The 118,293-nt window shown below is 35.3% G+C and overlaps 3 protein-coding genes, 1 long non-coding RNA gene and 1 other non-coding gene across 8 annotated transcripts; 3 read left to right on the plus strand and 2 right to left on the minus strand.

The window, feature by feature from the left end:
- Positions 1-4,399: 4,399 nt before the first annotated feature.
- LOC112804895 (small nucleolar RNA R71) lies at positions 4,400-4,507 on the minus strand. Its single transcript, XR_003203512.1, has one exon. It is a non-coding gene; the product is annotated as a small nucleolar RNA R71 (small nucleolar RNA).
- Positions 4,508-48,481: 43,974 nt separating this feature from the next.
- Positions 48,482-51,767, minus strand: LOC112802730 (probable methyltransferase At1g29790). Its single transcript, XM_025846074.3, has 2 exons — positions 51,559-51,767; positions 48,482-49,993 (listed from the first exon to the last, which is right to left on the minus strand). The coding sequence occupies exon 2, from the start codon at positions 49,975-49,977 to the stop codon at positions 48,592-48,594; it is 1,386 nt and encodes a 461-aa protein (XP_025701859.1). The 5' UTR covers positions 49,978-49,993; positions 51,559-51,767; the 3' UTR covers positions 48,482-48,591.
- Positions 51,768-58,197: 6,430 nt separating this feature from the next.
- LOC112802731 (choline/ethanolaminephosphotransferase 1) lies at positions 58,198-71,150 on the plus strand. Of its 4 annotated transcripts, XM_025846075.3 has the most exons (19): positions 58,232-58,445; positions 59,743-59,934; positions 60,842-60,851; positions 60,958-61,008; positions 61,285-61,362; positions 62,398-62,473; positions 62,563-62,585; positions 62,672-62,772; positions 64,976-65,070; positions 65,482-65,550; positions 66,777-66,846; positions 66,936-66,999; positions 67,073-67,113; positions 67,211-67,295; positions 67,990-68,052; positions 68,803-68,861; positions 68,955-69,007; positions 70,357-70,429; positions 70,818-71,150. In XM_025846075.3, exons 2-19 carry the CDS (start codon positions 59,798-59,800, stop codon positions 70,837-70,839), a joined length of 1,170 nt encoding a protein of 389 aa, XP_025701860.1. In that variant the 5' UTR covers positions 58,232-58,445; positions 59,743-59,797; the 3' UTR covers positions 70,840-71,150. The 4 variants fall into 4 exon arrangements, with proteins under 4 accessions (XP_072093949.1, XP_072093951.1, XP_025701860.1 ...); XM_072237848.1 differs by having other exon boundaries at positions 58,198-58,445; positions 59,743-60,851; XM_072237850.1 differs by lacking the exon at positions 60,842-60,851 and having other exon boundaries at positions 58,230-58,445.
- Positions 71,151-82,132: 10,982 nt separating this feature from the next.
- On the plus strand, positions 82,133-85,527 carry LOC112802732 (NADPH:quinone oxidoreductase). The gene is made up of 3 exons (XM_025846079.3): positions 82,133-82,508; positions 82,869-83,060; positions 84,817-85,527. Exons 1-3 carry the CDS (start codon positions 82,409-82,411, stop codon positions 85,119-85,121), a joined length of 597 nt encoding a protein of 198 aa, XP_025701864.1. The 5' UTR covers positions 82,133-82,408; the 3' UTR covers positions 85,122-85,527.
- A 940-nt stretch (positions 85,528-86,467) lies between these two features.
- Positions 86,468-87,012, plus strand: LOC114927706 (uncharacterized). The gene is made up of 2 exons (XR_011882427.1): positions 86,468-86,601; positions 86,678-87,012. It is a non-coding gene; the product is annotated as an uncharacterized lncRNA (long non-coding RNA).
- The last annotated feature ends 31,281 nt before the right edge of the window (positions 87,013-118,293 follow it).

Genomic DNA, 118,293 nt, shown 5'->3' on the forward strand with positions numbered 1-118,293 from the left:
AATAGAGGAAAGCCAAAGGCAATCCTAGAACTTCCTCCAGATAATATCAAAGCTTATAAACAAGCTAAACCATATAGGGGTATCTGACTAAAGATACTTCAGTCTAACTAATACTTCCCTTTCCAATTCCTTCAGACCTCCCAACCACCAACAGGAGTATAATGTAGCAAACACAGTTATATCAAGCAAGAAATATACAATTAGGAACAAGTAAGGCATTTAGACAATTAGCAAGTAATATGCAGTCAAATAGGCAATCTCAAACAATTCATATAGTATGCATATGATGAATGCCTGTCCCTAGTGGCTGATGATATCATCTGTCGGTTATAGAGCCAACCCGACAAGTCCTGGTAGCTAACCATTGGACTGTCCCTCTGTCACGCATCCCCAACTCGAGTTATACTCGTCATAAACTTGATCATAATCATGATCTATATCCATCACCTTCACTGGTGAATATTTACGGGGGCGAGGTCATCCGGGTCTTTCACAGTGCCCGGCCACACTTATGACATAGGGTCATGATGAGCGGATAATTTGTACGCTTTTTGGCATTATTTTTAGTATGTTTTTAGTATGATCTAGTTAGTTTTTAGTATATTTTTATTAGTTTTTAGTTAAAATTCACTTTTCTAGACTTTACTATGAGTTTGTGTGTTTTTCTGTGATTTCAGGTATTTTTCTGGCTGAAATTGAGGGACCTGAGCAAAAATCTGATTCAGAGACCAAAAAGGACTGCAGATGCTGTTGGATTCTGACCTCCCTGCACTCGAAGTGGATTTTTTGGAGCTACAGAAGCCCAATTGGTGCGCTCTCAACGGCGTTGGAAAGTAGACATCCTGGGCTTTCCAGCAATATATGATAGTCCATACTTTGCCCAAGATTTGATGGCCCAAACTGGCGTTCAAAGTCACCATCAGAATTCCCAGCGTTAAACGTCGGAACTGGCACAAGAATGGGAGTTAAACGCCCAAACTGGCATAAAAGCTGGCGTTTAACTCCAAGAGGAGTCTCTACACGAAAATGCTTCAATGCTCAGCCCAAGCACACACCAAGTGGGCCCGGAAGTGGATTTTTATGTCATCTCTGTACACCCTAGGCTACTAGTTCTCTATAAGTAGGACCTTTTACTATTGTATTTTCATCTCTGGACATCTAGTTCTTAGATCATTGGGAGGCTGGCCATTCGGCCATGCCTAGACCTTGTTCTTATGTATTTTCAACGGTGGAGTTTCTACACACCATAGATTAAGGTGTGGAGCTCTGCTGTACCTCGAGTATTAATGCAATTACTATTGTTCTTCTATTCAATTCCGCTTGTTCTTGTTCTAAGATATCACTTGTTCTTCAACTTGATGAATGTGATGATCCGTGACACTCATCATCATTCTCACCTATGAACGTGTGACTGACAACCACCTCCGTTCTACCTTCGATTGGGTGAATATCTCTTGGATTCCTGATACACGATGCATGGTTGATCGCCTGACAACCGAGTGCTCGCCTGACAAACGAGCCAGCCATTCCGTGAGATCAGAGTCTTCGTGGTATAGGCTAGAACTGATGGCGGCATTCAAGAGAATCCGGAAGGTCTAACCTTGTCTGTGGTATTCTGAGTAGGATTCAATGATTGAATGACTGTGACGTGCTTCAAACTCCTGAGGGCGGGGCGTTAGTGACAGACGCAAAAGAGTCACTGGATTCTATTCCGGCCTGATCGAGAACCGACAGATGGATAGCCGTGCCGTGACAGGGTGCGTTGAACATTTCCACTGACAGGATGGGAGGTAGCCACTGACAACGGTGAAACCCTTGCTTAAGCTTGCCATGGAAAGGAGTAAGAAGGATTGGATGAAGACAGTAGGAAAGCAGAGAGACGGAAGGGAAGGCATCTTCATACGCTTATCTGAAATTCCTACCAATGAATTACATAAGTATCTCTATCTTTATCTTTATGTTTTATTCGCATATCACCATACCCATTTGAGTTTGCCTGACTAAGATTTACAAGGTGACCATAGCTTGCTTCATACCAACAATCTCTGTGGATCGACTCTTACTCGCGTAAGGTTTATTACTTGGACGACCCAGTACACTTGCTGGTTAGTTGTGCGAAGTTGTGTTTATGCCATGGTGTTGAAGACCAAGTTTTTGGATTCATTACTGGGGATTATTTGAGTTGTGAAAAGTATTGATCACAATTTCGTGCACCAAGTTTTTGGCGCCGTTGCCGGGGATTGTTGAGTTTGGACAACTGACGGTTCATCTTGTTGCTTAGATTAGGTATTTTTTTTCGGAATTCTTAAAGACGAATTCTAGAGTTTCATGATGATCTGTTGAAATCTGGCTGGCTGTGAAGCCATGTCTAATTTCATTGGACCGAGGTTTCAACTTATCATCACAAGAGCTTGTTGATTTCTATCAATCTTGCTGTTGGAGCAGTGATCTGCTAAGGCTTGGCTGGCCATTGGCCATGTCTAGTGTTTTGGACCGAAGCTTTCTTTGAAAGCTTGGCTGGCTGTGAAGCCATGTCTAATTCCTGGACCGGAGTCTTAGACTAAACATTGCATGATTCCTGGAATTCTAATTAAGAATTTTGATATCTTTATTTTCTTTTTCCACTTAATTTTCGAAAAAAGCACAAAAAAATTACAAAATCATAAAATCCAAAAATTTCTTGTTTGAGTCTAGAGTCTCATATTAAGTTTGGTGTCAATTGCATGTTTCTGTTCTTCTTGCATTCATGCATGTGTCTTCATTCATCTTCAAGTTGTTCTTGATGATTTCATTGCTTTGATCTTTGAATTCTCTTGACTTGAGTGTTTATGTGTCTCATATAGTGTCAGTAGTATACAAACTGCTAAGTTTGGTGTCTTGCATGCATTGTTATTTGATTTTAGTTGCATTTTGATTATTCCTCATGATTAAAAATCCAAAAATATTTTTAATTTGTGTTGTCTCAAGTCAATAATACAGAGAATTGAAGATTCAGAACATACAGCAGAGGAATTACACAGAAAAAGCTGGGCGTTCAAAACGCCCAGTGAAGAAGGACAGACTGGCGTTTAAACGCCAGCCAGGGTACCTGGTTGGGCGTTTAACGCCCAAAAGGGTATAGTTTTGGGCGTTAAACGCCAGAATGTGCACCATTCTGGGCGTTTAACGCCAGGATGGCACAAGAGGGAAGATTTTGTTTTTAATGCAGATTTTTTTTCAGTTTTCAGACTTTTTCAAAATCAAATCTTTTTCAAATCATATCTTTTCAATCATATGTTTTCAAAATTAATTTCTTTCTATTTTTAAAAAATACTTGCTATCAATCAATGATTTGATTCAACATTTCAAGTATGTTGCCTTTTCTGTTGAGAAAGGTTTAATGTTTGAATCATATCTTTTCTTGTTAGCCAAGTCATTAATTTTCAAAATCAAATCTTTTTAAAATGTTTTTCAAATCAGATCTTCTCAATCACATCTTTTTAAAACTAATCATATCTTCTTAACCACATCTTTTTCAAAATAGTTTTCAATCAAATCTTTTTGATTTCTAATTTCAAAATCTTTTTCAAAAAAAACATTTGATTTCTTTCCCACTTTTACTTTCGAAAATCAATTAGTGTTTTTCAAAATGTTTTCAAAATCTTTCACTCAATTTTCGAAAATTACTTCCCTTCTTCTCACATCCTTCTATTTATGGACTAACACTATTCCTTAATGCAAAATTCGAACTCCATCTTCTTTGATAAGTTCGAATTTTCTACTTCTGTCTTCTATTTTTCTTTTCCTCTGACACCTAAAGGAATCTCTATACTGTAACATAGAGGATTCCACATTTTCTTGTTTCCTTCTCTTTCTTATGAGCAGGAGCAAGGACAAAAGCATTCTTGTTGAGGCTGATCCTGAACCTGAAAGGACCTTGAAGAGAATGCTAAGAGAAGCCAAAGCACAACTCTCTATAGAGGACCTAACAGAAATCTTCAAAGAAGAAGAACCTATGGCAGCCGAAAACAACAACAATGCCAACAATGCAAGGAAGGTGCTGGGTGACTTTACTGCACCTACTCCCGACTTTTATGGGAGAAGCATCTCTATCCCTGCCATTGGAGCAAACAACTTTGAGCTTAAGCCTCAATTAGTTTCTCTAATGCAACAGAATTGCAAGTTCCATGGACTTCCATTGGAAGATCCTCATCAGTTTTTAGCTGAATTCTTGCAAATCTGTGACACTGTCAAGACTAATGGGGTTGACCCTGAGGTCTACAGACTGATGCTATTCCCTTTTGCTGTAAGAGACAGAGCTAGGACATGGTTGGACTCACAACCTAAAGAAAGCCTGGACTCTTGGGAAAAGCTAGTCAATGCCTTCTTGGCAAAGTTCTTTCCACCTCAAAAATTGAGTAAGCTTAGAGTGGAAGTCCAAACCTTCAGACAGAAGGAAGGAGAATCCCTCTATGAAGCTTGGGAAAGATACAAACAATTAATCAGAAAGTGTCCTTCTGATATGCTTTCTGAATGGAGCATCATAGGTATTTTCTATGATGGTCTCTCTGAACTGTCCAAGATGTCTTTGGATAGCTCTACTGGAGGATCTCTTCATCTGAAGAAGACGCCTACAGAAGCTCAAGAGCTGATTGAAATGGTTGCAAATAACCAATTCATGTACACTTCTGAAAGGAATCCTGTGAACAATGGGACCAATCAGAAGAAAGGAGTTCTTGAGATTGACACTCTGAATGCCATACTGGCTCAGAACAAAATATTGACTCAACAAGTCAATATGATTTCTCAAAGTCTGTCTGGGATGCAAAATGCACCAAGCAGTACTAAAGAAGCTTCATCTGAGGAAGAAGCTTATGATCCTGAGAACCCTTCAATGGAAGAGGTGAATTACATGGGAGAACCCTATGGAAACACCTATAATCCTTCATGGAGAAATCATCCAAATCTCTCATGGAAGGATCAACAGAGACCTCAACAAGGTTTCAAAAATAATAATGGTGGAAGAAACAGGTTTAGCAATAGCAAGCCTTTTCCATCATCTTCTCAGCAACAGACAGAGAGTTCTAAGCAGAATACCTCTGACTTAGCAACCATGGTCTCTGATCTAATCAAAACCACTCAAAGTTTCATGACTGAAACAAGGTCCTCCATTAGAAATTTGGAGGCACAAGTGGGTCAGCTGAGCAAGAAAATTACTGAACTCCCTCCTAGTACTCTCCCAAGCAATACAGAAGAAAATCCAAAAGGAGAATGCAAGGCCATCAATATGGCCGAATTTTGGGAGGAAGAAGAGGCAGTGAACGCCACTGAGGAAGACCTCAATGGACGTCCACTGGCCTCCAATGAGTTCCCCAATAAGGAACCATGGGAATCTGAGGCTCAAAATGAGACCATAGAGATTCCATTGGACTGACTTCTGCCATTCATGAACTCTGATGAGTATTCTTCCTCTGAAGAGGATGAGTATGTCACTGAAGAGCAAGTTGCTAAATACCTTGGAGCAATCATGAAGCTAAATGACAAGTTGTTTGGAAATGAGACTTGGGAGGATGAACCCCCTTTGCTCACCAAAGAACTGGATGACTTGTCTAGGCAGAAACGACCTCAAAAGAGACAGGATCCTGGGAAGTTTTCAATACCTTGTACCATAGGCACCATGACCTTCAAAAAGGCCTTGTGTGACTTAGGGTCAAGTGTAAACCTCATGCCTCTCTCTGTAATGGAGAAGCTATGGATCTCTGAGGTGCAAGCTGCAAAAATCTCACTAGAGATGGCAGACAACTCAAGAAAACAAGCTTATGGACTTGTAGAGGATGTTCTGATAAAAGTTGAAGACCATTACATCCCTACTGATTTCATAGTCCTAGAGACTGGAAAGTGCATGGATGAATCCATCATCCTTGGCAGACCCTTCCTAGTCACAGCAAAGGTTGTGATTGATGTTGATAGAGGAGAGTTGATCATTCAAGTGAATGAAGAATCCTTTGTGTTTGAGGCTCAAGGATATCCCTCTATCACCATGGAGAGGAAGCATGAAGAGCTTCTCTCAAAACAGAGCCAAACAGAGCCCCCACAGTCAAACTCTAAGTTTGGTGTTGGGAGGCCACAACCAACTTCTAAGTTTGGTGTTGAACCCCCACATTCAAACTCTAAGTTTGGTGTTGGGAGGTTCCAACATTGCTCTGAGTATTTCTGAGGCTCCATGAGAGCCCTCTGTCAAGCTACTGACTTTAAAGAAGCGCTTGTTGGGAGGCAACCCAATGTTATACTTTATCTATTTTCCTTTGTTATTTTATATTTCTTGTAGGTTGATGATCATGAGAAGTCACAAAATCAATGAAAAAAGCAAAAACAGAATGAAAAACAGAAAGAAAAACGGCACACCCTGGAGGAGAGCGTGCTGGCGTTTAAACGCCAGTGAGGCTAGCTGTTGGGCGTTTAACGCCCAGTCTGGCACCATTCTGGGCGTTTAACGCCAGAAAGGGGCACCAGACTGGCGTTAAACGCCAGAAAAGGGCAAGAAGCTGGCGTTAAATGCCAGAAATGGGCACCAGCCCGGCGTTTAACGCCAGAAATGGCTAAAAACGCATTTTTGCATGCCATTTGGTGCAGGGATGACTTTTCCTTGACACCTCAGGATCTGTGGACCCCACAGGATCCCCACCTACCCCATCACTCTCTCTCTTTTTCACCCATTCACCAATCATCTCAACACCTCTTCCCCAAAAACCCTTCACCTATCAAATCCCATCTTTCTCTTCACCACTCACATCCATCCTTCATAAAACCCCACCTACCTCACCATTCAAATTTAAACCACTTTCCCACCCAAACCCACCCTCAATTGACCGAACCCTACCCTTCCCCCTCTCCTATATAAACCCATCTTCACTCCTTCATTTTCACACAACCTAAACACTACTTCTTCCCCTTTGGCCGAATACAAAGCCATTCCCTTCTTCCTCATTTCTTCTTCTTCTACTCTCTTCTTTCTTCTTTTGCTCGAGGACGAGCAAACATTTTAAGTTTGGTGTGGTAAAAGCATTGCTTTTTGTTTTTCCATAACCATTTATGGCATCCAAGGCCGGAGAAACCTCTAGAAAGAGGAAAGGGAAGGCAAAAGCTTCCACCTCCGAGTCATGGGAGATGGAGAGATTCATCTCAAGGGTGCATCAAGACCACTTCTATGAAGTTGTGGCCTTGAAGAAGGTGATCCCCGAGGTCCCTTTTTCACTCAAAAAGAGTGAATATCCGGAGATCCGACATGAGATCCGAAGAAGAGGTTGGGAAGTTCTTACCAACCCTATTCAACAAGTCAGAATCTTAATGGTTCAAGAGTTCTATGCCAATGCACGGATCACCAAGAACCATGATCAAAGTGTGAACCCGGATCCAAAGAATTGGCTTACTATGGTTCGGGGGAAATACTTGGATTTTAGTCCGGAAAGTGTAAGGTTGGCATTCAATTTGCCCATGATGCAAGGAGATGAACATCCTTACACTAGAAGGGTCAACTTTGATCAAAGGTTGGACCAAGTCCTCACAGTTATTTGTGAAGAGGGCGCCCAATGGAAGAGAGATTCAAGAGGGAAGCCGGTTCAATTGAGAAGGCATGACCTCAAACCTGTGGCTAGGGGATGGTTGGAGTTCATTCAACGCTCAATCATTCCCACTAGCAACCGGTCCGAAGTTACCATAGACCGGGCTATCATGATTCATAGCATCATGATTGGAGAAGAAATAGAAGTTCATGAGGTTATAGCTCAAGAGCTTTATAAGATGGCGGACAAGTCCTCTACCTTGGCAAGGTTAGCCTTTCCTCATCTCATTTGTCACCTCTGTTATTCAGTTGGAGTTGACATAGAGGGAGACATCCCCATTGATGAGGACAAGCCCATCACTAAGAAGAGGATGGAGCAAACAAGAGACCCCTCTCATCATCAAATCCCTGAGATGCCTCAAGGGATGCACTTTCCTCCACAAAACTATTGGGAGCAACTAAACACCTCCCTAGGAGAATTGAGTTCCAACATGGGACAACTAAGGGTGGAGCACCAAGAACACTCCATCATCCTCCATGAAATTAGAGAAGATCAAAGAATCATGAGAGAGGAGCAACAAAGACAAGGAAGAGACATTGAGGAGCTCAAGCACTCCATAAGATCTTCAAGAAGAAGAACAAGCCGCCATCACTAAGGTGGACCCGTTCTTTAATTTCCTTGTTCTTTATTTTCCTGTTTTTCGAAATTTAGTGCTTATGTTTGTCTATGTTTGTGTCTTGTGATCATTAGTGTCTTAGTGTCTATGCCTTAAAGTTATGAATGTCCTATGAATCCATCACCTTTCTTGAATGAAAAATGTTCTTAATTGAAAAAGAAAAGAATTGCATGAATTTTGAATTTTATAACAGTTTGATTATTTTGATGTGGTGGCAATAATTTTGTTCTCTGAATGTATGCTTAAACAGTGCATATGTCTTTTGAATTTGTGGTTCATGAATGTTGGCTCTTGAAAGAATGATGAAAAAGGAAACATGTTACTGAAGATCTGAAAAATCATAAAAATGATTCTTGAAGCAAGAAAAAGCAGTGAATATAAAAAAGAAAAAAAAAGAGAGAAAAACGAAAAAAAAGAGGGAAGAAAAGAAAATGAAAGAAAAGAAAGAAAAAGAAAGAAATAAAGTTGTGATCCAAGGCAAAAAGAGTGTGCTTAAGAACCCTGGACACCTCTAATTGGGGACTCTAGCAAAGCTGAGTCACAATCTGAAAAGGTTCACCCAATTATGTGTCTGTGGCATGTATGTATCCGGTGGTAATACTGGAAGACAGAGTGCTTTGGGCCACGGCCAAGACTCAATAAGTAGCTATGTTCAAGAATCATCATACTTTACTAGGAGAATCAATAACACTATCTGGATTCTAAGTTCCTAAAGAAGCCAATCATTCTGAATTTCAAAGGATAGAGTGAGATGCCAAAACTATTCAGAGGCAAAAAGCTAAAAGCCCCGCTCATCTAATTAATACTGATCTTCATAGATGTTTTTGGAATTCATTGCATATTCTCTTCTTTTTACCTTATTTGATTTTCAGTTGCTTGAGGACAAGCAACAATTTAAGTTTGGTGTTGTGATGAGCAGATAATTTGTACGCTTTTTGGAATTGTTTTTAGTATGTTTTTAGTATGATCTAGTTAGTTTTTAGTATATTTTTATTAGTTTTTAGTTAAAATTCACTTTTCTGGACTTTACTATGAGTTTGTGTGTTTTTCTGTGATTTCAGGTATTTTTCTGGCTGAAATTGAGGGACCTGAGCAAAAATCTGATTCAGAGACCAAAAAGGACTGCAGATGCTGTTGGATTCTGACCTCCCTGCACTCGAAGTAGATTTTCTGGAGCTACAGAAGCCCAATTGGCGCGCTCTTAACGGCTTTGGAAAGTAGACATCCTGGGCTTTCTAGAAATATATGATAGTCCATACTTTGCCCAAGATTTGATGGCCCAAACCGGCGTTCAAAGTCACCCTCAGAATTCCCAGCGTTAAACGCCGGAACTGGCACAAGAATGGGAGTTAAACGCCCAAACTGGCATAAAAGCTGGTGTTTAACTCCAAGAGGAGTCTCTACACGAAAATGCTTCAATGCTCAGCCCAAGCACACACCAAGTGGGCCCGGAAGTGGATTTTTATGTCATCTCTGTACACCCTAGGCTACTAGTTCTCTATAAGTAGGACCTTTTACTATTGTATTTTCATCTCTGGACATCTAGTTCTTAGATCATTGGGAGGCTGGCCATTCGGCCATGCCTAGACCTTGTTCTTATGTATTCTCAACGGTGGAGTTTCTACACACCATAGATTAAGGTGTGGAGCTCTGCTGTACCTCGAGTATTAATGCAATTACTATTGTTCTTCTATTCAATTCCGCTTGTTCTTGTTCTAAGATATCACTTGTTCTTCAACTTGATGAATGTGATGATCCGTGACACTCATCATCATTCTCACCTATGAACGTGTGACTGACAACCACCTCCGTTCTACCTTCGATTGGGTGAATATCTCTTGGATTCCTGATACACGATGCATGGTTGATCGCCTGACAACCGAGTGCTCGCCTGACAAACGAGCCAGCCATTCCGTGAGATCAGAGTCTTCGTGGTATAGGCTAGAACTGATGGCGGCATTCAAGAGAATCCGGAAGGTCTAACCTTGTCTGTGGTATTCTGAGTAGGATTCAATGATTGAATGACTGTGACGTGCTTCAAACTCCTGAGGGCGGGGCGTTAGTGACAGACGCAAAAGAATCACTGGATTCTATTCCGGCCTGATCGAGAACCGACAGATGGATAGCCGTGCCGTGACAGGGTGCGTTGAACATTTCCACTGAGAGGATGGGAGGTAGCCACTGACAACGGTGAAACCCTTGCTTAAGCTTGCCATGGAAAGGAGTAAGAAGGATTGGATGAAGACAGTAGGAAAGCAGAGAGACGGAAGGGAAGGCATCTTCATACGCTTATCTGAAATTCCTACCAATGAATTACATAAGTATCTCTATCTTTATCTTTATGTTTTATTCGCATATCACCATACCCATTTGAGTTTGCCTGACTAAGATTTACAAGGTGACCATAGCTTGCTTCATACCAACAATCTCTGTGGGATCGACTCTTACTCGCGTAAGGTTTATTACTTGGACGACCCAGTACACTTGCTGGTTAGTTGTGCGAAGTTGTGTTTATGCCATGGTGTTGAAGACCAAGTTTTTGGATTCATTATCGGGGATTATTTGAGTTGTGAAAAGTATTGATCACAATTTCGTGCACCAGGTCAAAAGAGTATCAAGTCTCAACCTGGAGCACGTGGTGGCTAGCCACTGCTACTACCCAGGGAAACTCGTATCTCTGATAGTGGAAGTGCAAATCACAATTATCAATAATTCAGCATAAACATGCATGAATTCTCATCCATGGATCAACATCCATATCAGTCATCCGGCTCACGGTTCAGTCCAGAACCAGCCAATATTCATATCATACACAGCCATTCCGGCTCACGGTTAAATCCATAACCAGCCAATATTCATAGCATACACAGCTATTCCAGCTCACAGTTCAATCCAGAACCATCCAATTCATAAACAATTACGGCCCTTCGGCCAATGGCATAACCAGCACTTCCACCACCATCCTCCGCATCTCACATAATCATGCTTGATCCTCAATGATCATTCATTTTTCCTTGCTTCACTCGCAAGTTACCTCATTCACTAGCCCCTTTTTAATAGCTAGGCATGTCATAATGATTTAAGATATAAGTGGTGAGATCGGAGGCTTAGAAGTATGAAATTTGGCTTTTAAAACTCAAAAATCAACTTTGGGATGAAAACAGGTCCACGCGTACGCGCACTCCACGCGCACGCGTGGATGGCCTCAAAAACTTCATCGACGCGCAAGCGTCATGCACGCTAACGCGTGGATTAAACATTTTCCAATCGACGCGTACGCGTGGGTGTTCTCGTGCCCCAGGCACAACACTAGCACAGTTCTGGCATAACTCTCTGGAAAATGGCTGGGCATTGGGTGCAGCACCATCGGCGCGCCCGCGCACATCACGCGCACGCGTGGATGGCATTTTCGGAAAGAACGGCGCGCACGCGCCAAGTGCGCCCACGCGCAAGGGGTCATTCTGCTAAAAATTTTCTAAGTTAAAAGCTGCAGAATTCACCAATTTAAACCCCAATCTTCCAACGAACATAACTTTCTCATTTTAAATCGTTTTTCACCCGTTCTTCGAACGGCATGGACATCCCGGATCCAATTTCATTTCTAAATAGATTTGGCACAAAACAGAGATCCGTAGTCCAAGTTATGTCCCACCAAAGTATGCCCAAAAACCATGTTTTTCATAAAAACCACAAAGTGCCATTTGCAAACAAGCCATTTCCAACTCTTTTCAAAATCAATCAAAACATGCCATTTTCATCCCTTTTCTTTGAAATCAATCAAAATATATCAATTTCAACATCAAGCCTCCTCAACTCACACATTGAGATTTTACCACAATATACAAAATCACTATCTCATCATTCTAACCCACTTCACCCAAGTGGCTCAAACTCAAATATATTGACATATCATATACTCTTACTCATGCCAATTCTCAACAACACCAATTCCAATAAATCATCATTGTACACAATCAATATCATACTCACCATCAACATGGCTCAACCCACAATTCAACCATAACCAATCATCAAGCATATATCACAACATGCATATTTCTCATACATCATACCATCAAGGCATCATTAATCATCATCACATAAATGACCACATCATATATCTCAATCATTCAACAACATCCACCATTCAATGCCTATCTTAGGGCCTCTAGCCTAAGTATTTCCTACCACATTACATATTAGATACGGGAAACCGAAAACATACCTTAGCCGATTTCCCAAGCTCAACCGGAGCACTTCCAAATCACTTATCCACAAGCTCTCAAGGCCTCAACACCTCCAAGAACAGATTTTTCACCACCAAATCCCTTTTTCAAGCTTTTCAAAATCACCACTCAAGCTCCAATATTCACATATACACAACCTAATCCACAATCATCATACCCATACACAACATCTCAATACCCAAACATCATAGAACAACAAAATTACACTAGGGTTGAGAATCTTACCACACCCAAGGTCCAAGGAGACAAGATTAACCTTCTCCTTCAAGAGAGTTGGGTCCTATAACATCAAAGAACCCAAAATCTCAACATTTCACCCATGAAACTCGAAAATAAGGGCTGGAATTTCGAACAGAAACACGTGGCTTACCTCAAGATTGATTGTATGGGTTTTGTAGAGCTCTCCGCGGTGAACGCGTGGCCGCAAATGGAGCGGCAATCGGAGCTCTAGATCAAAAGTTATGGTGGTTTGAAGATCAAGTGAGAGAAAGAACTTGAGAGAGTGTTCTTCCTCCCCTCTCTTCAATTTTCAGCGTGAGTTTGAGTGTTGTGAGGAGAGAGAGTGCTGAAAACTAGGGTTTTGGTTTAGTTATGTTGGGCCAAGGGCCCACTTTGGGTCCGGTTGGCCCGGTTTGGCCCGTTCGGTCCAATCTTGGTCCGATTTCTATAAAATTGGTACCGAAATTCTCGTCTCAGTCTCCTCTATCATATTTAGCCACAAAAATCACATTTTGGGCTTTCTAGAATAAATTCTCATTTATGGGTTAATTAGCCGTTAATTAACCGGGTTTTACAAGAAGTGGTCAAGACTTTGACGTAGTGGTCAAGTTTCTGATTAAAAAATGCCAGTAGCCAAGAGAATATATAAATCAATTATGGAAGATGAGAGGATAAGGAAGAAGCACCTGGCAAGAATAGGCCTCTTTCGTTCAAGCTGGTCATCTTTTCCATTCTGGGCTGCGTTTATTTACAGAGACAGGACACTGAGACAAGGACACAGAAAAATAAAATTGTGTTTGACAGAGGAGACATAGATAGAGACAATGTGTCCAGAAACACTGAATTAGTGTATTTTGTGTCCATCCTGACAGGAAGGACACAGAGACACTAACAAGGGACACAACTTATTTTTTATTTTTTCTTTCATTATTCTTGTTAATTTTTTATAATTATATTTTTTATTATTATATTTTTCATCTCAAAATTTTTTTTGAATGAAAAAAATTGAGAATAAATTAGATTTTCATAATTTATTCTAGTTTATCACCAAACAGGATACAAGAACACAAAATTGTGTCTCTGTCCATCAATGTCTTATCCTGTCCTATTTTCAGTGTCTTATCCTTTCCTATTCTCGAAAACAAACATAGCCCAAGTGACCTCTTACCCATGCTTTTTGTGTCCCTAGTTGCCCTCTGCATTTCACATTCACTCACTTCCAATAATAATACCCTAAGTTACCAAATCTGCAACAACTAAACGACTAAAGTCAATTACCATTATGCAATACACGTCACAAAATATCATAGTATTAATAATTAATTGATAATAATAATAATAATGAATAAAACAGAGAAACCCTAGCAACAATAGCAACGACAAGCTAGAATAGATCAAGAATACCGTAACATAACAATACAAACAAATAAAACCGGAAATTTCACTAAAATCTTCAAATTTCAAACTTGCCAAACCTTAATCCCCCCAAATGAGCAATATTAACCCCCAAATTCCACGAAAAATTTGAGGAGAGGGAAAAAAGAATTACAAAGGAGCTGGACTCACCAAGAAAAATTTCTGCTTAATGTAGAAGTGGAAGTTGAGGAACAGAATTCGGGAAACTAAATTGGATGATGCGTAAGGTACTAAGGTGTTACTGATGCTGCTCGAGAGAGAGAGAGAGAGAGAGAGAGAGAGAGAGAGAGAGAGAGTTTGGTGAGAGTTATGGTGGGATTGGAGCAGCGATGGTGGGAGTGTCGGAAGAGAGAGGACTGACGGGAGCATTGCGACGGAAGGAAGCGGCAACGGAAGGGGTTATGGGTTTGCAGCAACGGAAGGGAGCGGCGACAGAAGGAGCATCGATGGAGGGTTTGTGAGGGGCAGTTAAAGTCACCACCAGAGGGAGTTACCAATGAGAAGAGGGAATGCCGGCGGAGGGACCAGGGATGGTGGGAGTGCCGGAAGAGGGAGCACCAACGGAGGCATTGCGAGTGCCGGCAATGTTCTTCGGAGTGCTGGGGTTCTTTGCCATCACTGGTGTTTGGGGTTATTTGCTAGTGTTTTAGTGTTTAGGGAACGACCAAAAGGGTTTCATGTAAATTGAAAGGATTTCGAAACTGTTTTGAACAAAAGCTTTTTTTTTTCTTTAACCTTTTGGCCATGTTTTTGAAATGTGCCAAAAGAGTTAAAGGAAACGACCACGCTTTTAAAATGTTACTGTAATGAAACCATATTACCATGCTTTAAAAGTTTCCTTGTTTCTCTCTTTAAAAGCGTGGCAAAAAAAAACGTGGCCAAAATCCCAAATCAATTGCCACCCTCATAAAAGTGTGACCATAGACCCCTTTTGCCATGCTTTTTAACCGTAGCAAAAAAAACGTGGCCAAATCTCTAATCAATCGTCACCCTCATAAAAGCATGGCTATTGACCACTTTTGGCCACGCTTTTAAAGCATGACAAGAAAAAAGCGTAGCCATAGACATTTTTTCTTGTAGTGCTCATTGTACAACTAGTCATTAATAATCCGGTATTGGATTTTTGAACTTTTGGTTCTTTTGGATTTGATGGTAACATCCCATACTGCAAGTTTGACTTAATAGAATCCAAGTGAGCACATTCATAATATACAAAATTATCACCCTAGATACTGAAAGTTCTTGTAATACCTCTTGAATTAGAGTTCTATTTTTTACTTAATTTTGTGCTTGCCAACTTAAATAGAACATCTACTCTTACATTTTTTTTTTCTCTAGGAGAAATGACTCAAATTCAACTACATGATTTTGCACCTTTTGATGGTATATCTACAAAAGAGCATCCCGAACTTAATATTCCCCGTTCACTTGTGAGGTCATGAGTCGCTATATACCGTAATCTTAATTGCTCTGACATCTTAAGATAATAACAATCCTATCAACAAATCCTCAAACTCAGGTTGATTATTTGATATCAGAAAATCGTATTTTATGGACACTTAAAAAACTAGTTACTTCCTATTTGTTAGGATGAGATGAACACCTCTCTTTTTGTTGTTTGAAGCTCCATCTTTACTAGAAAATCTACCATGGCATGAGCTTTAATAGCACTCCTAGGCTTATATCAAATATCAGATAGAGATAACTATTTATCAATGTTAGTTTGAGATCCTATCTATATTATTATGAATTGGATTTATAACTAACACAAATATTATGCTTATAATTACTTTAATGTCACGTAGGAGAGTTTAATGTTTTCATTTCTCGCTAACTGTATTACAGTTTACAAATGAAGTGTGCCCTACTACAAAGGGGCGATAAATTTTATTTAGTTCATAATTACGCAAATACTATATTCAAATAGAAAGAGTATAAGAAATATGAAAGGTGAACAATGATACCCTATCTATAGGTTGGACATGATTTAAACATCTCAGGTTTTATAGTCAAGATATTATAGTCTAAGTAGAGTTCTTTTTTCGAATGTTAGTAAAATTATCAACCCATAAGGGAAGAAAAAGTCAGCACTCCATGCCTACAATATAACAAAATAGAAGTTTATATCAATTTAAACAAAAAAAATAAAACAACCAAAACACAAACACAAAAGATTTCAAAAATCTCAACTAGCCACAGTACCTAAGGAATAACACCTAACAAATACATCAAACAAGCAATCTAATATCACCTACAAAAAAGACTTTACTTTACAAGATCTCTCCTCTTTTCATGTGAGTAAAGTTCTTAATTGATGCCACCTTTATGGCTTTGGTTCGCCGTTCTTCTCCTTTTAATCTTGTTCTAATGAATATCTCATTTGTCTTCTCAGTTTCGGCTAGTTCCTTCTTGAAATTCGTTGCTACTGTTTCATCAGCATTGCAAGTCAACTTTAACTTAGTTTTTATTCTCTAAATTTTGATAGCTTTATCTTTGGATTCTAGGTCCTCATTTTTGCTATTATGGTCTCACACCAAGCTAGTCTCGCTTTTCTTTAAATATCGATAAATTAAATAATGTTTTTAATGAATTTAATAAAGTCGTTAACCTTTTCATTTTAAATCCAAAAATATGTAATTGTTTTCCTAAATTTTAATTAAAATAAAAAATTTAGATCTTCATACTTGTTATAAATATTTTTATATTTTATTTGAATTTAAATATGAATATTTTTTATTAACATTTATATTTTAAAATAAATTGTTGAAATTTTGTTAGATTATTATTACATTGCAGGCTTTTTTATTTAAATAAAAAATTATTTATTTATCAATTTAAATTGGGATACATAAATTTATCAATTTGTGCATTTACTTGTGTTTTTGCTGGCGAAAAAAGCATAAACAAAAATTAAAATATAGGAGGAAGAAGCCTGTGGTATCAGAGCCTAGGGTTTATAGGAGGAAGAAGAATGTATTACTAGTAATAAAAGCAAGTAAGAGAGAATCACAAAACATGAATTCTATGGACTCTTCATCTTCTCTAAGTTCTTCAGGACCCATACATCACTCTACCTCATTAAGTATAGACCGATTACCCTCTAGTTTAAAGAAAACCCTTGGCAATAAAATTGATCAATTGGTAGAGTTTACTCATGTCCCAGAAGACTCTCGAACCCTAAGCACTGAATACCTTCTTATAAGTCCCTATTCTTTCTACCAAAGACAAAAGAAATCAACTCTCACCTTCATTCGCCATCTTATAACCAGAAATCCTTCTTCTCCTCCCAAAGAAGTCATCCAGTCTTCCTATCTACAACAGTGTAGTTTAAAAGTCACTACTGCTGAACAATATATAACCCTGAAAATCCCACAAGAACTCATTCAAAATTACCAAAACCAAGGCTACACTTACTAGCATCTAGGAGCAGTTAGGATTATTCTAACTCTTCATGGAAGAAAATCCCTTCCGGTGACAGCCAAGGTTGTTCTTTTGAATTCTACTTTCAAAGAATACCAACATGCCTTGATTGGAGTATTAATAACTACACTTTCAAATGGAAGTGTTATTCTTACTATAGCTCCTAATTTCACCATGTAATTATCAGACCCAACGATATCTCAAAGATTAAGAATACAAATACAGTTAGTTGGGATAATTCAATATTCAATATGCTGAACAAGCCACCTTGCATCACCAAGTCCTCTACAGAGTTCAAGACCATGCCCTTGATCTCAATCTCCTAAACACTATAGGAGAAGTATTATTTATGTTCACAGATAATGCCAGAGGGCCAGCGATCGTAAAAATTTTAAGAATGATCATTATTGATGAACTCTCTTCTACCATTCCATTGGAATAGATTACTAATTATGAGAAAGCTTTCCCAAAGGAACGGGTTGATATTCATACTACAACACCTCCAACTATTACCATAATAGTGATGGAACAGTGACGTCTGTTTTCCATAGACATGGAATAATCAAGCAAACTTCACTGCGAGGACCATCTTTTAGAAAGATTAATATAATCTCTCCTGTTCGGGTACAAACAACTCATGATCAAGATGATCCACCTATACATTTCTATGAGAATGGAAAATCTATTTATGTTTCTTATATAAATGGCCACTTTATTTGGGATGTTGATCCTTTCATGTGTGATTCTAACTGTGACTGTGCTAACCAATGGAGTGACACTGATGATGAAGATTACGCTAGGCGGCAGAGGAACAAGAAAAAGAAGAAAAGGTCACTGCAAGCCCCTTGCTCATATAAAAGGCTTGAGGCCCCTGATGATGCAGATGTGCTACCAACGCTCAGGAAGAAAAGACTATCCCACAAAGGTCCTACAGATTATCTTTATCAGCCAGTCAATACAATCCCATGCATTGCAACCCTCAGATCTTATGTGGATGAATTTTCACCTTTAGTGACCCAGATTGATGAAAAGAAAATTACGAGAAGACCTTATGTAATTTTCCAAGGGATTATCCCACATGGACATCACACAACATCTCCTCAAGAGGAAGTCCTTAATTGGCACACGGATAATGCAGTCAGTCAAAATAGAGTATTACTCCGTATAGACCTTACTCTTGATGCTTTTGTAGAAAAAACTGAAAGTCTTTCAGCACAATTAGAATCTGTGGCAGAACAAGTTGCTGAACTCAAAAACTGGCACTCTACACAGGTTTTTCAACTTGACCAAGAACTCAAGACCTATATTGATAATAGGTACTTTGGCCTAAAATTTCACAAGAAAAAGAGAGAACTGGATCAAGTTAAGGCCCAACTTCGACAGATTGAGATGGACAAAAACAAAGCGGCTGTACCCCAGGCATTGGCTATAGACCCATTATCCACGTATCCTAAACCATATTCCTCATATTCGCCTGTCTTATTTCCCTCAACATATTCACCACCTGAAACCCCAGATTATGAGTCCATCTTCAAATTCACTTATCATTTAGCCAGACAAGCAAACATCAAAAGATCTATCTCTTCTCAAGGGCGGCGTTACTCGTCTCATCCACAGCCACCTCAGTCTCAGCCATCTCTCTAACCCAGACCTTATCCTCCTTGAAAACCATAAAAATTTTTCAGAGAAGATACACCTTTTAATGCCCCTACAAAATATAAAGGCATCAAAGAAGGGTCATTTGCCCCCAGGCCGGACAATAAATACCCTTACTCTGGATAATCAATCGCACAGTGAAGAAGTCACTAATGAATCTGATGATGAGACCGCTGAATCCAGTGAAGAAATTGATGAATGGTTTGAAGAGGACTATGAAGTAGACCTTTTAGCAATAGCCATGGTCAACCCTGTAGAAGAAGAAGAGGAAGAAATAACACCTAAAAGAGATGAACCAGCAGCTTCAGCTAATCCTACTCAGACAGGGTCCTCTGAAGTAAAAATTTCTAACAAATGGTTCACCTTTGATGATATCACACCATCGAGATACACAGAAAGGTTAAATAAATTTGGTGCTTGGATTGAAACTACCATGGCCAATCCAAATCTTTTAAGCAGACAAGTCCTTGCAGATTTCATAAATCGGATGACTGAAAATCTCCGAGAGTGGGTTAACAACCTTTCTGAGTATGAAAGAATGCAGCTCATTAATAGTACTTCCTCTCAGTTTTTGGGGATACTACATCAAGAATTATTGGGAGACATTACAATTATCCAGAAAAGAAATTCCCAAGAATATTTTGAAATGAAGTGTTGTTCACTCAACAGAAAGGACTTGGAGAAACATTATAAGAGGATGGCTGCCAAGTATTATCCTCTTGGAGGAAACAATAATTCGCCACTTAAACAAGTCTTCATGGCATCCTTGTCAGACGAACTTCAGCTAGAATTACAATGGATGATGATGACTCTTTGCAAAGAAGTGGCTGCCACCACCATTGGAGAAATATATCTGCTAGCTCTAGCTGCTCTGGACAAGCTGTGTGAACAACAACAAATGTTCAAATGGCTCAATCAAAATTCAAGTAAACTCAGGAGCATGCAATAAATCCTATTTGAAGATCAAATGCAAAGAGTCAGGCATGTGTGAATGCAAGCCAAAGAAGAAAACACATTGGCAACCACAATCTAGAACATTCCAACAGAAGGCATTCAGAAGGGGAAGAAGGAAGCAAAGATAGTGTTATTTCAAAAGGAGAAAGTCCCATACTAAATCAAACAAATGTTTTATTTGTGGAAAATAGGGCCACTTTGCTAAATCATGTCCTAATAAGACAAAGAAGGAGATAAAAATGCTTCAATCTTTAATGAATGCATCTTCCATCAAGAATAAAGATCTTGAATCAGTACTTAAAGAACAAGAAGGCAAAGATGGTGAGACCCAATATATTTTTCAAGACTCTAATTTAGGAGGAAGCAGTTCAGAAGAAGACCTCTCACCAAAAAGGACAATCTTTACCATATCCTCCATTGATTCCATCACCACAAGAATTCCTAAAGGATCAAACACCTCGAAAGAAGAATTTGGGTATCTAGGATCCTTGGGAATAAAACAGATTGATGGCACTCCCCGATCTCATTTTGATCTAAAGATTAAGACGTCCATCTATGACAAATCAATAAGGGCTGTTGCACTAATGGATACTGGTTCCTGTGCCACTATCCTAAAACCACATGTCTTTCCAAAAAAAATGTGGGCACCTTTTTCTAAGAGATTCGCAGCAGCCAATAGTGAAGTCTTCACCATCAATCTCATTTCCAAAAAACCAATTGGAATGGAAATATTTGCAGGCCAGACCACTTGGCTTAGAGTACTGGTAAGTTATCTCCCAAACAAAGATGTCCTGTTTGGATTTGATGCCTTTTTCTAAACCCATGGACTGCACATTAAACCCACTGGCTTGAGTTACAAAAGGCAGTTCTTGCCTTTTACAGGAATGCAAAGCATCCTTGAAATTCAAGAAGCTCTAGAAGAATACAAAGAGATACAGCAACAACTCCTTAATTCCTGCTACGATGGTCATGATCAATTTAACCATCCTACACCTTTGTGGAAAAATCCAAATTTTTTTTGTTTGTCTTCCCTTTGAAAGGAATGAAGACATCAACCCAACAAAGGCCATGCATTCGGGAATGAATCCTGAAGATCTCAGGTTGGCAAAAGCTTAATGCGCAGCTCTCCTTGTTCAAGGACTCATTGAACTAACCAATTCTAATTGGGCATGTCAAGTCTTTTATATTGAAAAAGCGGCCGAACAAAGTAGAGGGAAAAAGAGGCTTATTATTGATTATAAGCCACTTAATGTCTTTTTACAAGATGATAAATTTCCTCTACTAAGAATCTCAGTTATTACACAAAGGCTGAGTGGAGCAAAAATATTTAGCAAGTTTGACCTAAAGGCTAGCTTTTGGTGAATTGGGCTCCATCCTGAAGATAGATACAAAATAGCATTTTGCATTCCTGAAGCCCAATATCAATGGACAGTAATGCCATTTAGACTCAAAGTAGCCCCATCTCTCTTCCAAAAGGCAATGACCAAAATCTTTGAGCCCATATTACACTCCACACTCATTTACATTGATGATATCTTACTATTCTCAAAAGATAATGAAGCCCATAAGGAGCTCCTGGCCTAATTGGCCCAAATCATAAAAAATCAGGGAATCATGCTATCGTAAAAAAAAGTGCTCTCTTGCAAAAACAAAAATTGAGTTCCTCAGGATGGTCTTCAAAGATGGATTCTTTCAACCAGGAGATCATATTACCAAAGAATTAATTCACTTCCCTAATGAAAATATGATAGTCAAACAAGTCCAACAATTCTTGGGAATTGTAAACTATATCATGGACTTTATCCCAGATGTGACCAGACACACCAGCCAGCTGTCAAAACTCTTGAAAAAGAAACCCCCACCATGGAGACTTGAACAAACTACATCTGTTAAAACCCTGAAGAAGATAGCACAAGACCCCCCTCCTCTAAAGATTTCCAGCATAGGAAAAAGGATATTGCAGACAGATGCTAGTGATGAATTCTGGGGAGCCGTGTTACTTGAGAAAACTGATGGGACAAGACACTACTGTGCGCATCTAGTGGACAGTTCAAAGAATCAGAAAAACACTACCAGGCCACTTACAAAGAAATCCTTGCTATTAAACGTGGGATAGAAAAATTCAATTTCCACCTCAGTTCTTATCGTTTCACTGTGGAGATTGATAACACCTCTTTCTCATCAATGCTAGAAATCAAGAAAAAGATTCTGCCAGACTTTCATCTCTTGCAATGGAAAGACTGGTTCTCCCGTTATAAATTTGAAGTGAAACACATAAAGGGACACTAAGACACACTTGCTGATTTTCTATCTAGGCCTACCAAGGAGCCAATCCCAAAATCAATCCATTACATTTGCATTATGAGTACACATAATCCCTCATACACCATTCCATTTCCTGATTGCCCGCTCCACATAAGCCCATACAGAAGAGGAATCGGTCCTTTTCCTCTCAAAGCAAGACCCCAGACAGAATTTCAAATAGATTGCCTAGCTAGACAGATCTTGTTTTACTGGTTATACCATCTCCTTATCATAACCCAAATCCATCCGAACCCAAAGTACTTCAACATGGACACCCCTTTTTGCACTATACCAATAATCCAAGAGCCTATACCAGAGAAAATGATGTGGTATACCTGGGTTCTATCTTCCATATATACATGTATCTTGTGTAACAGCACTCAGGTGCAATCTCATTTAGTCTGGTTATTCTCTATGTTTGCTCCACTTGATGCATGGAGAGAGATGTTATATAACATGCTCGACCGGTATCAACTATGGAATAAACCTTCTCTGGCAAAATAGAAATTCTGTTGTTTTGTCACTCTATAGAGGAGTTATTTTACTAGAGGAGACCCGCACACCATGTACAAGATTGATATTGTTAGATACTCTACAATGTGTCCCATAGATGAAAAGACAGTCTTGAATGCCTTGGCCAAATACCTTATCATTAATATTTAATATTTTGACATGAGTTTGTATATGTTTTAAATAATAAATTTAAAAATGAGTTATTTTTATTAATATAAAACATAGAACCCTCAAGAATAAAAAAGTACATTATTCATCCAGAATATTCTTGAACTCACCTTTCACTCTCATTTACATGGGTGTCGGATTGTCTTTGCAGATGTCCAATGTCGCTTGTTTTCTAGAAGCTAACGTATACCTCATTTATTCGTAGGTGAAGGCAAACTTACACCTAGATAGGATGAGTTATACATCATCAGCAAGGTTATTCATACAAGAATACTTGGTGTCTACTGTGGGTAGACTTTAACGTTATCTCAAAATTCTTATTTCCATTTGTATTTTCCCTCTTTTGAGGGATTTTAACCATGGATGATGGACAGGCTCCACCTCCACCAACTTATGCTAAGTTGTTAGCCATGAATTTGACGATGCAAGCTGAGGTCCAAAGAGTGATTGAATTATTGGCCCAACAACAGAATGGTTGAGATGATGAAAATTAGAAGAATGTCAATAATGGAGATAATCGCGACAACCGCACTTCAGAAGCCAATACTATAGTGGAGGTCACTCTTGCAAGAGGGACAAAAAGAGAAAACTCTTTCTCACAGGAGATGATGAATTTTTAGATGCCGAAAAACATCACATTGCCGACAACCTTGAAACCCTTTTATGGGCTCAGTGACCCCAATATACACATCACAAAATTCCAATCTATGATGTTATTGAACAATGCCTTTGATCCAAAAATTTGTCGTTCATTTTCTACTTGTTTTGAATGGTGCTGCTTTACTCTGGTTTCTTATTTTCCTGCAAGTTCAATTTCAAATTTTGACTAATTCACCAACCCCTTCATTCAACAACCTTATGGCTTCTAAGATATACGTCCGTGACTCTAACTACCTCAGCACCATAAAAAGGTCAGCATGAGAATCTCAAGGACTACATGACAAAGTTTGCCAAGGTGGTCATGGAAATCCCAAACCTCAGCCTAGATATCCATATGTATGTGCTTAAGAATGGACTTCGTATAGGAAAGTTGCAAAAAAAAGACCATAGCAGTAGCGAAACCAAAGACCTTAGCCGAGTTCTTAGAAAAAAATAGGGGTCAAATGGAGATAGAAGAACTCTGTCAAGATCGGAATTCAGATAGAACAGAACCAAATCGAGAAGAGGATAAGCGAAATAGGAACTGATGAGTCTATATTTTTTTATAAACTTGTATTTATTCACTTGAATAGCATCGTTTTGTGAATTCTCTCTTAATTGAACCTAATTGTTGAAAACATGCTTTTTGTGCTCTAAATAGTCAATTTAATTCCACTTTTATTCCATTCGATACCGTGATATCTTTTGTTGAGTGATTTCAGGACCAATAGGCAATGATGGCCTTGAAGAAGTGGAAGAAAAGCATGCAAAGTGGGAGAATCATGAAGAAACAAAAGAGAAGAGCACTTTGGTGCTTGCGTACGCACACCTATCCATGCGTAAGCATAAGGGGAGCATTTTGATGTATGCGTACGCACAAGAGGAATTTCAGCAAGTGTGTGTATGCACACATAGCTGTGCGTATGCACAAGTATGAACGCATGCCACATTTAGAAAGTAATGTGTTGCACATTTATTTTGGGGCTTTTGTGACCCAAATTTGGAGTTCTGAAGCTGAAAGGAAGCTTTATCTCAAAGGAAAACAGGAGAACATAGATATACATTTTTAGAAGTTTTTAGTTAAGTTTTTAGAGAGCTTTTCTTAGAAAAACACTCTCAAGTCTCATTAGGGTTTTATTAGGGTTTATTAGGATTTACTATTTACATTTTAATCTTGGAATCTAACTTATCTCCATTGTAAGTTGTTCTTAATTTTCTCTCCATTCACACTATACTTACATATATTTTCTTATAATTAAAGTTACTTTGTTAGTATAATTACTTATAAATTCTTGAGTTCTTGTTAATGAATTTGATGTTTTAAGATTTATATATGTTTCATTAAGTTATTCTTGTTGATTGTTTGCATTGGTTGGTTATAGTTTTAATTGGATTTTGTAATTTACTATGCTTTGTTATTATGCCTATCAAATGTTTGTTGAAATGCCCACTTTGAATATGGAGTAGATTCTCATTCCTTGGCTTGGAGTTTAAGTAACTAGGATCCTAGAGTCATTAATGTCCAACATTGAGTGTTAATTTTGGGTTGTTAGTTGATCTTGTTTCCACTAATGCTAGCTTTTTACTAAGCTTAATTAGTAATTTAGCTAGAATTTGTGGATTAAGGCCAATTATGCCTACTTGACTTTCTGCATTATTTAGGGATTAACTAAGTGGGATTAACTCATTGTAATTGCCATGGTTGTGGTTATCACAAGGATAGGATTCCTTAACTCTCAACTCTAAGTGAAGGTTCTTTCATGCATTGAATTACATCCTCATTAGCTTATTATTTTGCTCTTTCTTTAGATTGCATTAATTACCTTTTACTTTATTGGTAGCCTATTAGTTGTTTCTTATTTATGCTTGTCTAGTTGATTGTCTTGCTTGTTTATTAATTCTAGCTCTTTGTCATTTCATTGCTTTAGTTCATTTAATTTCTAATTCCTTTAATTTCTATCTTATACATGAAAATCCCCCCAAATTCACAACCAATGTTACGCACTTGATTGTTAGTCCAAGGGAAAACTCTCGGTTATTTGATTTGTAACTTTGTGACACTCTTGTTCTAAACTTTGATTCGTGTTGTTTGTTGGTTGGGAGCTATATTCACAACGAATCCATTCTTTTCAATTGGTGAAATTTCCTAATCGACGATCTGGCGTGTGTCAGGAACTAAGGCAATAAAGTAGTTGGAAACCTTTCAAAATAACCTCAAAATATGACACTTATACGCCCTTCAATACCAAAAGAGAAGACATCCTCAAAGATATGCTGCACTCCAAGCTAATTAAAACCCTAATCAAGGAAGGAACTATCAAGACTAGGAACTTATCAGTGAATTGTCAAACACAAATAACAATCACAAAGATAAGAGAAAAAAGGTAGCTAAAGCACTTATACCACCTTGTGGTATTATTAGTTGCATCACTGGTGGTTTTGCAAGTGGAGGTAGTAGCAACTCTGTCAGGAAAAGATCGTAACCATACCATACTATCAGTAGCTAGATCTGAGCCGAGCTTAAACACCAAGTTGAATGTTCCAAAGAAAATATTCCAACCATTCAACCTCAAGGCACTGGAAGAAAAAACCTAGATGACCCCGTAGCCATATCCTTACAAGTAGGGGACCTGTTGGTTTGAAAAGTCCTCTTAGACCCAGTGGGAGACCTAGATGTACTCTTATGTTCTACATACCAAAAGATGATATTAAGTGATAAAGCACTGGAACCTTCCATAGGTGAATTAGTAGGTTTTTCATGTGAGCGTGATCCAATACTTGGTTACGTGTGGTTACAAACAATATTAGGTGATCACCCAAATTGTCTGTTGAGACAAGGTTTGATTTGGAAACTTGTGATGGCAAACATAATTGATTATTTCCTAGTATAACCAATTCAGTATGATGAGCATTATAGGAATTACAAGATTTGATTATTTCCTATGAACGAATGAGATGCTCCAGTATTGTACAATGCAGTTAATACTTTACCACCAATTTCATATTTACCTTTGATCAAAGTTTCTGATCTAGCAGTCTCGTCCGCGGTCAGCATACACGCGATCTTGTTGTTGGGTTCTCCTGGCATTCCAATGGGCCTTCTCGGGATAGTTCCAAGATATATGACCAGTTTCTATGCAGTAGTAACACAGTTCCCATCTGGCTCTACATGGAGTTCCCGGGTGATAGCTTCCACACCTTTTACAGGTCAAGTCATTCTGAGGTTGCTTCCCATATCTCCTTCCTTTGTGATTGTTATTATTGTTGTCCCTTCGAAAGTTGGCTCGGCCTTGTTGAGGTTGTTGAGTATAACCTCCCTTCATGAAGTTCTGACCCCTTGGATCAAAGAATCTTGCACTTCCCTGGCTGTGGTAACCACCATGGTCAGTACTTGTGGTTACATTCTTCTTAGAATAATCCTCTACCACACGGCTCTTGTTTACTAACACTGTAAAGCTCTTGATCTCACGAGGTGTCACAGTAGCTTGCATAACATCATCCCTCAAACCATCTTGATACTTCATGCACTTCCATTCTTCATGCTTTTCAGGGGCACCCTAAGAAATCCTCAAAAAGCGACACAACTCTTCAAACTTGATATTATAAGCAGCCACCGTCTTGGATTCTTGACTCAGTTGTAGTAACTTCAACTCCTTAGCTCGTCTTGCAGAGTTCGGGAAGTATTTCTTGTAAAAATCTACTCTAAACATCTCCTAAGTGATCATATCATACCTATTTTCTTGCTGCAATAGACGGTGGGCTCCTTGCCATCAGTGTTACATTTCTCCAGCCAATTGATATGCAGCAAATTCAACCAACTGACCCTTTGGTACATGATGTGCTTGCAATGCCCTTCCTATCGCTTGGAACCAATTATTGGCTTCAGGCAGATTAGTTGAACCCTTGAAGATTGAGTGAATGACCTTCAGAAAAGTCGCCAAGGTCATCGGACCTCCACTAGCTTGGTTCTTTCTGAGTCCATTTCCGTTTCCCCTAGCGCCTCCATTTCTATTTCCCATATTCTTCTCCATCCTTCCCATTGCCTAGTTTATAGCTGCAGCACTTGCTTGCATTGTGTTGACGAGGTTGGTCATGGTCACTAAGAACTCAGCCTGATTGCTAGAATGATCGGGTTCTTCATTTTCTCTCTGTCCTCGTCCACGAGTTGCCATTCGGATCCTATCTACATAAAAGAAGTGATACCAAGGTGATAATCTTAATATATCAAATTAAGTAGTTCAAATTCACAAAAGTATACTGATGAGTGGATATTTTATACACTTTTTTGCACTATTTTCTTAGTATTTTTAGTATATTTTGTTAAGTTTTATTATTTTTTAGTACGTTTTAGTGCAAAATTCACATTTTGGATACTAATTTGAGCTTTTGTGTTTTTTTATGATTTTAGGTAATTTTGGGTGAAATTGACAAGTTTTGGCAAAGTCTGATTCAAAGGCAAAGAAAGGATAGCAAATGTTGTCAAATCCTGACCTCCATGCATTCAAACAAGCTTTTTTAGAGCTATAGAGGTTTAATTGACGCACTCTTAATGGAGTTAGAAAGCTAACTTCCAGGTTTTTCCTTTAATATATAATGGTCTATATGTTTCTGGTGCACGAAATTGTGATCAATACTTTTCACAAATCAAATAATCCCCGGTAATGAATCCAAAAACTTGGTGTTCAATACCATGGCATAAACACAACTTCACACAACTAACCAGCAAGTGTACTGGGTCGTCCAAGTAATAAACCTTACGCGAGTAAGGGTCGATCCCACAGAGATTGTTGGTATGAAGCAAGCTATGGTCACCTTGTAAATCTTAGTCAGGCAAACTCAAATGGGTATGGTGATAAACGCATAAAACATAAAGATAAAGATAGAGATACTTATGTAATTCATTGGTAGGAATTTTAGATAAGCGTATGAAGATGCCTTCCCTTCCGTCTCTCTGCTTTCCTACTGTCTTCATCCAATCCTTCTTACTCCTTTCCATGGCAAGCTTAAGCAAGGGTTTCACCGTTGTCAGTGGCTACCTCCCATCCTCTCAGTGGAAATGTTCAACGCACCCTGTCACGGCACGGCTATCCATCTGTCGGTTCTCGATCAGGCCGGAATAGAATCCAATGATTCTTTTGCGTCTGTCACTAACGCCCCGCCCTCAGGAGTTTGAAGCACGTCACAGTCATTCAATCATTGAATCCTACTCAGAATACCACAGACAAGGTTAGACCTTCCGGATTCTCTTGAATGCCGCCATTAGTTCTAGCCTATACCACGAAGACTCTGATCTCACGGAATGGTTGGCTCGTTTGTCAGGCGAGCACTCGGTTGTCAGGCGATCAACCATGCATCGTGTATCAGGAATCCAAGAGATATTCACCCAATCGAAGGTAGAACGGAGGTGGTTGTCAGTCACACGTTCATAGGTGAGAATGATGATGAGTGTCACGGATCATCACATTCATCAAGTTGAAGAACAAGTGATATCTTAGAACAAGAACAAGCGAAATTGAATAGAAGAACAATAGTAATTGCATTAATACTCGAGGTACAGCAGAGCTCCACACCTTAATCTATGGTGTGTAGAAACTCCACTGTTGAAAATACATAAGAACAAGAGTGATCATTGGCTTCGGTCCCAGAGAGGGAACCAGAAGAACCAAGATCTGATCTAAGAACTAGATGTCCAAAGATGAAAAATACAATAGTAAAAGGTCCTACTTATAGAGAACTAGTAGCCTAGGGTGTACAGAGATGAGTAAATGACATAAAAATCCACTTCCGGGCCCACTTGGTGTGTGCTTGGGCTGAGCAATGAAGCATTTTCGTGTAGAGACTCCTCTTGGAGTTAAACGCCAGCTTTTATGCCAGTTTGGGCGTTTAACTCCCATTTTGGTGCCAGTTCCGGCGTTTAACGCTGGGATTTCTGAGGGTGACTTTGAACGCCAGTTTGGGCCATCAAATCTTGGGCAAAGTATGGACTATCATATATTGCTGGAAAGCCCAGGATGTCTACTTTCCAACTCCGTTGAGAGCGCGCCAATTGGGCTTCTGTAGCTCCAGAAAATCCACTTCGAGTGCAGGGAGGTCAGAATCCAACAGCATCTGCAGTCCTTTTCAGTCTCTGAATCAGATTTTTGCTCAGGTCCCTCAATTTCAGCCAGAAAATACCTGAAATCACAGAAAAACACACAAACTCATAGTAAAGTCCAGAAAAGTGAATTTTAACTAAAAACTAATAAAAATATACTAAAAACTAACTAGATCATACTAAAAACATACTAAAAACAATGCCAAAAAGCGTACAAATTATCCGCTCATCACAACACCAAACTTAAATTGTTGCTTGTCCTCAAGCAACTGAAAATCAAATAAGATAAAAAGAAGAGAATATGCAATGAATCCCAAAAATATCTATGAAGATCAGTATTAATTAGATGAGCGGGGCTTTTAGCTTTTTGCCTCTGAATAGTTTTGGCATCTCACTCTATCCTTTGAAATTCAGAATGATTGGCTTCTTTAAGAACTTAGAATCCAGATAGTGTTATTGATTCTCCTAGTAAAGTATGATGATTCTTGAACATAGCTACTTATTGAGTCTTGGCCGTGGCCCAAAGCACTCTGTCTTCCAGTATTACCACCGGATACATACATGCCACAGACACATAATTGGGTGAACCTTTTCAGATTGTGACTCAGCTTTGCTAGAGTCCCCAATTAGAGGTGTCCAGGGTTCTTAAGCACACTCTTTTTGCCTTGGATCACAACTTTATTTCTTCCTTTTTCTTTTTCTTTCTTTTTTTTTCGTTTTCTTTTTTTTTTTGAATATATTTTTTTTCTTTTTTTTTTCATTGCTTTTTCTTGCTTCAAGAATCATTTTTATGATTTTTCAGATCCTCAGTAACATGTCTCCTTTTTCATCATTCTTTCAAGAGCCAACATTCATGAACCACAAATTCAAAAGACATATGCACTGTTTAAGCATACATTCAGAAAACAAAAATATTGCCACCACATCAAAATAATTAAACTGTTATAAAATTCAGAATTCATGCAATTCTTCTCTTTTTCAATTAAGAACATTTTTCATTCAAGAAAGGTGATGGATTCATAGGACATTCATAACTTTAAGGCATAGACACTAAGACACTAATGATCACAAGACACGAACATAGACAAACATAAGCACTAAAATTCGAAAAACAGAAAAATAAAGAACAAGGAAATTAAAGAACGGGTCCACCTTAGTGATGGCAGCTTGTTCTTCTTCTTGAAGATCCTATGGAGTGCTTGAGCTCCTCAATGTCTCTTCCTTGTCTTTGTTGCTCCTCTCTCATGATTCTTTGATCTTCTCTAATTTCATGGAGGAGAACAGAGTGTTCTTGGTGCTCCACCCTTAGTTGTCCCATGTTGGAACTTAATTCTCCTAGGGAGGTGTTTAGTTGCTCCCAATAGTTTTGTGGAGGAAAGTGCATCCCTTGAGGAATCTCAGTGATCTCATGATGAGTGGGGTCTCTTGTGTGCTCCATCCTTTTCTTAGTGATGGGCTTGTCCTCATCAATAGGGGTGTCTCCCTCTATGTCAACTCCAACTGAATAACAGAGGTGACAAATGAGATGAGGGAAGGCTAACCTTGCCAAGGTAGAGGACTTGTCCGCCACCTTATAAAGTTCTTGAGCTATAACCTCATGAACTTCTATTCCTTCTCCAATCATGATGCTATGAATCATGATAGCCCAGTCTATGGTAACTTCGGACCGATTGCTAGTGGGAATGATTGAGCGTTGGATAAACTCCAACCATCCCCTAGCCACGGGTTTGAGGTCATGCCTTCTCAATTGAACCGGCTTCCCTCTTGAATCTCTCTTCCATTGGGCGCCCTCTTCACATATGACTGTGAGGACTTGGTCCAACCTTGGATCAAAGTTGACCCTTCTAGTGTAAGGGTGTTCATCTCCTTGCATCATGGGCAAGTTGAATGCCAACCTTACATTTTCCGGACTAAAATCCAAGTATTTCCCCCGAACCATAGTAAGCCAATTCTTTGGGTCCGGGTTCACACTTTGATCATGGTTCTTGGTGATCCATGCATTGGCATAGAACTCTTGAACCATTAAGATTCCGACTTGTTGAATGGGGTTGGTAAGAACTTCCCAACCTCTCCTTCGGATCTCATGTCGGATCTCTGGATATTCACTCTTTTTGAGTGAGAAAGGGACCTCGGGGATCACCTTCTTCAAGGCCACAACTTCATAGAAGTGGTCTTGATGCACCCTTGAGATAAATCTTTGCATCTCCCATGACTCGGAGGTGGAAGCTTTTGCCTTCCCTTTCCTCTTTCTAGAGGTTTCTCCAGCCTTGGATGCCATAAATGGTTATGGAAAAACAAAAAGCAATGCTTTTACCACACCAAACTTAAAAGGTTTGCTCGTCCTCGAGCAAAAGAAGAAAGAGGAGAGTAGAAGAAGAAGAAATGAGAAAGAAGGGAATGGCTTTGTGTTCGGCCAAAAAGGGGGAGAAGTGGTGTTTAGGTTGTGTGAAAATGAAGGAGTGAAGATGGGTTTATATAGGAGTGGGGGGGCTCATGGTTCGGTCATGTATGGGTGGGTTTGGGAGGGAAAGTGGTTTGAATTTGAATGGTGAGGTAAGTGGGGTTTTATGAAGGATGGATGTGAGTGGTGAAGGGAAAGATGGGATTTGATAGGTGAAGGGTTTTTGGGGAAGAGGTGTTGAGGTGATTGGTGAATGGGTGAAGAAGAGAGAGAGTGGTGGGGTAGGTGGGGATCCTGTGGGGTCCACAGATCCTGAGGTGTCAAGGAAAAGTCATCCCTGCACCAAGTGGCAAGCAAAAAATGCGTTTTGAGCCAATTCTGGCATTAAACGCCGGGCTGGTGCCCATTTCTGGCGTTAAACGCCCAGAATGGTGCCAGACTGGGCGTTAAACGCCCAACTGCTAGCCTTACTGGCGTTTAAACGCCAGCAGGTTCTTCCTCCAGGGTGTGCTATTTTTCTTCCTGTTTTTCATTCTGTTTTTGCTTTTTTCATTGATTTTGTGACTTCTCATGATCATCAACCTACAGAAAACATAAAATAAAAGAGAATAGATAAAATATAACATTGGGTTGCCTCCCAACAAGTGCTTCTTTAATGTCAGTAGCTTGACAGAGGACTCTCATGGAGCCTCACAGGTGCTCAGAGCAATGTTGGAACCTCCCAACACCAAACTTAGAGTTTGAATGTGGGGGTTCAACACCAAACTTAGAGTTTGGTTGTGGCCTCCCAACACCAAACTTAGAGTTTGACTGTGGGGGCTCTGTTTGGCTCTGTTTTGAGAGAAACTCTTCATGCTTCCTCTCCATGGTGACAGAGGGATATCCTTGAGCCTTAAACACCAAGGATTCTTTATTCACTTGAATGATCAACTCTCCTCTATCAACATCAATCACAGCCTTTGCTGTGGCTAGGAAGGGTCTGCCAAGGATGATGGATTCATCCATGCACTTCCCAGTCTCTAGGACTATGAAATCAGCAGGGATGTAATGGTCTTCAACTTTTACCAGAACATCCTCTACAAGTCCATGAGCTTGTTTTCTTGAGTTGTCTGCCATCTCTAGTGAGATTTTTGCAGCTTGCACCTCAAAGATCCCTAGCTTCTCCATTACAGAGAGAGGCATGAGGTTTACACTTGACCCTAAGTCACACAAGGCCTTCTTGAAGGTCATGGTGCCTATGGTACAAGGTAATGAAAACTTCCCAGGATCCTGTCTCTTTTGAGGTAATTTCTGCATAGACAAGTCATCCAGTTCTTTGGTGAGCAAAGGGGATTCATCCTCCCAAGTCTCATTCCTAAATAACTTGTCATTTAGCTTCATGATTGCTCCAAGGTATTTAGCAACTTGCTCTTCAGTGACATACTCATCCTTTTCAGAGGAAGAATACTCATCAGAGCTCATGAATGGCAGAAGTAAGTCCAATGGAATCTCTATGGTCTCATTTTGAGTCTCAGATTCCCATGGTTCCTCATTGGGGAACTCATTGGAGGCCAGTGGACGTCCATTGAGGTCTTCCTCAGTGGCGTTCACTGCCTCTTCCTCCTCTCCAAATTTGGCCATGTTGATGGCTTTGCACTCTCCTTTTGGATTTTCTTCTGTATTGCTTGGAAGAGTACTAGGAGGGAGTTCAGTAATTTTCTTGCTCAGCTGACCCACTTGTGCCTCCAAATTTCTAATGGAGGACCTTGTTTCAGTCATGAAACTTTGAGTGGTTTTGATTAGATCAGAGACCATGGTTGCTAAGTCAGAGGCATTCTGCTTAGAACTCTCTGTCTGTTGCTGAGAAGATGATGGAAAAGGCTTGCTATTGCTAAACCTATTTCTTCCACCATTATTGTTGTTGAAACCTTGTTGAGGTCTCTGTTGATCCTTCCATGAGAGATTTGGATGATTTCTCCATGAAGGATTATAGGTGTTTCCATAGGGTTCTCCCATGTAATTCACCTCTTCTATTGAAGGGTTCTCAGGATCATAAGCTTCTTCTTCAGATGAAGCTTCCTTAGTACTGCTTGGTGCATTTTGCATTCCAGAAAGACTTTGAGAAATCATATTAACTTGTTGAGTCAATATTTTATTCTGAGCCAGTATGGCATTCAGAGTGTCAATCTCAAGAACTCCTTTCTTCTGATTGGTCTCATTGTTCACAGAATTCCTTTCAGAAGTGTACATGAATTGGTTATTTGCAACCATTTCAATCAGCTCTTGAGTTTCTGTAGGCGTCTTCTTCAGATGAAGAGATCCTCCAGCAGAGCTATCCAAAGACATCTTGGATAGTTCAGAGAGACCATCATAGAAAATACCTATGATGCTCCATTCAGAAAGCATATCAGAGGAACACTTTCTGATTAATTGTTTGTATCTTTCCCAAGCTTCATAGAGGGATTCTCCTTCCTTCTGTCTGAAGGTTTGGACTTCCACTCTAAGCTTACTCAATTTTTGAGGTGGAAAGAACTTTGCCAAGAAGGCATTGACTAGCTTTTCCCAAGAGTCCAGGCTTTCTTTAGGTTGTGAGTCCAACCATATTCTAGCTCTGTCTCTTACAGCAAAAGGGAATAGCATAAGTCTGTAGACCTCAGGGTCAACCCCATTAGTCTTGACAGTGTCACAGATTTGCAAGAACTCAGCTAAAAACTGATGAGGATCTTCCAGTGGAAGTCCATGGAACTTGCAATTCTGTTGCATTAGAGAAACTAATTGAGGCTTAAGCTCAAAGTTGTTTGCTCCAATGGCAGGGATAGAGATGCTTCTCCCATAAAAGTCGGGAGTAGGTGCAGTAAAGTCACCCAGCACCTTCCTTGCATTGTTGGCATTGTTGTTATTTTCGGCTGCCATTTGTTCTTCTTCTTTGAAGATTTCTGTTAGGTCCTCCACAGAGAGTTGTGCTTTGGCTTCTCTTAGCTTTCTCTTCAAGGTCCTTTCAGGTTCAGGATCAGCCTCAACAAGAATGCTTTTGTCCTTGCTTCTACTCATAAGAAAGAGAAGGGAACAAGAAAATGTGGAATCCTCTATGTCACAGTATAGAGATTCCTTTAGGTGTCAGAGGAAAAGAAAAGTAGAAGACAGAAGTAGAAAATTCGAACTTTATCAAAGAAGATGGAGTTCGAATTTTGCATTTAGGAATAGTGTTAGTCCATAAAGTAGAAGGATGTGAGAAGAAGGGAAGTAATTTTCGAAAATTAGGTAAAAGATTTTGAAAACATTTTTGAAAAACACTAATTGATTTTCGAAAAAGAAAGTGGAAAAGAAATCAAGTGATTTTTGTAAAAGATTTTGAAATTAGAAATCAAAAAGATTTGATTGAAAGTTATTTTGAAAAAGATGTGGTTAAGAAGATATGATTAGTTTTAAAAAGATGTGATTGAGAAGATATGATTTGAAAAACATTTTAAAAAGATTTGATTTTGAAAATTAAAAACTTGGCTAACAAGAAAAGATATGATTCAAACATTAAACCTTTCTCAACAGAAAAGGCAACATATTTGAAATGTTGAATCAAATCATTAATTGATAGCAAGTATCTTTGAAAAAAAGAAATTGATTTTGAAAAATATTTGATTGAAAAGATATGATTTGAAAAAGATTTGATTTTGAAAAATTTTGAAAACTTGAAAAAAAATTGCATTAAAAACAAAATCTTCCCTCTTGTGCCATCCTGGCGTTAAACGCCCAGAATGGTGCACATTCTGGCGTTTAACGCCCAAAACTATACCCTTTTGGGCGTTAAACGCCCAACCAGGTACCCTGGCTGGCGTTTAAACGCCAGTCTGTCCTTCTTCACTGGGCGTTTTGAACGCCCAGCTTTTTCTGTGTAATTCCTCTGCTGTATGTTCTGAATCTTCAATTCTCTGTATTATTGACTTGAGAAGACACAAATTAAAAATATTTTTGGATTTTTAATAATAAGGAAAAACCAAAATGCAACAAGAATCAAATAACAATGCATGCAAGACAACAAACTTAGCAGTTTGTATACTACTGACACTAACAAAATGAGAATGCATATGAGACACACGAAACACTCAAGTCAATAGAATTCAAAGATCAGAGCAAGTAAATCATCAAGAATAACTTTGAAAATCACTTAGGACACATGAATGAATGCATGCAATTGACACCAAACTTAAAATGAGACACTAGACTCAAACAAGAAATTTTTGGATTTTATGATTTTGTAATTTTTTGTGTGATTTTCGAAAATTAAGTGGAGAAAGATATCAAAATTCTTAATGAGAATTCCAGGAATCATGCAATGTTAGTCTAAAGCTTTAGTCTAAAGAAATTAGACATGGCTAAACAAGCTTCAGCAGGACATTGCATTCAAGAGCTAAATTGATGAAAATCAATCAGCTTTGGTGATGATAAGAACATCATCTTGAAATACTAGAATTCATTCTTAAGAACTCTGAAAAAAAAATACCTAATCTAAGCAACAAGATGAACCGTCAGTTGTCCATACTCGAACAATCTCCGGCAACGGCGCCAAAAACTTGGTGCACGAAATTGTGATCAATATTTTTCACAAATCAAATAATCCCCGGTAATGAATCCAAAAACTTGGTGTTCAATACCATGGCATAAACACAACTTCGCACAACTAACCAGCAAGTGTACTGGGTCGTCCAAGTAATAAACCTTACGCGAGTAAGGGTCGATCCCACAGAGATTGTTGGTATGAAGCAAGCTATGGTCACCTTGTAAATCTTAGTCAGGCAAACTCAAATGGGTATGGTGATAAACGCATAAAACATAAAGATAAAGATAGAGATACTTATGTAATTCATTGGTAGGAATTTCAGATAAGCGTATGAAGATGCCTTCCCTTCCGTCTCTCTGCTTTCCTACTATCTTCATCCAATCCTTCTTACTCCTTTCCATGGCAAGCTTAAGCAAGGGTTTCACCGTTGTCAGTGGCTACCTCCCATCCTCTCAGTGGAAATGTTCAACGCACCCTGTCACGGCACGGCTATCCATCTGTCGGTTCTCGATTAGGCCGGAATAGAATCCAGTGATTCTTTTGCATCTGTCACTAACGTCCCGCCCTCAGGAGTTTGAAGCACGTCACAGTCATTCAATCATTGAATCCTACTCAGAATACCACAGACAAGGTTAGACCTTCCGGATTCTCTTGAATGCCGCCATCAGTTCTAGCCTATACCACGAAGACTCTGATCTCACGGAATGGCTGACTCGTTTGTCAGGCGAGCACTCGGTTGTCAGGCGATCAACCATGCATCGTGTATCAGGAATCCAAGAGATATTCACCCAATCGAAGGTAGAACGGAGGTGGTTGTCAGTCACACGTTCATAGGTGAGAATGATGATGAGTGTCACGGATCATCACATTCATCAAGTTGAAGAACAAGTGATATCTTAGAACAAGAACAAGCGGAATTGAATAGAAGAACAATAGTAATTGCATTAATACTCGAGGTACAGCAGAGCTCCACACCTTAATCTATGGTGTGTAGAAACTCCACCGTTGAAAATACATAAGAACAAGAGTGATCATTGGCTTCGGTCCCAGAGAGGGAACCAGAAGAACCAAGATCTGATCTAAGAACTAGATGTCCAAAGATGAAAAATACAATAGTAAAAGGTCCTACTTATAGAGAACTAGTAGCCTAGGGTGTACAGAGATGAGTAAATGACATAAAAATCCACTTCCGGGCCCACTTGGTGTGTGCTTGGACTGAGCAATGAAGCATTTTCGTGTAGAGACTCCTCTTGGAGTTAAACGCCAGCTTTTATGCCAGTTTGGGCGTTTAACTCCCATTTTGGTGCCAGTTCCGGCGTTTAACGCTGGGATTTCTGAGGGTGACTTTGAACGCCAGTTTGGGCCATCAAATCTTGGGCAAAGTATGGACTATCATATATTGCTGGAAAGCCCAGGATGTCTACTTTCCAACTCCGTTGAGAGCGCGCCAATTAGGCTTCTGTAGCTCCAGAAAATCCACTTCGAGTGCAGGGAGGTCAGAATCCAATAGCATCTGCAGTCCTTTTCAGTCTCTGAATCAGATTTTTGCTCAGGTCCCTCAATTTCAGCCAGAAAATACCTGAAATCACAGAAAAACACACAAACTCATAGTAAAGTCCAGAAAAGTGAATTTTAACTAAAAACTAATAAAAATATACTAAAAACTAACTAGATCATACTAAAAACATACTAAAAACAATGCCAAAAAGCGTACAAATTATCCGCTCATCAGTTTCTTTCGAGATGACTGCCCAAAACGGGTGTTGAACGCCCAACTTATCCTTTTTCTAGCGTTCAACGCTCAAACAGGACCAACCTTCTAAGTTGAACGCCCAAACTGGCATTCAATGCCACCACGAGAGCAAGGAATCAGCATGGAAACTCCCTAGTGGGCGTTCAACGCCCACTCAACCAAGTTGGATGCCAAGCTAAGCCCAAACACTCACCAAGTGGGCCCAGAAGTGAATTTTCGCACCTTTAGCTTAGTTTATCTCATTTTTGTAATTCTTAATTATTAGTAATATCTTTTAGGCCTAGTATTTACTATAAATAAGGGACTTCCTTCTTCTTGAGGATTATGCCTCTCAGGAGGGGAGAAGCACAGACACACTACTATTTTCTCTGTAAAGTATGGCAACTAAACCTCCTTGGTTAATGTTTGGAGCTCTGCTGATTCCTATGGATTAATAATATTACTATTTCTATTTCAATATATGATTGATTCTATTCTATGATGCATTTTCGTCCTTCATCCTTATGAATCTAGGGTGGAATGGAAGTATGACCCTTTATTCGACATGATTCCATGCGAGTCCTGTCCTGGATAGTATTGAGCTATAGCTTGAGAGTGCATCACAGGTTCCAAGAGAGTACATGTACTAATTGGGATATGTGACATAAAATCTTGTTTGTCATGGGTAAACGAGGTCTCTGTGGTGCTAAGGCTAGAATCATAAAGCATCATTCTCCGATCCGGAAGATCCGACCTTGTTTGTGGCATTTTGAGTAGGATCAACAAAAGGAGAATGAATTGCACAGGCTTCATCTTTGGCTATAGTGAGTCACCATGAGCTAACTTGATTTGAGGACATGAGTTACTCAAATACAATGTTTTGCTATGGATTATGGGAGCTTAACTTGATGAGAGGACATGAGTTAATCACTTACAGCTTTGCCATTGAATAAATCATTTATTATTGAAGTAATTAGTAAGAAAAGTTAATCCAAAAAGATAAAGCATCTCCAAAGCCTTAACTGATTTCTCATTATTGTTTCTCTGCTATTTCTTTATTGCTTTCTCTAATTAGTTTATGCGCATTCAACAACAACTACATTTTCTATTTGCTTGACTAAGATCTGTAGGATAACCATTGCTTACTCAATCCGAAAATACTCGTGGGATCGACCCTCACTTACCTGAGGTATTACTTGGACGACCCGGTGCACTTGCCAGTTCAGTTGTGCAAGTTCTAATTTCGTGCACCATATACTCACAAGGACAAACTGCTCTGATACCATAATGTAGTACTCTACCATTCATACACTTATGCTCGATTCATAAGTCAATGATTAATAAGGTGGTACGACTCAAGATGGAGTTGTAATATATATAATTAGAAGATATTATAAAACGAGAAGCCTGAAAAGAGATTAAAGAAAATCGTGAGCGCAAACACACACGTATAAAAAATATAACGCTTCGGAAAAGCGGGATAAAATAAAAACTTAAAGGAGGAATAGAGTAAAAACAGAATATATATATATATATATATATGTATGTATGTATGTATGTATGTATGTATGTATGTATGTATGTATGTATGATAGCCACTAGTCACGACCTGCAAAGTTTAGATCGGCTAGGGTTACAAAAACAAAAACAGTTAATAACAGCTCTTATCTCTCCCAAATATACATCAAAACCTCTATAGGCAAGTTTTTAAAAGAAAATATATACATATACATCATTAAAGTTTTCCAAAATAAAGGGAGAGAAATCTAAACAAAATACAATATAGGATTTAAAAAAACTTTGCTGTCTTCCAGAAGAACTCCAGCTCACTGCGGAGCACGAGGACCTACATTTGAAAAACAAGGAATATGTACAGAATAAGAACCTCCAATTTCATGGGTACCCAATACGATAAAAATGCTAAATAGATACAATATAAGGTAACAGGAACTCTCTAAGCAATCTTAAGCTTTCACACAACAATCTTTCCATCCTAGGTTCTCACTAATCCGTGATTAGGCAACTATCATAGGGGACTCTAATCTAATTCACTTTCCTTTTTGTTTCCACAACTTTCTAGACTCCAAATGGAATAGCCCCAGCATCAACCGACACCAATCTAAGGGACCTCTCAGATATTTAAACACAAGCAAAACAAATAATACACAAGTAAATTCAAGTAAAGCAATTAGCACATACTCACTTAATATACACAATTAAACAAGCCATGACAAGTAACGAATCCAAACAAATCAAACAAATGCAAATGATACATACCTTCCCTATAGCCGATGTGCTTATCTGTCCGTTATACAGTTAAACTCAACATGTTCAGTAGCTAACCCTGGACAGTCCCTACGTGCGTGCATCCCCAAGCTCATACTTATATTCATATTCATTTATCAATAGCATTGGGAGAAACATCTGGAAAGGTCTGAGTGCCCAGCCACATCTTGCGATGGAGGGTGAACATTCTAACTGGGAGCATGTATGATAAAATCAAAATTCTTACGTCTATCCCAAAAGCTGAAATACCAACTGGAAGCAAGCAAAACAAAACCACAATCCTTGCATCTATTCCAAAAGCTCATCAAGTGGAACAACACCACTGCATCTACCCAAGCAGGTGTATCTCACCATATCCTGGAGCAAGCAGAACAACGCCACTACATCTACCAGGCAGTACATTTTAAATCAGACTCAAATTTCATTCTTATTCATATTTCACTTTATTCATAGTCATAATTATAATCAACCATCATCATCTCTCAATAATTCAATATCATAATCCATATTTCTTCGATTTACTGTCTCAACTCATTAGGTCTCATTCCTAACCTCTATTTCACCGGCTCTAAACTCATAACAGGGTTTACAGAGATTTAGAAAGTTAGAGGAATGGCTGAAAACTTCAAAGTTTTACTTTTCAAAAAAATAGGGTGGTTGCGAATGCAAGCACCTTCTGCGTAGACATGAGTTCAAAATTTGGGAATGTCACATATGCAGACTACCTTCGCATACGTGAGAATATTGTCAGAAACGTTTACTCACATCGCATGACACTACCGAGTACGCATGAGTTCAAAAGTGACATTGTCGCGTACGTGGACCACTCTCATGTACACGAGAGTACTGAGGAGAACCATTTATTTGTGTCACGTGACACTTCTGCATATGCATGAATGCAGGATTTTCAGAAAGCTGATATGCTGCAGAAAGTTCAGTTTTTTTATCGAAACTTCAAACGTGCATAACTTTTCTGTTAAAAATAAGTTTTTGTCTATTCTTCGAACGTCATAAACTACTTGGATCCAATTTTTATTTAAGACAAGTTTCACAAAATTTGAGAGTCCGAGAACCAAGTTATGACCTGTCAAAGTTGGCCAAAAACAAGTTTTTTCCAAATTCCTCAAATCTCAAGAAATCTCCATCCAAAACAAACCAAATTATACCAAATCGAATCCTAAACATTCATACACATTATCAAATACTCCTCTATTATTTCTCATTCATCCAACACCTAAATTACCTTGCTTTCCAAATTAATCACCCTTTATTCTCCCTTCTCATCAATTTTCCCAATTAAATACCCTTCACATTTTTACACATCTATTTCATCTCATCAATTTATCCGGGCTTACTTTTCATGGCCTCCGGCCTAAAATTCACGACCTCCAACCCAAAATTCATCAATTCATCAATCAAAAATAACCAATCACCAATGACATCAACTTCAACAATTTATTAATTACAATATTTCAATCACATCGAATTATACAATTCAAGCTTATTCCTAGGAGCATCTAGCCTAGGATTTTATGTCACATTATATGGTAAAATCATGCACAAACTCTCGGTTCTCCAATTTATATGAGGAATGGAATGTTGAGTTTGGATCCGAAAATCCTTTTCCTTGATGCACTCTCTATGAACTAAGTTCACTTATTTATATCCTAAATTCTAGAATTCAAATTTAAACTATCCTAATCTTATCTCTCGGAGAGAAAGATAAGATAAATAATTATTGATTTCAATTTCAAACTAAAAATAATAATTTAAATAAAATTCTAATAATCAAATCTATTATGTTTCTAGAAAGAATTAATAACTAATCTTCTAGAGTCTTGAATGTTTTGGATGTGATTAAGGGTTCTAATGATGTGGATAATTAAGCTTGGGCCTTAATTATCATTTCTTGAGAGTTGTAATTTTGTTTAATCCGGACTTGTATTAGAGAAAATTGGACAAAAAGCCTAAAATTACACTTCTAGGGGAGGCAGGTCTACTGGTCATAGAGCGTAGGCCGCCGAGCGTGCTGGAGCATGAAGGGGAGTCCATTGAGCGTGAGGGAAGGCCGCCAGACGTGGGTGTCTTGGGCATTGATTTCTTGCGTCAAAATGATGGTGGTGGTGCGCAGCTTAAACGAAATGTCCACTATAGACATATCCATATTATTTTGAAATTCTGGACGTGAGCTTTCTAACATAGCTAGAACCGCCTTATTTGGACCTCTATAGCTCAAGTTATGACCACCTGAGTGTGAAGAGGTCACGGCTAGGATCCCTTCCGCCGAGAGTGGAAGCTGGCCGCCAGGCTTATGTGTGAGTTAGAGTTTTGGGTGTCCTTAGGGCACAGTTTTGCTTTCTTAGTCCATACTTTTGCTGTCATTGTATTTTTTTGTAAAAAAAAACGTCATTTCTTTCTTATTTTTTTGCCGAAAACTCTTATAAACATAAAAATACTAACACAACTCTAAATATTTGATTATTTATTAAATTCTGTTAGAAAACATAATAAATTTAATTAAAACCTAAGAAAGTAAATGAAAAAGAACTTTAAAAATTGCTTAAAATGATGTGTCATCATTATAATAAAATAATAATGTATTCAACTGACCAGGATAAGATTGCTTTTGTTACTAACTATGAAAATTTTTGTTATAGGATCATACCTTTTGGACTTAAAAATGCAAGTGCTACATATTAAAGGCTTATGGACAAGGTCTTCACTAGCCAGATCAGATGAAATATAAAAGTATATTTTGACAATATAGTAGCAGAGAATAAGTCCAGAGACAACCATAAGAATGGCCTTAAAGAAATTTTTCAACAACGTAAAATCTATACAAGGTAATATATACAAGGTGGAGAATCTATATACATATATAAACATAAACAAAATACAAACACCGAATCCCAATATAGTTTTTTGCTTCCAAGAGTCTCCAAAATGCTCAATGCGGTGCCTCACGTCCTACATCTGAAAACAACAATATATGTATGGAATGAGAACCAGGGATTCTCAATATAATAAAGATGCCCACATACATAATATGCAAGGTCCCGAAAAAGTCAGAGGCAATCCTATAACTTCGACATTCAGACTCAAACTTAAAATTAATACTAAACCATAAAGATTGGTACTCTACCTAAGGGGTTCCCATTTCTAAATTAACCCTTCTCCTTTTGTCTCTTTCTAAACTAACACTTCATCTCCTATCTTTCCAAACCTCCAAATTACTAATGGAACAACCCTCGTCGTGCTTCCACCACACGAGAGATCTCTCAGTTGAACACACATACAAAGGATACAAGGAAAGCACAATTATGGATAGCAAGTACAGCATATAGGACAATTAGTAGTTAATTAAAGATAAGCAATTGGGCAAACCAAGATAAATGCATTCCCAAACAAATCACACAAATGCAGATGATGCATGTCTGTCCTATGGCCGATGAGTCTCATCTATTGGTATATAGTCAAACCTGACATGTCCGGTAGCTAACCCTAGACAGAAGACCAAACACGGAGCAAGTGGAACCAAACCACAACCCTTGCATTTTACCCGCGTACCCAGAGCAAGGGGACAACCTCACCTTTGCCTCTAACCCAGGTGGTGTTACAATTATCGACCCGGAGCAAGTGGTGACGAGATTCAACCCTTGCATCTTACCCAGAGTCTTGAATTCTTATCCGGAGCAAGTGAATAATACCACTGCTTCTTACCTAACTTCTCGACTCTTACTCGGAGCAAGTAGATAATATCACTGCATCTTACCTGGTCACATATATCTCAATCAAAATCAGTCATCATCATCTCAATCAAACTCATTTACCATCATCTCATACTATCACAATCATTCCCATCATATCTCATTCATCAACATTACATTGTTCTAACAATTGCCTAATTCATCACTTTCATTATCTCATCGAATCAATCATCCTCTCTTCAAACCCATCCGATACCAATTTTATCTTCTTTCACTCATTAACTCTTATTTCATAACCCAAAACCTAACCAATAAACATTAAACAAAGTTTTTCAGGGGTTTGAAAAATCAGAGGAATGGTCAATAGTTCAAAAATAGTAATTTTTTATCAAAACAGTGATTTCAGAGGTTTACCAGCTTGCCAGAAAGATCAAATAGTACAAAAATAAAGTTTTAGTGTAAAACAGGGTGTTGTGCGTACGCATCAAAGGGTGCGTATGCACGAAACAGCAGGCCTTCCCATGCTTGTGTATACGCATCGTAGTGTAAGTATGCACACTTGCCAAAATCCTTAGGGTGTGCATACATACATCCTCTTGTGTGTACGCACGAGCCCAAATGAACGCTTTGGTCTGTGCGTGCACACACACACACCAGAAATACTGGTTTTCTACAAATTAGAAAGAATTCAGTTTTTGGCACTTAACTTCCGACGTCCATAACTTCCTCTACAAAATTCTAATTTTCACAAAATTTATACCATTTTAAAGCTCTTGAAATTATCTTTAGTTTGAAACAGACTTCATTCAAATAAAAAATCTGAGACTCATATTATGGATCGCCGAAGCTGGTTAAAAATAAAGTTTTTACCCAAAGGATCAAACCTCTATTTTTACCAAAACCTTAACTCAAACCAATGTTCCACACCCAAAAAACCACACCAACTGTATTCAAAACAAGTCCATATCCTTCCCATCTCTACCACAAACCACCAATACTCAATTGTATCACTAAAATCACTAAACTTTAACAATTTCACATAGTTCAACTTATCATATGGTCAACTAGCTTAAGTTTTCATGTAACATTATATATTATGTACGAGAAACAAAAATTATACCTTGGCCAATTTCTTCCTAAATCACAAACACCATAAATCCCAAGCTTCCAAGACTCCAAATCAATTTCAAAGAGCTCCACCCGCCAAAGCTTGATTCCAAGCGCTCCAGCTCATCGATTAGATCTCCAATTTAACATGAATTCAATCTAATACATACAATTCCATACATATCCACAATTCAATACATAAACTTCACAAAATCAAAGTATTCACAAGGGATATGAGTTTTTTACCTTACCCACAGATAATTTGGGCAAAACCCAATAATTATCCATTGCTAGAGTATTTTTAAACCATTAAAATCAAAATCTCTTAATACCAAAATCCAAATTTATGGAAAAGGGAAAAAACAGAGAACTGGGCACAAAATTTACAATTTCTTGCCACAATGTTTAATTAGAACTGAAGAGGACTCCGAGACGAATGCGTGACTATAAACGGCTCGTTAATCGGAACTCCAAATTGAAAATTATGGAAGATTGAATATTAAAGGAAAAAGGAGGGGGTTAGGGTTCTTCATGCTTCTCTTCTCCTTTAGCGTGCTCCCCCCTTCCCTTGAGTTATGAGCTAAAAAGCTCAAGTATGGCTTATATATATTGGGCCTTGGGCCCAAAATGAGCCAATTCAATCGGTTCGGCTTGTTGGTCTAATTTTGGACTAAAATCTTTAAAATTAATGTTAAAATTTGCATTTTAATTAATTCTACCTCCATAAATTGTAAAATATAATTTTCTAATTTTTTGAATAATAATTAATTTATTAGTTATTTATTATTTAGTTTTCATGGTTTTACAGAAGTGTCTTAAACTTGTCTATGTAAATTTCTTTAATTATATCCTTTGAAAATATGTCTGTCGTTCAGGAGGAGATTTTTGAGTTAGAAAATAAATAACATATTGATGATGACAAACATATTAATTTGGGTTAATAATCCAAATGGGTTTTTGATGAAGTGGTTCAAGTGTGCAAGCCTAAAGGATTGTTGATGCAGCCCAAACAAATAAGACTAAATGCTTCCAAGGCTTCCAAATGAAAATGAAAACATACCAAGCCCAATGCAAATCGATCCAAAGAGAATCAACCCTAAGCCTTGCTAAGTTTACTTTGGGTAATGCATCAGTAAAGAAAGCATCTTTTTCGTTCTAACACAAAGAGGAAGAAAGGAAAAGTTAATTAAGGAAGCCAATGTCAAATCAAAAAAATCAAAAGCATGCTAAGCAAGTTTAGAGGTTAAAGATAATTTATTTTTATTTGCATGCAAGTCAGTTGTTTCATATTTTTTCTTTTCTTCTGCACCACCATTTTGGTTAACATGAAGAAAGTGGTGATAAAATTTCTCTGCTATGAATCAATGGTTAAAAATATTTTTTGGAGCCAAAACACAAATCTAAGAAGTTGAATTTTGCTAAACTCTTTGAAAAAGATAAATGATGTTGCTGTTATGTCTGCTATGGGGCTGAGTCCTGATTCCAAATTTCTAATTTTTGGGATTGATTGAAGAAAGAGAAGAAAAGATTATAGCTGGTTCAAGAACCAAGAAGTTAACTTTGAAGAAATCCTAGCCGTAGCTTAGAGTAAGATACAAAAAGGAAAATGATTCTCATTTGAGCCCAAGGAGAGAGAACTCGATTTGGAGAGAAGAGTGAAACCTCACAATAGAGTTTGAAGTCTTGGAAGTATTGCACCTAAACTAAAGGGAGCATTATGCCAAGATAAATAACAACATTTTGAGTTCAGACATTGGGTTCAGCGCATAGAGTCAAGGTTGTAAATCATCATCTCCTTCATAGTTTACTGTTTGTATTTCTGTTTCAATGTTATATCTTTTCTTGTATTCATTCAGAAGTAAAAGGCAAAAGAGAGAAGCATTGAGAAAAAATCATTGAGTGAAAAGGTTGATAGATACACTTGAGAGAAAAGGCAAAAATGATTTCAAATTTCTTTTGGTTGTATTTCTGTTTTGTGTCAAGTACCTGAAAGGTATTCCTTACTAAGTTGGGTAAGAACTTAGTGCGTTGAGTCTAGGTAATTACATATCCAAGTCAAGTTTGTGTTGAAGCTTGATATGTCTCTGATAGGATTATGTTGAGTACTTGAGATTGGTGTATGTAATACTTGGATAGATAGTGAAAATTTCACCAACGTTGTGGTGGAGACTAGATGTAGGTTGCATTGCACTAGGCAACTGAACCAAGATACATGCCTGTGTCATCTTTTTTTTCTCTGCTCTAGTTCTGTTTTTCACAATTTATGAGACAAAATGAAATTGTTTCCTGCATAATCCACTACACAGACTAAACAGAAGCTAAGTTATAAACTCTGGTTTTAAGGCTTTATTAATCAAGTTTAAAGAAGGTCATAGATTCAAACTTCCCCTTCTTTAAGCCATCAAGAACCTTCATAAATAATATGATGATTTGTAATAGAGAAACACGTTATTCACGTGCACGCTATGTAAATATTTTTGTTGAATTTTGTACAACTTGATTAGATTTAGTTGACAAAAAAACTTGTGCATGTAGCAATAATAGCTAATAAAATATAAAAAAATAATATGATGAGTTGTACTCGTTGAAATTCATACTCAAACTCATGAAAAAAAAAAAGGACAAAATTTGTGTAAGCAAACTACCACACAACTAACCAACTTAAGTTGGTTGAGTAATCAACTCACTCGTCCAGTTAAACAAGTGTCGGGGGTTCGAATTCAGTCGTGTGTATGAAACAACTTATTAGTCAGTGAGAGACCTTTAAATAAAGCTCAAATCTGTGGCGAATTAGTCATTAACGTGTCGGGTCGAAAATTCCATAGGCATAAAATTAAAAGCTACCACACAACTTTGTAGTTTCTCTTTATTTTACGCATAAGTTAGAGTACAAGTTTAAATGAATATGAATGATCATATCACTCCTCCAAATAATAAATTCATAATATGAAAAGAAGCAAGAAATTGGTAGTTTCATTTATATAGCTCTAGGAGGTTTTTCCAGCAATGCAGAGAGATACACCTCATCCTTTGACTTTGGACTAATAGCCCATTTATGCTTCTTGTACCTCAGCTGAAGAAACATGTACATATAATCATCCAAATCCTTCTTACTACAGAAGAATCTATCAATCCACAACAACCCTCCAGGCCTCAAAATCCTGTCCCAATCATACAATATAAAATCAAGCAGCAAAAGATCTATCCATCCATCCATGAAACCAGTGCTATGAATCAAATCCATGGTGTTATCAAAGAATGGAAGCCTCTGATTTAGTGTTACATACAAAGGAATCAGTCCCCTTAGTGCTATCATCTCATTGAATGGAGCACCAAGGTTCAGTGCTGTCGAAACAATTGTCACGTTCTGTTCCCTCATTCTTGCAGCAAATGTTCCGGTTCCAATTCCATAATCCAATCCGATTCTTATTTCCCCTGGCTTGATTTTCAAAACATCACTGATCATAAAATCTGCACTGAGTGAAGAGTTTATTACCCATTTCAGCTTTTCCTTTTCCATTTCGAAGCAGCCGGTGCATTTTGTGTATCCCCTTTTCGGATTCTTGCTTTGCAAGCAATCAAAATTTCTACAACGGTAATTACTCCACCGGACATTCTTGTTGTCCGGAAGCTTCCAGAGTGACTCGTTGATGGGGTAAGGCTTCTGGTACTCTTTTGAAGCTCTTGTCAAACACCTTCGTCTAGGCAAAGGATCGCAGCCGTTGATCATAAGCTTCTGTGCGAGATTCCAGTCATCGTCGCAGTAGGATCCAATGTCATAGTCCATGTACTGTTGAAGCTCATTCTTGTACAAAACACAAGCATGCCCAATTGTGTTGTAAACTTTTTCTGTTCCATAGAGATTGATCTTACCAACTCTGTTCTCTTTTGGGGTTATGTACTTTCTGATTTCCTCTGTTAGAAAGAAATTGATTAAAGGATCCTCTTTCACTGTGGAGTTCTTTCCTTCTTCTTCTTCAATCTTTGGAAGCCTAATTTGTCTTAGGGCGACATTGGCGTTATGAAGAGGCCTAACTATTTCGTATTCTAAGAACACTTTTTCTAAGGTCCCCTTGTTTTTCTCCAATTCTTGTAGCTTTGACTCGAGCTTGTACTGCAAACTTTCCAACCTATCCAACACTTCTTGTACTCTTTCGGAGAGTGATTTGGCGTCGAAATCTTCGTAAACTTCCTTCGCCGTGTAGAAATGGTGGCATATATCTTCATTGTGTAGGAAAAAACCAGCATAGTAGAATCTTGCTAGACTCAAAACGCTAACTAAGATTACCAACCCTCCAAGGATAATTTGTAGCCACCCCATTATTCTGGAAATTTTGTATTTTGGAATACATGACCTCCCCATTACTGAGCACAAACTCCTATTGATGAAAATTTCAAAAACAGATGAATTATTCTAGTATATATATATATATAAATAGCAAATGTGAAACTTTTATGAGGAACAAATTGGGGGAATTAAAAGAATGTGTAACACAAGGTATGGAGAAGTGATGATCAAACTTTGCTTTTTTTGGGGGGAGGATCCACAACGACATGAAACGCAATATGTTCTAATACGGAAACAGATATGCATTACGCCACATTTAAAATATTGTACGTGAAAAATATATAGCATTTTGGTACCTAGATGAATTGTTAAATTATAACCGGTATGTCACCTAATCGGTGAATTCATGTTGCATTTGACTATTTGAAATCTTGTAAAGACATGGCTCTCCTAGCACCGATTTTTCTACATCCAAGATCCGGTTCAGAAAGAGTATCTCCAACTAGGGTGTACTTGGTCTGATTCGGCCCGAAATCTGATCTAGACTCGAACACTTTGAGATTAATTTGATGTGACTTTATTGAGTCTAGAATCGGGTAAGGATCTCAAAAATAGACTCAGTTATTATTTAGAACCCGGTCTAGGTCAAAACAAACCGAACTTCACCCGACTCATGTGTATCTTAAGAGGACTAAAAAATGTATATATATTTAAATTAATTCTAATATTATGTTATATTAATTATAAGTTTATTGTTTTATTTTTAGGCTCACTTTGGATAAACAGTTTAATTAAGCTCTTTTTGAAAAAATAGCTTAAACAATAATGCTTATATTAAAAGTAACTTATAAATAAGTTATTTTCTTTTTGGTTTTTTAGTTCTAAAAGTACTTATTTTAAATGAAATGTGATTAAAAAAGAACTTTTTGTTATGAGAGAAATCATTTTTTTAACTTCTCTATAAGTACTTAAATAGTTTCTTAGAAAATTACAATTTGGTTTTGAAAACTGTACCAGACATTAATATTACTATTTTTTATAAGTCAAAAGCTCAAAAAAAGTAACTTTTGAAACTTCTCAAGCAGGTCCTTAATCACACTTGTTGAATTAGAAAATACACAAAGAAGCATGAGATTAAAATTTATAGACAAATTCAAGTTCAAATATAAATATCAACTTATCGGCAACAAATATATATGTTTTTTCTTCTTTATAAATAAGTGCATCATAACTTTTTGACATAATGTTTATCAAGATCCGAACTTCACCGATTTAGATCCAGTTTTAGTATAACCCGAAAATAATAAAATTTCACTGGGTTTAGAGTTGGATAAAGATATCAAAAATAGACTCAATCATTATTTAAAATCGAATGTAGATCAAGGCGAAACGGATTTCACCCGACTCATGTACACTCCTATCTCCAACTAATGAAAATGTATGAGTTTAACTACAGGTATATAGGAAAACATGTTGAACTATTGACTCCAATAATTGGAACAAGTTCTTAATCAACCTTAAACCACATATTGGGCCCACTGAATTCTTAGTCACTTCCTGAGAATCTTAACAGAATACAGGCAAATCATATATATCAGCATACAAGAACCATGGATATATATATTAATGCTCTAGCAGAAAGGAAAATCAACATACCTTGCTGAGTTTTTCGGGTTTTAACCTATGGTTTGAGTTTACAAAGAGGGTGCTGCTTGCTACATGCCTACATTAGCCTATGCGAATAATTTCTGTTTAAGAACTTCAATTGTCTATCCAATGAATTTTGAAAAGAGAACAAGAGAAAAGGACATAAAAACAGTGATTCATGAACTTGACATAGACTACAGAACACTCAAAGTGGTCAATTGACTTGATTGGTTTATAAACTACTAATTATAGTGCATAGTTCTTACGTGATCACAAGATATCTTACGCAATAGATAAACAACTGAAATCGTTGCGATCCAGTTTTAGTGCTGAGAATACTTAGATATCAAGAAATACCACATGCCCTGTGATTTTTAAATCTCAAATTGCATAAAGTACCCTTCATCTTTACTTAAATTGCATTTAACCCCAAATCTTTATAAAAAATTAGCACCTCACAGTTAGTTGACACTTGAGTAGTTGACAGTCCCCTTTCTTTCATTCTTTTTGTTGACTGCTGCAACTTTTGTATCTTCGTTTGTTTTTGGTCTTCTATGTTGTTGCACCACGAGCTATTTTCTTATTGGGAATTTTTACGATGAAGAAAACAATTGGACAAGGACTACATCCAAATAATTTTAGTTGAAGGCATTTTTATTGATAATAAAATTTGAGTGCAATTTTGTTAACGACAAAATTATTCGAATGTATTTTTAGTGGTTTATTCATTTTAAATTTTATAAACATGTGCAATGCATATTACAATTTCTTTTGAATTTTTTTCACTAAAAATTTTTTACTCTTTACTATAATATTAATCCTTTTTTTATTAGTTTAACTAGTGACTTAATTTTTTTAATATTAGCTAATTTTTTAAAATTATTTTTTATTCTAAATTATTAATCATAAATCCTAAATTTTAAAGTTGATAATTTAAATCACAGCTTGAAACTCTAAAAATACCAAAAATTGAGAGTTAAAAAAATTATAATAAAAGGTTGACTAAAATTATACTAACCGACCATTTTTATTAAGGGAGAGGACATAAGACCCAAAAAGAAAAACAAGAAAGCAAGTTAAGTAGTGGCAGCCAATAAACAGTAACCGACCAATCTGTCTCCCCGCCAACTCGGATATGCAGAAAAACCAAGAGAGATGCTAAAGGAAGGGACATAGGGAAAGCAAGTTAAGCCCTTTTTTCGAGTGGGGAAGTTTACGAACTATACCCTCCCCCCCCCCTTACGGCTCCTATAATGGAGGTTTACCAGCAAATCGCGGACAAGAGCATCCTATCAAAGCTCTGATAACTGAAGAATAGAACAGGCGGGAACAAGAGTTTGTATTGTGACTATCACAAAAGCTTCGGTCACAAGACTCATGACTGTTTTGACCTAAAAGACGCCTTGGAGCAAGCTAATCGTGAAGAAAAGTTGACTGAGTTCTCTCAGTTCATAAGGAACCCAAGAAGGAGAGAATGTGAACGATCTAAGGAGGACCGACGCCGGGCTGTAAGGCCAAGGAAAACATCCAATGAGAATGCTGACAACGCCTCGACGGTGGTCATTAACATCGTGGTAGGGCGAGATGCAACCCCAAATCAAAGTCGGCAACAAGAAAGGATGCCAAGGTCCTAGCCGTGTCATCGGAGAACCCTAAGGCCTCATCCAAAGAATCTCCCAAGATATCTTTTGGCCCGAAAAAGATCAATGGTGCCACAATCATCCGGGAATCCACCCATGGTGATTACGGCAATGATCGGGACATGTCTAGTCAAACGGATTCTCGTCGACACAGGAGCCGACTCCAACATCATGTTCAGGAATGTGTTTGATGCCTTGGGTCTCAAAGAGGCCGATCTGAAGATCCACCAACATGGGGTCATTGGTCTGGGTAACAACTACATAAGACCTGGCGGGATAATCTCTCTCCTAATCTGTGTGGGAACCGAGAAAAGTAAGAGGTCAGTAATGGCAGAGTTTGTTATCCTGAAAAACTCTACGATCTATAATGTCATCCTGCGAAGGAAGACCATCAATAAATTTTCAGCTGTCATATAAAGGGAGGATTCTTGTTTTTGAAAAAATTAGCCTTTTGAGTTTTATGAAAAACTAGTTTGGTCTTTTTGGTTTTGAATGAGGAGGCTTCAAAGTCATTTTTTAAAACTGGATTTCTTTCCTCCACAAAACCAAGACCAGATTTAATAAAAAGAAACCTTTGGTTAGCAATTACTTTGTCCAAATTTTTAGAATTTTGAGCAAATTTTACTAAATCAATATTTAAGTTCTTAATCCTCTTTTGTAGTTTTTCATTCTCAGCAAGAATTTCACTTCCAACAATGAATTCCTTATTTTTAAATCCTCTATTTTAGTATTTCAAAACTCAATTTCTTGTTTCAAAACACTAAAGGATTTGACGTTGCTTAATTGTTCTTTGAGTTTGACATTCTCTAATTTTAAGGTTTTATTTTTATTTTTATATTTACTATATTTTTCAAAAAGCTTTCCAAAATTTTTAGTTAAATCATTAATAAAAAAATATAATTGATCAGCTGAAAATCTGCATCATAATTGATTTGACCAACCATGAGACAAATTTGAAGTTTATGGTCATAGTCTTCTTTCTTCGTGTCATTTTCGAGATTCTCCCGTGATTCCATTAGAACCTTTTTCTTCTTCTCCCTTTTGTTGTTGTTCTTTTTCTTCTTTTGTGGATAGTCAGATCGGTAATAGTCAAATTTTTTGCAGCGATGAGAGATAACTTTGCTTTGGTCTCTTTTGAAGTCCCTTGAAAGGGATTCTTTTTCTTTTTTATTTTGACTTTTAAGCTTTGTAGCGAAGGAGATAAGCTCATTATAAGAGAGATCAACTTTTGATTCTTTATCTTTGTAGGAAATCTTGAATTTTAATGCAAGATCCTTTTTCTTTGGTTAATTACGAGTTGTTTCATAAGCCAACAGTTTTCCTCTCATCTTGTTGTAGGAGATTTTTTTTAGATTGTTCCCTTTAGCGATAGTAATACTCTTGTTTTCCCATTTTTTGGTGAGGCTTCTTAGGATCTTTCTCACGAGCTCTTTTTCAGTGTGTTTCTTTCCCAACATCAAGATTATTCATGATTACAGAGAATCTTTCAAACATCTCATCTATGATTTCATCTTCCTTCATGAGAAATATTTTGTATTCTTTCATAAACTTGTTAATACAAGTTTCTTGAACTTGTTCAGTTCCTCCATGAGTGAACAACAACTTCTCTGAGATCTCCTTTGCGCTTTTACACCTTAAGACTTTTCTAAATTTGTCAAAACTAATTGCACAATGCATCAAATTAATAGCTTTGATATTTAGCTCAATTTTCTTCTTATCTTCATTATTCCATTCACGATCGTCTTTTGAAACTACATTTCCTTTCTCATTGAGTTTGATAGGAATGTTTAGTCCATTAAGAATGATTTTTTAGCTGTTGTAATGGATTGCACGAAAATTCTCATCCTTTCTTTCCAATAATTATAGTTAGTACCGTTAAAGAATGACGACCAATTGTTGGATTGTCCTTCTATTAAAGTGAATGCAATAATTTAGTTCGTCAAGGATCGTTAACTCCAAACTGTGAAGCTTCCCCTTTGAACCAGACTCTGATACCAATTAAAGGTTTCTAAGTGAATTGAGAAGTGAGGGTTTAAATCAATTCAACCACTTCTAGGATATTTATACAACTTGCGCAGAACGATAATTTAAAAAAATCTCCTGATTAGTATAGTAAACAAAAATAGTTTTAATGAAGGAGATGAAGAAGAAAGAGAACACCACGATATATCCTGGTTCGACCACAAAGTATAATGTGACCTACGTCCAGTCTCCACCACAATAATGGTAGAATTTTCATCTATATATCTATCTATCTATCTATTTATAATATATAAAAACTTCTACCAACTCTCTCCACAATGAGTTTAAATCATCTTTTCTTTGCTAATGATGCCAAATCAGCAATTCTAATAACTTGGCAAAAGATGAAAATCAACCAATCACTATTTAGTAAAATATTTTAAAAAAATTAAAACAAAAAATTCTTATCTATTATTATTCAATTGAAACATCAAGTACTAATTAAATGCAATAAACATACATTAAAAGTGTCATAATAATAATTATTATTATAAAAAATTTCAGTTACAAATATTCAAATTCTACAACTTATACATATTAAGACTCTTACTACTCTTCATTTTTTAATTTCTCATACTAATTGTCAAAAAATTTTTAAATTTAATATAATATTTTTATATGTTTTTCATTCTCATTCATTTATTTTTTTAATTATTTACAAACAAAAAAACCGCAAGAAAAGACAAAGTGTAGCTACTAATGCAAAATCGAAAAATGAAAAAAAAAATAAAAATAGAATTTTGTATAACTCTAATATAAATAACCTATGTCTTTTTTAAAAATAAATAAATTCAAAATCTATTTATAATATGTTCTCTAAAATATTTTTAATATAACATGTATTAAAATATACTATATAGTATAAATAATCTACCTCTTCGCGCATTGTACGGGTCTTACTCTAATTATAATCAAGATTAATTGTATATACAAATTCTAAGAGACTCACACTCTTATAAACTACTTAAGCTATCCCAAGCTTAATAAATCATCTAGATGCTAATCCAACTTAGTTAAGGAAAACTAAGTGCACCTTAATCCCAACTTATTTTTAAAATTAAACACTCAAACAATAAATTAATATGACTTTTGTGTGATCAACTCTCTTTGTCTTTTGTATTTTTCAATATAAATTTATTTTTAGACAATAAAAAAAGATGAACACACGCATAACACAAGAAATACAAGGGTTGTTTGTATAATCTGAAAATCTACACGAATTGGTTGCCTTTTATCTTGATAAATCATCAAGATGTAAAATTTCATATCTATTCTAATGTAGGAATTGTTTTTCTTTTGAACAACTTAGTCGTTGCACTCTTTAATGCACTAATCGTAAAGGGTGAAACTTTCTATCTTTGTTCTTCAATATATGCAGAAACTTGCACTCTTTAATGTACTAACCGTAAAGAGTGAAATTTTCCATTTTTATTCTTCAATATATGCAATAACTGTTCAAACATTACTTGATAGCGTTGAATCTTTCCAAACATAACTTGATATCATTTTTAATGATATTTTTACTAATGTAAGTGCTTTCCATGATTCATGCTTGTAATTTATCGTCCTTGATTGATTTCTACAGTACTTATTATAAAAATTAAAAAATAATTAATTATGTTTATCATCATAATGTATCAAATAAATTCTTGATTCAACACTAACTATATTCTACTAAAACATCAACTCATTTTGGGTGTAGAAATTTCTTGTAGGTATCCAATTGCTATTTCAAGAATGTACGAGGGAGTAGTCTCAGGTTTTTAGTTTATATCATCGAAGTTGATTTCTATCATCTTTGTTTTAGGTATGACTTTAGAACAATGCACATTTAAAATACCAATTATTTTTTATTTAAAAAAAATCTCATTTTAAATTATATATGTTTATAAGTATAAACTTCCCTCTTGATTGATATAAAATAAAAAAAATTTTTAAATAAAAAATATATAAAAATATTTAATTAAATATGTTATATTTTCTAAGTATTAACGTGAGTAGTATTTTTTTACATAATATTCTTATTCTAATACTCTCAATAATCTTATTCTTAATATTAATTTAGAATCCAACGCTATGATTAATTTTTTTATTTAATTTATTTTTTAATAGAATCATAATCTATATTATAAAAAATACACTAAAACATAGTATACGAGAATTACAATTATAAAAGAGAGTACTAAAAATAATAAAAAAATTAAATATTTATTTTGTAATAATTAAAACAAATCTGAAAGTTTTTCTATGATTTTTTTATATAGTATATTTTTAATATTTTTAGTACTCTTTTTTAGTATGCTATAATTTTTTACTATTATTATTATTTACCGTTAATTTTTTGTTTAATTTATTTTACCTAATAAAATCAATAAATCATATTATAAAAAGATAATAACAAACATAATACACAAAAATCACAATTATAAAAATATATAATATCAAACAAACAGTTGAAAAAAAATAAAAATAATAAATAATAAAAAAATAGAGCTCATATAAATAGAAATAATAAAAATTCTATAAATAATATAATAATATACATAAAGGATAAAGTTGGTAAAAGATAAATAAACAGTTAGTATCCATAGCTAAAAATTCATTAAGAAAATACAGAAGCTAAAAATAATTAGCTCTTGTAAATATTATTTTGATAGCATTGTCAAACTAAAAATTGAAGCTTTCAAGAAATCTAAATGTCCTTCTTCCCTTTTAACGGATTTCCCAAACATACCTCAAATACCCTAAAACTCCCCAACAATAAAGGTTTCCTTCATAAATCGTGGCAGAGTTTGTATATATTTTTTAAAATGTGGAAGGTTTCATGATTTATATAGATATATTTTAGGATATATAAATAATTAAATTTGTATTGTTGTATTTGAATAAACTTTTTTTTTATTACAGGATCGTTACCGAAGATTTTTTACGTTAAAAAAAAAAAAGTAATATAAAGTATTAAACAAATTTTGATGTTGAAAAAGTTAAGACTAAAGTGGAGACTGTGGAGTGATGATTCTATTCTATTACACGATGATACCGTATTCCAATGTTTTTGGCAAACTTCCAAAACGTGCACGCTCTTCAGACCTCCCTTTCCGCTTCTCTTGCCCCCCGCTTTCCCTCTCCACCCTGGTCTTCTCCGTTCTTCATCTCTCTCACCAGTCTAGTTCCTTCACTTAACCTCTTCTCCTAGCAAGTGGCCTCCACCACTAAGAGCTCCGATATTCCCAGGTTCCATTCTTCCCTTCTCTTACTTAAAACTAATTTGCTTCCTCTCTCTCTCTCTCTCACGCTCACCTTGAAGCATACTTGATGGTGGAATAGAGGCTTCGTTGTTATCATCCAAGCTTTTATTATTTTATAAAAATATTTGTATTTTTCAGCTTGAAAAGGGTAACACCTTGTGCTTCTGCTTTTTGGATCCCAGTTTCATTCTCCCTCAAACGTTTCCCCTTTGATCTTAGCCTTTTACACTTTGCTCTCAGCAAGAACTATAACAACTCTTACATGCTAGATTTTTCGGTATTAGCATTCGAAAGAAACATTAGTAGTAGCAGTAGAGTTCATCGGAGGTTACTTATGGCGCAATTGGTTTCTTGCTTTCAAAATTTTCCTTAAATTGAACTTATAATTGATCTATTTCTACTGTGACGGTTGCTTTAAGCATTCTTTTTTCTTTTCTGTTTTCCCCTTTTTTTATTTTTATTTTTCTTCTTTCCCATTCTCTGCTGTTCTAGTTACTGGTTTGTATGTCGAGGGGACTATGGTTCAGATCGGATAGGTTGTATAGATAATGAAAATCAATTTCCTTCATATAATTACTGTTATGATTTTTACTTCTAATAAAAGGGATCATAACTTCATAAGTGAGTTGAGATTGAGATGTGGCTTACATTAATCTGTTTGTTGATCCATTCTTTTAGCAGTCATTTATATACTTTTGTGTTAATGAAGATAAGTAGATAGCAGTAAAATATTGTATTCTTTTCTATTAACAGATTATTAATATGTAAATAACATATTGCACTGTACAATTTTGCCAAACCCTAAGCTGCTGATAGCTATGGGTCTCAAAGATTCAGACTTTTAGTTCTTTCTAATAACTTTGCCAATTGAAAATAGAAATAAGAAATCCTTGCGTTTCTTATGCGACTATGCGTTACTGTTTAAGCTCCTTGATTCCCTGTTTGTTTTGAGTATTAATTGAAAGTATTGTTTAGTTATTTCCCGTTTATTCTGCTCCGTTTTTTTTTTTTTTTTGTTTGATCTGTTTGTTTCCCATACAATTTTGTAAATTATACTGCCTTTTCCCCCTGTCTCCTACATAACTTTAAATTGATTTCATTTTTCATATTATTGTAAGGGTAAATTCAATGTTCCGGCAACTTCTCATTCTTTCGCCAACGATAAACATTCAACTTGATTTTGGAGCTTGAAATTCAATCTCATTTCTCATTTATGTTCATGGGTATCTTGAAAATTCATATATATTTATTTAGTTACCATGTTGTTGTTCAAATTTTAGCAGGTTGGATACGGCATAGCTGGCCTTTGAAGCATAATTCAAAGTTTGATAAGAAGGAATGGTTTATATTGGGGCTCATGGTGTTCAAGCTCTGCACCGATACAAATATAGTGGCGTAGATCATTCGTACCTTGCCAAATATGTACTGCAGCCCTTTTGGAGCCGCTTTGTTAATTTTTTCCCGCTGTGGATGCCGTGAGTAATTTTATATGCTTTTTACTTTGAACTAATAATTTCTCACTGTTATCACTTAAGTTATAATAAAAAAAATCTGTTCATTTCAAGGATCATAGATCATAGTATGAACTTCATTTGACAGATTGAGTGCTGGATCTAACTATAGGAACTTTGATAAAGTATATATAATAATAATATATCATTGTGAATTCAGCGTAACCTTATATTACATTATTTGTCTGAATAAAAATGTAGACGAAGTTAACACTAGCCATAGGATATCTCATATCTCCCAGTTTTATACAGAATTAGTGTTTAAGATTTTGGTTTTTATAGGAATGAGTAGTTTAATTATTTGATGTGTTCACTTATATGAAGTTCTTTCAAGCTTTAAAATATAAACTAACCATCATTAGCAGTTAAGAGTATTTCGTGGTAGAATATACCAAAAAGGCACTTTACCGTATCATGTATTCTGTCATTGGTCTTCCGTTTTGTAATGGATAAATAGGTTCCTTATTCCTTCTCCTGTTCTAGCAGGTTAGTGTAATAAATAATTCCTGAATGGCTGTGGTAATAGTGGTTAAATGATGACATTTGTTGGAAATCCTTCCTTGACTTACGAGCTATAAACAACTTAACATCTAAGATTCAGGAAGCTCAGCTCACAGTGCTTGTAACATCTGAATATTTCACTATATAGTTGTAGCTTGTAAGCACATTTTTGTTTGAATTTTATATGTTAAGGCCATAGCCACATACGATATTTTACTGATGGAGATGACAATATTTACATTTACTATTCGGCAATGATGTCATTTAGTATTTTCAGAATTTCAAGTTTCAATTCTGAGCTACACTAACTCAGTTTTTCTCTGATGAATTCACATCTCTGGGCATCTTGGCATTCTGGGATTCTTTGCAGTCCAAACATGGTGCAATTTCTGCATCCTTCATAACTAAAGTGTTATCTGTAATTGTTATTCTTGTTGTAACAAGCTTTATCTTTCCACTGATAATGTATTTGTTCTTTGGCTGCAGATCACTCTTACAGGATTTATGTTCTTGCTACTGTCTGCATTGCTTGGCTATGTAAGTGGAACTGAGTTAACTAGCTTGATACCTTTATCTGTCCAAATGGCTAAGTCAAATACTGGTATTTATATTATGAGCCCAAATTCCGAAACTAATAAGCCCAATTAAGCAAATCTTGATGAATCCTGCCATTGCATAGGCGTTAAAGCCATGCAACAGTAATCTAGAAATATTCTCACTATTCTCTATCAAAGCTTTTAAGAGTTTGGATTGGAACATTGAATGGTTATTTCCTAGGTCCATTATGCTCAAGTTTATTTATTAATTATTCAGAAATACTCACCTCAATTGGATACAGCTCCACCAAGATGGGTTAATTTTGCGCATGGCCTGCTTCTTTTTCTATACCAGGTACGGTTGTCCTCTTATTTGTTCATTTCTTTGCCCTTTTGATTATTCTACTCAGTTTTAATGGTGGTCAGCCTTGTTTTGCCATCTTGATCATGAACAAACACATTAAGTTTTATATATGATCACAAATCTACACCCATTTCATGCATGTAATATTTGCTTTCTAGATTGTCATGGCTGTGGTATTGTTTCATAATTTTACTTTTTGTCTGATTCCAGTTATAAGCTGAAGCTGTTTATATTTGTGATTGATTGTATTATCAGCATTTTTGATATTAGAATCATGTTTGTCAATTGATGTCCCTCTTATTTGATACAACGTTGTAGAAAAAATGAATATATACTTCTCTCTTTCCTACAAGGACTTTCTACTTTTTTTTCCCTTTTTATTTTTTAATTTTTGGGTTAAAGAAGAATTCCATTAAAGTGGGAAGAACAATAAGACAAAATTGGGGATAATACTTTTTTTTTTCCCACATAAGAAGAATTTCATTTAGAGGAGAAGGCTAATACAAATTGGGGATAAGGGTTCCTCTTTACAAAAGCAAAACAAAACAACACTTTTCTATAAAGCATAGCTTTTCAATCTCTCAACATGTCTTGGAGGGAAAATCCTCTATAAAGACCATGAGCTTTACACCATATACATGCTAGGGATCTAATCCTACCCCATAAAACATGATTGTCAGAAAACTTGTCATATAAGGTGCATGAAGACTGGGGATAATACTTCCCCTATACAAAAGCAAGCAAAAAATTATCTATCTATGAAACATCGCTTTCTGATCTCTCAACATGTCTCTGAGGGGATATCCCGTATAAACATGAACTTTAAACTAAACAGATGCTGGGTGTTTAATCCTAATAAATTATATAAACTAGGTTGCGCATTTCATGTGTAGTTTATCCTAATAAATAAGTGGATATTGTCTTTCCAAAAAATGTGAAGTCCTATTGTAATTTATCTATGGAAGACAAGGTAATTAATTCTCTTATCGTAGATTATTGCTGATAATTTGATATGTATATGCTTAGACATTTGATGCTGTTGATGGGAAGCAAGCTAGACGAACAAATTCTTCAAGCCCATTAGGGGAGCTGTTTGATCATGGTAATTTTTCAGCACTTTGGTTTTATCCCATTTCTTTTTCATAATGCACATATGTTAGTTACTAACAAAGGCACACTACTTCATTTCAGGGTGCGATGCACTTGCTTGCACAGTATGTGTCTTTTGGCTTTTGCTATTATTTCTAAACCATTAACTAAAAGAAACATTAAGAAATCATCTGTGTCAACTGCTTTTCAGTTTGAAGCATTGGCTTTTGGGAGCACAGCCATGTGTGGAAGAAGTACTTTCTGGTTCTGGTTGATATCTGCAATTACATTTTATGGTGCAACCTGGGAGCAGTAAGTTTATTACGTTTTATGCTTTACTTTGGACGCATAAAAGTATAAAAACCCTCCTCTCTTTCTTGAATTATCGTATAGTAATTTTATTTCATTCACATGAATTACTATAGGTCATCTTTCACTTTGTTAATACTTGTTCTTCAATATTTATATCTACATAAGTATTTTCTTCTTGAGTTAAGTGTTGATGAGGTTGGTTAACTGTTAACATGGAAAATTAAAATGTCGGCATGCCAAAACATCACATGTCAACATTTAACCTGCCATGTTATTACTTAATGAAGCACACTAACTGCAGGGACCAAAATAGACAACCTTTAAATATATTGTGCCAAAGCCAATTTATTTTTATTTTTTTTAGGACTAAAACCTGAAAATGGCTATTTCGTAGAGACCAAAATTTTATTTAATCCCAAAATTTATGTAAATTTCGAATTCATATAAATTTATATTTTTGAACCACTGCCCCCGTTTTTTCTTTTTTATTTTGCTTTCTAGTATGATGTATGTTGTTTCCGGTAATTAAAATAAATTTTTTCTCAAGAAAATCGTATAAATTCTTTACATGTTCTATAAAGCATAAATATATTTTAATTTTAATTTAAGAGAATATTATTCATAACAGCCATAAATAATTATTTATTGTCAAATTATTCATATATTTAGATGAAATACCTAATTGAAGAAATCTGAATGATTTAAAAAGTCACTACCATGACTGAAAAACTTACCAGTCATTTAGATTGTATGATACTAAAAATAATTTACAACACTATTTTATAAATTTACGTGAAATTAGAAAACTAATGTAATTATATTAAGAATTTAATTTTGATATGGTAAAGTAGTTTTACACTAACTCATAGTTTAATTTACATCCATTCATGTAATGTTATATTAGAAAAATAACTACTTTTTGCATTGACTGTGTGAATAGTCTTCCAAAAGAATAGATGTGGTTGGTTTACACTGTCAGTACATCGAAATTAAACTCTTATATTAGTTAGCATTTCTTTTGAAACTTCACATTGATTTTGTATTCATTTATGTTTTTGTCTAAATTATTTAGTGTACCATAGTGACCACTTGTGAAATATGTAGTATATGTTATTTGTTTTGTATAATGATATTATGTAGCATTAATCTTTATTCCTTCTTGTAATAATGTTGCAAAATTTTATAATTATATAATATTCAAGTAAAATAAAAAAGAATAATATTCATGCAGAGATAAGTAGTGAAGACTGAAGACTGATATTAATTAAATGAGATAAGCTAGAGTAGTAAATAGTAAGTGAAAAGAAATAACAATCTTGCTCTACATTAAAAAATTGAATCAGGAAAGACAAAAAAGAGATTATGCGGAAATGTGGAGGTTCTCACTCCTATATAATATATGAGAAGCATGAAATAGAAACTCATATTGATATTATACGTTGCATCTAATGGAGTATGAATTAGAGGCTGGTTTGAATCGAGTTAGATTGATTGGTGAAACCTTCATTTTGCATTTCTTTGCAAGCTGTTTGAAAATGATTATGCGAGTGTTAAATGTAATTGTTAGATGAATTCACCAATTAGGCGACGTGTCGTGTACTGGTTTCACAATTCATCTATGTATTGGAACGCCATGGATAGCGAACTAATTACTTATGGGTCACAAATAGAGATAATAATGATGCTAGTTTGCATGCAAGACTCGTAGGATAATTGATGCACAGTGAAAGATAACTAGGAAGATGATGTTTGGGCTTTGGATTTAGAAAAAGATAAAACAAAAACAAATTTAAAAGAAACTAAAAAGAGGTAGGTATAGTAATCTATGATGGTATTTCACATGGTCCTGACTCCTGAACGTACGCGTACTGAAATTGTACCAAATAGGTATACCCCCACGTACCATATCTGGCAGGTGGCGTACCCCGTACCGTGTACCTGTTTTCATGGGAATGTATTGCGATCTGGATAATTACTTTAATCGTAGGGGGAAAAAACAGTTGATCTGACCTTTTTTAAAGTCCCCCCTCCCTCTCTTTCCTGAAGCTACTGTCACCAGCTCTGGAAAAGTACTAAAACAACTTTACCTAATTATCTTAATTTTTCAAGTGTATCTTGGAGTAATTTTTGATCGAGTCTTATATGTTGTTTTCTGGTTTATACTATTGTATTGATTTTCTTTTAACCTTTGTCTTGGATGCAGCTTTTTCACCAATACACTTATACTGCCAGTTGTAAATGGACCTACAGAGGGTCTTATGCTGATATATGTTGCTCACTTCTTTACTGCTTTTGTTGGTATGCCTTATCCTTGATTTTGATATACTTTTATTTATCATTGGGTAAAATATATTTTTTGTCCCTAACGTTAGCGATTTTTTTCAAAAATACCCATAATGTTTAATTCTATTCAATTTTGTTCCTAATGTTTTCGATTCATTCAATTTTGTTCCTAACGTTTTTTTATTTGTGTCAAAATTATCCCTAGAAGTTTTCAATTTTGTCCCTAACATTTTACATGGAGTTAACGTCTAGGGATCATTTTGACAAAAATTCAAAATGTTAGGGACAAAATTGAATGCAACTAAACGTTAGGGATATTTTTAAAAGAAATCACAAAGTTTAGGGACAAAAAGTATACTTTACCCTGTATCGTTATTATTATCATTGCTTTTACAACATCCAAATGAATGATGTTGTGATATATAGGTTCTGAGTGGTGGGCTCAACAGTTTGGAAAGTCTTTCCCATTTTTGAACTGGTTGCCTTTTGTTGAGGGTAAGCTATTCTTCAATATCAGATATTATTTTTATATCAGTGACCTAAAAGGTTTGATGTTGTATTCTTCAAGCTATTTGTGATCTATCAAAATAGAGCCTTACCAATTCGTAAAGAGCACCTTATAAAAAGGTTTTTTTGTTATTTATATTTCAGAAGGCCTCACATGTATTTGGAGCCAGCTTTATGTACATGCTAAGGTGTCTATTCTATGATATTAGTTTTGTTAGAACTGAAGAGAATATCCTATAATGTCTCTATCATGTAGCTCAGCATATCAAAGAATATCTCGTAGTATTAGTTTGATATCTACCATCTCATCATTATTTCCTTATCTGATTAGATTAGGACTTTACTATTATTTTAAGTAGAGGTGAGGGTTCCTTTCTTGTAAGACACCACAACATAACCATATCAATATATTTCATATTATTATGTGGTGTTTATTTTCTCATTTCCTCCTATCTAAAACCATTCTCAACAAATTTTGACACAACATAATCATGTCAATATATTTCATATTATTTTATAGTATTTGTTTTCTCATTTCCTCCTATCTAAAACCAGTCTCAACAAATTTTACTATCTCCTGATTTTAATCAACTTGTTATTTAAGTCTTTGCTTATGTTCTTGTCAGTTTAGGTGGTTGCCGATGTTGTCTCTGAACTTGTGATCTGGGCATATATAGGCACAGAAAACACATTCAGTTTGAGTTAGCCATGGTAGGGAAATCCTCTATGTCAAGAACAAAATCTTCAGAGTTGTCTAAATTTTTGCACTTTTATCTTGTTTTATTATCTTTTGGGAGGGTAAAGATCTTTTCTATAGTAGTCTCATTTGTAATGTCTAGAATGCCAATTTTTTCATGTTTCTTCTTACACTGCCTTATAGTTTCAGTTACATCTTTAAAATTTCGGATTTCTTGTCATGTTTTCTAGACTAGTGGGAATTCCTGCAGTGGTTAGGATAATCTTGTCAAATATTTAGAAACTGATCATATTAATCTTATTAAGAGTAGTTATATTCCCATCTGCTGTACTTACTACTTATCCCATAAACTGGAATGAAGCAAATTATGTGTAGCACAAATAAGCAGGATGGATACCATTTGGTTTTCCAGTATAAGCCCGGCTTCACGGCCTTTGGATAGATTAAAGTTCATCATTGTGCGGGTTCTTTCTTGATAAATAATTGCCCGGTTTATATTATGCTTTCTGTATTTCAGGGATCACAACGTATAAAGTGGTATTGTTTTTGATGATAGCTTTTGGTGTTATACCAACAGTCACATTCAAGTACGTATAAACTGAATCACATACCCTATGATACAACCATAACTGCTCCCTCTTCTCAATACGCTCAACATCTTTTGGTTCCAATGCAGTGTTTGTAATGTTCATAAGGTTGTGAAGGCAAGAAATGGAAGCATGCCACTTGCATTGGCGATGGTAATATGTTCTCCTGTTTGATATTCTTTCTTTGAATCAGGTTTCCTCATTGACATGTTTTCTTTATGGGCAGCTTTATCCATTTGTGGTGCTTGTGGGAGGAGTTCTTATCTGGTATAACTCAAACATGGACTATTTTTGTTACCAGTTTTATTTGTAAGAAATGTATGCACTTCCAACATATCATCACACTTGGCTGATTTCTGTTCAGGGATTATTTGTCTCCATCGGACATCATAAGGAGCTATCCACATTTAGTGATTATAGGAACAGGACTAACTTTTGGATATCTTGTGGTGAGCTATCTGTTTTCAAATTTGATAAATGGTTGTTTATCTCCCTTCTATGACAAACTACTCTTTTGTTGTTATCTATATTTCCGGTGTCCATTTTAGCTCATTACTAGTCATTAGTATTACCACTCTTAGCGAACTGGAGGATGAACCAATTTGCATAGGACTAGATGGCTCTCAGAATATTAACGGAAAGCCACAATTTTTTATTTCAATTAAATATGTTGAATTTAAAATTCCTTAAACGATGCTCTTTGTTATGCTTTTGAGAATGTCTTAGATCACTTCGGTTATGTATTGAGCAATTGATAAAGGAATGTTTGTATTGGTGCTGGATTGCAGATCAGGAATCTGAAACAAACACATGCTCTAATATGTACTAAATTTATGTTCTATCATTCTTCTGGTATCTATCTCGGGCATATAGTACCTAAAAATAAGCTGTCTTTCATGTTCTTGGTTTGCTGTGGGGTTCTCAACACTGCAAGTTTCAAATTTTTGTTTATTTGTGTACGCTAGCCGCACAATGTAAAACATTCTATTTTTTTTAATAGTATCAGTGCGCCCATGGTAATTTCAGTTTCTCTCTGGTCTTCTATATTTTCTCACTGACTCAACTTAATATATCTGCTTCCTTGTGTTGCTGTTTTTCCTCTTCAAATCTGACTTTTCACTGAGGAATGCTTAATTTTTGCAGGGAAGGATGATTTTGTCCCACTTATGTGATGAACCCAAAGGCTTGAAAACTGGAATGTGCATGGTATTGAAGCTGTTTATTTGGATTTACATCCGTACTAACTCTTTTAACATACTTGATTTTATAACATATTTGGCTAGTATCTCTAGTTCTAAAACCGCAAACACTGCATATTGACATACAACCTTTTTTTTAAAACATTTTAAGCAATTAAACTTTCATTTGTTAATGTCTTAACTGCAAGTTCACTTATATTCAGGAGTTTAAAGTAAAAGCAACTTAAGATTCTTAGATATCGTCTAATCTCTTTTATGTTGTGTCTCAGTCCTTGGTTACAAGTTAGGGATGTTTGCCTGTTTGAAATAAATTGCATCCGGATATTAACTGTTATAGTATGTTTTGAGGGAGTTGCCGACAAAACTGGAGTGTTCTATTTATGAAATAGGAGGATATGATAAATGAGAATAATTTAGATAGGTGCATAAGTTATTCCTACAAATGGCTAGATGCTTCCCCTAATAAATGAGAGTTTTCCTTGGTGCATTGAATATGAGAAATTGATAAAATTGCTGTGAAAACATGAAACTTATTCATACACTTTTCAATATAATTTTTAATGGATAAATTTTAGTTTATCTATCACATTTTAGTTGATATGGTACAAGATAGAGATTCATCAGTGATACCGAATCCATTGATGGTGGGATGACAAAGAACGATGTTATCTAAATTAAATATTTAGCTGATTTCATTGAAGTGTTTCCTGGTTGAGTCTCTCTGATACTTAATGGAAGCATTATTTGCCTTGTACAGTCGCTCCTGTATCTCCCATTCGCCATTGCTAATGCACTTGCATCACGGCTAAATGATGGGTATGCGATATGACTGAGTTGTTAAATGTACGTTATGTGTTTTTATGAGTTTCTCTGGTTTCTTCTTACAGAAATCCATTGATATTTTCACAGGGCTCCTCTAGTGGATGAGAGATTCGTTCTTCTTGGTTACTGTGCATTTTCAGGTATACCTACCCTTTTTTTTTTCAGCAACAAAAGATGAAATGTAATTTGGAAGCATAAAGGAAGAAGTACAAGAGAGAGGCTAAATATATCTTCCCTAAAAGGCTAAAACCAATAGCCTAATATACGAGAGAGAGACAAAAAAAAGGGAAGAAAAGAAAAAAAACATCAAAGCTTGCCAGTGAATATATCCAAAGAAAACCCTAAAAAATAAGTAGGAGGCCTGTAAATAGGGGTGTTCAAATCCAAATCGATCTAAACTAAATCGCTTATCCAATTCAAACCAAACCGAAAATTGATTAAAACCGTATTAATTTGGATTTGATTGGATTCTATTTTTGGCAAGCCGCACGGATTGGATCAGATTTTGGATCTACGTCTCAAAACCGATCCAATTCAATCCAAATCGCACAATGTGTTATAATGTTATTATTTTATTATTATATTTAAAATTTTACTTATAATATGTTCAATTTGTTATACATTTTTATGTTATTCATGTATTATTATTATTTAGTAAATATTATATTTAGTAAATATTTTGTGAATTCAAAATGAGATTTATTTATTTATTTAGTTATTTATTTTAACTAATATATAATTTATATATATATATATATTTAACTAATATTTTAACTAATGTATATATATATATATATATATATATATATATTTTTTTTTAATTTACAAAACCACAAATTTAATTCAATCCAAACCCTTGAAATTGGATCCGCTAAAAAAAAAAAAATCATCAAATCTAAACCACACCGCAAGTAAAATTAGTGTTCGGATCAAATGAAATTTTGACTCAAAACAGATCCAAATCACACTGCCAACACCCCTATCGGTAAGTTGGCTAAGGAGGCCACTTTATCGTGTATCACAGACAAGCTTGGTTATCATTTAAGCATTCATCTCCCTAAAATTATAAAATTATACATTTATAAAATGGAGAGTGTGGATTCGATTCCCATCAACTTCATTATACGAGTATAATATATCAAGGGTGCAGGTAGGATTAGGCCTAAACTCGCACCTGACCCTACTTGTAGCTCAACCCGATCTGCTCTCTCCCCTACCCGAACGGGTTGGGTATCTGCGGAAATAAGGTTAGGGTCAGCTGTACCTAAATCTTAGATAATAGCAAGGTAGCTTTATGTGGAAGAGCCTTGGCGTCTTTCCTCCGTTTCTAAACTCTGGAACTAGAATAGACAATTTCACCGAATACTCTGAACAGATCCAACTATCACTAAGAGTACCTTATTGCTTGTCGGATCTGCATAACATATTTCACACCCCAAAAAACTCAAATTTTTCTCTGATGATTTGGATTCTGCTAATGTTAATACAGGAACACTTTACTTGCATTTTGCTACATCTGTCATCCATGAGATTACGGATGCCCTGGGAATATATTGTTTCAGGTAAATTTTGGCATTTCTCTCCCTTTCTTCACTTCCAGTCCACCTGATGGACATATAGAAAATCGGTTTGTGTATGCTATTATCATAGTTACATGGGGCACAATACGTTCTAGTATGAGAATGGGTATGCAATACGCCATATGTAAAATATTTTATGTGGAAAATATACATTCCGGTTCATAGATGAATTGGTACACGGTATGCTTAGTGAATTCGTAGAATTGGCTATTATACATTCCACTTAATATTTTAAATAAATCAATGCATATTTTTGTTGAACCGGAAATGGTATTTATCTCGACTGTGGCCAGTTATAACATAATATAATTTTCTCTATGCTGAGAACCTGTTTTTGATATTGACCGTCTTGATTGTTGTTCAATTGCAGGATAACTAGGAAGGAAGCTTAAGTCACTGAATATATCGTTTAGGTATGTGCTTTTTCTATGTCATAACCACTTTTCCCCCCTTCTTTCGGGACACGTTCTTTGTTTAATACACTCATGCAATATCCATCCGACGAATTTTTGCATTGTTAATTTCCTTTCTCTGTCTCTGAGTCACTGTTTTTGTCACTTCGGCTTGCAAGTATACTTGCATGGCTTTGGTCAGTAAGAATTTTGCTATAGACTAACATTGTCCTTTTAACAATTTAACTACATATATTGATTTTCATTGATGAGGAGGTTGAATGGAAACCTGAGTGTTTCAAACTCTTCAATTTTCAATTATTTATTTTTTATGCCTATTAAAAATTCAACATGTATTGCATTATAAGTATATGAATTGCAATGTGCATCTGATATGGTTATGTGACAACGGATAACTAAATTTATACCCATTTATAAATAAAGTGTTACACAAATAGATTAGAGGTTGCAGATTTTGCTGAGTGCTGACATGCCTTTGTCGAATGCTAATTTCAGTTCAGCTTAGTAATTTCCCTTTGTTGGGCATGGCCCTTTTTTTTGCCGTAACGGTAGGTTTGGGTGAAATTTTGAGTATCCAGCAAATAGCAATTGAGCTGGTCGACATTTATTTGGAATATGGCTATGCCCATGCCCGCAAATAGAAAGAGTTTCTTTTTCGTATTAAAAAAATAAAAATGAATTTTCAGTCTATTGAAAGGTCCAAAATGAGCCGTTAAGTTGTGGATATAATTTTATGTTATTTCTTAGAGTCGTGACATAGTGTGCAAAGCTTCTTAAGGAGTTGTAAAATGTAATTTTAATTACCGAAAATGTTAAAAATAGTTTATTAGTATTAAACCCTATAGTAATGTTTTATTAAAATGAAGTTGTGTTTGTTTGTTTGATTTTTTTTTTGAATGAAATAGCATAATTGATGTTTGCTCGAAAAAGTAATAATTTGAAGAGTGTAAGAGATGGAATTGTCTGTTCCTATTCTTGAGCTCTTGATTAAGTTGTTTTCAAGAGCCAATGAAGAAAACAAACTCTAACCTAGACTTGGTTGTTATCCTTTGAAACTCGATTTGACATGTGTTTTGATGAAATAGGCTCGAACTTATGAGGAAAGAGTTGCGTGAATCTGGAGAATGATCTTATTGTTTAAGAGGATATGTGTTGCTTAGATTTAAACATTTATTTGAATAGGTGTTTGTAAAAGAAAAACCATCTTGCAATAAAATAAGGATAAAAGTCAAATCAATAATCGAAGAGTTAGTCGTAGTAGGCTTTTATCATACTTTTTTTCGAACCGGTTGAAGAAATTAGGATTTGACGACTTGTGAATGAATGGAGGAGAACTACTAACCGGAAAGGAGGAATGGGAATGGAAGAAGCAATAAGTTGAAAAGGAAACTTAAGGCTAGGTCTTGTATCCTCCACGTACCACGTCAGCAACATAAATTGGTAAAGCAATGGTATTGGGTAAATTGTATTCTTAGCATTAGCAGCGAGTTGGTGGTAGCTTTTGTTGAATCACATCCATTAGTTACTTTCACCGAAGGTTTCTTGTTACATATCACTTCAAGTAAATTTTGGAGCAATCGCTTATACAGTCCAACGCTTTTATCTAACACCAGGTCGAACCTTAATATTGTCTGCTTATGATTGTTTGAAACCAAAAAAATACCAACTGTCTTTTGTATTTATTTTTCTTGTAAGTATAATCAAAAGCAAGAACATTCTCAAAGTATTGGTAATCAAATTCTACTGACCGTTAGCCCAAAACATATTTGCCAATATATTATCATCAATCAAATTGTATCTCGCGATGCACATAGCATCCGCACCTACTTTTCGCTACGAATATACTATTGTTGCAATATAAACTCCATCCACAATCTTGGCACGCTTAGTCTTGTCAGTATAATTGTTTGTATCCGTCTTACTAAATCCCATAAAAGAATACTCACATGCTTGCTTAACCATATACCCCAAGATCTTAGATGTTGGAACACAACGCACATGTATACATCAACCTGTGTCTTTGTTGAATATGTCGTTTCTCTAAAATTCAGTATCATATGGACCATTCCCGCTAGAGTTAAATCATGGTTGTGCTCCAGAATAACTTTCCTAACTATTTATACCCTAACCCAGAGATAGAAGTTAGGGTCTAAATAAACTAGCCCAATTATACAAGACTCTCAAAGAATTCGGTAGATTAAGGTAGGTCAATCAGCCTGACCTACATGGGGCACGAATTACCCGACCCATGCCAGATCCGACTTGCATAACAAGTAAGTTGGTTAAAACTACTATTCTAGATGTGTTTCTTTTCAATGACAACATGAGATAACTCCCCACAAATCAAGGAAGAAACCACTCAATGCTATAAAGTACGGATACTTAGGACAAGATGTCACCTTCCTCTATAAATACCTAATCAAATTCAGGTATTTTCAAGTCCGATTCACTAAAACCTGTCTAAAATTCTTGCTAACTTAAGCATCGGAATCCTTTGCAGGTACCACCTTCCATCTTCACTCAAAGACCTCGGACGGCTTTGCCTCGTTGAAATAGACATCAGAACCCTAACATAAAGGAGTCTGGACATCATGTCTATGCCCAAATCATATTGGTTTCAGGTAATCCTCGAAACATTTGCGCCATTGTTAGAGAATTGGAAGTTAACACCAAATCATGGCGGAAGTTCACCCACAAGATGGACACATTGCATTTGATTTAAAATCCCATTGTGGGAGACATCCTAATAACAATTGAGCACTCTTTATACGCGAACATTCAAAAAGAGGTAAGGATACTACAGAGGACAAAGATAAAGGTGACTTAGGAGGACGAAGGATAGGTTCTCAAATTCACATTCCTTAAGGATCAGGAAACAGGGATGTAATGAAAATCATGGGATTGGTCCATGGTCATCAAGGTTGTTTAGAAGAACTAAAGATTGAGTTAGAGTGATAACGCGAATTTGAACAACTGTTGCGGAGAGAGCTATGAAGCCGTAAAGATCTTGAAGAAAAATTGAAGAGGTTGCAATCCGACCTTAAGGGTAAAAAATTCTGAACTGACCTGATGCAACCCCTTTAGGAAGCGATTACCCATTCTCAGAGGAAATCATGGGGGGCTAAAGTTTAGGAGTTTTAGAAACCCAAATATGGATCTCTACAATGCCATTTTAGACCCATGACATCATCTAAGCAATTTAAAAGTCGTATGTACTTGCTAGATACGTCTGATGCAACGACATGCAAAGCATTTTCGACTACATTAACCAATGCCGCAATGAAGTGGTTTGACAGCCTCTCGCCCAGGTTGATTACCTATTTTGATAACTTAGCCAAAAGCTTCCTCACACTTTTCCCAATTTAGAAATACAAGACCAAACACGCTTAAAACCTCTTGGTTATCAAACAAGAGGTCGGAGAGTTCCTTAGAGCCTACATGAAAAGTTTTAACAAAGCGTGTTTAGAAATCTAAAATTTACTCACTGAAGCAGCTATCATGGGATTCGTCAATGGTCTTAAGGAGGGTCCTTTCTCATAGTCAATATCAAAGAGACACCCGACCTCTTTGTATGAAGTATAGGAACGGACTGAAAAATATATCAACATGGAAAAATTACTCAAATAAAAAATCCTGCACCAGGACACGACAACCAATATTAGCCCCGAGATAATGAAAAAGATTAGAAGAAAAAAGGAGGAGATAACTCGAACATGCCTCGAAGGTATCCCTCCTATACTCTATTGCGAGTTTCCTTGGTAGATGTCTATAGAAAAATATATCACACTGAAAAGATACCACCTCCAAGGCTAATTCGAAGTAAGAAAGGAAAAAATTGGTCAGAATACCATAAAATTTATGGCCACTCTACTAATGATTGTTATTATTTGAATAATGTGATGGAAAAATTTGCTAAAGAAGGGCGATTGGACAAATACCTTGTTGGAAGGCCAGCGAAGTTAACAAAAAAAAAATAGAGGAGGAAAATAGAGAAAAGAAAGAATGACCAGCAAGAACACTTGAGAGACACATTCATGTGAACACTGGTGGGTTTGCAAGAGAAGAAGTAACCAAGTCCTCTTCCAAGAGACATTTGAAGGAAGTTTATCAAGTTAGAGAGAATGAAGAAAAGTCCGATTTGCCCATAATAACCTTCATAGAGGAAGATGAAAAAGGTGTGATCCTTGGTCATGAGGGGTTGGTCCACAATTAACAAAAATTGAAATAGCAAGAAATTAAAGAAGCAAGCAATAACTAAATATCAAAAGAAATTCAAATTCTAAAAGATCTTTGTCACTAACCACAATATGATAACTATAAAGAGAAAATCCAATTCATGCATACGCACGACACCCCCCATTTTTTTAGAAGAGTGCAAATGCACCAGGCATGGGACAGCAAGGCACTGACATGGGATGCCAAAGTGTATTCGTGTGTACGCATAACACGCACAAATGCCATTTTTTCCAAATCGTGCGTACACGCATGCCATGCATACGCACGAGTGCCTTTTGTCGTCCAACGCCACAAGGTTGGCGTGCCACGAGAAGCAACAAAACAAGTTAAATATGCATGTTAGTAACAGGCGTGGAGTGCCATCACAATGCTGTGCCACGGCAAGCCAAGAAATGATGTCATTTGGTCTTATTGGACACTAAACTTGTCTCGTGGCACGCCACTCTTAATTTTCTTCATGTCACAAAATCATATTGCTCAATTTAGTCCTTTTTTAATGCATGCTCAAGCTACCAAATTTTGCATGGTTCATTATGGATCCATCATTGAATTCCTTCTAAGATTTGTTGTAACACCAAACTTAGTTTCATACAGTATAATGTTGGTTCAAATCTTGAGATTAATAATGCATGCATGACATATTAATGCACAAGCTATATGAATGTCATTGTAACATTGCACTGTTACATTGCATGCATGATACAACATTAAATTTGTTTCCTGCATGATCCCTAAAGGCAAAAAATCTTGCACCAAACCATGAAATTCATTGTTCATCATTGGAAAGCAATATGCATTCAAACATTAACATATTTTCTCATTGCTTGGTTGAGGAACACCTCAACTAGCTCCTCCTTTAAAAACTTTGGTTCCTAAATGCTTATTTTCTTTATGCATGCATTTAATATTAAAAATAGAAAATTAATAAAAAAAAATAAGAATAAACAAAAAATCAAAGGATACTATGGTTGGGTTGCCTCCTAATAAGCGTTTCTTTAACTCACTAGCTTGACGATTGATTCTTGTCATGGTGGGTGATGATCATAGTGCCTCAACTTCTTTCCTCTTACAGTGAATTTCCTTCTAGTGTCTTTTTTAATGATCTCAACATGCTCAAGAGAAAGAATTTTGTTGATTGTGTAATGCCCAGACAAATGTGGAGATAGTTGCGTTGGTTGGTAAACTAGCATCACCTTATCCCCTGGTGAGAAGTCTTTAGTAGGGATCTTTTTGTTTCTCCACCCTCTAGAAACTTTGTTTAGCTTCTTTTCTTCCCCTTTTGGTGGTGGTGGTTTGCGGTTAATGTCATTCTTAAGCTCAATGTCAAGAAGAATTTTGTTGGTTGTCACAAATGGAGGTTTTTGTTGCATATTCTCTCTAGCTCCAATGATCCCTTCAGCTTGTTGTTTCACTTCTAATTCTTTGCTCTCTTTTAAACATGGGAGTGGCGGTTTTTGAAGTGATTCATTAGGTTCCTCCTTCAAGTTTAGGTCTCTATAGTCAATCTTCATACAATTCTCCTCATGATTTGACTCATGCATGGTTTTAAAAATATGAAACACCAAGTGCTCATCATGCATTCTTAGCATCAATTCTCCATTTTCAACATCAATCAAAGCTCTACCAGTAATCAAGAAGTGTCTTCCCAAAATAATGGGGGTGTTGTAGTCTTCTTCCATATCAAGAATGACAAAATCAGTTGGGAGGAAGAATTTTTCAACTTTCACCAAAATATTTTTCACAACTCCATGTGCTTGCTTCATGGATCTGTCAGCCAATTGAAGAGCAATTTTTGTTCATTTTAATTCATGGATTAGAGCTTCTTCATTACAGAGAAAGACATTAGGTTGATATTTGCACCAAGGTCACATAATACTCTTTCAAATGTTATGTTTCCAATTGTATAGGGGATTTGAAAGTTTCCTGGATCCTTCTTCCTTGGCAAGTCCTTTTTGATGATGGCACTACCCTCCTTGGTCATGACTACAGTTTGTCCTCCCTTCAAGGATCTTTTCTTTGATAATAATTCTTTCATAAACTTGTTAATTACCGTTAACTCCCGGCAACGGCGCCAAAAACTTGATACGGGATTTTACAATCCTGCATAATTACCGACAAGTGCATCGAGTTGTACCAAGTAATAAACACCCGATGAGTGAGTGTCGATCCTATGAGGATTAATGGATTAAGCAAACAATAGTTGATTGATTATTCTAGTTAGACGATTCATATTGGGATGATGAGCAAACAAGAAATTTCAATGGGAACTTAAATTACTTGAATTAACAGAAAGCAATAAAATGGCAAGAAAGTAAATCACAAGAATGTAAATAACTTGGAATTAAAATTGCAAGAATGTAAATACTAGGAAAGTAAATTGTAAGAAAGGTAAATTACAAGAATGTAAATAAAGCAATGTAAATGAGCATTAAATTGAAAGCAATTAATAAAGAAGGAAATAGAAGAATAAGGGAAGATAATTGGGGTACAGAGATATTGAATGCTCTGGGTTAAATAGCTTTTCATCTCCACTTCAATCATGTAATTATTGACCTTTTGACAAATCATAAGTGATTAAATTTCAATGTCTTGATAATTCAATCTCTCTTAATTTGATCAATTGCCAATGTCTTGATCTAATAGCTCATGAGAAGAGATGAAGATTGGTCTCTGGTTTAGACCACACAATTTCATGAACCAAGTTATGAGTTGATTACATGTCACATATCAATCCCAAACACAAATTCACCAAATTGGGAGAAAGATCTTCAAGCTCAATTCGATGATCCCTCTCTCAAGTTCTCATGGAATTCAAATGAAATTCATACTATCTCGCAATAGATTTTGAATCTTTGGGATGAAGAAGGAAGATTCTTTCTAAAGAAGCAAATGAAGGATGAATTGAAGATAAAGAGTAAATCACAATTGATCCATTAAATTCAATATAGCTCTTTTCCCTCCAATGAAAAAGGAATTAGCCACTCATGGTTTACAAAATGTGAAAAGTAAGAAGAGGACAATAGTGAAAGAAGTGATCTAAGAGTGAGATGTGTGGGAAAGTTTTCTCCTTTTGCTCTCAGATTGATCCTCTATTTATAACCTATCTAAATTACAAATTCAAATGAAATTCAAATTATAGTAAATTCAAGATTAAATTGAGATTGATTCCATGGGCTTTATCCAATTGGAAGATTGAAGAATTGAGGAATGAATGATGAAGTTGAGCATTGGAGGTTGGAAAGCAAGTAACACCACACTTTTTCCTCAAAGGCTAGCCCAATTTGGCCTCTTTTGTACTTTTCATGGCACTCCAATCGCTCTCCTCCTTGAATTTGCTCAAAATTTGATGAATGAGGTAACTAGCATGGCACGGGAAAAGCCTTGGCGTGTGACTTCAAAAGCAACTAAAGAAAACAAGCCCAAATCTATGAATATGGAGCATAAGCATGGAATGCTGAAGATTTGGCGTGGAACGCCAAAGCAATGTTTCTTGCATGACCCAAAATTCAATTATGAAGGTCACAGGCATGACACGGGACAGTCTTGGGGTGGGACGCCAATTTGCAGTTGTGCGTACGCAAGATTTAAAGATCGCGCCGGTTGTGCGTACGTGTGAAGATGCGTAAGCACAAGTGCTGTGGGATGCCAGTACTTCCACGTTGGTTGGCAATAGCTTCCAGGCCCAAATGTATTGTTTTTGGTCTTTGGAAAAAGCGTGTTCTTGACTTTCAAAGCGTGTCCTTAACTTCCTTCTTTGTTCTTTTGATCCTTATTTCATTTTTTACACTTATCAAAGCACAAAACAACTCCAAAGAGCATTGATCAAAGCACCATAAATCTTAATTAACTCAAGGAAAATCTCTATCTTGAATTTAAGGAAAGAAATGCTAAGAACATATATTAAAAGCATGAAATTCCTAATCAAAACAATAAATCACTACGACTATTTAAAGGAATAACAACTAAAAACTACTAAAGATGCGCATGCATCAAGTACCCTTCTCGATCACCATTGATAATGAGACTTAGCTTACCAATTCCACCTTTCAGAACTTGGTAGCAAGACTGAAAATCAAACCCTAGTTCACATCAGTATATCATCTCCAATCCAACGGGCAAGCAGAAGTTACAAATAAGGTCATTTTGTCCAAACTCAAAAGGAGACTAGAATAAGCAAAAGGGGCAAGGGCAGATGAACTCCCACAAGTACTATAGGCATATCGGACAACCCTTTAATCAACCACAGAAGAATATCCAGTCCAACTTGTTTATAGAATGGAAGCCATGATTCCTATTGAAGTTAATGAAAAAAGCCCAAGAATTCGGTTCTATAATAAAGTTGGGAACATTCAAGCCTAGAAGGAAGAACACAACATCCTACCAGAGATACGAGAACAAGCTCAACTATGAGAAGAAGCATTAAAACAAAGAATGGCTACAAGATACAACAAGAAAGTCATAAGGAGGAGCTTCAATGTTAACAACCTATTTTTAATCAGGAACAACATTAGAGCACTAAAGTCGGGCGAAGAAAAGTTAGCAGCTAACTGAAAAGGACCTTACTAAATTGTTGATGTCTTAGAAAAAAGATACTACAGATTATCCGACCTCATGGGGAATGAGTTACCAAGATCGTGGTATGCTTACAACTTGAAGAAATATTAAAGCTAGAGATGAACCTTACTCCTTGATGTATTATTTTTTTCGACTTCATGTTTTTTTTTTCTAATAGGTTTTACTGAAGGGGGTTTTAATGAGGTATCATAGTGAGGGCTAGGAGTTAGAACTTAGAAAATTCTTAGTAGCAACTAGCGAACACATTTGTAATCCACTTTATCAATAATAGAAGCATTTGTCAAATGTTATTTTTATTTGAACCAACTTATGCTCAAGAAACTGTAAAAATCACGACAAACCTTCTATGGTCGGCACGATAAAACAACAAGGTCCCAACTGGTTTGCAGCAGCTATTTGAACGATGATAAATCATAAAAATAATAAGTAAACAAAGTAGAAAAGCAGAATAAATTTAAAAGACTATAATGGCTAAGAAGCATCCGAAAATATTACATTACATCTTTTATAAAGACCGATAGATCATGTCATTTAAAAAATAAAATTTTTTGGACCCATAAGTCAGGCCATCAACATCAAAATACAAGAAAAGAAAAACTAAGATCCGGGGGCAGCTTGGTCCTTGGCAGACTAAGAAGTATCATCAAGGATTGTCCAACTTGAGCTCTGTAACACCCTACTATTTATTGCCTTATGCTTAAGTCATAATTCAATTATGGTTTGGTGCTATGGCACAAATATATATATATATATATATATATATATATATATATATATATATATATATATATAAAGGAATATTGTACTAAAAGCCGGTGAAAGGATTTAAAACTCGAGAAAAAGACAATTTGTCGATCCCTCACACTCGATAATGTATATATATAAGCGGGTTAAAAGAAAGGTAGATAATTAAAAGTTCGAATGGAAGAATAAGAGTAAAGAGACATATATAAGTATATATAAGTATCAACTAGTCTTGGCCCGCAAAGATTAGGCCAGCTAGATTTACAACAGTAAAACAGTTGGATAGACATAACCTATTTCTCCAAAATACATCCTAAGCCTCTAAAGGCAAGTTTCCAAAACAAGTATATAAGTGTTTCCAAAAGAAGGAAAGAGTCTAAAATTAAAGAAGAATAAAAGATCTTTTTCACTGTCCTTTCAGATAAACCTCTCGCTCGTTAAGAAGCGCTGGAACCTGCATTTGAAAAGTAATAATTTTCGAAACGGATGAGAACATCATCCCTTACAGAGTTCTCAGCGTAATACCCTACCACACAGAGTTTTAAGTTTAGGTCATAAATCAACAGTAATAAGGTATTACGACCTCTAAAAACAGAATATATATATAATATTTAAAGAAATATAGGTTAACTAGGAGTCCGTAAAAAAAAAGACATAATTGAAAATCGTATATATATATATATATATATATATATATATATATATAAATTTAAATTTAGTTTCAATGTAAAATCTATGAATTTACAAATTAATTCAATCCCTCTTTTATTATCTATTCTAAATAAATAAATTGATTTCCAAATAAATCAATTCCAACTCTATCAACTCCTTACTCTTAAATGTATAAAATGCATAGTGAAAAAACAATTATGCAAGCTACTAAACCTTGAAAATTGGGGAGGATAGCCAAAGCATTGAGATGCGAGAAGCACCGACAACTTTGTCTTTTTTTTTTCTTTTAAATCACCGACAAGCTCAATAATTATTAGAGTCTAATTATTAATTAGACATTTTGAGGGAAAAAAAAAAACTCCCTCATTGATCCATTATAGTATATCTTCTTTTTGAAAATAATTATATTTTAGTTTATTAAAAAGTAATTCAAATATATTACTTTTCTAATAAACATAAAACGTAACCGCTATTTTCTAAAAGAGATAAGAGTAGTATTTTCCATAGCAATAGTCTATTAAGAAAGCAGGGTTGTCAGTTGTCACCACTACGTATTCATGGCATCACTCTCTCGGCTAAAAGACGGCCATAAATGTTGAATGACGATGAATCCAGCCACCTCAAAAAGCAGCCAGCAAAATTGTAAGGTGAATACTATAATGCCTAAGATATGGTGCCTAACTTACTAAAAAAGATAAAAAAATAATATTTAATAAATTTTAAATATTTTATTTTTATTTTATACATTTTATTTTTTACTTATAAAAGCAAGTTAGACAATTTAGACACTACAATGAAAGGTACCATATAATCCACCAAATTGTAATATTAATAAAGAAGTGCATGTTAGTATGATTATATTCCCATGGTTATGATGTATTATAAAATAATATTAAAATTAAAATAATATTTTTTAACAATACAGCGCAATTAGAATTTTTTTTTAAATTATTCTTTTATTCAATTTTTAAAAGAGAAACAAAATAATTTTTTTTTAATTTTTGAATAATCAATAGCATAAAAGTGGACATAAAAAATTAAAATTATATTATTAAATTTAAAGACTGAAATTTAAGGAACAAGTTACATTTTGGTGATGCGACTTTAATTTTACCAATATTTACATTGAATTAGAACACTCGTACGAATTTGAATTAGAACCCCCAAACTTGAATTCATTCCGTATTCCCAAAGTCCACTCCCTCTAAAATATTCGACACGCTCTTTTAACGCAAAATCTTATATATATATATATCACACTTTCCCTCATTCCATTCACCATCGAAAATATTTAACTGAAACAACGGGGACAAAGAAAGACATGGCAGCACTCAGTGGAACTTCCTCGCAGATTATTAAGGTTGCGGCGCTTTCTGGTTCGCTGCGAAAGGGATCTTACAACAGGGGTCTTGTCCGTTCAGGTCAGTGTTACCATCTGCTGTATACCTTTTTATTTATTTTTTAGATAATAATATTTTATTATTGCCTTTTTTATTTTTTTTATTTTAAAATATGATTTAATTAACACGTAATATCAATAACATTCAATTAAAGGAAGGCATTCGAATATTACAAAATTTTACAAACTTGACTAAAATTTGCGGCTAAATCGGTCAAATTTGTCAAACTTCTATAATATTTGAGGGAATAAAAAACGGATTTGTTTTACATTTTGGCAAAATTTTGAAAATACAAAACATCAAAAATAAAAATAAAAATAAAAGCACAAATCAAATCTAGTCAAAATTTCTTATTCGGGGTTGATGATTGTATAATCGTAGCTATTGAGCTAAGCAAAACTGCGGTTGAAGGCCTCCAAATTGAGTACATTGACATTTCGCCGCTGCCATTATTGAACACTGATCTTGAGAAGGAAGGGACTTACCCTCCAGAAGTTGAAGCGTTTCGCCAGAAGATTCTTGTAGCTGACAGCATTCTTTTCGCTTCCCCCGAGTATAATTACTCAATTGCAGGTACCTGCACTAACCTTTACTAAACAATTTTTGTGGATCAATAATTGCTCAATTGTCATTAATAAATAATAACTCTTTAAGAAGAAGGGCAAAAGAAAATCAGTAATGATGGTGAAGCCTCTATGAACAACATCTTCTGTCTGTGTTCCTTTTTAGTACATAATATACGTTTGCAGCAAAATTAGGAAATTTAAAGAACGAACGTTAGTGAAGATGATGTAATGATTAGTGTGGCTTAACAAAGATGCTTGATCTAAATGCTTTCTTCTATTATCTGATTATGTTCTTAAATTTTTGATTTCTAAGCCCTTAGTGTAAATGTTCCGTTGAAGTCCATTTCATGTATTGATGCCTAGAGTTCCTTTAAATTTTTAATTAGGTCCTTTTTAACCATTCTTTGTTAAAAAATACAAATGTTTTTTTGAGATATTCTCTTTTGTGTTTGATGTAGGATAAATTATGAAATGTTCTGAAGCAAATATTTTTCAGAATTGTTATGCTTTTTTTTTTAAAAAAATAACAATTAGTAAAAATCTAATTACAAATTTTTGTCTAATATAAGTACCTAATTACAAAATTTTAAAATGTAAAGATTTCATTAAAAATTCAGTGAAATTTCAGGGACTAACAAAGTAATTAAACTTTTCTCTTTCTATTATTATGGAGACTGCATAATTAGCATTCACTTATGCAACAGTATCAGAAGAATGGTTCCGAATTTTTATGTCCAATGTGCACTTTTGTACCAAGGTTGTATCTACTTGGTCATGAAAACTTGGAGCATAATTTTAATTTCAAATCCTTTCCTGATATGTATTAGTTTTTCTTCATCTTCTCTTCTTTTCAACTTCATCTCATGAAAGTTTCTTTTGTGATAGTAGCGGAAGAAGTAACGGGGAATCCTTTTTTTCTTGTATGTGCACTTTTATCATGGATTGTAATTAGCACATACTGCTACAATTCATGCTTAGTCGGGCAATTTTCAGACCTATCTTGATCTCAATTTGATTCTTTTACAGCGCTATTAAGGATACTAGGATAGTTTAGTTGTTAGGAGATAGTTTCCTGATTTAGCATGGGTTAGTTGTGTGGCTGTTACATTTTCAGTTACAATCTGTTATAGTATAACAGCTTTCTGTTATGCATAGCTGGGTAACAAACTAAAAAATCAGCGCTTCAGGATTCTATTGTGTATCAACCATATGAATAGGAATACAAAAATGCTATGTACACAAAAAAAAAAATCAGCCACCAAATCAGACACGTTTAACTCATTTTTAATGTTTATTTTGTATTTCAATGTGTATTCTATACTTGTAGTTGATTTTGATGTACACCTAGCATGGTTGATATGAATATACAAAGAATGAATTCCACACTCCTCTTCTTTCCTTAGTTTTCTTGTTCTGGTTATTGAATTCCACACTCAATTATCTTATTTCCTTAGTTTTCTAGTTCTGGTTTACTACACTTCTCTGCTTCTGTTACTCTGCCTCAGTGTTGCTTCACTCTCTAGAAATCTTCTCAACACTGTCCCCATTTCAGTTTTGTTTTTTGAAACTAGCTGTTTGCAACTTTGTATCAAGAAACCGAAGAGTAATTACAAGAATGTTCGAAACATCAATTGATGTTTTTTCGCATATTACGTATCAGTTCTTACTGTATGAAGATTGTAACACCTGTCAGAACTTCATAGATAATCAAATGTAAAAATGTGTGATTCTTTTGACTAATTTTCTCTTTCATGTTATTATAGCACCTTTGAAGAACGCAATTGACTGGGCATCTAGAGCACCAAATGTTTGGGCTGGTAAGCCTGCGGCCATTGTAAGCGCCGGAGGAGGCTTTGGGGGAGGAAGATCACAATATCATCTCCGCCAAGTGGGGGTTTTCCTCGATCTGCATTTCATAAATAAACCTGAGTTCTTCCTAAATGCATTCCAGCCTCCCGCAAAGTTTAACGATGATGGTGATTTGATTGATGAAGATGCCAAGAAACGGTTGAAGGAAGTGCTTCTGTCCTTGAAGAAATTCACCCTGCAACTCAATGGAAAAAACTGAAGGAACTCTTATCCCGGAAATCGTTGAAATATGCATTTCAGATCCATTCCTTTATTTAAAAAATAAAATTACCATTTGATTTGGATTTCACTTACTTTTTTTTTTTCAGTTCCACGATTTGTAACAGCAAGATGCAGTGGTACTTTACTTACATTTCAAATTTTCTGCATGTTTAATTTCGTTGCTTTTCTTGCAAGAGTGGTAATGGCTGTACGTGATTGTAATGTACGGTGTTTACATTAGAGGATTTTGAAATTTGACGCATTATTTTTCATTTGTATCATGTGGTTGTGCTCTAGGCACAGAAACATTAACTACACACATCTTCTATAATTATTGTTTGAAGGAGAATCTTGAATAGTTGAATTGTTACCATGTGACTTGAAAGTCACCAGTTTAAGCCGTAGTAATAGTCATTGGTGAAATTACCAGGTTATACTGCATAGTGCATACATTATACATTTTCGGTACATTGTTTTCCGAATCTTGCATTAACGCGAGGTGACTGTGTGTACTAAACTATTTTTTTTTATTTTATATAATTTTTTTCTAAGTTATCGTATTAATTAAAAAAAACTTTATTTTTTTAGAAAAGTATTTATAAATAATTAAATATAAATCTCAATTAGCCTTATGATTATTCACTCGTATAATTAATATTATCATATTTTTTATTCAAACTTACTAGTACTCGTTAAAACAACATGAAAATACAAATATTCTTTGAAACATGGGCCTCATTTTATTTCGTGGAACACATATACAAGCATAAAACAACCACTAATTTATAGATTGGCGGTGGATTTCTGTGCAATTTGCAACCGAAACACGTTTTACAAGCCAGTATAATTCCTACAATTTTGCTTTGAAGTTCTCTAAGGTTCCAACATTTATTGGACTAAATACCCATTTTGGTCCCTAAGATTCACGCGATTACTCATTTTAGTCCTCGAGATTTAAAATTACCTATACTGGTCCTCCAGATTTAGATCCGGGCACCAATGTAGTCCCTCAGCCCTTTCTGGTGATGACTCAGCAAACGGAATGCCATGGTGGCATCCTCTCTGCCATGTTGGACCCTGCAATGGCTAGCTGAGGTGGCGAGGGTTGTATTTATACCCAATTTAGTCCCTAAAACCCTAATTTTCTCTCATTTATCTGAGTTACGATCTTCTTCAACTTCCGTCTTCCCTCCTATTGTCTTCTCATTCTTCTTTATCTTCTTCTTCTTGTTGTTGCTCATCTTGTCAAATCTTTGTCATTTGTCGCTATTAGTTGCAGCATCATGGTGGGTGGTGGAAACACCGCAGCTGAAAACTCGAATCATTGTCCTCCAACCGATAACTGGGCCAGGTCACAAAGCCGAAACAGAAGTGCGAGGGTGCCAGAATGGTGTGGGTGTGGTTATCGTCCAATTCTGCGATGGTCTGGAACAGAATCAAATTCAAACAAGCCATTTTTTGGATATCCCAATTATAATGTAAGTTAAATATATGATATTTTGTTAATTTGTTCTTGCCTACTTCATTTCATCATCTTTTATTGGTTCATTTCAGATAAGGAAAAAGACTTGGTGTGGTATGTTTGTTTAGGCTGACATTGTTTAAGAGGAAAGTGCTGGAATAGAAGATTATGATAGAGTCAATGGTAGAATGAAGATGAACCTAGCATGGAGGGTTGGAAGGTTGGAAAATGATGTAAGAAGTCAGAAATTCATGACCAATTTGTTGATGGTAGCTGTGTTTATGATGGTAGTGTTTCTGTTAGCGATGTGTGACAAATTTTGAAGAAAAAATTATGGAAGGATTCATGTGTAATGTAATGTAATAGAATATGTATTTTGTAAAAATATTTGAATGGAATGAATAAAAAGTAATTGGTATTCCTGTGACTTACACATGATTCAACAAAACTGAGTTATATTTAAATAGGATTACAATAAGTAAGTTAAACAGCAAACTGGATTTATATTAAATTAGTTATCAGAGTTGAACAAAAAAGATGCATAACCAAGCATCATGAGTATTAACATCAAAAGATCCACTATGATATCAAAATAACCAGGACTGATCTTAGTAGTCATTGTCTAAATTTTAACAAAACATTAAAGGCCTAATGCCACATACTAATTTTCATAACCTCCCTAAACATATCTAACTAATTTCTTCAAGTCTTTTTCCTTGGTGTTTTGAAACCGGGAGTAGGCACAAACTTCATTAAACTTGCCATCCTTGATGTTGTTCCTGAGCTAGCACCCTGCAATGGATTGACTGTGACAGAACTCGGTGGTGGAGAACTTTTTCTTCTTGCCGGCAGCTTTGTAGGCCTTATATTTTCAGCAACCTATATCATGTAAAAATATTCAGGTTCCAAAGTTAAAATACAGTAATAGGTTATGATATAAAAATGGCATTTACATCTTTACCTGCTGAGAATCCTCTTGTTCAAAACAGGTAGGTTGAGACAAATCAAGTTCTACTTGTTGGACATCACTGGCTGCTGTAACAATAGGTGCTAAATCAATAGGTTGTACATTTCCTCCTTCACCTTGTTGGTTCGTTCCATCAGAGGTAGCAACGCATGTTTGGTCGGCTGTTGGATCTCCTCCCCCTTCGCCCTCTTTGTTTTTTGTAGCAGCCTCAGCCTCAGCCACAGCAGCAGCAGCAGCAGCTGCTGCTGCTGCTGCATCAGCCAATCTCTTCTTTTTGTAACCTCTCTTGGTGTGACCTTTATCACCACAATAACTGCAAGTAAATTTTCCAAGCTGCCTTTTCAAATGAGTGTTATCATTGTTCTTAGTATCTACCCTCAATCTCTTGCCTCCTCCATGTTTTTCATCTGAATCCATTCTTCTTTTCATCTGTAATTTTCCTGGTGGCCGCTTAACCTTTGGTGCACGTGGCTTATTAAATTCTGAAACCTCCCACAGCGGTTGTCCAGGTATTGGATTTATGTGATGGTTATATGTTGCCTTGTATGATTCCATAGTTACTAATGGATGACAAAAATTTTCTGGGGGCTTATTCACCCTAGACAAGGCAGCACATGCATGTACACAGGGAATTCCTACAAGAATGCAGCAAGTATGAAAATATTTAGACAATAATACTAAAAGAAAGTAAAGTAGATTAACATTATAAATATTACCTGTTAGCATCCAGAATTGGCATGTGCATAATTTTTTTCCCAAATCAACAACATGATTTGTGGGATATCCATGAACCTCAAATTTTTCATATCCATCATCTCCTGTCCATATGGGATGCCAGTTCTTGGATTCCTTCCTCACTTTCTCCAATCTACTCTTGATTACTGGTGGTAGTTTTCCAACATGATTGCTTAATTTTACCTTGTTTCTTGCAATGGTTCTCATGACAAACATTCGGACCTCTTCCAAAAGAGTAATGATGGGCTTTGCTCTTGCTTCTTTAATCTTGGAGTTGAGCACCTCACATGCATTGTTGCATATGCTGTCCAACTTTGGCTTATGACTAAATTGGCACTTAGTCCATGAATCTCTTGGCCACTTGTCTAGATATGCCCAAGCATCCTCGCTGATACGTTTGATCTTGTTCATGGTGTCCCTAAACTCTTGGAATGTGGTGGCTCGAGCACATTCCCATAGTAAACCCCTTAATTCCAAGTCTTTCCAGTTCTTGTTGAAGTTTCTCCACAAATGCCAGACACAAAATCGGTGATGCACTCTTGGCATCACCTTCTGCATAGCAGGAATCAGACCCTGGCACAAAAATCAATGTTGTAATCTCATATGCATAAGAGTCACCATAACAGTCCCTAATTATTATTATCGATCCCCATAATAGTCCCTTACTTTCAGTATGACTCCCCATAAAGGTCCCTCACATTCAACAATTATATACATAACAGTCCCTAAATGAACATTATTGTGCATCATGTCAGTCCAACTCTTATCACACAACAACAATACATAATATCAAGTACTCTAATCACACAACAACAATATATAATATCAAGTGTATTAAGAATCATATGTATGAAAATCTTATGTAACTGTTACCTTCTGCATGTCGGATATGAAACACCATCCATTGTCTTTATAGTCTCCTAAGTCTTGGTGAAGTAACTCAAGGAACCACTTCCAATTTTCTTTATTTTCTACATCAACAATTGCCCAGGCTATGACATATATATGATGATTGGCATCCTGCCCAACCGCGGATAGAATTTGGCCACCAAATTGAGTCTTGAGAAAGGCACCATCTAACCCAATCAACGGCCTACATCCAGCTTTGAACCCATCCTTACAACCACTTAAACATACATACATTTTATCAAATATCACTGTCCCATCTGGTTGAGGAATGGTTGCAATCTGGATAGTTGATCCAGGATTGGCTTTTAGCAATGTCAAACCATAGTCCCGCACCATCATGTACTGTTTCTTTTCATCACCATACACGATACCTCTTGCATCACACAATGCCCTAGAAATTGAATTCTTATTCAAAGTAAGATCAAATTTTGTCTTGAAATAGGTCATTGCTTCACAATGCCTGAAGTTTGGGTACTTTTTAACTTTTTTTACCAATTTACTACACACCCAATTGCGGTTGGCAGCCCTGTTTCTGTCCTCTCTAGCACAAGTGTGATCATTGTTGAATGTTTTTATTTGCCAACAAGTATCCTCATGGTCTCTTGATGCATACACCAGCCATGGACATTCCTTTACTTTACATACAGCTCTCACTCTTTTGCTATCATTTTTTTCAACCTAAGCCTCCTTCCTTCCTGAATTGTGTACTCCCTAACAGCCTCTTTGAACTCCCATTTGGTAGTGAATTTCATACCAACCTCCAGCACTAACTCTCCAAACCTTCCTCCATCTCTAAACAATGGACAACCATCATCTGAGTCAACATCTGTTATTTCCTCTTCAGAGTTGGGAGGGGTCTTCATCTCCTCAGAATGCCACGAATTAGCCCCATCAGAATCGGCACCAGGATCAAGTCCAAAGTCTGCACCAATAAAACCAATGTCAACTTCGCCATCCGAGACATCCTCCACTAGTCCATCATCTTCAATAACAATCTTCTCCTTAAGTTTTGCAAATGCAGAGGCAGAGGCATGTTTAAACTTAAGAGAACTCCTCCTACCTTTGACAGACACAAACCCTTTATCTGAAGATGAAGAACTACCCTCCAAACCTGGCCTATATTGTTCATCTTCTGCACTCTCATAAGAGTCAGAAGAATCATCAGCATGAACTGAGACTTGAGTAACATGTGCTATCCCTCTCTTGGAAGCAGACCTTGTGCAATGCTTTCTGACTTGGGTGGGCTTGCTGGAATTTGTGGCACTTGTAGGGTTGGTGGACTTTTTTGGATTTGTATGCTTGGTGGATGGCTTTGGGTTAGTGGGCTTGGTGGATTTAGTTGGGTTTTTGGGCTTGGTAGAAGGTTTTGGGTTAGTGGGCTTGGAGGATTTAGTTGGTATAGAGGACTTGGTAGTGCTGTTGGGTTTATTAGAAACATTGGTAGGCTTGGATGGTTGTGGTTTAGGTATGGGGACAATGTTGGCAGTAGTAGGAGTGGGTGTTGGAGCTGCACTTAGTCCAACATTGGAGTTAGAATATTGTTCATTTGGCTTAGAATTTGGAAGGGGAGCATCAACTAAAGTGGGTTTAAAATTAGGAATTGGAGTCTCACTTGGTCTCTGCCCAACATCTTCTTCTTCATCCAAGTAGACAACACTAGTATCACCTTCTAATACCTCAGGAAGTGAGACACCATGCTCATAATACACTTCAACCAACCCTTTGTTTTTCTGAGCATGGTAACACATATCGATGAGTTCATTATCGCTGTCTAGATTCCTCAAACCAACTTCTAGTTTCCTCCCAGGCACAAGCCACCAACACTTCTGTATTTCACCATAACCAAGTTCTTTGTAGTAGTTTCTCACATAAAATACATCCAGAGTGTCCACATCAAGATCGCTTAAACAAGCTCTGTTATCCGGAGAATAAACCAATCTGTTGTCTTCGTTTTTTTGAAAATTACCCCCATGATGTATCATAATATCAATCAATTCAGTCATCTACATAATAAAAAAAGAGATAATATAACCTTAGCTTATACATTATACATTATACACTATTCTTTGCATACTTCAGAGATAAAAACACAAACAGGAATTTATATTTTCTTCTAAAGCACAAAGGTTCTCCATAAAGATTTTATCAATTTTGAGTACTCATTTAAGTACTCCCTTACTGGAATTTGAATATAATGTAATTAAGGTTTACATGAAATTGTAGATAAAATATTGCCTTGACTTCTTTTTTAAGTACTTATTTGGTACTCTTATTTTAGAAATTTCATATGCTTTAGAAATATAGATAAACTTTTAAAAGGTTCTAACATAAACTTGTTATTTTTTAAAAGATTTAAAAGGTTTAGCATACATTTAGTTTTTTTTCTAGTAAAAATGCCTCAACTATAAGAAGACATATATAGTTTCAATCAGACAATATAACAGCATGCTTAGTCATGGATAAAATTGTGGTGAAAATTTTTGTAAATAAATACAACAATGATTTTCTTTTAACATTTCAACTGCAATTCTTTTCTTCAAAATGCATGTTGATAAATCCCCCCCCCCTCCCATCAACTTGAATTTTTAGTGTAAAATTCAAAATTGTTCAGATATAAAAACCAAAATTCAAAAACCAGTTTAAAATTGCATAGCCCTAACCCTATCAACATCATCCCCTGTTCCATTCATAAAAAAACAGAGCACCCAAACAACCCAACCCAACATACAAGCAATCAACGAAACCCTAGAAAAAGTAGTTGCAGCAAAGCATAAAGGTTCTCCATTGGCAAGAACACCAGCACCATAGAGTACAATCATACATGCATTTCAAAAATAAATTAAAAAAATTAAAGCCACTAAACCCCAACATTAACGGTTACCTTGGCTAAGAACGAGAGGAGAGCAACCTCCTTCCTTTGAAACACGATTGCACTCTAACCTAGTCGTGGGTTAGTTCAACATGGGTGATGAATGATTTCAGAAACTCTTCACTGACACCATTGATTAGAGATGAAGAAGAATGGTGGAGGTAGAGAAGAAGATGAATATTTTGTATGGGGTAAAACGCATTCCTTCTCCTTCATATACAAGTCACAGTGTTTTTTACTTATTTGAGCGCTAAAGAAAGAAACGACGTCGTTTAGAGAGGGTCCAGCGTGGCAGAGAGAGTGCCACCATGGCATTCCGTTTGCTGAGTCATCACCGGAAAGGGCTGAGGGACTACATTGGTGCCCGGATCTAAATCTGGAGGACCAGTATAGGTAATTTTAAATCTCGAGGACTAAAATGAGTAATCGCGTGAATCTCAGGGACCAAAATGGGTATTTAGTCCATTTATTGCCAGTCAAACTTTACAACTCATGTTTCACTGTAACTTTCACGACACTTTTAACATGTCGTATGTTTTGGCATTTTTGTAACCTTCTTTAATTCTGTAGAGATGGACATGTTATGCTTGATTTAAATCATCCAATCTTTTCTCTCTTAAATTAAGTTTGTAAAATTATTATTTTTAAACATCTGGTTTATTTTATTAAATAATTCAATAAACAACTTTATAAATATATACAACTTATTATTTAGTAGAATAATACTCAATTAATACTAAGATTCTGAAAATTGAATCAGTTATTGAGCCATTCGAGTCGTTAGTTTATTAGTTTATTAATCCAACTGTAGTTCAATCGAAAAAATTATTTTGTAATAAAATAATAAATAAATTATAAATAAACACTCTAAAACATAATTATTTTCCAATAGTTTGAATTCTGAGATATGTGTCTGTGGTGATTTTGTGCAAGGATATGTTTAGATGATTAGGTTTTAAGGAGTGTTTCATCACTTGATAACTTGGGTTAACTAACCTGTGATTATCAACCAAAAATCCACTATCAAGAACAACCTTGTCACAAAACATTTAGTAATCCAAAGAGGTGCTGAGCACCAAGGTCTCAGGGATGAACAAGCCATGTGCCTGTGGTGTGTATGTGTTGAGGAGAGGTTTGAGTAAGTAAGTCCTCAGGGGTGTTTCAACACCTAGCACCTTGAACCAACTGGTTCGGAAGTGTTGGCTGAAAGCTTATCATGAAGAGTTGTCTTAACACAGAACACTTAGCTAACAAAGTAATAAGCCTCTAGTAAAGAGAAAAAGAAAACAAACACAAAGCTAAGCTAAGGATCAAGAATAAGAGTCTCATAGAAGGCAATAGAGTGAGTATCTAAGAACATATTATGGCCTAGAAACCAGCAAGAATATGAACCTAAGTTGTCATGCATGAAACCTCATAAACCAGGATTTAGAATCTTCCAATAAAGACTCATATCTCTTTGTGTTTTCATTCATTCTTCTTATGTTTTATCACTTGCTTGGGGACAAGCAAGATTTAAGTTTGGTGTTGTGATGTCAAGATATCTTGGCTAGTTTTACAAGCCATTTTTAGTATGTTTTAGATTAGTTTCAAGCATTTTCTTAGTCAATAAGCAAGCATTTGGATGAGTTATATATGCATGTCTTGATTCAATCAAACATTGTGAATTATAAACGTTTTTATGAGATTTATGCATATAACAAATTGATGCAATGAATGATGCATTATCTTGTGATTAGAGCAAGATTTTGATGCAATTGTTTAATTGATTTTAAGCAAGAAAAAAGTAGAGACAAAGTGGCGTTAGTGACAAAGTTAGGCACACTAACACCAGTAACAACGTCGCTAAGGGAAGGCTTGGTGGCGTTAGTGGCAACGTTGGTGCCACTAACGTTAGCATCAACGTTGGGAAGCAAGGGCAAAGTGGCGTTAGTGGTGGCGTTATCCACCCACTAACGCCAGCGATGGTTCAAATGCAAAGGAGGAGTGGCGTTAGTGGCAATGTTAGTGCTACTAACGCCAGTGCTAATGTGGAGAAGGCAAGCTGGTGGCGTTAGCGACAAGGGCTATAACGCAAGATTTGGTGACATTAGTGGCCACGTTAATGCCACTAACGCTAGGAGCAATGTTGGCTGAGGCAAGGTGTGGCGTTAGTAGTCACGTTAGTGCCACTAATGCCAGGAGTAACGTGGATTCAAGAGGTTTGCAACGTTAGTGACCACATTGGTGTCACTAACGTCATCGAACCATGCAACTAAACATGACGTTACTCACACTAATGCCCACACTAACGTGACTACTGCCTCAACTAAACCTTTCCAGAAAGTTGTAAAAATCCCAAAGAGTTTGTTAACTGCTTCAACTAAGGCCAAGGGCCCACATCTAGATACTTGAAGACTCAACTGAGGATCAGAGAAGTAATATATATAGGAGTAGTTTTGAACTAGAAAGGGAATGGAAAATCCAAGAATCCGAAATTGTTAACACTCATTTACTCTTCTCTATAGTTAGTTTACTTTGGATGCACTTTACATTTCTATTTTCACTTTTCAGAGCTATGATCAACTAAACCCCACTTCATTGGGGGAGGGAGCTCTGTTGTAATTCAATGGATTAATAATAGTTCTTATTGTTCTTCTTCTATTCATTCTCTTTGATTTGCTTGAAAGATTTCGGACTTCATCCAATTGTGTAATTGTCTCGGAAGAGAAATTGTTCATACTTAGATTTCCTCGGAACCTTGAAAGAGGAATGAGAAAATCATGCTAGAAATGCTTTCTCATGCTGGACTAGATTGGGGATTGGTCAGATATAATGACATATAATCTTCCCGATGCTTTGATCTAGAAAAGTATGTGGTATAATCAGTGATCGTACTTCATCTCTTCCCATGAGCAATTAGATCAAGAAATTGGGCAATTGTTCAAGTTTAGAGAGATTGAATTTCCAAGAAATTGGGATTCAATCACCTAAGATTGCCAAGAGATCAATAAGTTGCATGGATTGAGGAAGAGATGAGAATGAACTTGATCCGGAGAACGCAACATCTCCTGAACCCAATGAGCTTCCCCATTCTTATCTTCCCATTCTCTATATTCTATTTACTTTGATGTTCATCACCCCATTCCCATTTAATTTCTTGCTATTAACTTTCTGCACTTTACATTCAACAATTTACATTCCAGCAATTTAATTTAACTATTTATCTTTCTGGCATTTACAATTCTTGCTATTTACGTTTTTCGCCATTTAATTTTCTACAATCTCAACTCAATTATGTTCAATTCATCTAGACCATTCCTCTTATTAAAGTTGATCAACCAATCAATCCCTGTAGAATTCGATCTCACTCTATTGTGAGTTTTTACTTGACGATAAATTCGGTATACTTGCCGAAGGAAGTCTGTAGCGATACAAAATTTACAAGCATCAACCCCCAATTCTTCGATGTCTACTTTTGCGCTTTATTATCAATGAACAGTTGGCATCGTCCTCACATCAACACCAAACGGATCAAGTGGGTCTTTAAGAACCAGTGCAAGTGGTTTATCCCAAAGTTCAACATGGCTCCTGATCATGCGCAAGACATGTGGTGGGACCTATTTAGGGTAAGTGATTTTATCAAACTTACAATTTTACAATGTTTACTATCTTAAAACTACTCTAAAATAACTTTATTAATCACATTGTTGTTTTCCTCATTGAAACATTTCAGGTTTTGACCTAGTCACGAGTAGTACGTGCATAATGCTTGAAACACCAAGGTTGCTAAATGCTTTTAGGAGATGTTGTCTAACATTTGTCATAAGGGTGCCTCAATAGATTCGATTTCGTCCAATATTCTTGCCCAATTGAAAGAGTATTAGACCATAGAGGACAGACCATAGAGGACTACTGCCAAACGAGGGCCAAGGACAAGGCCATTAGGGCATCTGCCACAGGTGGATCGTTGTACACTAGCAACTCCATTTCATACGTTGCTACTGCGAAGAAGATGGTATGCGACATTTTATACATGTTACTCTAAATTTTTAAAATTATTGCATTTATTTTGTTGTTTGAAATCTCTTTATTTTAAATACACTTCAGAACAGTGAACTAGGTCGCACAACTTATAAGAGAGAGCTCTTCAAGCAACTCCACATGAGAAAGGAAGATCGCAACAAGTAGGTTGATCGTCGCTCTGAATTTTCATATACTTTGCAATTCTCGCATTTTAATTTTATATTTATTTTAACTAAGTTATGTGCGCATAGAAATGTTTTGAGGAGGCCTTAGCAAAGGTCGAGGAAGACTGTGCCACCTAGCTCTTTTCAGGGGCATCAAACTTCCCTCTTGTTACACATGATGATGAGGTTTGGACACAAATGGTTGGTCGCCAAAGGGAAAGGATGTATGGCATAGATCGCATCAATACTATCACCATACCTTACTTTGTAGAAGGAGGGACATCTGATGAGAAGCACTCTACTACCAGTAGGCTAGATTTGAGGGTGCAGATCACTCTTCTCAACAGGGAGCTTACCTGGCAGTTCGAGCAGTAGACGGAGTACGGGACACAGTACGCTGTGTTAGAGGCATAATACCATGCTAAGCACGATGAGTGGAGGCAGACTCAATAGAGACAGCAGAAGGAGATCACCCGACTCTAATAGACCGTCTCCACTCATGACTTCACATTATCGTGATGAGGAGCTCATTCAGCTAGATCTGGAGTTTCATGTATTCTATATAGAGCGGCTCATCTAATGATGTTCAGATGCCTCCTACACCTTCCTTCCTAATGCTATGTAGTGTTCTGTTGATTACTACCTCTGCGAGACCACCCACTTCCCGCGATCCCACTCCTGCCCTTGATGGTAATGAGGAGGACAGTGTGTTTCTTGATAAGGGTTACGACTGATGATTTTTATGTACTTTGTTTTTTTTTTTACTTTTTACATTATTTTAAATTGCATTCAATACATTATTTTTGTTATTTGAGTATGATTTTTGAGTAATTTTGGGTGTATATTATTATTATTATTATTATTTTGATAGGACATGTTTAATTAAAAAAAATATTTTTACCAAGGACTAGGCTGTTAGTATTACAAGAAATACTTTTAATAGACATTTATCGACGTCCTAACTGTTGCTAAAATAAGTTACTGATCCTTTAGTCATTGGAGATAGTGTTAATAATGGTGAATTTTATGATAGTGATTTTTTTTTCTTTTTTAGGATTGTAAAATGGGCTCATATTATCCTAAAAGATTTTTTAGAAAAAAATTTAAAGCATGTGTTGAAAAATATTTTTAATCACTTATTTTTATTTTTTTAATATAAATTTTATAGATATCATTAAAAATAGATCAAATATTAAAATATTATCCAAAATTTTATACTGTTGACAAAATTAATTTAAAAAATATAAAAGATAAATAAGTTTCTAAATATTTAAAAACATGAAAAAATATATTTTTAATAAAGAACTTATGCATTTGATCTGAATTTTTGCAAAAATATTTAGATAATAATTTAAAAAATAAATATAAAAAATCAGAATAAAATTTAATTTTTAAAATTTTTTAATTTTTTAAAAATATTTTGATCATTCACAAAATAACCAAAAAAGCATTCATTTGACAGAAATTATGTTTAATATAGAGATAAAGATAATATTTTGATTAAATATATTGATATTACAGTATTGTAAAAATATAAAAAAGGTATTTAACATACATCCTGCGTGTTGCTAGGATGATAACACGTGTCTAACGTATACCATGCATGTTGTCAGAACTATGACACATATTCAATATGCATCCTGCCTATTACAATACACACTCTGTATACCAACATATAATTACACCAAATAATTTTATTTTCAACAAAAATACTAATATTTTTTTTATATAAAAAATTAGTCTTCATTAGACGTAGACTTACTTACCATTAATATTTTTTATAATTATTTTTGTTGACCACAAAATTTTCAAGTATTATTTTGATAATTTATCCTAAAAAATCACAATTATGAATTCTTTTATATGCATATTAAACATGTTTTGAAACATCTAATTATTTTTCTTTTCTCATCTCCAAGCTTCATATGCTCTTTAGGAAAAAGTTTCCTCCAATAATTATTTTGCCCTTGGATTAATCCATATATACTATTTAAGGAAGTTTGTACCAAGTACAATCAATTATGCAGAACGAGCAAATGCATCATACAAGACGGAAATTCGATACAGACAAAGTATACGGACTTAAGCGAATTTTAGCAAATGGAAGATTAAAATGGGAGAGAAAATAAGAAACTCATAAACTGCTTCAACTTCAGGTATCAAATTAAAATTGAGAACTCGTCATCAAATGTGGATGAGGTAAAATACTCATGCCCCTTCCAAAAAATATAAAACCCTCAAAAACTCAGAAAAAATTTAAATAAACTATTAGTTTAGTGTAGAAGGGTAGTTAATTTATCTGTCCCTCAGTTTGAACATAAACAAGATACATTAATACTTTAGCTAATGATACCATAACGGACACTCTCTCCGAGTCTCTACATAGATGTACGGGCATCATTTTTTTTTTTTTTGGACCACTCCCAAATTATGTGAAATTATGAAACCCTCTGAACATGAAAAAATGTTCTTACCTTGCTCTACTACGTACGTACTGGCTGATCCCCGGTGGGATGCACTGGACCCTTCTCTTGCCGACATTTTGAATACCAAAAGTTAAAATAAAATAAAATAAAATAATTTCTTATTACCTTAAATTAAACATGACTAGAAGCACTATCTACTGTTACAAGCAATAGAGAGTCATCCTGTTCTTTCTCAACCATTATTTCTTCATATCTTGTCTTCCTTTCATTATTATTCTTCCTGGTTCTCTTGCTTCTTGTGTAAATCTTCTTATCATTACCATGGTGATGATCATCTCTTCTTTTCTCACTGTTTATCCACACACCAAGTTGAAGAAGGTGACTTGGACCAGAGGATGCATCAGAAGCCATGGAATCATTATCATCATCATCATCTTCTATATTTCTTTTATCTCTGCTGTTCCCACCTTTGCCGCCGTCAACAGCAACAACATTATTCTTGTAATAATTATTCTCGTTTCCATATTCTTCCATATCTACACCACTTCCCCGATTATCATCGTCATCACCATTATCATTCTTGTAGATTGGAGAACCGATATAAGTGGTCCATCCAGACTCACTGGTGGTGTTGAATTCTTCAGCTGGTGCTAAATCTTGGGAAGGCTCCATGGAGAAAAAAGCTTTAGTTAGGTATGTATTACTGGATATTGAATAGAAGTGAATCTTAGAGAAACAAGGGGGAAATTAAAATAACTCCAACAAGTTTGGAACTAGAGTTTTCTTATTCTATCATTTAATTTTCAATTCTTTAATTTATTTATTTATTTTTTGGCGGCTTCTTCTTTTCTCTATCTATCACAGCTTGGAGTGGCATTATATTCTAAAATAGGCACTAACATTAACTGTTATTAGACATGGTAGTAATTATATATATAAATATTTAATATAAGGTGAATGCTACCATATTTTTTTTAAAATAAAAAGTAAATTACCCCTTATAATATATATAGTGCTTATAATTATAATTAAGTTTAATGTTAACTATAATAATTAAGTATATATTTTTTACTTTTTTTTTCTCTTTTGTGATTATTTAAATTTAATTTAATATAAATATATCTTATAAAAGAAAAATATTCGACTATTAGAATTTATTATTTTTGATAATCAATTAGTTATTAATATTTAAAAATATAGAATAAATTTATAAAATATGTTATTGAATTATTAGACTAAAAATACTAGACTAAAAATTGAGTTAATAGTAAAGTGATAGTTAAAAATGTTAAATTCTGATGAATTTCTAGTATTTTTTATAAAATATAATAATATTACTTTTTATGAAAATTATATTTAAAAATGTTAACAAATATAAAGATAATAAATTAAAATAATTTATATTTTCTTAAAGTAAAATATTCATATTATTAACAATAATGAATCCCATCAATATGGCAACTCTAGATAAAAATAATGTTCCATGAAAGTTAAAGAATAATGCATATAATATCGAGTAATTTAAATCTTAAATTTTATTTTATAATTTATAATCGGTCATCACAATGCCTGTTCGAAATGCAAACTTGCAGTTTTACAGAAAGGACAAAAAGCCTATCTCAACAGTAGTGCAGGTTTTAACCCTCATTATTGAGTCGACAGTGTACGAATTTTAGTTACTTAGTAATCCTATCGCCAAGATTTATTCCATTGCTACAATCACTAGAAGACAATGAAAATTAAAGGCATATATAACAAAAACAGATAGCACCCTAATCCAAAGGGAAAGGTAAGGTTTTGTTATTTGTAATTATTAATTAATTATTATTAATATTTTTAATTATGTAAAATTATTTAATAATTTAAAATTTTTTTTAGTTAAATGTAGACTAAATTTTAATATATTTTTTAAATTTTTTAATAAAAAAATTTTGGGTTTTTTTTTTCTTTCAATGATCAATCAATTTTTTGGGTCTATTTACATAGATCAAAATTGTCTGTATTGAGAACCACCGGCAGGTAACAGTTTTAAAGTTAATTGTGATACAAGCTTGTATCTGGATTTAAATTTAGCGAAATTTGGGGACTAAATACCTATTTTAGTCCTTGAGATTCATGCGATTACCTATTTTGGTCCCTAAAATTTAAAATTATCTATACTGGTCTTTCAGAATCAAGTTTAGGCACCAATGTGGTCCCTTGATTCTTTCCGGTGATGACTAGGCAAACAGAGTGCTCAGATGACACCCTTCGTGCCACGTTAGATGATGGGTAAACGACGTCGTTTATCCTTGTCACCCAAACAAGTCAGAAATGTCGTCGTTTTGTATATAAAAAGAGAAGAAACGATGGAAACCCAAAATAAAGTATTCGTTTTCTTCTTTACCTCTACTATTCTTCGTTTCTAACTTGTTTGGACGCCAAATGTAAATGATGTCATTTACTCATCATCCAACGTGGCAGGGAGGGTGCAATCTCAGCACGAAAAGAATTGAGGGACCATATTGGTGCCCGGACTTAAATCTGCAGGACCAACATAGGTAATTTTGAATTTCAAGGACCAAAATGAGTAATCACGTGAATCTCAGGAACCAAAATGGGGATTTAGTTGAAATTTGGGTGTATTATTAGAGATTCTAAAGGAGATTGAATCTCGGGTTGCTCTGGAAGCATTCTCCTCTGGTCTATCATCTGATGTGAATTATTTGCTGCTTGGAGGGGGCTAGTTTTAGCTTGGAATTGCAGTTTGAAGGATATTATATGTGAAACGAATTGTCTCGACATTCTGCCCATCATGCATGATTTTACAAGTATGTATTCATCTGAAGTAATAGATTTAGTTCACAAGATTCAGGAGCTTTTATCTCGTCCTTGACTTGTTCACGTCGAGTGGGTGTCCTGAGAAATAAATAGAGCTGTGGATTGAAATGGCTAGATATGGTGCCAAGAGTAACTTTAATCATATTATTTGGTTTGAGCCTTATGTTGATCTTCAATAAATCATCCGCTCGGACATAGAATAGAATTTGCTTTATTTTTTTTTCACCTATAAACACAAAAAAAAAACCTTTTTAAAAATTTGGACATATTTAATTACTTCTAAATTATTTATATATACCAAGACACGCATGGTGCTCCCCTAAAGTTATTAACAAAGTTTTGATTTTTCTTTTTATTTTGACGACTCCTAAATTTTACATTTTGAGATAATAAAAAATTAATTCAACACAATCTAAAGTTATTTTATTTTATATTTTTTAATTATTGTTATAATAATTAAGTAATTTTATATATAATAAATAAATAATTATAGATATTATATATATAAAATTATAAATATTAAATTAAATAAAATAATTTTAAATTATTAGTTTTTAAATATTATTGTCTTTAAATTTTTATTTTTTAATATATATATATACATAGATATGAAAGTAATAATTTTGAGTCCCTTAAGAAATGTCTAGCTCTTCGCATGATTCTAGGTATAAGATAACTGATTGGATTGATTCTAGGTATAAGATAACTGATTGGATAAAATTAGAGAAATAATATTTATTGTATAATTTTTATATATTTTTTTATAGTATTAAAGATAAATATTTTAATTTTTTATTCTTTATGTAATAAAATAATTTACTATTTTTATCCACAAATATTTAAAATGTTAATAAATTTATCCATAAAAAACGACAATAACTTCGTACTCATAAAAAACGAGTTTTAGTTGATAAAAATACCAAACCTTAAAATGTTATCCAAAGTTTTTAAACTACCTCTTCCTAACCTAACCTATCATATTCTATCCCTAACACTACAAAAAAAAAAAAAAACGTTAAATATCGTCAGATTTATCGTTGTATATTAGTGTTGGCTTTACTGACGAATTTATTGACAGTTTAGGTGTTAAATTCGTCAGGTCAAATTATTACTAGCGGATTTTCGTTTTCGACGAAAATTTTATCAGTAATAATTTGAGAGAAAACGGAAAAAATAAGTGCAAAATGTAGCGTGAGATTTACTGGCGGATTTTTTCGCAGGTAAACCCAATTAGTGGAATGCTGCATTTTGGTCATGAGTCCTAAAATTCGAAGTGCGAACCCTTTCCCCCTTCATTTTGAATTTTCCTCTCCCTCTCTCTAATCTCTTTTCTCCCATTCTCTCTCTAACCCTCTCCTCTCCCCGCTGCTCCGTCGGTCCCACCACCACCGGCGACGCCTATGCAACCTCCTTTTACTGCATCTTCTCCCCCTCACCGAAATCAGCCCCTTCTTTCATTCTCTCCCCTTCGCAACCCAACGTTAGCCGCGACTCCTTCTCTCCCTCTCAGTTCGTCTCGCTGTCCAGCACTGCCGTGACACTCCACCAGCAACGGTTGTCGCTGCCACTGCATCTTCTTCCCCTGAGTTCTTTTTTCTCTATTGTGAAACTCAAGTCCCATGATCACTCTTTTTATCTGTTTAAGTTAATTTAGGATTTAGTTATATATTAGTTTCTAATTAGTAAGTAAAATTGGTTATCATTATTTTCTTATGGTTAGATGATTTAGATTAGGATTAGAATTTTTTATTAGAATTGCTGTTTGTTTATATATAGTTCAATATGTTTTTATGTTTCTTGAATTTGAATTTAAATTTGTTTGGACTACTGGATTAATTGATTTTCTTCTAAATTTCTGCAATCTGTTATTGATTATTGTGTCATTGATGTTGATTTGTGTGAGTTGATATTGAAGGAATATTTGGTTGTACTATTTCTTGTTGTTTGATATTTTTACATGCTAAGTGCTCGATTATATGCCTCTATGTCTAATTTATATTTTAGTTGATAATTAGTATTATCCTTGAGTTAGATTTAAAATTTAGTTTTAGCTAAAAGATTTAAGTTGTTAAGATAGGTTAGATGTAAAGTATTAGGTTGTACTGATTTACTATGTCAATGTAAATGCATTATTTGTAAGATTATTCTAATTCATATCTATAGTTATTGAAGAAATCATTTATTTTAAAACAACAATTAACACTCATTTTTTTAAATTTTGGTAAAATTTAACTTCATTTCTTATATTTTTAAATAAATGTATAATGATTAACGTTACATATAATGACATTCTTTGAGATTTAAATATCAATATATATAATGCATTTATAAATGTATATAATAGTATAAACAAGTCAATATACTCTGTTAAAAATATTGTGAATTTAATTGAATTTTGCATGATTAATGTTGTAGATTGAGGTTGGTTGGATTTGTGAAAACTGTAAAGGTGGATATATGTCCAATTTTAGGGGAGGTTATGTCAAAAAAATTTTGAAATAATATAAATATTGAAGGATTTGTATTGTATATATGTTGATTAGTGTTAATTGGTATTCTCTTTGCAGACATGACGATAAGTAGCAGAGGTGTCACGAGTCAGTCTCGTGGTCGTAGTAGAGGGAGGGTTTCCATCGGTACCCCAGGGACTTCTCAGTCATCGCCTTCTACCCTAACTACCCCGTCGACCCTTGTGATGTCACAGGTGGATCATTTACTAGACTAGTAGTTCATCATAGTCTTGAACTCCAACTATGTGCCTCCTTCTGCTATGCTCCCCTTCAACTCTAACGACAGAGACCGCGGTGGGTGATTCCTTTAATGCGTCCCAACTAGATGCCCCTCCACCACCATCGTCATACAGATGAGGATTTGACCTGATGACATGCAGGCATAAGTACTATTTTAATGTCTTTTATCTGCAATTTATTTTGAATTTGTTAAGTTTTATGTGTTTGCTAATCTTAAGTTTTTATTGATAGGTTTGCACCAAACAACAATGCATGTACACATGAGATCTCCAATGTGATTAAGTCCATGTACGACAACCCATGACCGAGCTCCACAAAGATCCCTACTGAGACTAGAGAGAGATGGTTTCAGAAGCATGAGGTAAGAACCCAATGTTCCCGAATTATTCAAACGCTCACAAAAATGCACCCGAATTTTACTATCGACAAAAATGCCTTTAAATAATTTAAAAACACAACAACAACACCCAACAATAAATATATATTTTCAAAAAATACCTTAGAGATTGAATTTTGATGCAATTTTTTGTAAGTATGAGTATAAAAATAAGATATTATTATACATAAAAATTGGTAATTTTTCGTTAAGTATATATTTTTTTATAATTTTTTTATAATTTTTTAACAACCAATAATACATTTAAAAAATCACAAAATAATATATACTTAACAAAAGACTTTTTTATTTAAATAAATTAATAGGAGAACCAAATTACTCGATTCCCCTAAATGGATTTCGAAGACGTAATTCCCCTAAATCATATAATATATAAACCGTCATAGACTTTTGTGTTTTAAATAATATATGAATCATGTTACCTTAGGATGATTTATGCATGAAATGCATTGCTCAAAAATACATAAATTATCCCAAGCCTTTATGTGTTAGGACGATTTATACGATTTATTACATCAAAATTCATTCTCTAAGACATTTTTTAAAAATATATATTTACTGTTGGTTATTGTTGTTATGTTTTTAAATTATTTAAAGACATTTTTGTCAATAGTAAAATTCGAATGCATTTTTGTCAGCGTTTAAATAATTCAGGAGTATTTTTTGTTGTTAACCCTAATATTGATTATAGTTATATTTTAATTTTAAAAAAGGGTTAGTTCTTGTTATATATTTCTAAGTAAATTTTACCATGTTAAATAATAGTTAAAGAACTATACTAATCCAGCTCATGCGGCTGCAATTCGGTCTTTACATTTCTCTTCTCCGTAATCATGGGGTTAATTTAATTTCCCCTCTTACTAATTTACTTGTTTTAATTTCGCATGCAAATTTATGGATACATCGATGAAATTATTATTCATGCATTACAGAAAGAGTGAATTTGTTAAGTGGTGGTGGCTACAACGATGGTGATAACAATAGCTATCGATAAATGAGATAAAAATTGGATCACAAAGAATTTGAAAGATATAGCATAAAAAATTAGAAATTAGGTTGCGTTTGTGTATAGATAGATAAGATATTGAGACAAAAATACAAAAACATAAAATTATATTTGACAAATAAAATATAAACAGAGATATTATATTTAAAAATACTAAATTAGTATATAGAGACATTAATAAAAAATGTAAATTATTTTTTATTATTTTTGTTAATTTTTTATAATTTCATTTTTTTATTATTATATTTTTTTCTAAAATTTTTTGAATAAAAAAATGAGAATAAATTAAATTTTTATAATTTGTTCTAATTTATCATTAAACAAAATATAAAAATATAAAATTATATCTTTGTTCTTTAGTCTTATTCTCAGTATCTTGTCTGTCTTTTTTTCAAAAACAAACACAGCCTAAATAGAATAGAGTTGGTTAAGAAGAATAATTTAAAAATTTTGAATTATTTTTTAAAATTAGAGTATTTTTGTCAATCAAAATTTCATCTTTTATGAGTATAAAATTATTATTTTTTATTATAGATAAATTTTTAATATTTTAAATATTTGTAAATAAAAATGATAATTTATTTATATTAAAAATAAAAATATAAAAAAATTATACAAAAGTGATGTACGTAAGATTATCCGTTGAAAAATTATATCCATTATTTCTAATATTTGAGATAGACAAACAATCAAACATCCACTTAAAATTAAGATGATGTGTGGATTTCAACCATTTTTTTTTAACCTTCATATTTCAGCAATGTCATCAAATAGGACAGCTTTTTTCTGCCATGGTAACAGTGAAGCCAACTGGTTTTTGGCATTTTGCTCATAGGTGGCTCAGATGAGAAAGGCATTTATATGCTGCACTTTCTATGTCCCTCGTTTTATGCTTTCCTTTTATTTATTATCCCCCCAAAATTTCATTGTTCTCTCCGAAGGGGACCGTGCCTTTTACTGTCATTGTTTTCTAGCTACTTGTTCTATTTTGATCGATATACGTTCTTATAGTAGTTATTTCAAAGGAATTGTGAGAAATTAAGATGCATTTGACAAAAGTTGGATTTTTTGTTTATTGATTCATTTGAAGATATTTTCTTCGAATTTTGGATTCGGAAGGTCATAGCGGACAATGAGGTAATTGTAGGGGCGGGTCTTTGGTGGGTGTGGAGGTATCGTTGCAATGATATTTTCAATAATGGAGATCAGTGGTCAAACTATAAGGTTGTTGCTATGGCTCGGATTACTGCTAATGATTTAAGAAAGTCTGCCAGTACCAAGTGTATAATTTTCAAGGATCGAAGGAGGTGGAAACCTCCAACAGATGACACTTTTAAAGTTAACTCTGTTTTCTGATTGGAACCTAGCAGGAATTGGTTGTGTTATTAGAGATTCTAATGGGCGTTGGATTTCGGGTTGTTCTAATAGCTATCCTCCAAGGCCTATCGTCAGATGTGAGCTTTTTGCTGTTTGGAGGAGTTTGATTTTAGCTTGGGATTATGGCTTGAGAGATATTGTGTGCGAAACAGATTCTCTTGACATTTTGCACATTTTAAAAAATTCGACAAATGGGCTAAATTGTGATGTGGTTGATATTTTTCAGAAGATACAGGAGCTTCTATCAAAACCTTGGGTTGTGGATTTTGAATGGATTACCCGTGATGCTAACGCTGTGGCAGATTGGCTGGCGAGATATGCGGTCAAGACTAATCCAACTCATGTTATTTGGTCAGAACCTTGTGATGAGCTTCAGCATCTTATGCTTGTTGATTTAGGATAATCTCTTTTTTTTCTTTGTTTCTTTTTGTTTAGTCACAAAAAAAAATGTTTTAATTTTTTAGATTTCACAAAATAAATATAATAGTTATTTTAAAAAATTATATTAAAATATTAAGATTTAACAAGTAATTTCATAAATTAGTTTTTTTTAATTATTGAGTTTTATCATATAAATTAAATAATAATAAAAATTATAATTTTAAAAAATTTAATTAAAAAATTTAAATTTTAAAATAATTACTATATTATTTAGTAAAATTTAAAATATTTTTAAATATATAATAAAAAATAATTTGATAAACTTATTTAAATAAAAATTTTATTATAAAAGATTATAATTTAAAATACAAATGAAAAATAATTTTATAATAATTTAATTATTTTTATTATTTTATGTAAATAAAATTTTGTTTATTAATATCTAAAAAATAATATTAAAATTAATACTATAAAAAATATTTTAAATTTAATATTATGAAAAAAATAAAAAAATTATATAAGGACTAATTTAATTAATTTTTAAAATTTTAGGAAAGAAAATGATTTATGTCTAAACTTTTAAGGACTATTTTATTTATAAATACTTTTTTTACATGTCAAGTGACACGTGACATGCTAAGTGTCAATGACCTGACACGTCAACCAATCATCTTGTGACACGTGGCATTAATCTAACCACGACATCATGCCACGTGCCACTTAATGTGACAAGTCATCATCTAGCTAACGGAAGGACCAATTTGACTTACGTTTTATCTTTCAATGATTAATATGACTAAAAAAAATCTTTTAAGGACTAATTTAAAAAATAGATAATGTTTCAGAGACAAATTTGACTATTAATCCTTATATTTTATTGAAAATAGACTAGTAATTACAAACAAACATGCTAAACAATGAAAAATAATAAAATATTAAGACATTGCCATTAAAGAATAGCATCTTTGTATTAGGGTGAGATGCCACACACTGCATCAAAACCACAGAAAAGGAAAAGAAAATCTTAACAACATGACATGAAAATAAGAAACATTGGCATAGAAAATATCCATCTAATGAGTACAAGATACAAAACTTCATAGTACATTACTACAATCTCATCTCACCTAAAGAAGAACAAGAGCATTTCACACTCGATTTGATTGTGCTGGAGTAAGATTTGGAGTGAAAGAATAGGGTATATAGAAACTATTTTCTGGAAGCAAAAACTAATGAAATTAAAATTTTTAAATTTCAATAAATCACCATTTATTGAGAAAATAAATTGAAAAAACCATAAGGAAAGAACAAACATTACAACCTTGATAGAAAACAATTTCAATGCAAGTAGCAGAATCCTAAACCAATATGAGTAGCATTCATTATCACCAACAACCGTCATCGTGAGAAGAGACATCGATGCTTTTTTCTATTTTTATATCAAACCACATCATCTTCTTTATCATAATCATCAAATTGATGATGATGATGATGATGATGATGATGATGATGATGATGAATCCACCAGTGAGCTCAGTATTTTCGATGCACACAAGTACTTCAACAGCAAAGATAATAATAACAATAATAATGAGATCCCAAAAGTTACCATCATCAGCAACAACAGAGTCTCCACTCTTTCCAACGTCCACTCCCATGAGGCCACCATTGCTCCAGAGAAGGCCAGTAACACAATAGGAAATACCGCAGAGGATAAAACTTATGCAAGTTAAAGAATTCACAAAGAATGATATTTTTCTCTAAAATCAACGTATTAGATATTTTAATTTTTTCAAAGTCAATTTCTAATTTCTAATAAAATAAATCCATTAACCTACTTTTAAAAGTGTCTGTGTCCCATAGATTCAATTATTGTACGGTAAGACTATTATGAACAAGTATAAATTTAAAGTATAATAGATCTAGTTGTCACCATACTCCTAACTAAAAATTGATACGATAAAATTTGCCATAATATAATATATACATATATATTAAAAGAATGTTAATTGTTACAGACTAATACTTTTAGTAAAATAATAAGAAATTAATTGATATTAACTCAAGTACAAGATAAATACCAAAAAAAAAGTTCATCTTCTATCCCTTTTTTTTTTTTGGTAAATCAAGGTAATTAAATAAACTTTAAGGAACATAATATTTAAAGCAACGTTATTATTAGTAGATTGAATTAAATATTCCTATTTTTCCACTTGAAGAGCGTGATAGGGACCCTTCAGCAATAAAATCCACTGGCAAATATTTTCTTCTTTTAACTCCATCATGTTTCCAGAAAGCCTTCAAAGCTCATCATCTATATCTATAATCTATCTATCTATCTATCGCAGTGGCTTCTCGTGTTTCATTGTTTCATTGTTTCTGTGTCTTCTTTCTTGTCCCTTCTAAAAATTAACACGCTACTGTCTACTGGCCTACAACACGTGGATGAGTAATAAGTTTCACATCATCACAAGTGTGTGTAAATGACTAAATGTGCATATTTGAAGACAGATCAGAACAATGGTGGGGTTATGTTTTATGTGCAAACAAAAGAGACTTCAATTCATTCCCAACTATATGTGCTTCTTTCAGTTCTACCTGGCCCAACCCCTCTATCAATCAATATAAGGAAAAAAAGGGGAAAAAAAAAACATTATAAGATAAATAAATGTGGGTAAAAAGTTATTTGTCCCCAAAACTAGTGCAAAACCGCGAGTGTTGGGTGTTGCACAGTATAGGAATAAATATGACAAATAAATAACTAATTTAGATTGGTTTAGAGGTGAATTTATCAATCTGCTTAAATAAATATTGAAAACATTATGCTTTGTATATACAATAATCTACTGATTAACACTAAAGTTTTAAATAAAATTTAAATTTATGACTAATTTATCCTTAATCTGTCGTCGGACTAAACAATAACTTGAAAAAATATAACTAATGAATGGTATTAGGTAAACAGATTATTGTTGAATTAGTATGCTCTCAGTTAAATGTCAAACAGAATTCAAATAATAACTTCTTTGTTTTTGTTTGCTCTTTTTCATTCTTTTTTTTTCTTTCTCTTTTTTCTTTCTTCTTTTGCATTTTTATTTTCTTCTGTTTTGTTCTTTATTTTTCCATTTTGTTCCTTTTTTTTTCTTAAGAGAGAAAAATAGAAAAAATGAAAAAAATAAAAATACAAAATTTTAGTATTTTTTCTAAATATTTTTGTATAATCAATTCTATAACTGACAACTCAAATTTATTATAGTACTCTATGTTTTATATCTTTAATTTTTCAAGGATTGACAAAAATGGTTTTACTTAAGCAAAGAAAAGTATCATAGATTTTATTGCACTATTCACTGTGTTTCTTATTTTTTTTTCAACTTTTCAATGAATTCTAAAACTAAATATATTATATTCTTAAAAAATTCTACCATTCCACTACTTTAAAACATTTTGAAAACTAAGTCGTTTTGAAACAAAAATCAAAATTTTTAATCCATGAGAATAGATAATTTTTTTTCTTCACTAATGAATAGTTCCAAAACTTGGTTTCTTTCTTTAATTTAAAGCATTTATCCAACGAAAAAAAAGGAGAGAATTTGATTTGATTTTGGTTGAATTAAGCTTTAAAATCTGAGTTGTATGATGTAACTAACTTTTTTGAGAGTGAAATGTTGTTCAGTATTATAATCCATGAGCATCTTAAGTACTTTTGTTGGATAATTTTTATAGAAAATTTATAACTTTTGTTTGGTAGTTATATGATTTTTAAGGCTATTTTATTAGTACTTTGATTTTCTTGATTTCATTATTCTTGTACGGAAATGATAGGAAAAGAGAAGCAAAAGCACAGGGAGAAACCAAGAATTGAAGACAAGTGCAGAGGGAATTCAGGGATGCTGTCAACCCTGACCTTTTCACACTCCAACGAGCATAACTTGAGCTATAGAGGTCCAAATAACGCGATTTTAGAAAGCCAACTTCCAAAACTTTCGAACGATATATAATAGTCTATGCTTACTCTCTGGACTCACGGCGTTAAATGCCAAACCGCGTCCCACTTATCAAGAATCATTTATCAAGACCAAGAAAACTTCAATGTTCTATATTCCGTTTATCAAGAACCATCATCTCTTTATTCATATTAAGAACCCTCCTTTCTTTATTATTATCAAAAATCATCATCTCTAGAACTGGTCTTAGAAACAGCCTTAGCAGAACTCTCCAAAAATACAATTAGCTTCATGCAGAAAACCAAGGCCTCCATTAGAAACTTGAAAGTTCAAATGGGTGATTTAGCAAGACAAGTTGTCGAGAGGCCTACTAACACCTTCTCCAGTGACATAACTCCAAATCCAAGAGAAGAATGCAAGGCAATAAACTTGAGCAGTGAAATAGTACTTAGCAAGAATAATGAAGATCAAACTGGTTACAAAGGAGGAGCTAGAAGTGCAAAAGCAAGACCAAGAGGCCCTTGTACTAAGTGAAATTCCAAATGAAGAAGGAGGTAGTGGAGGAATACAAGCTTAGGATCCGATATCCTCAGAGGCTACAAGAGGTGACCAAGGAACATGCGACTTCTTTCCCAAGAGAAGCAATGCAAGATCTTATATATGGAAGAATGTGAGAAAATCAAACAAAGGAGTTCATACTCCAGTGAATTAGAAAACTCTTCACCCTCATACATGGAAGAAGAGGAAGATGCGCATAAACAAAGGAGGAAGCCATCCACACTCCATGCTTGCACATTCTAATAATTAAGGAGAAAGCCATATAAGTCCCTTTAAATCTATGCATACAAGCTTCCGAGAAGAAAAATCTGAATGCACCACCAACATTTGATATGAAGTCTTTTCCTCCAACACTTGAATATGCTTTCCTTGGTCCTAGTGAATCAGAGAGTTGTATAGGCGTTGATTTTTGGTAGGTATCTTTTTTCTCCTCATGTCCACTGAAGTCATTTCTCTTAACCAACTGGAAGAAGAGGAAGAAAATTCAAAAACTAACCGTCAAACCAGTGACTTAAAGTAGCGCTTGTTAGGAGGCTACCCAACGTTAGGTAATTTCTTTTTATTTTTCTTTTTGCTTTGCTTCACATTACATATGTATTTCATGGATTAAGTTTGGTAGTGTTGCTACACCAACATGATGCTTGTATTTCTCATTGATTGTGTGACACTAAGTTTGGTGTTCTCACATCAAATTTGGTGTTGCCACACTTTATCCATGCAAGGTCCACTCCCCCATGCCAATACATTAGCAACATATTTATTTTGCTTTATTTTTTCTTTCTTTTTGTTTTATTTTTAATTTTTTTATTTTATTTGAATGAGCTTCTGCCTTGTTCCTTATTTCTACTAGAAAATCATGATTATTCATATTTTTATCACCATTATTTTTCTTTGTTGTTTGAGGACAAACAGCCATTCTAAGTTTGGTATTGGAGACTATGTTCTACGTAGCCTAAAAGGATGATGAAGAGGAAGATGTTGAGAACTTAGATTGTTGACTTCTATTTGCTTCCTTCTTTTTTAATTATATGCATATGTTATCTTGTTCTATCCTGTGTAATGCATTTATGAGTTTTGTTAGTTAAGTGCATATCATTACTTGTCCATCACAACCTACAATTATAATTGTGCTTGCTCCTAAATGTAGGCATAGATCATGTGCCAAGAAAGAAAGAAAAAAGATAAAAAGGATTTGATCATAAAGAGTATGACAATGTGAGTTTGGAAGGCCAAACTAATTAAAAATGTTCAACACAAGCTAAGCCAAATTTAACGAGGCCTTAGTCTAGAGGACTATTATAGAATTTTTACACTTGACAAAGCCTTGAAGGAGCAACATGTAATAAAAAAAGGGGTTCAAAGAGAAGCCAAAGGCTCTGGTGTTTATATATCAAGCAAAAGCTTGAAAACAAAGCATTTAGAGTCACAACTAGGCTAAAGTGCAAAGCACCCCCTGAAAGAAAAGAAAGCAAAAGGCTATGAGAACTAATGATGAGAAATGTTAAAAGGATATTGTAAGATCAAAGAACTCACCAATCAAGTGCTTGTGGTATTTCTGTATCGAGCAAAGCTTGAGACAAAATATTTAGAATCACGGCTAGGTTCAAGGTGCAAAGCACCTAATGAAAATAAACTATGAAAAAAAGTAAATAAGCTTGCTTCAAGATGATAATGATTCAAGGAAGGGTTTTATAATCTAATCCTGATAGAAGTCTTGAAAGATTATAACCAATTATATTGAATTATGCATAAGTGAAATGGCTAACCAAACTAATTTGAATTGTAACCATTCACCTTTGCATTTTAAGGTTGAAAAGTTTGATGACTAAGCCATGATTCTTTGCTTGCTTGCGGACAAGTAAGAGCTTAAGTTTGGTGTTGTGATGCATAAGCATCTTAAGTACTTTATTGGGCAATTCTTATAGAAAATTTATAACTTTTGCTTGGTAATTATATGATTTTTAAGGATATTTTATTAGTACTTTGATTTTCTTGGTTTCATGATTCTTGTAGGAAAATGTTAGGAAAAGAGAAGCAAAAGCACAAGGAGGAACCAAGAATTAAAGACAAGTGCAGAGGGAATTCGTGGATGCTCTCAAATCTAACCTCTTTATACTCCAACGAGCATAACTTGAGTTATAGAGGTCTAATTAATGCGATTTTAGCGGCATTAGAAAGCCAACTTCTAGAGCTTTCCAACTCTGTGCCTTACTCACCATTCCATGTCGGAGTCTTGGTGCTAAACACCAGGAAACCGGTGTTAAATGCCAGAGGGCAGCAAGGAATGTGTGAATTGCATCAAAAATGGCGCCAAACACTACCAAAGTCGCACTAAATGCCAGACTCGCAGCCCAAGATCCGAAAAATCATTATTAATGATAAGATTTGATTGCCAAAAAAGGGGAGAAATGTTTGGATGCTAGGAATAAAATATTTCACTCTAAAAAGGGGAATGAAGCAATGCACAAAGGACTTTCTGTTCTGGTTTTCATTCTTTTTTTAGTTTTAGGTTTTACACATTAGATTAGGATTTGAATTTTCAGCACTGTGGGAAACTAAACCTCTATTGTTAAGGTTAGGAGCTCTATTTATTTTGATGGATTAATACTACTGTTTTCTATTTTTTGATTAATGTGTTGATTTCTATTTAAGAAGTGGTTTCGTTCTTCATCCTAAGGATTATAATATATTGGACAATAACCCTAATCTAAATTGAATCCCTTTGAATCTTGAAAAAGTTAAATCAATAGAAGTAAATCTTGAAACCATTTTCTCATATATAATTATTCAATTATCTAGATTTAACGTGACACGTGATATATAATCGGATTATTTCTAGGTTCTTAAGAATTGTGTGGTCCTTAAACCAGAGTTCAAACTTAATCTTTTAACACGATTAATTGATCAAAAAATTGACGATTAATTAGATTAGAAGAGATTGAATTGGCAAGGAATTGGAATTCAATCACTTAGGGTTTACCATGAATTAAATCTTTGCATGATCAAAGTAGATAGCAATAATTGTTTATCTTGAAATTTAAATATCTCTGACACCTTAACAAGTTTTAGTTTGTTATTGTTTAATTTTCTGTTTTCATGTTATTTACTATTGAAACCCTTATTTTTTATTGTCTAACTAGAATAATCAATTGACCATTGCTTGCTTAATTCGTTAATCCTTGTGGGAATGATAATCCACTCTCGTGATATTACTTGATATGATCCGGTGCACTCGTAAAATCCGCATCATGCTGTTAGTACAAAATTTTGACTGATTGAAAACTTGACCATGAAAGAGTAGAATGTCGACTATGAGACGAGTCAAGTCAAAAATGACCTAGGATGAAATTTGATAATCGCATGTGTTTTTATCTAGTAACACTATATAGAATGTAAGGCTTGGAGACCAAGGTAAAAACAAATAAATGGGGTGTCCTAGAAATTTTTCTGCCTCCATCGCGAAGGTGCATTTTGCGAGATTTAGTCTCATCCCATGCATCCTTATGGTGTTGAAAACTTGCGAAAGGTCAGCCAAGAGGTCGGTCTCCTCCTTGGTTTTTACTAGCATATCGTCTACGTAGACTTCCATTAAATTTTCAAGGCGAGGAGCAAACACCTTATTCATCAGCCTTTGGTATGTGGCTCTAGCATTTTTTAACCCAAAAGGCATAACCATGTAGCAATAGTTTGCCCTAGGCGTGATGAATGATGTTTTCTCTTGATCCGGCTTGTACATCAGGATTTGATTGTATCCTGAGTATGCATCCATAAATGACAAGTATCGATACCCTAAGTTGGAGTTTACTAGGGTATCAATGCTTTGTAGTGGATATCGGTCTTTGGGACACGCCTTATTTAGGTCGGTGTAATCGACGCATATCCTCCACTTGCCGTTTTATTTTTTGACTAGCACCACATTTGCCAGCCACACCGGATATTTGACCTCTTTGATGAAGCCGGCTTCTAGGAGGGCTTGCACTTGTTCCTTCACTTCTTGAGCTCGTTCAAATCCAAGCTTCCTTTTTCTTTGCTGAATGGGTCGCAAACTGGGGTACACTGATAGCTTGTGCGACATGAGTTTGGGATCTATCTCTGGCATGTCGGAAGCATTCTAGGCAAAGAGGTCGGAATTATCTTGTAGAAGCCTTAAAAGATTTTCCTTCAAATCTTCCTTTAAATTGGCTCCTATGTTAGTGTTTTTTCCTTCCTCCTTTCCAACCTGTACTTCTTCAGTTTTTCCCCCTGGTTGCGGCCGTAGCTCTTCTTTGGCTCTGACTCCACCGAACCCTATGGTGTGAACTTCCTTACCCTTTCCTCTTAGGTTCAGGCTTTCGTTGTATCATTTCCTTGCTAGTTTCTTATCTCCCCTGATGGTTGCTATTCCCTCTGGTGTTGGGAACTCATGCACAGGTGGGATGTAGACACCACTGCTCCGAGTCGATTTAGGGTGGTCCTGCCTAGTAGAGCATGATAGGCGGATCCCACATTGATGACTATGAAGTCGATGATAAGAGTTTTGGATTTTTCCCTTTTTCAAAAGTTGTGTGAAGGGGTATGAATCCTAGTGGTTTTATTGGTGTATCCCCCAGTCCATACAGGGTGTCAGGATAAGCCCTTAACTCCTTTTCATCCAACCCCAGCTTATCGAACACTGGTTTGAAAAGGATGTCGGCCGAGCTCCCCTGATCTACCAGGGTTCTATGAAGATGAGCGTTGGCAAGGACCATGGTTATCACTACTGGGTCGTCATGTCCAGCAATGCTTCCTTGCCCATTCTCTTGGGTGAATGAGATGGTGGGAAGGTCAGGAGCGATAAACTTCCTTCAAGTGCCTTTTGCAAGATGACTTTGTGAGGCCGCCTCCACCGAATCCCCCTGAGATCATATATATATGTTTTTCTGGGGTTTGTGGTGGTGGATCTCTTCGATCCTCGTCATCTTGTTTCCTTTTTCCATAATGGTCCGACCTTTCCATGAGATATCTGTCAAGCTGACCTTCTCTGGCCAGCTTTTCTATCACATTTTTAAGGTCGTAACAATCATTCGTTGAGTGACCATATATCTTATGGTACTCACAGTAGTCGCCATGACCCCTTCTTTTTGTTTTTGATGGGCCTAGGGGGTGGTAGCCTTTCCGTATGGCAAATTTTCCTATATACATCAACTAGGGAAACTCTTAGAGGAGTATAGGAGTGATATCTCCTAGGCCTTTCAAGGCCGACTTTCTCTTTTTTCTTGGGCTCTCTTTCTTTCTCCTTTGATGAATGAGAGTGCCCAGGTCGCCAGTTCTGCTCTCGCAGTCTGGCATTTTTCTCCATGTTGATGTACTTCTCAACTCTTTCCTGCACATCACTAAAGGAGGTCAGGTGCCTTTTAGATATGGATTGGGAGAAAGGACCTTTTTCTGAGTCCGTTTACTAGGCCCATAATTACTGTCTCTGTGGGCAGGTCTTGAATCTCCAAGCACGTCTTGTTGAACCTTTCCATGTATTCCCTCAAAGGTTCTTCGACCTCCTATTTTACTCCCAGGAGGCTTGGTGCGTGCTTTACCTTGTCCTTTTGGATGGAAAATCGCATCAGAAACTTTCGCGAGAGGTCGTCGAAGCCAGTGACCGACCGTGGGGGAAGACTGTCAAACCACTTCATCGCTGCTTTCGTCAAGGTGGTCGGGAAAGCTTTGCAGCGAGCAGTATCAGAAGCGTCGGCTAGGTACATCTGACTTTTGAAGTTACTTAAGTGATGCTTTGGATTCGTGGTCTCGTCGTAGAGGTCTATATCAGGGCTTTTGAAATTCCTCAAAACTTTAGCCCTCATTATGTCCTCACTGAATAGGTCTTCTCCTCCCAAGGGGGAATCTTCCTGGTCGCTACGGGAGCTTCGACTTTTAAGAGTGGATTCCAGCCTTAAGAGTTTTTCCTCTAGCTCTTTTTGTTGCTCTATCTCATTCCTCAAGTTCCTCTCCGCCTCTCGCTGTCGTTCTAACTCCTGTTCCAATTGCTCCAGGCGCCCTTGGTGGCCGTGGAACAATCCCATGAAGTCGGCTGCATAAGGCTGTCCCTCTTTTCCTGATTCGCGCCCTTCAGAAGAGTTTGTCTTTGGGTCCTTCAACCCAGAGGTACCTTCTCTATACTGGTTGTTCACTCCTTGGTGGGGGGCTATGTCCGTGTCATTGTTTCCAATGCCCAGATTCTCTTGCTCAGAATCGAACGCTGTGTGGCCATCTTCGGGTGAATTGTCTGTCATCACTGGTTGATCTCTCGGATCTCCAGCAACGGCACCAATGTTACGATGGGTAAGTGGAGATTAGTGGGATGGACTTGTTAGATTGGCCTAATCCTCTAATGGAAGAAGCTTTTGAGCGGGTTCATGCCTGGGAGCCTCCTTCCGACTTATGCACG

The sequence above is a fragment of the Arachis hypogaea genome, chromosome 5 (assembly GCF_003086295.3).
Source record: "Arachis hypogaea cultivar Tifrunner chromosome 5, arahy.Tifrunner.gnm2.J5K5, whole genome shotgun sequence".
NCBI classification, from domain to species: Eukaryota; Viridiplantae; Streptophyta; class Magnoliopsida; order Fabales; family Fabaceae; genus Arachis; species Arachis hypogaea.

Coding starts and splice junctions, on each gene's coding strand:
- LOC112802730 (XM_025846074.3), bottom strand. CDS start 49,977: ATGGGGAGGTCATGTATTCCAAAATACAAAATTTCCAGAATAATGGGG.
- LOC112802731 (XM_025846075.3), top strand. CDS start 59,798: ATGGTTTATATTGGGGCTCATGGTGTTCAAGCTCTGCACCGATACAAA. Junction 62,474..62,562: donor AGGGGAGCTGTTTGATCATG/GTAATTTTTCAG, acceptor ACTTCATTTCAG/GGTGCGATGCACTTGCTTGC. Junction 69,008..70,356: donor TGGTTACTGTGCATTTTCAG/GTATACCTACCC, acceptor ATGTTAATACAG/GAACACTTTACTTGCATTTT.
- LOC112802732 (XM_025846079.3), top strand. CDS start 82,409: ATGGCAGCACTCAGTGGAACTTCCTCGCAGATTATTAAGGTTGCGGCG. Junction 82,509..82,868: donor CAGGGGTCTTGTCCGTTCAG/GTCAGTGTTACC, acceptor GTATAATCGTAG/CTATTGAGCTAAGCAAAACT. Junction 83,061..84,816: donor GTATAATTACTCAATTGCAG/GTACCTGCACTA, acceptor ATGTTATTATAG/CACCTTTGAAGAACGCAATT.